General features: G+C 44.3%; 2 protein-coding genes across 2 annotated transcripts; one reads left to right on the forward strand and one right to left on the reverse strand.

Moving 5' to 3' along the window:
* The first annotated feature begins 26,542 nt into the window (after window positions 1-26,542).
* TSPAN18 (tetraspanin 18) lies at window positions 26,543-82,892 on the forward strand. The gene is made up of 9 exons (XM_066321064.1): window positions 26,543-26,665; window positions 59,484-59,573; window positions 65,212-65,303; window positions 66,068-66,262; window positions 71,681-71,755; window positions 77,404-77,502; window positions 78,729-78,908; window positions 81,727-81,810; window positions 82,744-82,892. The coding sequence occupies exons 3-9, from the start codon at window positions 65,241-65,243 to the stop codon at window positions 82,789-82,791; spliced, it is 744 nt and encodes a 247-aa protein (XP_066177161.1). The 5' UTR covers window positions 26,543-26,665; window positions 59,484-59,573; window positions 65,212-65,240; the 3' UTR covers window positions 82,792-82,892.
* A 3,448-nt stretch (window positions 82,893-86,340) lies between these two features.
* Window positions 86,341-110,019, reverse strand: TP53I11 (tumor protein p53 inducible protein 11). Its single transcript, XM_066321065.1, has 7 exons — window positions 109,882-110,019; window positions 93,370-93,739; window positions 92,758-92,816; window positions 92,136-92,184; window positions 91,610-91,706; window positions 90,969-91,070; window positions 86,341-90,060 (listed from the first exon to the last, which is right to left on the reverse strand). The coding sequence occupies exons 2-7, from the start codon at window positions 93,496-93,498 to the stop codon at window positions 89,927-89,929; spliced, it is 570 nt and encodes a 189-aa protein (XP_066177162.1). The 5' UTR covers window positions 93,499-93,739; window positions 109,882-110,019; the 3' UTR covers window positions 86,341-89,926.
* Window positions 110,020-144,179: the final 34,160 nt, after the last annotated feature.

Below are 144,179 nucleotides of genomic sequence, written 5' to 3' on the forward strand. Positions count from 1 at the left end.
TCTTCTGCAGTCTGTCCAGAGGCATTATACATCAGCCTTTATTACAGAGCTATACAGAGCCTTCCCCTGCCTTGGCTTTGGGGTAGTTGATAATTTTGGGATCACTAGTTACCTCTACATGAGAAATCCTCCGCTTCCCAAATGTCACCACTTGTGAGGATGCAGAACTCAGCGTGCTAAGAGATGTAAGGACAAGGAGGGGCAGTGCTTCAGGCCATTGTGAGAAGGCAGGCTCCCCCACACGAGCTGCACTAGCATCTTAGCAATCAGATAATATCTTGGTAGCAGCTAGAACACCAGCTGGGTAGGAAACTGTGCTGGTCTTGTACATGTGCTGTGCGTAGGAGTTTATTATGGAAAATATTTTGACAACCTTTATTATTTTCAAACACTTGTATGTGTCACTAGAAAATTAGAGTTAAAGTAAATGTTAACCCAACAGCAGTCTTGTCTGCATAGTTTCCATGTCCATCCTTTATGGAGTAATCTCTGCTCCTTTGCAGGGAATTAGAGCCCACCATAAATCTTCATGTGGAGTGGAAAGAAAGTTATTCTTGTCCTTTGAGAAAGCAATATACCAAAGGAATTAATTTCTACTTTCCTATAAGCAGCAGTATCCCAGTCTGTTTTTCAGAGGCTGGTGCTTACGAGGAATTCTTGTAAATGTAGTTCTCCGTACTTTCCTGTCAATGTCTTCTTCAATGTCCTTGAGGAGTTCAGCAAAGAAGGTGCAGAATGAAGAGGGCCAAACAGCCTCAGAACCATTGATCTGGATTTAAGTGCCTCCTACCAAAATAATTTTCTCCTATGGGAACAATCCATGTAGCAGGAAGAGTTGTTAGCAAAATTTGAAGTTGAGGGCTAAGCGAATGTGATACCTTGTGTGGGAATTTAGGCCTAGGGCAGAATGATACTTAGACCTTAGTTGAATGAGCCATCAAATGCTCTAATTGACAGTAAGCAGGGTTATGGGCAGCTTAATTTCTTTGGAGACTGCTCTCTTAATTCCTTTTTTCTGGCTGCATAGACAAATCCAACACTTTGGTGTTGATATTGGCTTTATTTGATGTTTAGAGCTAAGCTGCCCAGACATTACTTTTTGGTTGTACTCATAAAGAAACTGCTTTTGACACCTTAGATCAGTTGTATTCACTGCCAGCACCAAGTGGGCCTGTGGCAGGCTGGGTTTGTGATCCTGGTGGCTGGGGTAGAGTTGGTCAGCACAGCTTTCTCTGCCCCTCCTCTCAGGACCTGCTGTGTCTGCCTGTGCCCTGCCAGGAGAACCCCTCACACATTTGCTGCCTAATGGGAGCTTCTCAATTCATGCCACTCTGTAGTCTTCACAATTTGCCTTGGACTGGGTGCTGTTAAACCCTTGAACATTGCTTGGGTTTGTTGTCCCTTGAGGCACTGCCAGATCTGAACCACTGCCAAACAAAATTATTCCACCTGCTCCTTGGCTCTAAGCATCCACTCACCCAAGGCCAACAGAGTTTTGTTTAGAGAGCAGAAATAACTGCAGTGCTGTGCTGGTTCCCAGCAGAGCTAGTGGTGTCCATGTCACCCAGAGAACTGGGGAATGAAGGAAATGCTGCACGCCTTGTTTGGCTTGTTTCTCATGGCCTTGCCTCTAGGACTTCCATAGGGCTCTCCTGGGTCTACCCCAGCCTTTTTGGCCAAAAATAGTGTCCCTCAGTTTATGGTGGAAGGGAACAGCTGGAGAGTATTAGGCTCTGCTCCAAGTATGATTTTGAGCAGGCTAAAGCCTCACAGCTAAAGCTAGATGTTTTAACCGATTATTTGCTGACTCATCATTTCTCCTGGTTTCTTTCCCACACAATTTTTAATGCCACACCCCTCTTCCTGGAGATAATGCATTACTTGTGCCTCTCAGTAGTTCATTCTTGGATAATTCTTCTAGCTAGTGCTATTTCACACTCATTTCTTCTCTCAACTTTGCCTTGCACCCCAGAGGTACCCAGAAATTGGACTTTTGATGATCCAGATGTTTCCCTTCCAACTCTGTATATTCTGATTCTATGGTAAATAAATTTCTGACCATGATTGAAATACAAAATATTTTAAATCAACTAATGTTATCCATCCAAAGTTTTCTTCTCTCATCTGCTGGTTAGCCAAAATTCCTTAAACTCTTTAGGAAAAATGCAGGTCCTTTGGTTCTTAAGCTGTTCTTCTGCTGGTGGTCCTGAATTAAGTCTGTGTACCTGCACACATAAGGAGCATAGTGCTGCTTCAGGGTCTATCACAGCTGACTTGGAGGAATTCTGGTTACTATTATTTGCATGCTATCTTAGCCTGGAAGTCATTTAGGCTTAGAAACACAAAGTTCTGCTTTTACTAATAAAGAACTGTCTCCAAGAGGCTCGTTAGTGGGGCTGCTGGCAGGCTCTACCCTGGGCACACAGAGAACAAGCATGTGGGTGCAGAGATTTCTGGGCAGCCAGAGACCTCTGAGCTCTGTTTAGATGCTCCCTGTACTGTCTTCAGTTTCCCTGGCTCATAAAAGCATTGCAAAGAGAGAATACACATAAGATACTGTAATCCTGGTGCAGTAAGGGAGTGCACAGTCTTGAAGCGAACTTTTCTTTCATATGTTTTGTATTTAATTTCAACACATGCCATACTGGTGCATCCTATTTACATTCAGGTCTGTTTTAGACATCCGGCATAATTCAAGAACACTGTAGCTCTGAATGAATGCAATAAAAATATTTTCATACTCTTTTCTACAAAATAATCCTTGGGTCTGTAGTTTGCCAGTTTGTGGTAGCTTCAAGGCTTTTCCTAGACTACAGAATTTTTTGAAAAAGGAAAAATGTCTGGGAGCTGTATTTATGTTCTACGAGTCCTAATAATAAAAGAGCATTAATTTCTTTTAAACCTCTCCAAGCAATTTCCCCAAGAACTTCCCCGTCCACAATAGCTTATTGAAGCTCCTGTGAATGTATCTATACTCTTTAACAACACACTGAAGAAATATTTTGGTGCTAGGACAAGCCAGGACCACAAATTAAATTAGATGAAAAAAACCTAGGTTGATGGGTTTCATGACATAAATGAAAGATGCTTTGGGAAAAACAGAGAGACAGTATTCCTTCTGGATAAGGCCTCAGCACGAAAACATGAACAGCAAATGAGTTTATTATTGAAGACATGTACATCAAAGCCAACTTGACTGAGAAACTTTTTGGCCTAACCTACAGTTGTTGTCTTTGCTATTATTAAATGTCATGCATTGGTGAGCAGCTAGGAGACCAGGATAATTTTCCTAGCTAGAGTTTTTTAAATCTGATATAAATGGTCTTGGTTTCAAAACCCCCTTGATCTTTGCATTAAGTCTCTATGATTTAAGTGAACCCCAGGCCTCAGGCTGGTCTCTGTCTGGGGGGACTTTCACTCTTACAGGAGGATGGTGCAGAGGCACAAAACGTGGGGAGGCACTAACTGGAGGAGAAAATGATCTCAGGGTCTTTGGATTGTAGGGTAGAGAAAAAGATATAGAGCATTTCTCTGAGACAAATATTTTCTTTTGACTGTTCCAGTTGATGACATTTGTAGGGGGAAAAGGCTTTCTTTAGACAGAGTGGAGATCAAGCATTTGTCTCTATTGGCTTCTTACTAACATCAGACCATGGAAGTCTTTTAGACACATTTATTTTCTGCTATTAAAAATAAAACTAGGAACTGATCTTGATTTCACTGCTGCTAAAGCCTTCTATGATCAGGACAGAGATTTTAGATTTAGAAAAATTCTGAGAACTTCTTTCCTCAAAAACTGTTCAACTTGAATTTCTATGTCTTTGGGAGGTGGAGTGAGGAAGGGAGCCTGCCCAGTTTCATGCACATTCATTGATTACAATGCTGTAGTGCTCAGCTCTTCCCAGATGTCTCAAATCATTGTAAGTAATTGGGTTAAAGTCAGAATTTATCATACTTAGTTAGCTCAGATCTAATCGTTCTTTCCAGAACTGTTTGCTGAATCACTTGGCATGTCTAACCTTATCGGCCCTGTTAACTTCTTATCCCCAATTGACAAATGTAATCTCTGTCTTTACTTCTGCAGGGAGAGAGACAGGAATCCTTAGAGACTTCTGTGGCTTGCTGTGCAGCCTGCCAACAAGCATCCCAGAAACTATTGGGAAGATGCTTGCAGCTGCTGGAGAAGATTTGGAAGGGTTTAAGGTTTAATGGGCATGGAAAGTAGGTTTTCTTGTCCAGATGGTTTACTCATTTACTCATTTCTATCTGTTTTAAAAACAGAAAGTCTACTAAAGTTAACAGTTGTCAGCAGTCAGAGACTGCTACATTGAGCCTAGGGCAAAGGGTATAGATGGTGTTTTGTGCCTTTCACAACCCAAGCCATTGTATCTTGCTTGAGACTACTCTAAGCTTATAAAATCACTCTTGGCTCTAGTTATTTTCTGAGCATATGACTGAACCACTTTACAGGAAAACACTTACAGTGTTGTGCCTGAGTTGCACACTGGGGACCTGAGATTTCCCTCCCTCATAAAGCAGAAGTGACACCACGAAAGCAAACGGAGCCACCGGGTTATGAAACTGAAGCCAGCAAGCAGAAATCCAGCCTATATTCTGTAGCATATTCTCATTGCTGGCTATTTGTGCTATTTTTGCTATGAGAAATTTTCTTGAAGAGGAGGGCAGGGAGGAAATAGGAACATGCAAGGCCAGAAAGATGCTCTTTAAATATTTTAAGGAGTTTGCAAGCACATGCTGAAGAGCTAATATATGCTACAACTGGGAGAAGAAGTTGGGTGTCCTCCTCCCCTGTGTGTTTGTGTGCATAATTTTACATAATTTGTGTTCTGATGCATAATGCTGTCATTTGCCACCCTGGCTTCTGGAGTGCTTGGCTCAGCTCAGTGGGTTGGAGGATGTTGTTACCCTCAGATGGAAAGGAGGCTCATCTTCTGCACACCCTTCCTTCAAGTCACCTTTAGAGGCTAACTGTCCTTGCATTGGGCCTGATGATCAATAAGTGCTTGATTTGCTACACTGCCAGTTGGGACTCTAACTTTCTGTGTACTTCAGCCTGCTCAGAAAAGCGAGGGCTTAATAACTGGTTTGGATTTTCAAAAGGGATGTTTGCCCGGATGCGAGCATTTCCCCCGAGATCTCTCACTCACAATGGAGCTCTGCGTCAGAGCTGGGGCTGAGGCCCCAGGGATGGAGCCTGGCCAGCGCCGCCTCCCTGCAGGACTTGGCATCCAGAGACTCATGTGTTTGCTGCCCAGAGTGTGTGGACCCAAATGTAAACCTGAAATCACAGTCTGAATATAGACTTAAATCCGGCTCTGTCCTGGGCCGGTGACTCCGCTGATGGCTGTGGTTGGGCTCAGGCAGCACCCAGTGGTATTTCCTCTGCAGACATATGTATGGGGCAGAGGCCCAGAAATCTCTTCTTTTGGTGCCTAGAGGAAGGTAGAAATAGGCAACACACTGCTGCTCACCTACTGCCTATCTTCCCTTTGACTGTGTCTGTGGAGTGTGCCAGGGCTGGGGTCTGTCTCTTTTCAACTTTTAAATTGACAATTTCACACCAGTTCAATGTCACATTGGTGTGGCTGCCCACAGGCTCCAAAGGGCATACTCCTCTTCCAGAAGATGTTGATGGGCATAAAAGCCACTCTCCCCAGCCTCTTTAAAGTGCCTGGCAGCACCCATGGTGCTTGTGCTAGGAAAGGAGGCATCAAACTCAACTCAGTTCTGCCTAAGATGGCTAGGGTGAAGTGGCACAGAGCTACAGGAGGGACCAGGGAGCCTTTCAAATTCAGAGGCAACATATGGGATGAAAGAGAGGAGAGAAAGAAGGAATTGCCCACAGAGTAAATCCAGTGTCTTGTGAGAGAGTAAAAACTTCAGGCTTTCCAGTGAACTTCATCCAGACCTACGTCTCTCTCTTTTCTTTGATCTGGGCTCTTCTCTATACTACATATTTAAACAAAGACCAAAGAGGGATAGAAATCTCCTTGCATTGCAAGGTATTTTCTTTTTAGTTACTCTGCTATCCTTTTCTGCTCTCCTTGAAATAAAGTCATTAGATGTTTTGCCTCAGAAACTGAGGAGTTTAAATATATGGGGTTTACAGTCATGTTAATTTAGGGTAGCTGTTAGCTACGCTTGAATGCTCCCACAGGATGGGAAAAATTGTTGGCAAAAAGAGACTTTGTGTTCAGGAGCAACAGGAGGTTGTTTGCATTCTGACAGCACCATACTGATGGATGTTTGCAGTTGTGGTCTGGCCATCCAAAAATTATACCCATAATGGATAAATCTGATTCTTAGAACCAAAGAAACCTTGGAGAAAATTGTAGCAATGTAGTCACTGCTGTGGCTGCATACTTGGGTGGATCTCTGCTTCCTCCAGCTCCCTTAAGTGGGAATTGAGGTAGGTTTCCTCCCAGTAAAGTTTAAAGCACTTCCCTGGAGGTAGATTTCCCCTTGCTTTCATTCTGTTGTGCACATTATCACAGATTTAACATCTTGGAGAAAAAAACCAGGTCTGTTTATTCCTATCTACCCTGTGAGATGAAGGCTTTAGCTCATCCTCATCTGTGGATGCTGAGGAGTGTGCAGTTTGCTTTTGCAGCATGGCTTGGCACTGGCGTGGCACACCAAGTGGAGCAATTGCTGGCTGCCATGGGGACTGCTCTGGCACATGGTCTCCATCAGGTACGAGGCTGCAGTTCAGCATGGCACAGGCTTGGCACATTGAGGTCACTACCTTGGCTAAGTCAGCACAAAGTTTCCTTCTATTTACCCAATCCTTAATTAAGACACATTGGGAACCAGATCTACCAAGTTTGAAGTGCCCCATGGCAGCCCTGCAGAGGGTTTCCTGTCTCTGCTTTTGTAGCAATCACATTAAAACTAGCTCTCCTTACCAAGTGAGAATCAGAATGCTTCGAGCTCTGCTGGCTCCTCATAAGCTGTTCTCTGTTAGCTCCAAATATTCTTTGAACATGATCTTCTTCAAAGCTGCCTTTCAGGTAGAGTGAGTTGAAAAACCATGAGAGATTACCACGGGGTGTTTTTTTCCTCTCTCATTTTGAGAGGAAGTTTGAATTCAAAATGTTTTGACCAGCTTTGTTTTCATAAAAGTCACCAAATGTAGCTGTGTTCTCTTTAGTATAAGAAAGGTAAAAAGGATGCAGTGCTTTGACAGTTATCTATCTGCTGATTGCCACGTGTACCAAGTGTCAGGATAAGATTGATGGCCTTAGAAAATAAATCCACTGAGGCAGGAAGAGTACATTCCTTTGCTTTTTTACAATGCTAAGTGTGTGTATTGTCTGTGCTGAGCCAGTGCTGAATAATAATGAGTGACTGTAGTTAGTGTCTAAGATAGGGGAAGCCAGGCCTCCAGCCAGCCTGGGGTTAGGAGTTCTGCTGATTATTCAGTTTAGTTTGAGCCAGTGATACACATTTTGCCTAAATGCCTGAGTCTTTTCTTCCCAATTATATCGAGGTCTAGGAGGATACACTCTTTTCTGTGTAATTTCTATGAAGTCAAAATGTTAAAATCTAAAACCTGAAAGATTAGACTTTTAATGCTTTGAGTCTGTTTGTTTGGTTTAATCTGAAAAGAACTTTTGGCTAGAAAATATCAAGCTCGTGATTGGAAAAAAAAAGGCAATCACTAAAACAAACAAATAACCTCTCCTCCTTCCAACTTGCTTTGTTGAAGGGGGTGGAGTGTGGCAGGATTTTGAGTCTGTTCGACATCTGAAAATCAGAAGGGGAAGGTTTCTTGCAAAGCCTTCTTTCCTGTCTACCTAGGCCTCTGTTTTTCTAGCCCACTCAAATCCTGCTGTTGTGCCTATGTCAGATGACAGTGCTCATCTGGTCCTTCTCCGGGGTGCCAGTGAATTTACATCCTGTCATCTCAGGAGGTGACTAGGGTAAGGAAGTTCTAATTCCACCTCTCAGATCTCATTTTAGACATCCTTGAAAATGGATCTCTGGCAGTGCAGGATCTGACGGGAGTGGATGGAGGAAAAGGATTAGGGATTCTGCCTAATCCAGCTCAAGACTCCTGACAGCACCCCGTAAAAATGATACCCTGGCTGATTTAGTCTATTCTCTACTCAAAGCAAGTATTTTGTCCTTGGTGGCTGCTGTCAAGTAGAGAGCTGGAAGTCTGACTCTGTATCCCTGAGTAGCTCTGTGTTTCATGGCTATTTGGGGTTTCATTTACTATCAGCTGTTTATTATCAGTGTTTCATTTTGGAAACAGGATTGACTCCCTGAAATCCAAGGCTCCCATTTCCTTTGGGGAGGAGCGATTAGTTGCTCTACATATGGTGGCAGGTGGGATTTGGCAGCATGTTTTCCATTCAGATGTTTATGATTTTGAGCAGGTCCATAGCTGCTATTTGTAAAATCCTCATTAGGTTAAAGGACTTCAGCGTTTCAGGACCTGCTGCCTTCTTCTCTTATCCCCCATTTCTTTTCCTCCCCAACCACCTTCTGGTGTCTCTGCACTGTGCTGAATGAGCCCTGTTGCTCTTGCCTGCAGCTGGATGTCACCCACGTTATCAGCACAAAAGCCTCTCAACACTACAGCCCCGAGGAGAACAAGCTGGAGCAAAGATGTGATGGAAATGTTTTGCTGGACAACCATTTTGCTGGACAGCAAAGCTTTGCTGGGTCCCTTGCTTGGGGGAGGGAGGTGGCTGCTTCTATTCCTTACCTTGTTGATACCTAATGAGAATTTTTGCTGCTTTGATTCAAAGGGGAGGCCACTACTCTGAGGGTTTCCTGACTTGGGCAGAACAAGCTGTGCTTGCACGTCTGCTGGGTAATGTTTCAGGATGGAGAAACAGGAGAGAAAAAACACTTACCTTTTGTTAGGAATGCAAGGTAGAGTCTCTTCTTCCATCTTATATCAAGGATTTTATTAGCTTATAGGAGTTCTGGTGCCTGTTGAAGTTTGGAAATAGGGTATTATGTTCTGAAAATATGGTATTTTGCTCTGAAGTCAGTGTGGATAAAACACAGAACCTAGAAATAAATTTTTGACAGCTGACTTTCTAGTGGGAAAGAAAAATTTTCATTTCCTTGCTAGCTGTTTCTGCTGGACTAGGAAGACAAATTAAAGTGAGACTAGACCAGCAGAGCTGCAGTGAGAGGAAATGAGAAGACACTCTTTGATCCCAAATGCTCAGTCAAGAAGCATTTGCCAACAATATTAAATGAAATTTGTCAAGTCCTAGGCAGAGGCCAGCAGGGCCTAGAACTAAACAAAAGGAGGAGGTATCATACTATAAATTCGGTTTCAACATATTCAGAGTTAATCTTCCTTTACCTACATAATATGAAGGTTATTAACCTGACTACAAATGGACCTACTGGGGAGCTAAGTGTCACGTGGACAGGATTACTATGTTCTGAAAAGAATTTGTGCTGGTGACTGTAACATAATAAATGTAATAAGTGCCTCTTTAGATCTTCTGTAAGTGGCAAAGAATCATTGATCACCCTGTGGGATGGGGGATGGGGAGCTTGTTTTTGATGTTTTAATACCGAGTCAGAAATGAGAGCTCAGAGTTGTTGATGAAAAGAGCACATAAATTTGTTATTATTATCATTATTATTATTCATTTTTCTGTCTTAAAGAGACCGAGAGGGAGTTGGTGCTGAGGGGTGAGAAATAAATCATTAGCATCTCCACATTTGCACTGCAGATTAATCTGGGGAAATGAGGCTGGTAGTTTTTAAGCCTCTTGCATATTTGCCAGGTGAACTATTTAACTTGATCTCTCCTTTTACTATTTTTCTAACCAGAGAGTTTTCCACGTACAGATTTAAAAGGTCACAAGGTTAAGCAGAAATCAGAAGCTGATTTATTGCATAAGTACCTTTAGCAGGAATTTTGGCCAATGCTGTATTAAAGTTTGTTTTAAATTTCACTAATTTTTTTCCTTCCATTCAAGAATGTGATTTTTTTTTTTTTTTTTTTTTTTTTTTTTTTTTTTACATTCCTGCTCCACTTGCCTTGTGCTTGCTTTGCTGAACCTTACAAGGTTCTCAGTGCAAGAATGATTTTCTGATTGTTTCGGAGGGCTGGCAGTGGCAATTCTGACATAATTTTATGCTGCCCTCAGTATTCACACTTGATTTCTCCTGCTGGTCAGTACCTATCAGGTAAATCTTAGAGCTGCTAGGAACAGATGGCAGCTCTGAGCAAGGCTGTGCTGTTCGAGGCAAAAGAAAGTGATGACTGTAGCAATGCAACACAGAGTGAAAGCTCTGGCTGAGGGAGCTGTGTTAGGTATTTAGAAAAGCATCTTTAGTGGAGACGTGAAACAGAGATCCCGACTGCTTGTGAGCACCAGAGATCCCCTAACACGTGTTCCAGCAGCAAGCGTCTTGGCCAGAGTATTGGAGGTAATTAGTCAGTCTGCCTGCATTCCTTCTGCAGCCTCAATTAATTATGAGGCTCTCGCTAACTTCTGGGTGAAACTGTTCTGTAGTGGTGTTAGAGGATGTTAACCAGCTGCCACCTTCAGTTTCCATCAATACTTTATAAATACTGTACAAAGGACTTGAAAGCACGGCCTCTTGCTTGTGAGTGCAAGCTTGGCTCCTGCTGATCTCTTCCTCCCTGAGCACTTGACTTGAGAGGAGGAAGACACAATCCTACCTGTGCTGGTAGCAAATACAAATGCTACAGCAAGAAAAAGCTTTGGTATGTTTCAAGGGGGAAGCTGTTACTTTTGGTGTTTCATCCTTTGTTGACTGAAATATGAACACAGGCCGGCAGAGACGTGTAAGCAGATTCAGTGGGAAGAGCAGTACTGCAACACAACTATCAGTGTCAGTTCCTTGGGTAAAATTGATGAGAAAAGTAGGTTGGATCTTTTATTAGGTCTATTGATACTGTTGGGGGAGGCAGCCTTTTAAACATGTAAATGTGGTTTCTCATATCTGAAATAGAAGCATCAGCCTTTGAAACTAAATAAATACATGTTAAGAACACTTCCCCCAAGTTTAGCAAAGTTATGTTAATCACTTAGACCATCTGTTGGAGAAAATGTAGTTGTGAAGCTGGGATAGGTTAGGGGCACATTAGTGAGAGAAGAGATAATAAAATTGTTTGTTTCTCTAGGACTGAGTAAAGTTTTTGAGAATTACTTGCTTTTTCTGGTAGTGTTACAGTTCCTTTTTAGAAGTAAGAAAGATGTTTTATTCATCTTTAAAAGATGCATTTTCTGTGAGGCTCCATAATTATGGTGTATTGGCTTGGTGTTCTCATGACAGCAAAGTTGCTCAGTTTAGCAGGAGGGTGAGGTTAGGATGTTCCTTGCCTCTAGCCCTGCCTGGGCTGGGAGAGCTCCAGGGGTTCCTGGCTAAACGCTGCCCAGCCTCTGCAGCTGGGGGCTGTGAAACAGCTACCCTGCTACTTTATCCTGAGAGATGGAGGGCAAGAACTGTACAGAAAAGAGTTACGGTCAGTCACCTCAAGAAGCGTGGCTGGCTCCTAATGGCCTGCTGCCTGAGCTTTTCAGCCTGACAGCACCTCTCCTCCTTAAACACATTGTGAAATGTTGAGAAATGATTTGGATGTCTTTATGACAGTGGCATTTGTTCAGGAGGAGCTGTCTGTTTGCTTAAATACAGCCCCAAAGGAGGCGCTTGTTTTCCTAGGATTTCCTCTAACTGCTGACCCAAAGAGGAGAAGAGAGTTTCCAGGGAAGAGACATCACAAAAGCCTAGCCGAGTGCTGGCAGAAGTGTGATTAATCTTGACTAGACAACCATGCCAGAGCCATTTCCAAAATGTTGGACTCCAAATCAAACACGTAGTGTACTTGTGACAGCTCTCCTGTCCTTTTCAATTACTTTGTCTCTCTCTCAATTCCAAATACATCAATCTTGTCTGAAGGCTCGTTATACCCCACTGGTGTGCTAATGGAGGTTGTTATCTGTCCTTGTTATAACATTTACTGCCAGTAAAGCTCATGTGGCCAAGGAGAGGTGTAATTGCAGAGAAAAGCAGTATTTAGCAAAAGGTAACCATTTACTTAGGTTACCTTCCTGCTTTTAGGGAGCTATCGAGACGCACCTGAGAGCCAGTTCTTCTCCTGGTCTAGTACCTGACTTGAAGGAAACAGTATGAGTGTTTGAGACCACTTGTAAAACACACAGGCAATGCATCAAGTCTCATGGTTGCTAACATTTCCCCAGATGTGTAATTCATGGAAGGCTTTGGAGATATGTTGTGCTGCTGAGGTGTAACAAGTATCAATCTAAACTTTTTAGGAGAGGCAGGTGGTAAAACCCCAAAGGAATCCGTGACCCAATGTAGAATCACAAACCACTCAAATTCTGTGGGAGGGAGGTTGCTTCCGCCCTTCTGCTGCTCTGGTTTGTGATTTAGCAAACAGGGTTATTTAGTTGATGTGATTCATTCCCCTTGGACCATCCACTGCAGTGCTCCTAATTTCAGGTCAAGAGGAAGGAAGCAAAGGCTTCTGTGTGAAACAAAGGATGTCACGTACTGATCTCCATTGTTACAGCAGTAGAGGAACTGGTGTAATAACCAAATGAAGATCAAATGAAGTGCAAAATCGAAGGGAGAAGCAGAATGATAAAATAATTTTTAAGTGTTGCAGTATCTCTGCAGCAACATTGGCTCCTTGCATTTTATTACTGAGGTTAAGGAAACCTAGTGTTTTTACAAGATCTGTGGCTCCAGGAATTTTCTTTCAGAATAAGACACTTCTTAAAAATGTATTTCCTTTTGCTCCTGGAGTAAATCTTATTAAGTTGAACAGGGCCAGCTTTCCTTGTATTCCATAACCTGCTGTTTTTCTCGTGAACTGGGAGGCTCACGAATTTTCCATCCGGAACTGCTGCCATGAACCTGGGAGACCGAGGCTTGTTGGTGACTGCTTGCTGCCTGTCCATGCAGTATTGTGGCAAATTCAACAAATAATTGATTTAGCAGTTCAGGCAGGTCACCAATCTTCTTCTTATAGTTGTCATGTACAGCTTGAGACCCCTGTCCTGCAGCTCTTAGCTCTTGGAAAATACATCACTAGGAGGGCTTGTGATCTATTTTTTTCCCAACCGCACAACAGTGGCAAATCAGGTGCTTTAAATTTTTAAAGGATTAAAGAGGACTGTGCTGTGTATTGAATCACAGGGTACTGCTCTTCTCCAAATCAAGAGAATGAAATTGTTATCTGGTATGGTCACCTGCAGGAATGAAATTGAATAATGACATTAGTACATTCAAGTACAGATTCATTGACGTCAGGTCTTGCTCAGATTTGGTGAGAGCGAATCAGATTACTCAGCCATCAAGTTTCATCATCATGCCTCCATCACACACTAATGGCTTATGCCTTGGGGATCAGCAGAATTGTAACTAAAAGTATTATTCTAATGCACCTGATTGGTTGCACAATATAATACAAGAAAGAAAATGCCTTTTCAGCCCCTGGTATAATTACTTATGTCTTTTCATGATGAATCATAAATGCTCTTTTGATATCTACATGATAATTTGTAGAAATTTTAAAATACATTTTTACGTGAGTTCTATTGACAAATCGTCTACAAATAACTTATAACAAATGACTTTTCAACTGCAAGAGTTACTTGAAATTATTCATAGATTGCTTCTTGGTTTGCTGATTGTTTACAAGCAATTCCTTTTTAGTATTCAGTGGCTGGTATTCAAGTGTTCAGCTTCCAGCTGCACGATTCAGTTCATATTTTGACATATAGGTCACACAATAGTATTTCTGCTCCCTGACTAAATGCATATAATTCATAGGATCTAGCTTCTTGCACGAATATTTGCATTGAATTACAAAATTCTTATTCTGCAGCCATTCTTTAGCACTTGATTATCAGCTGAAATGGAAACAATCCTTTTTAATCTTATTTACGGAGTATTTATGGAAATGCTAATTCACAGTGGACATTACCATAAATGAACAAATTTGCTGTAAAGCTTCTGCTACGCACTCTGCTGCATTTTTATTAGTTTCACTGTGTTTGCCCATCTTCTTTCTGTGATCTCAAAATATTAATCATTTAAATATTTATTTTTGGCATATGTGACATTAAGTAATTTTATGAAGAATTTGTACATATATATTGTAGAGTTATAAGAGTTTGCTGTGGAAACTACATATAGTGACTTCCACCCTCAATAGTGGGTGTAAAGTGCCTTATATATGTCCTTCCATTTGATTTTGCAAGACTTTTCCTGTTGTATGTTGCTAGACCTCCACAGTTCTGTTTAAAACAACAGTGCCATGAATATAAAATCAATAGACCAATAAAATCCAACACTAACTGGACAAGCCAGAGCCATTAAATGGGCAATAACCAGCTGCTCTTTGTCCCATTGTTTGGTTTGTGGTTTCACAGATCCCTTTTTCCCCTGCTGTCCCCAACTGCCCCTTGCTCTGTAGAGAAAAAACGATTGCAAGTGTGGAGACATTTCACTCCAAGGAAAGCAGAGAGCATGTTTAAAATTCTTGTACACATTTCTAAAATAACAGTGAGAACCATGCTCTCTTGCTTTTCAGAGATAAGGGGAAACTGCCCTTGAAGAACTAAAATGTCCAGAATAAAAAATATCATTGCCGCTTGGACTATTTTCAAAACACTTCTATTATTTTTCTTCACGTATTCAAATAACCACAGTGCAAGGCATCTGGCCTCTCTGGATTCTGTTTGCTGTGTTTTCCCTACACCTCTCACTGGTCCCTGGGGCTCAGGAGGGTGTTTATTACAAATGAATGTTTAATGTCTGCCTGGAAAAGCTTCTTGTCTGGCTTGGGATTTCTGGTTGCAGTGCTCTGGAAAAACCTGCAGGTGGAAAAGGGCCCTTTGGAGCTCTTAACTGGGCACTGAGAGTAGTTCTTGCATCTTCTGATTGCTTTTAGTGAGGGCTTTCTTGTCTCACTGGCTGCCAGCTCATTTGGCAGAGCTGACACTGATTATTTTGTTTGACCTCCTTCATCTCCAGTTAACTCCTGGTTACAGGAGTCCACTGCAGTGAGAGTGAGCTGTGGAGACAGGACAGTCAAAGGAGATCCTTGACTCAACTAGCCCTGGGTTTCAGCAGGACACTGTGGCAGCTGTTCAGAGGAGACATTGAGAAAGCAAAGCCCAAAGTGATGCAAATTCTTCCTCCATTTATCTTGCTCCTACGGTGAGGCCCAAGAGGGAAAGAAGCCTTTAGTTGTAGACTCTGGTGCTGTAGCATTGCTCTCACTGCATTTACCTGGGATGGCAGCTGGTGCCTGCACCTTAGTTTTCCTTCCCACCTGGCTTTAATTTAAATGCAGCTGGTTTCTCCTGTGGCTAGGAGATGGAGTGTTGTGAATGCTTTAGGAGCACGTAAAAACTCTGGCAAGCTCACTCTGAGGTGTACTTAGGTGAGGGATATGCACACTACACCTCTCGTTACTGTCTTGAGACTGATGCTCTTGTGCCTTGGAAGAGTTAATCTGATAATTGGATTTAATCTTATAATTTGCCTGGATGGGCTGGAGCTGTGCAAGTGTTGAGAAACCTTTCAAAGGCTGTAAATCTCAATTACACCATCGGTGTGAAAGAGCAAGGTTTCACAGCCTCCCAAGGCTTTGTCCTTTCTCCCAGTTGCTGGGCTCACTTTCCATGTCCCGAAACACATTTCTCTGATAGAAAGCTCCTCCATGGTCCTAGCTTGAGCTCTGTGCAGACTGCTGTATCTTGCCAGCTGATAGCCAGACATTAGAGCCGACTTCAGTAATCATTGATTATAAGCAGCAGGTGAGTCAAAGGGAACAAAATTTTCTCCTTGCAGCAGCTCTTTGTCATCTTGCAGCTGAGAGCTGCTTTCTGATGGCCTTTAAACATCTAACTCTACCCAAAATGAAATACAGCTGTCCATCCAGAGCAGCTGTCTTAGGAGCTACCCCACAGCTCATCTGGAAGCCTTTTGTGTGCTTGTGTGGCCCAAGAGACCAAGACAAATAATGCAGCAGAGAGTTTCTGTGCAGTTGTTTCCTTGTCGTGTTTTCCTGATGGCAATGCCTACCTAATTAGTTGGGACAGGACCTCCTCCTCTAGATTCTTGTGGAATGCTGCAGTTAAAAGCTAAGTACTAGTAAAAGTTCTTGTTGCCAACTGTAAGGCAAATAGGCTTGTATTAGTTCACACTGCCTTTGCCAAACTGTTTTACAAGTAGTGTTGGTCTTTTCTTTCTCCCTGTCAGTTTCACTGTTTTCTAGGCTGGTGCAAAACACTGAATTGCAGATGTGCCCTTTATTGAAATGCTGAAAAAAATTGAAGCTGAAATTATAGAAAAAAGCACGGGGGAGGGTCAGGCAAAAGACAAGGCCATGGTTACTTTCAAGGCATCTTTGCAAGCAGCTCTTTAATAGAAAAACAGAATGCAGAATCTTGGTTGGAAGGAATAACCTTGGGTCCCGCTTGTCAGGAGGAAACCTGAGAGTCAGAACCCCTCTTTATTGTTCAAGCTGGTAAAAAGTTGTATTTTGGCTTCTACAGACTATTAGATGACCAGGCTTGGAAAGACAGGAGTATCAGCATGTACAGCATTTTGGGAACACTTCTAAAATTGTGGGCTAATGAACAAGGCAGAAGTCCCACCATTTATGTCAGTGGCATCTAAGATTTTGAAAGTGGGACAGATTGTTTTGCCTTCATTTGAAACACTTCCAGAGGGCCAGGTTTTTCAGAAACAGCTAAGTATTTCTTGCCTCAGGAGGCTTGAATACCCAGACTGAGACATTTATACTCATGCATTCTCAAACCACTGACCACTTCTAAAACTTTGTGAAGCTGGCCTCTATGCATCTGTTTGGGATACAGTTATGGTCTTATTGCAACACAGAGTTTTGCCCTCAATTTCAATGGAATTGTAGTTTTCCTTGGCAGACCTCCTTCTCTTGTGTTCAAGGCTCAGAATTGCTCCTTCTCTAATTGCCTGAGTCCTCCAAAAGGGTATTCTCTGACAATACAGTGTTTTTACAACAGAAAACATTGTCTCACATTTTAATGACTGTATTAATAACTGGGAAAGCTGGGGAGAGATGTTTCTTTACTGACACATTGGGACAGTGAGCCAAAGAGCTTGATTACTGCAGCTTTCAGAGGGGTGACATTCCGTTTCTCCAGTTCTGTGAGATCCTTTGGGATTCATCCAGAGTTGTTGCAGAATCTCCAGAGTATTGTGCCGTATAATAACAATTGTCCTTGATCTAAGCTGCATGAGCAGCTCCATAGTTGCAACTTCCATTATGCTACACTGTTTTTGATTACTGACTCTTAAAACAGCTGAATGAGAGGACAGAAGAGAAAAACAGTGGGATGGGTTGGGGGGAAAGATGCATTTGCCATGGTCAAAAGCATTTGCCAAAAGGGAAGATGTCCTAGTAATGAAAGCTGGTGTGAGTCTTTAAAAGCACCATAACCAGAAAGTACCATCAAGAAATTGATACCTGCCTTCTCCCTAGTTAGTCCATTCTGATGTGCTGTAATTCTGCTGAATGCCACACAATACAAAATGCTATAAAAAAACCCAGCTATATTGACCCTTAGCTAAAAAAACAATTACCTCATTCCTATGTTTCTAACATGTGCTGGAGTTGCTAATACTTTTACTGATAGCCATGTTTCTTTTGGACCATTGAAAAGTTTTGAAGTTTTGACCATTTTTAACACAGAATTCCAGGAAAAAATTCTGTCAAAAGAACAAAAAAAATTGTTCTTTCCTGAAAGACTGGTGATCAGAAAGTTTTTTGTGTTTGTTTGGGGTTTTGGTTTGGGTTTTTTTTTAACATACAGAGAGTAGAAGGGGAAAAGAAAAACACAGCTCTTACGACAATTTTTTGTTTTTATTTTCTGGGAGAAGAATAGGATGGGTGGATGTCTTTGCCTGGTGTTAACTTAGAGTTCTTTATCTTGTGCTGCTCTTTGTTTGGCAGATTCTGTATGTTCTTAGTTCCTTCCAGTTACGGGCTTTCTGTCATTAATAGCTGCCTTTCTCTTGTGCAGAGAGAGCAAACCCTTTTGAGGCTTTTAAGATTTAAATTGTTAATAGTATTTACTTTTTGGCATCTGATTCTTGATACTTTAAAATTTAGTACCTATTTCTGTAGGGCTCAGCTCTGACTTTACTCAGTTTTCTGCCATGGACAGCTCTATTGCACAATGACAGCGTGATTTTCATCCAAGCCAGTTAAACTGTACTACCATTTGTGGTGTGTGACTTTGCTGCCTTGCATGTTCCAAGGAAGTTTACTTAATCATAATTTTTAAAGTTGCTCTAATTTGACTTAGGTGGTGTATTTGCACTGTACTTTTCCATGGTAGCCTTTAGTTAGAGGTTAAGTTCAGTAATTTGCAAAAATCCAAACTTCCTTGTGGCTTATTTGTACCCGTGCACAGCCAGAGCTACCTCCAACTCTAGGAAGAAGCAGTTAAGAACAGCACGGAGTTGGACACTGAGGTGATGCAGAAATGATGTAACTTGTGGGCAAGGTGACCTGACCCACTCAGGGGAGGTTATAGAGAAGGATTTGAGGCGAGAGGGTGGTTTCCTCCATGTAACTTGGAAAATCAACTTTCTTTTCTCTTCACATCTAGAAATTTGATTTCATGTGCTCATCACAAGTTTTATTACTTCGAAGGACCAAAACCTTTGAACCATGTGCTACATGTTCAGAGCATGATGAGAATGCCAAGACGTGTGCTATATAATGGCTTTGTTGCTGTGGTCAGGAGGATTTAGGTGGAGTAGCACGGACTGGATTGGAATTTTGCAAGATTTAACTCTTCATTTCAAGAGGATAATGGAACAACATTGCATGTCCTTTTCCATAACTCACGGTGGCTTTCTCTTTGGCCTTTATCACTTGATTATTGGGTTTTGTGTGCTTTTTCCTCTTGAAATACTCCTGCTAAGCCGTTTAAAATTATTGTGTGTTTCAAGAAAAACAATCAGGACTTAGGAGACTTTTTGAGGGGGTGGGGGAATCTGGAGTTTGTTTAAAGAAAGGGGATCTGGAGAAGATAAAACAGAGATATCAGTTATGCAGAACTAATGACACATTCCAAAGGAAAGTTGAAGAGCTATACAACTCTGCGAAGTGCTCCATTCTGTATTAGCTTTTTCACTGGGAAATCATCTTTTGAAGGACCTGAATCACACACACATGCATTATACATAAAACCCTGTAATATATGAAAGTATATTTGGATCTAACACTGCATGAGGAAGCCCGTGGCATTCTCATAGAGCAAGCAAATGACACTAAATTCCCTAGGCAGGAATCAAAGCCTTTCCAAACTAACCTCATTACCAGCAGATGTTTGAATTGCTGTAATAGACATACACCCCTGCTGCACATACAGAGTGTGCTGCCTTGAATGTCTGGCTTTTTTGTCCCCTTAGATGCTCCTGTAATTCTAGGAACATCCTGTCCAAAATTGTCAATGTGCCTTCTCAGGTGAATCTGAGGAAAAAGCTACAAGAGATAGATAAGAGCCTTTAAAAAGTAGAATAGAAAACTGCCAGATTGTCAGAGCTAATAGAGTGACAGCTTGAGTGTGAAAACCCAAGTGCTGTGCTGCATTATCCCAGGGATCAGCCAGCCCTTTATTCAAGGAAAGAGGAGAGAGCAGCAATAGCAAACTTAAATTAACAATTCAGGCTGACAGAAAGCATCATTTCTGAGTCAAACAAGAAAAAAATAACTTGAAAAACAGTCTCATTGACTGTTGTTTATGCACTACAGATATTTCAAACTCAAGAAAAACTGAGGAAGTAATGATGGTTGTTAAATGATGATTTAAAATTATTTGAAGTAGCTATTAATATTGCAAATGCTTCTGTTAGGCAACCTGCTTCCTTGGGGCAGGTAATTTAATCCTGTTGCTCAGAAGTGCAATTGGTTTCTTCTTGCAATAGGTTTAGGGCACAGAGGGCATTTGAATTAATGAAAGGCAGACATAGAGGCAGATAATGGAGGAAACACTCCATTATCCTTAGCCTTTGGTAAGTCTGGCTAATTAGTGAAACATTTGAAAGAGATATCTTTCATTTCCATGCAATTTCCAAATAATTTTTTCATCTGGTAGGGTTGTCATGTATTGACTGATAACACATGTGTAATATATGAAACATCTACCTTGTACGTACCTGCACGAGAGTGGTTCTAAGTTAGAGTTGAAGGCCCCATGAACAGGTATATTAAAAAACTTCACAAAACAGCCCCTGCCAGCACTTGTTCATTTAAACGGTGGACATTTGGCCTCTTTGGGGCAATATTTGGGTGCCAGCTAAGTATTCCTTGTGCCTATTTGCATCAGAATTCCTAAATATCCTTCCCATCAGTAGCCTGTCAACTTTGCTTTTAAGGATGAACTTTACAAGCTGTAAAAGGAACAAATGTCAGGGAAAAACAGGAGAACAAGAAAGGAAGAAACAGTAATCTTCACACTGGAGGAATAAACTTGAGACTGAAGATGTTCTCTTCCCAGTTCATTCACTGGCTTCTTGCCTGATCTTTACTGACAATATTTCTCTGGATTCTGCCTCCCATCTGTAACAAGGGAAATACTATTTTTTTCCCCTGCTTTTTATTTGTTGAATCAGCTAGCTTTTTGGGCAGGGAGCTTTTTTATGTTGCACATAGTAAGAAGCTTGGTTCTGCAGGACCTCTAGGGACCCTTGTGATATGAACAGTTACAAAGGGGCACGAATATGTGCAAAGGCATGTTGGGGAAAGATGACTAGTAGTTCACTATTTTTTTTTTTCCTTTCTCTTTTTGGGGGAAGGGGACAAATTCCATTGCCTTAGTTGCCAGGGAAGTTGAAATATTTCTGAAATGTAACTTTGTCACAGTTTAGCATGGTGCTCAGTAGGCCACATGGCTTCTTTGTGGTAGGATCCTCTATCGCAGTGGTTACCATGAACGTGATTGCCATTCTTGTCATTGGTCCCAGATCAGGTAGTTTTTCCATTTCAGGGTATGGGAAAAAAAAAATCTGTATTATTTTGTTAGCATTAAATAGTAATTGTGAGTGTTAACAGTTAAGCAGCCAGCAGTGTTGGTGTGGAAACTCCTGGAGGACAACACAGTCACTGGTCACAGCTAACATGGCTTCATGAAGGGAAAGTGGTGTTTGTCAAACCTCGTTTCCTTCTAAGACACAGTAACCAACCCAGCTGATCTAGTAAAGACAGTAGATGTAATCTTTTTGGACTTCAGCAAAGCTTTTGGTACCTGTCTCTCACAGAGAGACAAAACATCTCTCTGGACAAAACATCCAGCACTCAGCTGGATAAACACATCCTATAATGGGTGAGAAACTGGCTCTCACAGACTTAAAGGGAGTAGGGTGACATCAGGCTGGCATTTGGTCTCTGGTGGGGCTCCTCAGGGCTCCATCCCTGGCCCAGTTTTCCTCAACATCTTCATTAACAACTTGAACGCAGCACTTGAAGGAATACTAAGTAAGTCTATCAACAACATTAAATTGGGAGGAGCTGTCAAATCCCTCGAAGGCAGAAAGGCCCTGCAGAGAGACCTTGACAAATCAAAGGGCTGGGCATTCACCAACCATATGAAGTTTTACAAGGGCAGGTGCCAGATTCTGTGCCTGGGATGGGGCAACCCTGGATGTGTGGACAGACTGGGGAACAAAAGGCTGGAGAGCAGTGCCATAGGAATGAGCCCTGGAGGTTGTGGTTGACAGAAAGTGGATTATGAGTCAGCAGTGCCCTGGCAGCCAGGAAGGCCCAGCATCACCAGCTGGGCAAGGGAGGGGATTGTCCTGCTCTGCTCGGCATGGGGAGCGCCTCACCTGCAGTGCTGTGTGCAGTTTTGGGTGCCGCAATATAAGAAAGGCAAGAATTGTAATTGCAAAGATTGTCCGAAGGAGGCCAGTGAAGGGAAGCCATATGAGGAGTGAGGTGACTTGGTCTGTTCAGCCTGGAGAAAAGACTGAGGGGAAACCTCATTCATCACAAGGAGAAGTGGAGGGGCAGGCACTGATCTCTTTTCTCTTGTGGCCAGGGGCAGGACCCAAGGATACAGCATGAAACTGAGTTAGGGGAAGTTTAGGCTGGATATTAGGAAAGAGTGGTTGGGCACTGGAACAGGCTCCTCAGGGAAATGGTCACAGCACAAACCTGACAGAGTTCAAGAAACATTTGGACAACACTCTCAGGCACATAATTTGACTCGTGAGATGTCCTGCATGGGGCCAGGAGTTGAACTCCATGATCCTGATTGGTCCCTGCCAAACTCAGCATATTCTATGATTCTATGAATCCTATAGGGTAGAGGTGGTGGATTTGGCCAGTGTCTGATCATGTAATTTGATGTTCACCCAGATGTGTGCTGGCTATTCCCCAAAGCATGTTGAAGAACTCTCACACACACTTATATATCTAAATTCAGGTTTCAGAGGTGAGTCAGATCAACCTGAGGCGTTAGATGTTGTGACCTACATTCTCACTGGGCATAATTTCTGTGGGAAAAATGTATTGCGTACATAGATATGTACTTTTAATTTTCAGACATTGTGACAGGACTGTTTTCAGCAGGGCAAAATGCATTTTGCCCATAGTCTGGTCTGTAACTGGAGTTGCCTCTGGTGCTCCTGGGAATCCCAAATCTCACATCTGATCTGAAATGCCAATGAGCCTATATGAAGCTGTTAATGTTTGTGTGAGGTTTTTTAGTCCTCATTACCAACCTGATAGAAAGATAATTCCTCAGCTGCTGTTCCAACCTGTGGGATTTTATCCACTTAATTAATTTTCTTTCTTGTTAAAAAAGATCTCTTTTTATGCTCAAGGAGCTGTGCTTGACTGGCTTTTCAGAGACTCTTCTCATGTCTGTATCAAAGGCCCCAGAAATTGGAGGGTGAGCCCTAGAGGCAACATGCTTGTGAAGGCTGAGCTTGGAAATGCTGCCTTGTGTGCTAAGGGCAAGCTCCTGGAGGGGAGTCAAGTCTGCACAGTGGAGGGGATCCTGGTTCCTTCCCTGCTCCCCTCTTTTGCTACACCACTCAGCAATAAAATAGAAGCTTGTGACATGACCAAAGGATAACAAACCACTTGTTGAATGCCTGCTGAGAGTTTAAAATGCCAGCCTACACCACCCTCCCCAACCTTTCAGCATGTCAGCAAGCTGTCTATGTAAATAAATACACATATCAAACAATAAGCAGAAGCCTTTTTAACATGCACTGTTTCAGCCTGAGATACTGGGTTCTGGTGCAGCTCATCTCAACATCTGTCAAGCTAATGCCAACTCCACAGCTCCCTTTCACTTGTATTTAATGCACAAAGATTTGTGTTGTTTTAAGTAATGAGGAATTGGCTTGCTTTACATCTGTTTTGGTGTTGTTTCTGGTGCATAAAATGTTAAACAGGAATGCTTTGTGTTCCTCCTCATGTCTGTGTTAGTATGTAGTGCAAACTCTTGTTGCTTATGCTTGATTAAGTGGCTTTGTACAACCCATGTGTGTGGTTGCACAAATATATAAGGAGGGAAAAAAAGTCATTTGCAAAATATACCACCACTGGGGCCCCAAAGCACAGAAACACTGAGGTGGGCAGAAAGCTGTGATGAGGGTTGGATTTAAAAGAAACATTGTTTTTTAGAAACTAAGTTCCAGTAGAGTCAATTGTGCCCCTTAAATCAAACTCAGGAGCCGCAGAGTCTAAAGCCCCAAGGGTGTGGGGCTCAGTGCAGTGCTGTGGGAGCAGCACCCGTGAGCTGCTAGTCCAGGTCAGGTCATGTCTAATCCAGGGTCTTGTCTCTGACAGCAGCCAGCACTGATTAGAGAGAATGTAAGACTGAGGCAACAATGGGGAGAAATTCCACATTAAGCTTTTGTTTATTTTTGTTTTCATATTAAAAATGTATTGAGCCCAGATGACACATAGTCCATTGGGCCTACTCCTCTATTGAAAATTCACCTGCAGGCTAGAGGAGTGTTGGATCCTCTAGTGCTGCTGTCCATCTCTGTCTCTCTGCATCAGTCTTGGAGAAGAAGTATGCTTTTTGTTTACTCTATTCACATTTCTCACATGCTACTGCTTTTGCTCTGCTGAGATACTAAGGAATCACATTTTCTAAAAAAACAAACCAGACAGACTTTATGCATGCAACAAGACAGGTCTCTATCAGACTCTTCTGGAGTCTGCTGAGAGTAAGGAAAATATTCTTGCTGCCTGAGACACTTTCAATTGGATTACAAATAAACAAAACAGGGGAGAGAGGAGAGGCATGATCCTCCACTGGAGAGGAGGATTTATATAACCTGATATATCTTGTGTTTCTTAATGCTCCTTGAATAGGGATGATTGAAATCCCTCATCTGAGCAAGCACACACAGAAGACAAAATACATTATTAGTGACCCAAAGTATGTTAGAACCCTCTGCTTCTGATCACAGAGATGCATCAGCTGGAATAGTAATAGGGGATGAATGGGGTTTGCCTATATGGACAGGACTGTTCTTCCATAATGGAAAGGGAAAATTGCTACTAAAGATGCCATTGAATCAAATTTTTGATGATTGTCTCTATGTCTGCCTGTGACACTTTCCGTGTTGTGGTTTCAGTTTACTTTACAAACTTGAATAAACTGTTTTTCCCCTCACTGTCTTCAAAGGCTGGGAATTAATATCCAATACCTTATGTCTGAAGGGACTAGGACTGTGTTCAATAGGATATATTTTTGTTAGGCAGCAGGCACTTTGTCCTGTGCAGAAGTGTATGGATGTTCATTTTCTACATGCAAGCACTTGCACCTCTCAAATATTTGCCCTACCCCTTCAAAAAAGCCAGGATGTGGCTGGTATGTGTGTATTTGAAATGCCAGGTTGTACAGAGCAGAGTCTGGTAAGCAAACAGCCCTGGGAGGATGAACCACAGCTGAAAGTGCTGAAAGAGTTCAACGGAGACACGGCCAGGGAGAACACCAGCCTAAGTACAATTTGGTGGGCCCTTGCTCTGCTCACTAGACTGTGCTGCCCCTGTATTGCATGTCAGATGACTGTCCAGGGTGCAGAGCACTCCTCACCAATGCTCCTGTGTTCCACTAATCCCTCTCTCTCATCATGGGGAAGTGTGAAATAACACCTCTGCACTGGGGAGCAGGGAGCTGCTGACAGAGGGCTGATACCCTGTGCGTGGGAGGAATTTCCTTTCATGTGGTCTGGTGTGACATTAGCACTTTCCAGCTGGCTTGTAGGTGGCTTTGTAATCCCTGGATTGACAAATGGCAGTTCAGCTCAGTATGGCTGTCATCTTCAGACAGCATGACAGAGAAGGGGAGCTTGACATGTCCTGCTGCAGCCCTGTCTCAGTGTCTTACGGTGCTGCAGGGTGGAGTTGCTGCGACAAGACCTTCTCTTCCAGCTTTTCATCTTTATCCTGAAGGAAGTGCTAAGCATTGTGTGATGCAGAGGGGTCAGAGGTGCTATCTGATGTTTCATTTGGGCAGTTGGTATTGGCCCTGAGATCTGAAGTGGCTGGGCAGGGCAGAGGATTTGAGCTTCAAAAGAAAGCAAAACAACAAGGTAGACCAGAGAGGACAGAATTAGTATCACGAAATGGATTTACATGGCGCCACCTTCATATCTGAACTGGAGCTGTCAGGGAGAATGAGATCCAGACTCGCTGCTGCTCTCCAGAGAGGAGCTGTTATGGAACGATTGCTCAGTTAAAGTGATGGCTCCACCTCTGTGCCCCGTGTCTGGCTGATTTCTGCAAGGAGAAAACAGACATAACCTGGCATGATCCCTTCTCCTCTCCCACTGGCTTTTCATGCCTTTCTGCAGGCTCTGATTTAGGCAAGATTCTTTCATTTGCGTTATTGTTTTCACCCCTTGAACACCAGTTAGTGTCCTCCTCTCGCCCTTACCTGCCTCTCAGCTCCATCACCTTGTCTTTTACATCCTCAATCGTTTCTGGCTCCCTCCATTCAGAGTAAGTGGTACTTTAACATCTGTCCAGTAGGTGAACAGATGTGTGCATGCTTGCTGCCTACAATACAGAAAGGGTGTGTGTGTTAAACACTTAACTACCTATGTTTTATCACACACTACTCCATCCTGTGTTCTGGAACTTGCCTTCTGGGGACTAACAGCATCTCTTCCTGGGCATGACTCTCCTCTGCTGTGCAAAGGAGTAAGAGGGAAAGATGCAGAGCAATTCTGTTCCTTCTTTCTTATTCTTCTGGAAATAGTCCTGTCCTCCTACCTTTTGGTCAAAGCCCTTTTCTGGTCCACCTAATGAACTGGAAGCTAAAGAAGAAGATTTTGCCTTTAGTCTTGACCTTGACAGGGTCTTCAGGGTCACTGAGAGATGCTTCCCCTCATTTCCTTCAGGTGTACAAGAAAGAGTTGGTCTTTACCCAAGCAGGAGGAAGTAAAACAAGGTGGCAGTCTTTTGCTCAGGTCCAGTATGTGTCTTATGTATTTTTCTTGCTGTTTCTGACAGGTTTCAATCACAGTGCTAGAGACCTGAAGCAAGGATCCTGACCAATGCATACTCAGTACAGCCTGACTTCTTGAGGAGAACAAGTATTTTCCTGAAAGTCTGTCCCCTCAAAGCAGCACACAGGTAAAGCAGACAGTACTTCTGATGCTCCAGCTCACCTGCACTGGATTGAGCATATTACTTTTTCCATTAATTTGGCTCGAGAGGGACCTTGACACCACTGCCTGCCATGTCTGTAGGGATGTAACCTTACAATGTATTTACAGCATGGGGAGCATTTCTCAGCAAAAATGTACTTTCAGAGGATCAAGACTGCCCATACGGTTGAGATAAATATAGGTTAAAAGCATGGGCAGAGTATGCTTGAAAAAAAAATGTTGTATACAAGGTATTAATGAGACAATCCTGAGATCTTGTGTTGTAAAATAATTTTGTGTTGGAAATACCTTAATTTAAATGAAAACTATTTAAAAAAGAGGAATAAAGGCATGCATGTTATGGAGAAGGGGTTTAGTATGAAATTAATTTAATAATGTTGTTTTCAACTCGGAAAGATGTTTCAGGTCATCCGTAAGTGAAAAAAAAACAAACACAAAGGCTTTGCAGTTCCAATTGCTATGACTCATGGAAACCAGATCTAGAAAAAAATGAGGCCCTTTAGTCCAAACTCTTAATCCCCTACTAGTATGTAACATCGTTCCCAGCAGCGTCTACCAGTCCTGATTTAAATGATGGGATTTTCCCTTGTCCCCTTGGGATACTATTGCACAGACTAATAGAATTAATCTGCTTACTTCTCTTTCAACCCCTGACCGCTGCAGATGCAATTAGTAGTAGGTGATGGGAGGATTCTGTTTCCTATGCTGTATTATGAAGGCTTAGGGCTGTATTGTGTTAAACCAGACATCAGTTGCAAGTGTGTTTGCCTGAGTGTGGCTTATCTGTCAGTACTCATTACAGCCCCATAAACGTCTCTGAACTACATTTCTCAGACTTAGGAGCTTTTCTACAATGCTAATTCAGGATCTGATAAGGCACAGACTAATGTATTTGAATGCCTGTGAGAAAGATAGTATGATTGGGAACTAAAGTGAAATGCAAAGTTGTATGCTGCCTGTGCTAGAGACTCGAAGAGGCAATTTACTTCTGTGCTTCTGGAGCATTCCCTGGTCTCTTTGGCTTTTCTCCCAGACAATTTGTTAGGATGAAATACCTTTTTGCTGTGTGTGGTGCTGCTTGAAGGTACCACTGCACCTTTCTATTTGTGAATTTCAGGCTTGTCTTAGATGAATGGTCTGATGCTTACTGAAAGACTCCAGTTAAATAATCAGATAAAATCAAATAAATTTGAGCTGGAAAATCATAGCAGGTTTATTTAGTAAATACGAAGTAGAACATCTTTCTGTGACATTTCATCTGGGTTTTTTTCTCAAATTTGGAAAAGTTTTATTAGGGAGAATTAGTTTCTAAAGCAGATGAATGCTGGAATGCAGATGGCCAGGTTACACCTGGAGAGTACAGCAACAGCTGAGCTGTACAAATTCCTTGCATGGACATATGGATTCATCCACTTCCAAAGTGAATTAAAAAAAACAACATAATACAGAAAGCAACTGCAATATAATTGCCATTGGATGTTTGAATGACACTTCAATGTGAAATGGAGCCTGGAGGTCCTGAAAAACAGGGCATGTGCCAGTCTTCCACATAGGCTCTGTCCTCTGGCACCAAAGGAGGAGGTTACAATCCTGTTCCTCCTCCCTCTCATTAAATCCTGGCTCTAAAATGCCATAGCTTTTCTGGAGTATTTCTTCAAACAGAAAGCCTAAACATAATCTTAGCCACTGGTCCAGTCTTTCATTATCAAGATAAGTTAATTAAGCTTGTTAAAATTTGGCTAGTTGCCTGTGTTTGTCAGATACAAAATTCTTAAACACTGAAGATTTGATATGCTCAGTGAGTCCTGTGCTAATTTTCCCATTGTTTTTAATAATTTGAAACTCTTTTCCAGTTTGGTGCTTGGCTGCTTCATGTGGTTTCATAATGTATTTTAAATGTGGAGACTAAAGCCAGGGGTAATGATCCATAGCACTCTGGATCATCTGCAGCTTATGTTCCCTGTCCTGGCTTTGCCAGTCAAGCTTTATTCCAGTGAAAGTGTCAGTAAGCCCAAGGCAGATAGGCACTGTTTCTCCTCTCCCCTTCACTTTTTCTTTACCCTGAAAGTTTATCTTGCTGCTCATTTTTTTAAAAGCTTTGCATTAGCTGGGGGGCCGTGAAGTAAAAGGCACGCTTTAAATACAGATACAGCTGGTGATAGTCCTTTCAAAAGCTGCATTTCTCAAGCTGGGAGCTATTGACCCCTTTCAGTGCAGTCACAAAGAAATCCAAGAGGAAATGGAGGGTGAGGGCCAGCAGGGATTATATATATATATAATTTTTTTCCTCCAAGTCTTCTTCTTACTCCACCCCCTGCCAAGCTGGCTATTGTTTGTGCCTCCACATGGGATACCAGCAGCCATATAAGGAAAATGGCATAATGTTACATTCTTCCTTAAAACTGATTTCTTGCAGTTGCTTTTTCTTTCCCCCTTGCTGAAAGTTGTTCTGTTTTGGTGCACGCTTTAGGCAAAAGGAAAGTGGTAGCCCATGGTACACAGGGTATAGCATCTTGGGCTATGCAAAAGACTTTTTTTGTCTCTGTTATCTCAGTACAGGTGATGAGGCAAAGCAGCAAAATGGCAAATGATGAGGTGCAGCTACTATGACAGGAGGAGAGGATGTCGCATTTTCCTGCATCTTGAACTCAGTAATAAGGAGTAATAATGATTTTTATTTTCTCACCTTTTTTTTCTTGCTTAAAAGGATGCTCAGATGGGACAGAGGCAGAGACCACCCCTCTATGTCCCTTTTCATTCACAATCTACCTTTTATGCATATATTTTGCAGCTGAAGTGCTGAGGGCGTGGCATGAACCAGTTTGGCTAGCAGCTTCCTCTGCTCTGTGGAATGACCAAACCCACTGGTGGGGATGACCACTGCCCAATTATCTCAGCAGGCAGATGAAATGTTTAAACCTGCAGGAAGAGAGACTGCGAGCAGCAGTATTTCAGGGGCTGAAGTCCTGTGAGTAGCAGGCATCAGTCTAAACATGCAACAGCTCAGGAAAAGAACTCTTGAAGTTTGAGATCTTTTCCTGGTGCAACTGTCACTTGTTGACGAACAGAAACTGCTGCTCTTTTGAAATAAATCTGAACTTCAAACACATCCACTTAGCGACTTCTCCAAGGGAACAGCTGGAGCAAAATGAGCCCAAAAAAGGCTGAATCCTCTGACTCCAGAAAGCAGAGGGAGAGCCTGGAGAGGGAAAAACATAGGTTTGGAAGCTGGGAAAAAGATAATTCTTGGAGAGGAATGAGTGTGTGTTGTGCATGTGAGCATATGATTTGGGCACTCTTTTGTATCCTCTTGTAGCCTCTTCAATTGGGATGCAATTTTTAGTTGTGCTTTTTATGGTTGCCATCACTTTTGTTTCCTTGTGATGCTCCTCTGTTCAACGACCGATAATTTTTCAAACTTGTTAAAAATTAGAGTACCCAATTCCTTCTTAGAAAAAAGAAGCAACAAATTTTGAGGTCCATTTACCACAATCATGTCACAATATTCAATCTGTGTTATGCTGAGGTGTGATTACAGGAGTGGAAAAAGGGAAAGTACTTTCTATAAAGACATTTTTGGGCAGAATATTAATAGTTCAATATTATTATTATGATTATCTGCGTGTGCATTGACAATATACACATTTTTTCCTTATTAAAATGTTGAACAGTTTGACAAATTTTAAAGAAGTTGCAATTTTCTGAGAATGGAGTAAGGACTTTTTAAAGGTTTGGTGTTTTTTAAATAGATCTGTAAATGGAGCCTGCATTGACCAAAAGAATCTGATATTGTACTAAGAAAGTTCTAATTTTCTTTAATTTTTCTTTTGACTGTGAATTAAATTGTTTGGAGAAGCTTTGCTACTCTCAAGTGTCTACAAAATTAGTCTCCAAGAGAATCTTTACTGTATGATAAATTGTAATTATACTAGAGATAAAACTGGGGAAGCCTTCTGGGCTTTACTTTACTCTGGGCTTGAGCTGGCACCAGTATAGCAGGGGAATGCTCTCACATAGCTTTTTCTCCATGAAAGGTAATTTGGTGCCTCCTAAATGCTGCCCACTGTGGCATCAAGAGGAGATATCACAGTGAGTGGTATGGGACGATGCGATGCCCCATGTTCTCTGTTCTCAAATTACCAGCGAAGCAGCAAATGACATTTGACATGTACATGGCTGGCATGGGACATCTGAGCTAGCACTGCACAGACAAATGGCATGCTCCTGGCCTGGCAGCCACTGTTCCAAGCTCCCTGCAAACTCCCAGGCCACATGTTTTGGTTGCAGCCTGCTCACATTATAACTGTCCCAGGAGCTGCGTTGTGCAAGCGCTAACTAGGGAGAGAGGAGCACCAAGGGTGAGTGCCAGGTCAGCCATGCATCCCGAGCGCCTTCTCTGAGGAGCAGAGCTTGGCATCTCAGCCGGGCCAGCGGGAGGTTTCTGCTCTTCTGCTGCAGGAGGTGCTCATCAGGCTGTAAGTGGCTGCTGACAATGTGGCACGTGTTTGCCGATTCTGTCTCTGATGGCTCTAGAGGACCCAAATGTTGTTAGAGCTGATTCTGCCAGCAGTGGATTGACTTGCTCAGAGGTATTGCCCCAGAGACTTGAAGCTAATCCTTCTGATGCTAACCGTGGTGCATGTGCAGAGTGCTTTAGGCTGTGCCTGTTTCCCTATGAAGCTGGGAGCTTGTGTAACATGGAAACAATCATGATGGAGGAGGAAAGAAACTGTCATTAGAAATATATTTCTAACAGTTCCTGTCACTTAGATCTAATGCTACTGAGTAATTTAAAGCTTTTTTGACTAACTCTATCATGGCTAAAGTGCTTTGTCAAGCGACAATGAGGTTTACCCAATGTGACAGGACAGGAAAGCAGAGCTGCCTTTCATCGCTGTGCCACGTCCTGAGTGGAGTGGCTGAGATAGGGTGTCGCTGAGAATGGCAGTGAAGGCTTTGCATTGCTTATTTTGAGACCTGCAAAAGTACCTTCGTTTTTGATTTGTGTATTTTGAAAACTATTGAGTGAAGCTGGGGACTTAGTTTAAAAGCTGCTAGAACTATTCTCTCGCTGTAGAGATTTCTGAGGAAACAGATACATAAGTGGGGTATATGTGCATGTATTTGAAGCTTTTATTCTTGGGCTTATGAGTAAGAGCTGGAATCAGTGAAAGGTGATAACTATTAAAATCAGTAATAAGGATAGTATTACCCTCTAAGAAGTGAAGTGGGTTTGGGGAATTTTGCATTCATTAGCTCTGTGCCTAGACTGCATACTGACACAGGGAAATAGCTTGGTTCCTCTCTGCCTTCTTTCCTCATCTATATAAAGATGCTAAAACCACTGATAAGCTTTATCTTATAGGAAACGTATTTTATTTTGTGTAGAAACTAGCTTTGTGGCACTTTGCATTGCTTTTCAGAGAAGTTTCATGATGAAAAAGTTTTAATTCAAGAGGGTTTATCTTCATATTTTTACCTGTTGTTCCTCCTTTCTGTGACAAAACAGGAACGGGGAAGGGAAGTAAAACCAAAGGAAGTAATCTACAAATTCTCATTCCTTGCTTGTGAAACTGCATATCAAAAAATTTCTATGCATCTTACATTATAAAGAAAATAAATTGAAAAGTAGTTGGATTTTAAACTTGCAGAGCGTGAAAAAGGTTATTATTAATATTGAGTGCCCTGACACGTTTTGCATCTGAGGTTTCTTTCTTGCTTGCGTTGATGCGTCTAATTAGTGCAAAATTTTGAGAGTCTTTTTGAGAGAGGAGCCTACACCCAGGTCAGCTGATGGCCAGGCTTGTGCACAGTAAAGATAATGGTGATGATAATTTAATGTCTGGCTTGTCCTCTGTAAGATGACTCATGCTCCGATTACCTTCTAATGGATGGGAGTCGCATCCTTGGCAGACATTACATTTGTTGACAGTTGTTGGCAGATAAGAAAGTAGGAGCAGCCTTGGACATGCTTGTGCTGGACATTCAGGGCTGTTCCCCTCAGAAGCAAGTGTCAGAAGAGTCGAGGTAGGGACGACATGCAGGCATTTTGTGGCTGGATGAGATGGAAGCGGTTATAATGGCAGTGCTCTACTTGTATTTTGGCTTTCAGTGTGTCCAGCACATGGAGGTCTTGAGCTGAAAATGTCTGCAGCTGTTCCTTTCTCGAAAACTTGGAGTACATCACATGTATGAGTGGACCAACACCCCCAGCAGCATGTGCAAATATAAATATATTTCAAAGAAATATGTTTAATCAACCTAAAATTCCTTTTTTTAATTATCTGTGAAGGGTTTATTTTTAAGTGCCCCAATCACTAATGAGGTGCTAGTTTTCAGATGGACTTGTAGCACTGCCTTGGTATTTTCAAGTATTTCAAGAATGGCAGGAGCCAGGCCCTGATCCCAGGAGGGTAGGAGGAAGCTTTACCTGTGAACTGACTTTGTGTAATTGCCACCTTGAAATGCTTCTGGCACTTTTCCCTGTGACTTAATGACAGGATATTAGAGTTTGTGGCTATCCAACCCACTGGTTTCCCCATGTTCTGCAGGAGGGTTATCAGGCTTGGACATTCTTACTGCTGTCTGAGCAGCCCTTGCTGGTCCTAGAAAGAGAAAGATGGACCCAGTGCAGTACAGAGGACATGTTTGGCAAGGCAGAATTTGTCACTGACTCCTCAAACTGACCTGGACCATTTATAACATTTCTGGCTGCAAAGTACATCCAAGAGTACATTCCAAGAAAGCTAAAAATAATATCCTCAACTTTAACTTACTTCTCCCAAAAGGATTCAGTTAACAAGAAGGAAAGAGTTTGTTCTTTTCCCCCCCATGCTAAAGTGCTCAGCTCTCAGAATGGAGCTATAAGTTTATCACAAGTTATTGGCCTGTGAGTTGGATTCATGTGTGGATCACGTTACTGGAAAGTGTAATTATTTGCCAGGACTACCTTTGCTTTTCCATTTCCCTTTCCATCTCCCGGTTCTGTATGTTATCTGGAAGCAGCACTGAAGGCCAAAGTCTCTCTGAGCTGATTGGAACCAGGAGTTGGCATTCTGCTATTCTGGGTCCTTCTGCCAAAAGCCAGTGTTCAAAGCAGAGACTGTAAGTACAGCTTACTCACATGAACACAATTTATGATTGTTTAAAATACCTGAAGATCAGTACAGCAAAGCTCAGATTCTCCTGGAAACTTAGTGTGACCACACGGTGGATAAAGTTGTGTGTATTCCACAAGTCACCTCTGGAAACGGGGATAAGTGATGGCGACTTCTAAAAAGCAGTGATGAAATGGTTTATGTTTTGGTGAGTTTGTTTGGTTGGTTTTTCCCCCCTAAGATGTAGTTAGAAAGAATTCATTTGGAAAATTCTAAACCAGCTAAATGTAAATCCAGATATTTAGGACTAGCAATATGAATCCCCAGGGATGCTCAATAGTCTTGAGTGTACAAGTGTTAAGTGTACAAAGCTGATCTCAAGCTACTGCCTGAGCTGCTTGGGATCTTGGTCTTTTGTTATGTGTTTCTTCTATTGATCAGTAATAATGACAATTGATGAAAAGTCTAGTGTCCTGATGGTTCTTTTCCTGTGAATAGAAAATCAGCTGTGCATATCAAGTCTGTGGATCACATCTCTGTCATAGACAATTTTTATGAAAGACAAGAATTACACCAACTTTTATATCAAAGAATCTTTACAGAGACCGTACATCTTCATAAAACCAAGTTAAGCAAATAGTTTCTATCTACAGTAGGGGTATGTATGTATATATATATTTTTGTAAACATTAAAATGTTTACTTCCAGATTTTTTAATGCAATATATTTTTGTGCAGAAACGCCAAAGCTAATCTTTTTAACATCTGAAAATGAAACATATGTTTTCCTATTAAAATTAGATCCAAACATTTTATAAAAAGAGGTTTTGTTTGGATTTTGTTCGGGGCAGTTGGTGTTTTTTAAGTTAGAAAATGTAAAAAAATAAAACTTCATCTTAGATTAAACAAAACTTTGGGGAATTATTAATGTGAAGAAATACCTCTGTATTTTTTTGTTTTAGAAGAAATCTCTACCAGTTCAAACTGAAGCAATTATTCCCATCTGGTTTGTTTTTTTTATTTTTTTCTTTTTGTCATCCAAACAACAGAATCGTTTGATCATCTTTCTATGTTCTTTCTGGATATACTAATGCAGAGTGATTTTTGTTTGTTTGTTTGTTTTTTGTTAATATAAAATTTCTTTTTGTGCCCCATTTCTGAAAGAGTTTGGGGTTTGTCTGGCAGGAAAATGACGATTAGGACGCTACTCTTCCTTCTGCTGATGAGTTCCTTTTGTCACTATTAATGGCAGAGAGACTACTCTAGGATTTCCTGTTCCTGTTTTCTCATCCACCTCAGAATTACTGAATACTCTCAGCTGCAAGTCAAGGAATAAGGCATGAATGCTCATTGTTATCATTAAATGTTTTCTTTCCTAATTCTCTTTTATTGTGTCCCAGTGACTTGCAGCTGAGGATTAAAATAACTGCCTTCAGCACCAGCACTAGGCTCTGTTTGAAACCTCCAAAGGGTATGGTTTTTCTTCCCTGTATCCCTTGTAATATGCCTGCCTAGGATGAGCAGCAGTCTCCTCCCCATGCCAAGTGATTCTGTTACTGAGGAATGCTGGACAGATACCATTGCACACATAATAGAGGTGCTCCCAGATTTGGGGTTTGAGCTTGATTTAAAAGGGAGGAGAATGGAAAGGAAAGGAATATTTGTATTTTCAGGAGAGACCCTGGCTACAGTGCTTTGCAGAACTGTTTTAAATACGCTCCTCAGGCAGGGAGGTCTGTGGGTGCAGGCGAGCTGTTCAAATATTTCCATGCAGTGCTCAGGGCTGCCGTCCCAGGCACGTACTTCATTATTGCTTTGGGGAAAAGCATTCTGGGACTAATCAATCAGCATAGCTCTGGGTTTCTTCTCAATCAGAGCTCCTCTGATGTGTCTTTCAGTGCTGCTAATTTTGTTTTTAATCTCTGAATGAGAGATCGATTTGCACAAAATAGCACCAGGCAGAAGAGTTGGTTTTGCAATGGGTGAAAGCATCTGGCCTACTTTCTCCAGAGCACTTAAATGGATATTTTAAGTTGTAGGTCCTGAAGAAGACAGTGGTGGTAGTGCTTTGCTGAAGTGTGCTCTGAAGATCTCAGTGGTTTCCTAATGCAAGATTAAGATGTCCTCTTGGCTCTTTGCTGTCACCTCTGGTCTGGAGCACACCTTATCTCAGAAAGGACCCTTGTGCTTCACCTTTACAGTGGTGCCATATCACTGTCCTGCCCCTTTATCTATCCTTCTGTCCTTCCACTTACCATACCTCCAGATTCTTTGCTGCAACTCTTCTTGGTTTTGTTGAGGCAGTGTTGCAACCTGGACATGTTGGGAAGGGAAAAGCTGTAAAACAGATTTATGTTATTCAAGACAGTCCTTATGTGCATAAGAATTTGGGGGGAAAAGCTGGTCAGAATTAAAAGATAGAAAGTTTTGCCCTTTCTCTATCACTGGGTTAGCTCAGATTGAAATCCAGGACAGCTGGTACCAAGGTCCTGCCTCATCCTTCTGACTAGAGCAAATTGTTGTAAAATTGGTGTAGCTGGCTGGGAAGATATACCCTGCACTGCAAAGGATGGGAATTGCATGCCATGAATTAATCTCCTTGAAGACATCTGTACAACATGCACTTAGGCCACTATTTTCTGATGTTCCGTGTCATTGCTCACAAAGGAGAAAAGATGGACTGTACTTATTTTTCCCCTGAGTTCAATGGGAGTTGAAGGGAGGCAGTTCTTTACCTCTCTTAATGAGTAACTTTATACTGTGCTGTCTCCTACAATAACAGCTGTCAGTGCTAGAAGGAAAATAAGCTATTTGCCAAGACAGTGAGGCTGTGAAAGTTGGTAAGAGAGAAGGAAAGGTATGTGCAGTGAGCTGAGATTGCAGCAGGAGTCATGAGAATTCCCAAGCTCTGAAGAGTGCTCCTGATTTTATCTTTTCATACAGCTCTGGAAGTAGTGTTTGTTTAATGTTTCTGGTCACGGTGAATGAAAGTAAAAGTTCTGACTGGAGAGTGTATTAGTGCTGTGATGATGAGGGAGGTTAGGCTACCTGTTGTGTTTGCTGTGCAGTGATGCTGTGTTACAAATTATGTTTATGGCTAAGAACCTCCAATGCTGGCACAGCCTCAAGTAAGGTAGGAAAGGATCATTGTGACCCCTTTTTCATCCTAGACACAAGGTTTCTTTGAGTTAAGCCTGGTTTAGATCTGAGCAGCTTCATGCAGAAATTTGTCATTTTTTTTTTCTATTCAAGACCGTTCTTCCCTATATATCTTGCAATTACATAATGCCCATATGGCACCTTGACGAATTGTTTGGAAGGCGGCTGAACACTACAGAAGCTCTATGACCATTTTCCCAGTTCCTTGTCAAATAACTTCATCCTTTGCAGTTCATGTGTTGAATATCAGAAGCCTGTAGGTTATCTGAGAATGGAAGATGCTTGGGGACCAGGTGTGTGTCTATAACTTTCTTAGCTCAGGTGTTCTTTGGTCTTTCCTCAAATATGAAATCTCCATCAGACTGTCCCAATCTCTGCCAACATCAGTTGAAGCTGGAAACTGAGTGAAACAGTCCACCATGAGTAAACCTGCACAAGGCACAGTGTATGAAATCTACATGCCACTGGAACCAGCGTACATACTCCCACATATCTCCCTGGCCCTTGAAGTTTATCCCTTTACTGGTGAAGAACTTCTTGTGAATATAAGGATTGATGATTCAGCTGTTCTCAACTGATCTTTTCCCACAAACCATCTCTGAAGCCTGGTGATGTGGGTACATGCCCATTAATCATAACATTGGTAGGTTTTGTCTGGCCAAAATCTAGCTCCAGGAATTAAGACTGCTGCCTATAGGCAGCCGATAAATCTGGAAAATTCCTGCAGTAGGAAGAGGTGTACCTAGGTGAGAACATGCACAGCACTGAGAAAGGAAAGAGAAGGTCACAGTAAGTTTTGCACCTTCCCAGTGAGCAGTGCTGGGAAAGCAGGCAGACCCATGGAGGCCTTGGAACATGCTTTCACTGACAGAAAGTAGTTTGGCAGCTTGTTTTACTCCCTGTTTTTTATTCTTTAAAATTGGAAAAGCTCCTTCTATCCCACACCCCATGGAGTCCAGAGAGGTACCTGTCCCAGCTTCTCCTCTTGTGCACTGCAGAGGTTAGCAGAGCCTCAGGGATGCCTGTTGCCTGGATACAGGGTAGTCCTGCATCTCAGCCCCCCAGCCAGCCCTGCCAAAGCGGAGGCTGTGGGGGGAGAGGTGGGCGAAGTAATCCCTGTGCACTTGGAAGCAGGAGCACAAAGTCCACCTGATGCAGCCTGCAAGCTCAGAGCTTCCTTTTACTTTGCTACTGTTATTATTATTTATCATTATTATTGATAGGAGAAAAGTGCAGCCCAGCTGCTAGGCACAGAGATCTGAGGGCTCCTGCAGGGTGAAGCGCTTCGTGCCATTTAGCAAACCAGCCATTGTGCTGTCTCTGGCGTATGCACTTTATTTCACATGCTTGTTCCGAGCCTCCTGCTGCTGCTCACACTACAACTGCTGACAAGTAGCCTTCCTGGCAACACGGAATCACAGCCTGTGACTTGGGACCTTGTGAGTACAATGCGAAGAAGGCACTGACTGCTGAATATTTAAAAATAAATTATTTCATCTTAAACATGAAAATGCTCTTTGCAGTTCATACACATCACTGCTTGGTGACAGTGACTGGCCATGTCATGCATTATTCTTGTGTTCAGACAGGACTGATGACTGTAGGGCAAAAACTTTCTTCTCTCTCTTTTGCTGAGCACACAAAAGCTCATTGTTAGGAGGATGCTCTGTTGTACAGCACATGTGTAAATGTCTATAAACTTCACTAACTGAGAGTAGTCAAAAATAATTTTTAAGCTCAGCTAGTTTAAATTTGGGCTATTTCATGTTGCAATGCTATGGGTTTTCCTGTATACATCTGTAGAGTATTGTGCTATTTCAAACAGCACTTACGAACTGTGTCAGTGGTGGTAATTAACCTTTAGACTGAGAGAACATGAAAGATCTCAAATAACGGATCAGGGTCCTCTTGCTCAAAGCACAGTCAATTTTCATGACAGAAATGCTACCTGATCTAAGAATATGTACATTCAACTTCAATATGTGAAAACAAATTAGTATAATGAAGTGTGTGTGGCAGGGAGATGCAAAGTCACATTGAAGATTGGCTCTTCCTCGTTGTTGGAGGAGGACAGCACCAAACTTTGAACTAACATTAAAAACAAAACTCTTAGAAGTCTGAAAACCCAAAGGGTTTCAAGACAAACAGTAGAAGGTCATGAAATGTGGAACAATTTTTCCTAGGTCTTTAGAAAATCATATTTATGAAGGTATTTGCATCTCTGCAAAACAAGTGCAAATGATTGACGACACAAGCGTATTGTTCTGATGTTGCAGTCCACGCTTTGTGTTTCTATTTACACATGTATGAAGAGTGTCAGAGGATGAGAGATGGGGCTCCTTGTGAGGTGACTGTTGAAAGGCTGGGCTGAAGGTTAATCTGCTTTGTCTTGGCTCTGTGTGTGCGTGTGTGTGTATAAATATATATATATACACATACATATGTATGTATGAAAATATGCACACAAAGCCACTGATTGTCAGTAAATAACTATCCACAGAAGTCTAGTATTTATTGTAAGTAGAAACGAGAAACTCTTTTCTCTCTACTGAAGGTGAAGTTAGGCATTAAATTGCTATAGTTTGGTACAGGGGTTTTGTCATATAAATAGTTTATTACTCTCTTCCTCCTGTCTTCATAAATAAATTGGTTAGGTGTTTTACCAGATTATTTACTTTGTTAAACCAAGTATCTGCTAATCAGAGGTATCAATAAAATTCCATCTCCTAATCAAAAGTTAGTATTACTATCCCAACAACCGGTTGGATTAAGCACTTTACATTATATAAATTTTCCCATTTAAAATGGAAACCACACCCCTTCTCTTCCCTGGTTTCTCTTTTTACTAGTAGAGAAAATACGTAGACTAGAAAGGCCTGTGTAATTTCTGGAAAATTGAGATTGGAGGAGTGAATATTTACTCTGGTTTCTGCTGAAATGGAGAGTGGAGTAGCATTTTTGGGAACTGTATTAGTATCAATGAACTTGAAAAGACAGTGACCAGGCTGGAAATTGAAATTCTTACCTCTGCGCACACATCTGTGTGAATTACAAGGTTGGGCCAAACACTAGTTTTGTTGAGAGTGTAAGGAATTATCACTACTCTACTACCTCTACTGAGGTAAAAAAACCCTAGCTGACAACACAGAGGAGGAAAAATAGTTACGGGATTGCAAGAAATTCTGATTGAAAAAATTGTTTGAAAGTTCTAAACCAAACTTAACTATGCCACATTGCCTCTTCTTCCAGCCAATTGACAGTATTAACTGGAATAGAAATTAAATTGAACATGTGCAGTATTGAAACACTGAATTTAAAAAGCCAGAACAAAACACAACAAAAATAAAAATCCCAAACCTGATTTCAAGTTTTGTTTTGAATAAATGTTTGGAGGTTTTTCCCCACAGCAGAGGCAGGCAGGTCCAAAATCTATAAAAACTTAGTCTAATCTCAGAGTTTTGTTTAATGAATCCACAGGTACAGACTCTGCGAAAGAGTCAATCATTGCATTGATCTTTAAATCCTTTGGGCAACTAAAAATATGATTTTATTTATGGCAGCCCCAAAAGAAGCATAATTATTTTTCTAAGGTTAAACAATTAACCTCTCCTTCTAAATTTAGCACCATGCAAAATTGAAAACTTAAACTAATGAAAGGGAAATGGTACAGGATTAGTGAACTGTTGTCTTTCCCTCCAGCTGTGGGACATCAAAGATGTATAAACCTTTATGTTCTGTTGCTTTATTGAAAATTCTCTTGTATCCTGAGTGATGTGGAAGGGGTGGGATGCTATAGCTGTGTTTCGGCAGAGCCTCAGTTCATTTTGCAGGTCTTTCATGACATTGCAGAAATTCCTTTTGTCCCTTATTGATTTTTACTGTTGCACTTTTGAGACAATTTGGCTGAAAACAAAAGGTCTTGGCTGCCTTCAGTGTGACTTATGTGATGATGATGAATTTGCAGCAGAGATATCATGCGCATACATTTGAAGTTGGCTTAACTGAATTAATTTTTTTAAATGAATATGACAATGTATCAGCCCATCAGAACCAAAGTCACTCTCAAACCACTGATTAGAGGAAAATAATTAGGATTGAATGATAAATTTAGATTCAACTGCAATTTACAGGAGTGTTTGTTTAAAGAGCCAGCAAAAAGAATCTTGGCTCTGAGGATCACCAGGAAAAAGCCTCTTTATATATTACAGTCATGTAGCAACCAACTCCAGAGATGAATTGCTGGAAGTGACATGTCTGATTTATTGTGCACAGCAGCTTTGAGAGCATTTGCAAACTGAAGTGTTATGGTTAGGATGATTTTGATTTGGGTTTATTTTATTTTGGAGAGAGGAAGAAAATAAATATATTTTTATGGCTCCTGGATATAGGTGACTTCAGTGGTTACCTTTGGTTCTTAAGCCAGCCTGGGCTGCAGGCTGTCACATGCCCTTTCCCTGCAGAGGGAGCTGAGGCTGTCAGTGGGAGGAGAGCCCCAGCACTCACCCCACTGCAGGGGGGCACCAAAGGGGCTGCACAGACATGGGGCTTTGCCAGAGACATGTAAATCTGGTAGGGCAAAAAATTCCACTGTTACCCCAGCGTAAAGTTATGAGGGGATAGTTGGGCTTCATGCCCCTGGAGAAATTTTCTGCTTTTTCTCGTATGTCAGTAGGTCTGCAGCTGGTTGGTGTTTTTGTTTTTTGTTTTTTGTTTTTTGTTTTTTGTTTTTTGTTTTTGTTTTGTTTTGTTTTTTTTGTTTTTTTGGTTTTTTGTTTTTTTGTTTTTTTTCCTCTTATAGCATGGATTTCTTATAGCATGGAGTGCAACTCCAGTGCACTGGAGTTGGAGAATAACTCTCAGTGTTTGGTCAGAGTGGTCTATAGAAGATGCTAAGATCTAACTAGTCAGTTCTTTTGTATACTGTATGACTGTTACTAATCCTAAATTCCCCAAATGCTTCCTAATTTGTACATGATGGAATACCAAGTGGCCTTTTGAGCAAGGACAATGCCAGACTGGAAGGACAAGGAACTTTAATCTGTGTAGTACATTGCAACATATTTGAGTTAGGGTTGTGCAGAAAAGGTGTGTTCTGTTTTGTCTAATTTTAGGCCAATAGCCTGGCCAGTAGGTTGCTTGTGTTCCCTGGTGAGAACTGAGAAGACTAAAAATGTTAGCCTGAATCTTCTGTCCCATATTAATTCCCCATTGACCACACCTCTGGCTAGTTCAAACAGTCTATCTTGTTTTGATTAAAAGTTCCATCCTAGATTCACAAAAATATCACTAAATACCTGGCTTTGAGTTTTAAAATAAATTCATGCAGTAAATGTCTCTTCCCAAACTGAAAGAAGTTCTCAGCTCAGACTTGGATGCAACATGCTCTCAAGAAGTTCATGATATTCCATCATGCAGAGTGATAGGTGGATGAGTTGGCATCAGAATGCAAAAGGAGAAAGATTTCAAGTTAGAAAATACATCTCAGAGCTCATGTTCTCAGCTTATGGCTAAGCTGTCTTAGAGAAAATATTCAGTTCAAACCTTTTTCTGTTGTTTCTGTTTCTGCTGAGAAAAAAGAGAAAAAATCCAGTGAGAGCAAATTCCTTCAGACATGATTCATCTCTCTGTGGTACCTGTATTGCCAAAGTGGGTTTGTTCTTTGTGGAGACCTGGATAAAATTAACTGGATATCCAACACAATCAGAGAACATTCTCACTAAGTTAAGCAATAATGAAGAGGAGATGAACTATCCTATCACTGTTCTTTGCTGATCTCCTCCTGCTCCCTATTTTAATATCCTCATCCTGCTGGCATGATACTGAAGCAGCACCAGCCATCCAGTTAAAATAGAGAGTAGTCAGATGTTTCAATCAACTCAGATTTTCTTGAACACTTACTCAACATTCATTGCAACTCTTATAAAAATGTCTAGACAAGTCATTGCTTAGGATTTCAGCTCATTTTGTAGCCGCTGCTTTACAACACCCTGATTTTAAAATACAATTTTACAAGTGTTACTTTTACTGACTACATTTTCTTTTTCAATGTGCATTTCTACATGCCAAGAGTATAAGCAGCCTGGAAAAAAGACCACTGTTGTAACAGGTAATAAAAAAGCCCTGGCCATTCTTGGTTCTTCTACTGTTAAATATATATTTCCTCTGTTTTGGGTAATTACTAGAAAGAGCATATAATGAATATTTAAATTATATTGAAAGCAACTGGAAGAAACATTGTGTTTGGTCACATTGCCTATAGCTAAAATATTTGCTGGTCCTATAGCTCTGGAAAAAAATACCCTATTCTCCTTTTTTGAGAAAAGTTTTGTGGATACAGCAAAGTACCTCTCGTAAATCAGACCCGAGCAGGAAAATGGGATTTTTTTACCCTACAGACACTTTCCTTTTTCACGAAGGATAGTCTGAGGATCTGGCAGTGAAGTGGGTGCTTCAATGCAAGTCATGGATGTATTGTCAGAGGAGACTGGGTGAAATGTGGAACCAAAAGAGGAGGGATGTGGTACAAGGACTGAGTGCCACAAAGACAGCAGTGCAAGGATGCCCAGAGTGAGATCTGCCCTGTGTGAGATCCTCTCCCTTGTTAGAAGGGCTGAGAAAGGAATGGCAAAGAGGGATGCATCAGAAGGCAGCTGGCCCTGACCCCATTGCAGAGAGGCAGCATGCCTCAGATAGTGCCTTTTGTGCTTCCTGTCCCTTGTTTTCCTGAACAGTAACTTCCCCATGCCCCCCCCCGAACAAACTTATGAACAAAAATGGGGCACAAAATTATTTATTTAAAGTCTATTACTGAGTGGAGCTGCATTAATAAGTCTGCATGCCTAGTAGAAAAAAACCCTCCTTAAACATGATGAAAAATAAATCCCACTGAGTCCTCAGCATCCTGCTTGAGTCACTAATTCCCTGGGGCAGAAAACAAAGCAGGCAAAAAAAAAAAAAAAAAGGTTTGTTTTCACATAGCAAAGCCAAAACATCTCCAGTTCTGATTTAAGACGAGTCATGGGAGCCATCTCCTCTTTAATGTAACATGGGGCCAGTAAAGGTGAGTTGATAAATGTGCAAATTGGTGCTTTTCGTCACCCTGTAGAGAGCACCTATTCCTTTCTGTGGGACTCCTGTCTGCATGTGCTTTGTTCCTGGAGTTGTCCCAAAGTGCACAAGGACCAGTGACTGCCAGCACTGGGGTGCAGGGAGGGCTCAGATGCCTGAGTCACATTTTCCACAAGCACAGCTCCTTGTCTGGCTCCAACAGCCAGTTCCAGGGGGATATTGTCCTGGTCCTTCCTCCCTTCCTGGCTGCCTGCACAGGCTGTCCCATCACTCCTCTTCTGATGCTTTTTGCCTCTTTGAGACATCCCTGGCAAAGGTGTCAATGTTCCAGGGTTTCTACAAATAGTATCTACAATTCCTGGGGAAACAGCAGAGCACTACTCTGGTTCCCTGAGGCTTTATAAATACATCCCCAACTAAAGGCACTTTATAAATCTACTCAGCCACAGAATTGCACATGTTTGATGAATATTCTCCACTTAGAATACGACAGGATAGGAGAGCAGGGAGTGAGACCCTGTGCTAGCAAATTGGCTGGAAGCAGTCTGCTAACACTTCTTCCATGAGCTACTGCTCAGGGCTTGACCCAGAAGCACAATAGAGGGTACATTATTATAACTGTTCTGATTATGGCTGATAATTGTTCTGTTCTCATTTACAATTTTAATGGTTTGTTAATAACCTCTGATTTGGGAATATAGTATAGTCTATCAACTAAAGGTGGCATAATGGCATTAATAAGGGTAATTGAGGTGTTTTTATGATCTGTTTGCTCTTTGGTAGGTTAATTAAAAATTACTTATCTTAATATATAGGAGAAATAATATTGCTTCTTGTGAAGCCTGGGCATCTTGAAGGAAAAAGGGATGTGTCAGTGCTGTTAGTACATTGTTGGAATATCTGTACAGGGGTGAGCATACGGACATGAACCAGCCTAATATGTGTCAGGTATTGTGTGTCTGTGTTTATATTCTGTATAAATAACAGCATGTGCTGTTACTTATGGCTGCACGTGTCTCCTGTTGCAAGACTGGGTGTGTGAGGCTGTCTGGGTTCCGTGCCATTGATTAAAGAGCCCTTACAGGAGGAAATGGAAATGAGAGACAGACAGGCTGCTGAGTATTTAACCCTGGAGAAGGACCTTGGCATTTCATCTTCTATCAACATTTGCCTGTAACTACTATTAACATTAATTATGGAGTTACTTAGTGAACACCCTGTTAGACCTAATTAGAGCTAATGGAAGATATGTGTGGATGTTAACAGGACAAGAGACAACCAAGCTTCCATTTCTAAGGTTAAATATTCAGTAGCTCCCTCTTAGACACAACCAACATCCTATAATCATACAGTCAGATTCATCCAAAAGCAGAACAGTTTCTCCTGTCTTTTTTTTTTTTTTTTTTTTTTCCTCTCAATTATGGCCACCTTACACTATTTTTGCTTAAATTAAAGAGTGAACAACAATGTGGCAGTGACCTCAGTTACCTTTACTAATGTAATTATGCTACCTCTCCTTTATCCATAGTGCACTTCAGAATCAGTCTTTATTAGCAAACCGTTTGCTGTCCTTTTTACTGTCGTTTTAATGAATGCTAGTAGAGTCACTTAAGTAGAGCTGAAAGGACTTGGCTTTGTTCTGAACAGAGACCTTGTGACAAAGAGCTCAGGGCCTGAGTGTTTGAGTAGGTCATGTAATATCCAACATCTGTAAAGCTCCTACCGCTGTGCTATTGTTTGAGGCTGTAAACACAAAAAGGACCTTTCTCTTTCACCTGGTATCTTTGGCATTTTGAAAACCAGTGGCGCTGAAGAATTGAGGCTGCAAAATGTAGAGGTTGTCTTATTATCGTGCTGTGTTGAATGATGGGACTTTCCCTGCTGCTAACCTCTGCCTAGCAGGTCAGTGTCCTCATGGAAACTGTCTTTTCAGGACCAATTTGGAGACCTGGAACCCTCCCTGGGAGACCTGAGTCTGCCTTGGGTGGTGTCACACTTGTTAGGGTAGGGTGTGCTCCTCTGTGGTCCATTTACTTTGACATGGACAAATGTAGCGATCTTAGGTACTGTACTGGGCAAGAAGTGCATTTTTTGCCAGACAATCTCTTACCTAGTTCTGGGTTTACCAGTGCAGTGCCCCTTTGAATACTTCTTAGTTGCAGTCTTACTACCTGCTACGACCTGTAGCTCCCAGGTGCTTGTTGGCTGGAGCCATCTAGGAAGAAATTCCTATCACTAGATTGAATATGCTCTCAGCTGATTTGGAAAGTAACATTAGAGGTTTGAGAAGAGAAAGGATAAGTTGTGGTGTGTCCTTGACCAAAAAAATCCCATCCTTCCCTGGCATATTACATAATACTAAAAATAAACACAAAAGTATGTACATATCTCGCTCCTTCTGAACTCCAGGCACTACATTTCTCAGTAAAAACCATTTCTCATTTAACCAGTAAAAATGCCAGTGGCTGCCTTCCTGCAGGATGGTGCCCTGTAAAAGATACACGGATAGATGCCAGTGTAAGGGATCCTGACCATGCTTTTGTTTCTTTGTTTGCTCTTTACAGCATCACTTGGGTTTTCTAAGGAAACATGTCACAGGTGTTAATGGGTGCAGTGTGTTCTTTAGAGAAAAGCCACAAAGCAGCGTTACCCCAACTCTCCAGCTTGGTGGTTTTCTCATTTTTCCCGAAGCAGTTCTAAGCATAAGCACATCTGTGTTTGGCCCAGGTGTCACATTGGCCCTTTTGCAGGAGGTGCCCACTTGGAGTGCTGGCTGAGGATCCTACACTCGCACCTGGGACTCGTCTGGGGGTGGGACAAGGTACCTGACTCTTGGGGCTGAGTAGGAAGTCAGTCTCCACTCATGTCTACCTGGAGGTTGGGCTGGGGAAAGGTTGGTAGACTGATTTTAGCTATTGTTTGGTGTATTTTCTTAATGTTTCTATCTATTTTTCCAATTGTGTAGTTACTATAGCGTGTTTCATTTTGTGGTGGTCACAGAATCTGTTCTGCTTTGTAATTAATACTACTTTCTTTCTTTAACGTGTAAAGTAATGTGTTCACAGGTCAGACCTACGTGGACCTTTTTTAATGGTCATGTAAAGCCTAAAGTGCCTGTATTTAAAACTGTGGAGCAAAAACGGTTTGGTAAAAGGCTGATGGTATTTTTCTTCAGGGTTTGGAGTAAGCTTATTGATTTAGGAGTTCTTGTACATTGTATGAGGTGGAGAGATGCTAAGAAACTTCATCCTATATTATGAAGTTTCTTAGCTGCACAGTTAAAGTAGCAATATCCCCTACTACAATACGGCTTGCTCCAGTTTTTGGGAAAGAATTTTTTTTCCTGTATACCTCCATTTATATCTTTTAACAAAAAGGAGAGATACATCATCTTTTAAAAGGAGAAAAGCACTCACATTATAAAGTTTCTATTAAATTGCTCACTAAGCCTTCAGGTACAGTAGGAAAGAAACTGATGCTGTAAAAGGAACAGAGTCATGACATATCATTTTATTTCAGCTAGAAAAATGTCCTTGCTTGGAGCAGAAGCTGCTTCCCTGATGAGGCTATGGTCTGCTTGTGTGGTTGGGAAAATAAAACATGGTCTGACTGGAGATATTGTCAAACCCATCGAGGTTAAGCACCCTTTGCCCCAGGTGAATTCCCTTGTTTATATGAGTCACTTCAGCTAGGCTGTAAAATGCAGGTCTCCAAGCAAAGCTGGGTTAATAACCACAGGTGGTAACTTAAAGCTGCCTTCATGAACTAAATCCTGCATTTTCAGTCCTTTAAAAAATGAATGTGTAAAGTAAATTCCTCCCTATCTTGCCTATGACTCATATAAATGTATCATACTTCTTGAAGCAGATACTTAAAGTCTTCAGCCAAAACCTTGCACATCTATGCCTTAATTAAAATCAGTTTATTTTTGTAGTGTGATCAATTTTTTTTTATTAAATGCCTGAATGAGGTTTGACATTACAAGAATATCCCATCTTAGAATGATTTTTTTTTAAAATCTCAGGACCAAATAATGGTCCAGTTTAAAAGGACTAAATTCAGATTCACTGAGCCAATAACAAAGTTTAAGTAGTGAGAAGATCATTATTCTGGGTGTTTGGTGTATAGATTTAGCAGTATTTCATTGATTTACAGAAATTAATTCCCTGGGTTGGTACTGATAGATTGTAATTATCTGGTCACCTCTGACTACAATTTTTTATCAGAAGGATATCCTGACTTTTACTCCAAAATGCTTTGGAGTCACCTAATTCATTTATAATCTTTCCAGGATAGCAGGGAAAGCAGCAGATAAGTGTTAGCTGAGAAACCTGAGCAGTGTGACCCTGGGATAATGGAAAGATAGCATATTATATGAGATGTCATCTCACAAAGAAATGAATTTTAGGAATTGGTATTTCATAGAGGATATGTAAAGTGCTGAAACAGGAGCTTATTTGTTCTCTCATTCTTTTTGACTCACAGATTTGTTTGGATTCTTCTGAGCAAAATCAGGTTTTCTAAATGACAACTCCTATGCAAAAATCAGATGACAAAAAAGATTAATATGGTGTGAGATATATGGCACAGCTAACAGTGTCAACATCGTGCATTGCAGAAGAGAGGGAAACTTAGGAAATAAAAGGTAAAATAGAGCCTCTCAAAATCTGAAGCAGTGGGATGGATGAGGAAGAGAAATACAGACAAAGCCCACACTTGGAGGAGAGATGGAGGGATGGTTCAGTCAATCAGGACAAGGCGCTTGTTTCAGCAGCTGCAAAAACTTCGGGGAAAGGTTGCACATTTCTGTGTGCTCACCCTGGGCTGAAAGGGGAGTACTTGGCTCTGCTGATGAGGTGTGCTCAGCTCCAATGAGTTGCAGCATTTAAACAGCAAAACTTGTGAAGGACAACCTGAGTCAAAGCTATTCTGCTGGGCTTTCCACAGTGGGCCAGCATCATCACCTGCTTTCCCTTGCCCATAGGGAGTGTGCAGGCTCAGAAAAGGAGCACAGCCTATCAAAATGATAGATCCCTAAGCACATCTCCTGCCTCTCATATTTCTCTGTGCATCTCTGGTACTTCATCTTCCATCTCATCAGAGTCACGCTGCACTCACCTCTAGAGCACCTGGGTACACAGCTTGAAAGGGTGGAGGTTAAGTGTGGGCTCTGAGCTGGAGGAGGCTGATGCAGATAAACAGAAACAGAAATACTGGAAGGCAAATTCACATGAATGCATCCTGTGTTCAGATTAATGTGCTTCATCCAAAAGATATATGAACAAACCTGTTTTTCCAGGCTATGCAAGTAGGTGATCCCTTACTGAAGGAAGGTTTGCTCTGTAGCTTTTCTGCTATGAGGTTATTGGAAGTGTCTGCTTTGAATGCCTGATTGACACTGTGCTGACTGGAAAGCTTTAGTTCCTGAGGTACTTCTGAAGGAACCACATCTTCCGAAAGTGTCCCCAATCCAGTCCTCATCCCTTATTAGCAACTGGGGCCTCCAGAATACTGATCCTTGGTCCCAAATGCTCTGAAGACTCTCACATCCCTGGAAGAGCTGGTTCACACCATTGTCAATGGGGAACAGCAGGGAGGGTGGTGTGTGGGCTGTGGTGCTGAACATGGAGTTTCAAAATGCACTGAGTTGGCAGTGGCCCTTTAGATTGTATCCAGGATGCTCTTCCTCTCCAAGGCACAACCCCTGTGATCCAACCTCTCACTCCCTGGGGGCCCTGGTGGTGCTGGTTGATGTGGGACCTTAGCTGTGTTATGGACAGTGTCCACATTTAAGCTTACAAAGCTTGCTGTGTCCTCATCTGAACACCACTGACTTTGGATTCTCCCAGTGAGAAGTTTCCTGGTGTGAACCTATAGTGGAAACTTAAAGGGGTTGTCTGTTTGAGGGCTACAGGAAAGCACTGTTGGAGACATCAGCTCTAAATGGATATTTCTACAGTTTGGAGCACATTGTTGAGAGGAGTGTGGAGTACAAACCATCTGACATTTTTTGATCCCTAAGAAGGACCCCATCTGGGGTTTTTATACTTGAACAGTTTTTAAAAATACTGGCACTCACTCAAAATACTTGTTTTCATCTAAAAATTACAATATTTTGAATACTGTCTTCTGGGTACATTTTTTCCTGTTTTCAGTACAGGCAGCCTGGCACTCTCATAGGATACCAAACTAAATCTCTGAAACTCCATGGGTGACAGATAAGTGTTGCTGTTAATTATATTAAAAACAGGCAGTGAGGGAGGATGATGAACACCAGCTTGAAATGACTTGCTAATGTCTGTGAGTTTCTGTGAGAGATGTTAGCAGAACTGGAATTATAAAAGTGATTTGAACACTAGACAGGAGACCACAGAAGCTGCCCAGGACACTTGCTGGCTATCCTGGAGCAAAGCCACATCAGCTTTATAAAGGACACAGAATCATAAAGGGCTTTTAGACTAATGTGGAAAGCAAATTAAAGCTCAAATGGTATTAATATTCTGATGCAAGGTGGTTTGTGCATCAGACATGAGGAATGGTAACCACAAATCTTGTAATGAAATTTGTCATAAAATTTATTGTCAAATGTATTTTCATGGCAAGACTCCACAGTGTTTTCATAAAGATTCTTCTCCCCATGCTCTCAGCAGGGATGGTAGAAGAAGCTGTTAAATGCTGTGTTTCTTGAGACAACTTTTCTTATCCTTTATAAGGATACCCCTGCAGCCTAACTGGGAGATTGCCCCCAAAGGGTTTTCTCTCCATGCTCAGGATAGCTTGAACATCCTGCTGTTTACTATGCCTTAATCTGGACTGCTTTGGTTCTTTGCTCTGCAAACCTCATTTTGGTACTTTTAAAATATGGGGGAGTTAGCTGAAATGCAGCGTATCTTTCCAGTTGCATGCTGATCAAGAAAAGAGACATAGAAAAGAGACACAGTAAAGTGTGGGTATAGTGAGCTCCAGCCACTGAAAACTAGTGTGATTGTGAATTCAGAGTTCAGCCCAGTCCTGACTGATGTGAAAGTTAGCCCGTGGAGTCCTATTCCTCATAAGAGATCTGGTTTTGTTGTCCTCCCTAAGAAGGTTGCTTAGACTTTCAAAATCGGAATTGCCAGGTTGGGTCAGACTATGTTTGTGCTTCTTTTGGGTGGGAAGAGGAAGGCACTCATCAGTCCATCTACACATTGTTTTCTGTACTGATTTAAGGCCATGGGATCAGCTTGTGCCTTCATCATTCACTAACACATTTGTAATTATTCCAGCCCTTCTGATTTGAATTAGAAGAGGTTTCATGTCTTTAGTTTTTAAGTCCTGACTTCCAGTGGGTAAAACAGAAGTGAAGGCTGAGTAAAGCAACAAGAGTATTTCCACAGTTCAATTTGCTGCTTCCGTTTTGTGAGTCCTCGTGATGCCCTGTGAGTGCGTGCCAGTTTTGGTGTGTCTGGATGATTGATGGTGCTCCGGGTTTTGCCCTGGGCTATACCCAGCCCTCTTGCAAGCGATGCTGGCAGTGAAGTTTCCAGTGCTGCTCTAATGTGTATTTAGGCTTCAATAGAGCTAAAAACCTACTTCACAATCAGAGACACAATTCTTTCCCCTCAAAGCTCACAAACCTTAAAACAAAGACTGCCTGGGGAGACTCTCTGGCACTGTATTAAATATCCTTGACGAGAAAAGGTTCCTCACAATTGTGGCCTTCCTAATAGGCACTGTGGGTAGTATCAACACAAAGATATCTGTATTACATGGTTTGACCTGCTTTAACCTCAGCCAGTCTCCTGGAGATTTAGAAAATATCTGTTCCATACAAAGGTCTTGGCTTTCAGGCAAAGTAGAAGTGGTTTGTTTAGAGTCCCAGCTTTGTGAGAGGAGATGTTATATTTTTGTGGGTGAAAGTCACCCCACTGAGGCTGTCTGAAAGCCTCTGGATCCATGTCATTGGCACGTAAGCTGCTGATTTTGTTTGCAAAAATAAATTACTCCCCAAGTCTCTCCACTTAAGACTTCTACTTCTGTGCTCAGGGAATAGGGATGTTTTGGGAAAGAGGGTATATTGTGCATAGTGTTTCCTTTAAGGGGGAAAGGTATGGTCTTTTAACTTCTAGCTGTTGTGGAACACTTGATCAAATCTTAATGAAAACTGGAACCCAAATTTTGCAGGTTTTTTGCATCCTTTAATTCCCCCTCCCCTTCCCCTTCCCCCATTGGAGATTTTTAAGTCTGTCAGCAATATAAGTGGGATTTAGATCAACCTCTGAGCAGTTAAGTGGTAAGGAGATTTCCATAAGGTTATCTGGTCCGCCTCCCACATGTGGAAAGATGAGGTTATGGAGGGAGAAGTGGTGATGGAAGCGAGTTTCCTCATATTGGCACCTCAGCAATGTGAAGCTCCTGCCTCCTCAGGTCTCCCCAGCATATGTTACCCTTGCTGCCCAATTTTCCTGCAGTGAGAAACCTCCAGACCCCAGAGTGGGGGGTGCAGCCACGTCTCAGGGGCTGTGTGACCCACGCCGTGCTCGTGGCAGGGCTGTGGTGGGTGCAGCAGGGTGGTGCACGGGGCTGTCCACGCTGCTTCGGGAACACAGGTGAGGCGCCAGCCGAGGAAGTTTAATTAGGCACCTTTTATTTCCTAATTTCTGCAAGAGCTGGAGTGGCTTGCCTGGGCTGAAGGGCTGCCAGGCTCCCTGTGTCTGACGCTGGGAGAGGTGGCTGTGTTGCTATGGCACTGGAGGTGTCTCCAAACCCCAGTGCTCTGGCAGCTGAGCCGGCTCCCAGCAGCATGTCCTAATTGCGGCTGTGCAGCAACAAAACAAATATTCCGAGATTTCCATAAAGGCTGTAATCAAAGGAGCATCCCTTGCTTTTTAATATGTGCTGAATGGGTTCATTTGTAAGCTTATTACGACTTCAGAGAGAGAAGCTATTAGGATGATCATTAGCTGCCTGTGCAAATAACAAGGAAAACTGTGGCATGTTCCAGAATAACCCCCTTTTAAAGGTCTGCACTTTCAAATACATTAACAATAACCAGCCATGTTGTCTTTCATGTTTCCCATGCCATGAGTAAGGACAAAAGAGAAAGGAGAAGGGGACAGTGAACTGCATGGTTTCAAAATAAGTTAGATGGAGAGAAAAATGAGGTGTTAAGAGAGCAGCAAACTCACTAGCATGACATTGTGTGTATTGATGCAGTATCTGTTATCCACTGGGGAAGCTAAAGCAGCTGGGAGTGAGCCTTCGAGTCTTGACTCATATCTCACTTAGTCCCTCTACTCCTGTCATCTACATATGAATTGTGCTTGGGGTCTTTTGTCTGCCTGGAACCTGATGGTTGCTGGAGCACTTAGATTGTATGTCTTATGGAGGAAGAGAGAACATTTAGAAGCATGTATGCCAAGATTATGGGATTTATTAACTCTCATTTGCTTTCCTGCAGAACATCTGAAGCCCTCTTGTGGGCTGTGGCCATGGTTCTCTCTCTTAATTGGAAATTAGAAATACATGTAGCAAAAAATCTTGAATGGTTGGGTGTTCATACCTTAATTGGGACAGGTGTGGTTTAGATCAGCCACATTTACCTTACAAACCAAATTAGGTGCAATTTTATGTGTTAGAGTAAGTTAAAGGTGCTGATTGCATTGAAACTCCATTTAGATTTACACATGAAATATTTATGAGATGTGTATCAGTTTGACTATATGCAGGATAACTTAGATTTCAGGTCTACCTTTCTTCCCTAGACCATTTCTCATGTCTTTTGCTGCATTTAAGTTTTCTTTCAGATATCATACCTATAGCTTGTGAAATGCATGTATTTCCTGTAATATCCTATGTGTGTTTAGAATCTGTAACAATTTGGGATGCATTATTATTCTTCTTGTTAAAAATGTTTAACAGATGACCAGAAGCAGATAAATAATGTCACTTCTCAGATTTCCAGAAATACTATTTTCTGGGTTATTTAGTATTACTGAAATCCCTCATTTAAGATCTGCTTTTCTTACATGCTCTTTTTCCTAACCTTTGTATTTCTAGACTGACTAAACCTGACTAAATAGACTGGTTTTGTTTTTTATATCTGTTTAGGTTGTTACCTTGAACAGAGAATTTGCTAGCTTTCTGGAGTTTGGGGGGATTCTCTCTGGTTTTGGTTTGGTAGGGGGATTTGTTTGTGTCTTTTTTTTTTTTTTTTTTTTTTTTTGTTTTTTCTTTTTTGTTTTTGTTTGTTTTTTTTTGTGTTTGTTTTTTTTGTGTTTTTTTTTTCTTTGTACAACAGTGAACACATTAAAAGCTCTATTTGGCGATTCTTTTTAAAAAGGAATTAAAGTTATTACTTCCCCAATTAAATGATCCTAAATAGTGGGTTAGTTTTTCCACACTTCTGCCTTATGAGAAAACACTGAGAATAAACACAATAAAAAGAAGTTAAGCTATTGATCTGCAACTCCATTCTGTGGTAGAACAGATGATACAAACAGGGATTTCAAATTCCCTTGCCCATGGCCCCTTGCCTCTGCTCAGATAGTCATGGCTTCTTTTTTTAGCTAAGTACATCAACATCATCATCTTTTTGATAGGACAAAGCCCTGAGGATTATAGTAATCCCTTTTGGTAACATCCTTACTTGAAAATATTTTTTTTCCTTTGCCTTGCTTCCCTGAAGCCCACAAAGTATCAGGAAAATTCTTAAAATATTGGAAATCATGGTCTGAGGAGGACAAGGTTGCCACAGCAACTGCCCAGTGTTCCTGAGATTTTTTTTCCTGCATCTCTCAAAACCATCACGAATGCCACAAACTGCTGAGGCACTTGCTGCAAACAAAGCAGTGCTATAGCAAAAGAGCACAGAAAAGATCACCAAGGAGCCAGTTGCTGTAAAGGTGAGATGTGTCAGGCTCAGGGAAAAAGTGGCAGGCATTTAGACTTTGTGTTAAATCCCCTCAGTGTCGAGAATGCCATGCAAGTGTATGGAGTGTTTCAACACGTGGCAGTATCTGACATGACAGTGGATAATGTCACTTGGCTTGTGGTGCAACTCCATGCTCCACTCAGGAGGGTGACAGTTATTCCACCCAGAAGGGAAATACTTTCAGAAATAGGAGGCCAAAGTTAGCTGCATCCCTTTTGGTTTGCTAAATAACAGCTTTCTGGGACAGGAGTTGCCTGGCAAAGAGTGCAACTTGTCAGCCAGAAGTGTTCAGCTTTTTCGCAGGTTTGGGACTGGACTCAGTAAGGACTAGTGAGCAGAGAGCTATATTGGGGGTCAGGAAGTTTTGCACATCCATTCCCCTTTTAGCCCTGGTTTTCTCATCTAATAAACAAAGTTAATGTTAAATTATCAGTGCACATTATCTCTGGGTCATCTATTTAGGAAGACAGACAATTGGTACCATATGGTTCCATTGTACTTCAGTTAATACAAGGGAAAATACACCTGTGAGCTATCTGAGGGCTTTTTTATAAAGAAACAGAACTTAAGAGTTGCAGGCTATCAGATATTTTGGTTCTGTATGCAGGATCTTCTTTTCTGAGATGGCTGATGCCTGTGTGTGAGAAGCTGTACGAAAGAGCCAGATGTGATTACCTATGGAACTTTCCTTGGGAAGGAGCCAAAGTGAGCAAGCAGTTCAGGTTTTCAGAACAGAGCAGTGTGCACATTTGCACCAGCTGAAACGGAGTGGTCTGTGGCCTGAAGCCATGCTGGCACTTCAGACACATAATCTAGCACTTTTCAAAATGTTACAGCATTTAGAATTGGTTTTGCTCTGGGACTTCTGAGTTTCCATTCTGAATGGCCGTGCACGTGTGGGAGATTTTACCTCCATATGATCTCATGTATTCTATGAACACATTGTGCAAAGGCAAATATAAAACAGAGGGTAAGGGTTCTATTAGTAGTTTTGTTGCAAAGCTGGTGGGTTTTATTTGAAAATTTAGGGGGTTCAGTCCAGCTCTCTTTTTCCTCCTGTGTGAGACTGATGCTCTCTTACACACACAGACTTTTGGTGGCAGAAATGCGTTCTTGTTAAAAGCAATTAGAATAAGATGGGATCCAGTTGTTCTGCTTGTGTAGGAAACTTAGGGTAGTTTTGGAGGCAGCTCCGATTCATTTAAACACTGTCACGAGCCTCATATGCTTTTAGTGTTATAAAAGCCAATCAGGTTACTGTTTGAAGGTATAAGATGCCCCTAAGGGCTTTGCTCACTCAACTGTGCTGAGGAATTAAATGCTCTGAGGCAGTGCAACAGCCTCATTCCCTCCAGTGTTGCAAGGCAAGGCAGTCATTGCTGGTAAACGGGCCCATGTTACAGTGACATTAACATTTTAATGCAACTAAAGAGGAGGTAGATTGACTGTAATTTAGTATCCAGTTGCATGGCCTCGTGGAGGTCCCCTCATAGCTGCTCCACAGGGGCCGATTACAGCTACACAGTGCACTTTGGGATCTAATTGGATTTACATGCAGTAATGTAGTTGTGTCATAGCAACGATTCTGCTGCACAAGTGCTATGAAATTCCAGAACAATTAGTTATTTAGGTAGGAGCAATAGTTACAGGATAGCACATGGGGCTGACAGCTTGTGCCAAGGTCCAGTTCTAAATCAAAAAGTCTTTCACCTTTTTCTGAAGCTGTGTCAAGAGAAAGAAATTATTCTGATCTGGCTTCCACAGAGATGTTTCTCCTCATCCTTCACTGTGAAAGCACTTACCTGATGTAGAGATCCAGCAGGATCCATGATATGATTTCTGTCTTCAGCTTCTACTTTGTTTGAACATACGGGCTGGCATTGTCTAAGTGTCTCTCGACCTTGCAGATGTGTTGAGTGCAGGCGACTGGCAGTGAGCAGAAGCCCTTGTGAAACACGACGGTTTTAAGGGGTTCATCTGGTGGCCCTTCCTGTTCTAATCAACAGGCTGGATTTCTCACAAAGACAGGCCTTGCTTCTCCATCCTGCACACTCCATTAATTTCTTGTTTCACTTGCTGCCTGCTGTGCATTTCAACCCGTCTCTGTCCCATCCCTCTTTGCTCTGGAGCTCCAGGTGTCTTTCTTGCAGCATAATACCGGCAGGAGGCACATGTTTAGCTGCTTTTCCTTCATCAAAGCTGGGTCCTCAACGGGCTGCAACGTCAGTGTGAAGAGAAGCCAATGCTCAGCAAGGGGAGTTGATGTGGTGGCTGTGGACAATGTACCAGCCACAGCTGGCTGGCCCAAGGATGAGATTTAGCCTCAGCTGGCGCTCCAGCTCCCACTGTGTTTCTCCAGAGACTGTAATTAAAGGCATCAGCTTGCTGGAGTCACAATTAGGCATGTTGGGTTTGCAGTTTGTGCAATTCTCCTTAATGACAAAATCGTAGCTATTAACCAAAGAGAATCTGTTTGGCAGGGGCTTCCTCCCCTTTAAGGCAACAGAGTCAGGTGGAACATTGCCGCTCTTTGGCACTAAATGCAGTCTTTCATCCCTTCTGACACAGTACCTGCTGGTACCTACCGAAGCATTTAAACTCTTCTTCTCTGGGGTGCTGTAATTTCTTTAAAATATTGTGACTTATGATGGATAAAAAAATAAAATTCCTCTCCCACGCAGTCGTCTGAGGGCTTGTAGGAATGTAATTATATGCACACACAGTAGGAGCAGGAATCCTATCATTCTGGTTATTTTCTTAATGATAGGTTTATATAGCACAGTGTCATCTCTGCTTTAAAGTTAGAAACATCTTTCTTGGCAGCATCTATCCCAAGACAGTGGCATCACAAAACTGGACAACTGAAGAAATTGTCTCTCAATCACACTTGCAAAACACAGGATGAAGCATGTGAAGTCAGAGTGCTGGGCTCTGACTACCAAACAGGGGCTCTCTGCTGCGAGGCACTCTCCCTTGTCCTAGATGTACACTCTCCTCAGACCTGCTGAATCTGCTGCAGCCATCTCCCAGGCAGTCACACAGCACCCTCTGAACTTTGGCACTGCTGGAAAAGCTGTACTGACCTGGAGCAGCCCTTGTACCCAGCATGGTAAAGGAGGGCAGTTCAGCCACTGCGCATGCCTTCAGCACTTCACAGCACAGACAGGTGGATAGGCAAGAGATGTAAATGTTTGTACCCTCCAGATTTCAAAGAGAAGCCATCCCCCTTCTTCATCTAGAGTTATAGGTTTACAGTGACATAGGAAGGACATTAAATGTGAGGGATTAATGCAAAACAAAGGGTCTATGAATATTTGTTGTATGTTTTATATTGTAATAGTTTCATCCACCTTGAAAAACAAGGTGGATTTTATTTAAAATATAAAATAAAACAACAAAACAATAGACTTTAACTCACAGAAGTCTTAATGGAAGGCAATTTTCAAAGGCACGTTTACAAATGTTTGTGGGAAACATGTTAAATGTACCCACTCCAGAAATCATGATGAATTGCTGGCGAAGAGAAAGCAGGGAGAGGCTCAGATTACTTATCTGGTGCCTCACAGGGAAGCAGTGGCTCCAACAAAGCTGCGAGTATGCCAAAACCATTTTTGAAGGATGTGTGAGTGAGTTGTAATGCTGAGCCCCATGTGAATATTGGACTCTTATGGCATGGGGTGCTCTTTGAAGGGTTAAAGGCTGCCCCTTCCCCGCAGGCCCTGCAATAGGGGGTTGGGACTGTGTCAGATAGGTGGGAAAAGCAATCGCGATGTGGGTGCCCTGAGAAAGCAGGAGTCAAATACGTGTGCCTTGTATATTAGTCTGTAGTCTCACCCCACCTTTGCCTAATAAAAGGCTATCATTAGCATTGTGTGGGCAGAAATTAAAACTTACTGAGAAAATTGAGATTGTTACCTTGAGGACAGTGGCAGTCTGTACCTGAATCCCTCAGGTCTGACCCATGTATCTAATGCTTTTGGGTGGACAGGGCTGTGGCTTTGCTGTCCCTCTCTGTTATTGCTTCCCAGGCAGTCACAATGAAGCAGAGGGAGAGGAAAGAGTTTGCTCAGCTTGGCATGACAGCTGGCTGGAAGAACGAGGGATAGCACCCAACATTTCACGCTGCTGCTCCTAATGGCTGGGCTTCCCAAAGATGCATTCCATCTTCCTTCCTGCCTTTTCCATTTTCCCAGTAAATGGGCTGTAAAGTCACAGCAGATTAAAGTTTGTCTAAACCTCCTATAAAATATTGAAGGTGCAGCTGGTATTAATCTAGTCCTCTTGTGGTATGAAGTGCATGTGTAATGGGACTATAGATTTACGTGTGGTCTGTGGGCATTTAAAACACCCCAAAGATTTTTAAGGAGATTCTGAAGAATTGAATCCCTCACTGGGTATTAAAAGCTCTTCATTAGTGCTAATGTACACTAAATTAAGGTGGCAATTAAACTGAGCACGTTCATCAGGATGAGGTGTTTAATAAATTGTATATTTAACATGATTGCATTTTATTGACTTCTTCAGTAATTGCGTATTTTTCTCTTATAGGACTAGCTTGGATAGAAGGAGATACATGGGACACACAGACAATTAAACACTGGAAGAGACACTGTACTTCAAGTCCCAAGATTAATAAAGGTGAATGCTGTTAATTTCTTGCTCTTTCTGTGTGCCAGGTGTTTTCTCTGTATCTCTGTTGGGGCAGCTTAAGGGTAGATATGGTGTGCTGGAGGCAGTAAGAATACCCAGCTCATCTGCCACTCTATCACCAGTAAGGTAATGCAGAAAGTCATCCTTCCTTATGAAACTGCCCCTAGTCTCTGTTGTATCTAGAGGAGCAGACTGTGCAAAAATAATGCCCTGAGAGGATTTTCTGGAAGGCTCTTCCTGTTAGATATGTTTGATTAGGGGATCCCACCAGTCACGTGTAAAGTTGGCTACTGCTTGCAGATAGTGAACACATTAATCCTCTTTTGAGAGGTACACTTGGGAAGGAAGGCAGGCATGTTGAGGAAAGTTTCCATGCCTGCAAGCCAAACGGTGGCCTGCCACACTGCTGGGGAGAGGACACAAAGGAGCAATCCCAAGTGATGGTGATCCTTTGCCACTGGTTCAGCTTAGAGCTTCAGGGATGTTTTCAGTGACATGTTATCTGGGACAGCCTCTAGAAATCAGTACATTTACTTGAAAGAGGATCTAGTTCATATTTTCTAATGCCTTTAAAGGCTACCTGGCACTGGCTCTGGAGAACTTCAAACACATCTTCTGCTTTTACTTGGTACATTGTGTATGGCTATGAATGTAGGTGTGAGTTGGCATCATTTCCTGCTCAAGACACAAGCTAATATTTTGTAGGAAGTACTGCAGAACAGGTTCTTACATTTTACAGGAAACAACAGTTCAGCATCTGTTCAGGGGACAAGCAGCAAACAGATATTTATGTTGAAAGAACAGATATTTATGTTCTTTCACAGGGATCATGTGATAGAAAAGCAGTGACTGAAAAGTGATTTGCATGAGGGAAAGAGGATCTATAGACATCTTTCTCAATCTCAGTTATTCTGTGTTTTCTATCAAGTATTTGAGATTGGGGGAGTGCGATGAACAATCATTCAATCCGTCTGAATTTCTGTACTGAAACACGAATTGTCTGCAGTGGCCTATTAGGGATGGGCAAGGAAAATGATGCACACACTTGTTCTCAGTAGAGGGTAGGAGTGGTAAAATACAGATGTGAGGATTGAGACTGGTGAAGATGAGATGTTCCTGACAGTTCTGAAAGACTGGCACATCCATGAGATGCTCTTGTTCCACTTGCCACCAGGTAACTCAGACACCCCTTGGGCAGCTGCTTGGAAAAGTCTTTGTACCAAAGAGAGTCATCAAACACTGGAAGAGGTGTCCAGGGAGACTGGGGAATCTCCGTCCTTGGAGATATTCAAAACTTTACTAATGTGACCCTAAGCAGCATGCTCTAACTGAAGCTGGATCAGATTTGGAATTGGCCCAAGCTGGAGGCAGTGGGTGCTTGTACTCAGTGACATCCAGAGGTCCTGTCCAACCTAAGTTTTTCAGTAACTCCTTCTTCAAAGCAAAGGTAAAAAAGAAATTTGAGTGAATCCATGAGTTTCAATGCAGTGTTAAAGGGATATGGGGGTTGAGGGAAATGTCAGTGGCAGCAAAGAGAAAATTGGAGGCCTTTTGGAGGGGTGTGGTTGGGCAGCTGCCTTTAGAAATGAGAAGTTCAAGGCAGCTGCAAGGCATGCAAAGAAAATGACCGAAGGAAGGAAGTGGCTGGAAAACAAAAAAATGCATTGCCTTAAAAAACTAGACTTTATTCCTAACTGATTACAGCAGCTGGGCTGTGTTTCCTGGCTACACTGCTGAGGACTTTTAGCCTCCCCTTCCCTTTGCAAGATAAAATTCACGGGGGATACAGGGGAGAGAGAAACGTAGAATAATGTCCCTACAAAGAAAAAGCTGAACATTTATAGCTAGATTTCAGACAAAAACAAATGCATCTCATATGTCTCACAGGTCTAAGATAGGACAAGCCAGGGAGAGCATCTGTCAGCCGCTGTCTTCTGCAGTTCTGACTGCTGATGTTTGCTTAGCATTAAATGTCTCCTGCAGAGAAGACTTAATCTCTCACAGATTTGGGGCCTGGAGTAGGGGAGTGAAGGTATTTTTAAAAGGTAGATTAAGACATATGCATTCAGTTTTTATCACACTTGTATCAGTATGTAGTAGGAGTAACTCAGATAATTTGCTCTTATTGTGTATGGCTTAAAAACAAAAGTAGAAGGAAAGCCCATCTCTGTGGGTCAGGACTGTACTTTAATGTCAGTTATTTTAGCCATGAAACCTGTCATCAGGGACTCCAGGTACACTCAGCTAATTAGCAAGGCAATAGTTGGCACAAATGCATTAATAATTATGTTATTTGCAAGTCATATTATTTGCATTTTGCTTGCACTGTTTGCAGACAGCATTACTTGCATACTCTTCAAAGTTTGGAGCACCAGTGCAAATATGAACTAGATGGTGTTATATGTTAAGTTCTCAAGATCTGACACCAAACAGTTTTAAGTGCCTCATAAGAGATCAGACCATGCTTTTGGTTGATTTACCCTGTTTGAATCAGTGCAATCACAGGACCCAAATGACGACCTTACATGAGCTGTTTGGAAATCTGGGTACCCAGCAGAAACTGGAAAGTGTGTGTTGTGCTGATATATGTGGGTATCTCCAAGTTCTGAGTTCCACCAGTGCAACAGCTGCTCAGAGCTCCTGTTTCTTAGGTCAGGTCAGTGGGTTGGCAATTTTTTTGGAAGCTTGCATTCAGTTCTTCTGGTGTGGAAACTCTGATACGGTTTGTTCTTGGCTTTACCAGCCCAAACCTCACATTATTGCCCGAGTGCCATTTGCACATCCTGAGTGGAAGAAGTTGGAATTTGAATGCCCCAGAGGGTGTGGTCTTGATCTGAAGCACAGCACAATGAGTAAGGCTGCATTTAGTTATTGCTTTGCTGTGTTTAGGAATTACAAATCTGAGCCCAGTACCAAGAAGCTGATGACTTCTTGCCCAAGCAAAGAAGAAGGGAGCCCTTGTTTGCCAAAGATGTGTGCATGTGTTTGTGCTACTCTCATGTTATTGTGATTGACTGGTTCTTCTGGACAGTGAAGTCTTCAGGATCTGATTGCTCAGTGGATTTATAATCTCCCTTCCCTACTTATGCCTGGAAAACAATATATATTGAGTGGATGCCAGCAGGCGAGATGCAGAGAATCATAGCCTATGTTGGTCTTTGAAAATAAAACTAGACCTGTATTCAGCTCCTGTAAATCAGAGCAGTTCCAAGGCAACTTGCTCACCTTACAGGGGAAGCAGTCCCGGACATGGAAAGGAAAGTAAGGCAGGAATGTGATTTATCAACATTACAAAGCAGCAAGACAGTGTTAGGCTTAGAAGCTGCTGCTTCTGGACCACAGGCATTGTTTTTCATGTGGGTGACTGTAGTGGGATGTGTGAATTAGGTATAGTGTCACAATAAGGCTAAACTGTTCTGGGCGTTTTGTTTTGTTTTGTTTTTTAATATGGATCACACAGGTGCTCAAGGCAGCAAGACTGAAATTTTTGAGATAGCTTTAAGACTTTGGCTAATATACTAAGATTTAGCCATCTTTTTGTTTCATTGGAGCATGAATTTTTAGTGTGGTAATGGGAACATCTAGGTGACACTAATTGTGGAAGTCTTGAAATCGCAGTACCCTATTGATTTGTCTGCATTTTCATATCCCTCTCTAATGTCCAACTCATGTGTTAGTGGAGCTGAAGGCTCACCTTTCCCATGGAACTGAAGAATTCCCTTGCCCAGCTCCTTAGCCTTCTGGACTTCAAGATCCCTTTTCTCTGTCAGATTTGCAGACATGGCTTTAAACAGTGCCAGGAAACTGTGAGCATTTCCTGCAGCCCATAGTAGAGCTCTGTGCCCTTCCCCATCTCCTGCAGTCACCGTCTTGTCTTTGAATATCTCTGGGCAGAACAATTATGTATCAGGAGTAAAAGAAAATAAACTTTGTAAAGAAAAGATATTGACCTTGTTCTCAGGTTTAAATCCAGGTTTGTGTTTCTCCAGAGGCAAGGTGGATCTTCTCAGGATTCCTCTAGCGAAGGGGGTTCCCTGGGCAGTACCCAGCCTGCAGAGGCACACTGCTCTCCTGCCCCAGGTACAGGCAGCTGCAGGGGAAAACAATTGATTGTCCACAGGAGCTTCTGTGTCACACCATTTGCATCTCAGCCTGTTTTGTCACAAAGAAGGAATGATTTGATTTTTAAATCAAGCGAAAGCAGTATACCAAACACACACTGTAAGAAAAATCTGGCTCTTACCTCAGGCAGCCCCATACTGGGAGCTCTGCTGCCATGGGTTTTCTCAGCTCTTAGGCTAAAGCAGAGTAGTTCCTTGTGGTCACAGAGGAAAGCACCTTGTGAGGCTCTAGAGCACTCACAGATTTTGTGGTTTAACAAAAACAATGGAGTGAAAGCCAGTTTTATTTCTGGCCTGGTGAAAATCCTGGATAATTTCAGTTTTTTCTTTTAACTGAATTGAATAGACTTTCTAACATAACATATCATTAGATACACGTCTGTGAGGGAATGGCATTTGCAGTGGAGAAAGGGAATGAGATGCATTAAGAAGCATGTGGGCTTTGGGAAGGGTCCTCTGGGGAGCCAAGAAAACCTGTGCCTCTGTGTTTGCAAATGTACAGCTCCATTTGTGCACAGTGCCATGACTGCATTGTTTCAGTGGAAGTTTTACTATTTATGTGTTTATTTGTCTGTCCCTCTAGGGTACTTGGTGATATACTGGCATATTTGGATACATAGTCACTTCATTAAACACCAAGCAGGAACTCTCCTCCAGTGTAGCCTCACCTGGTCAGGATTTATTGCTGCTTTTCCAATAGAAGCACTGGCCAAGCAGTTTGTTGTCTAAATCAGACACTGAGTTTCAGAACTGGTTAAGATTCGTTTGCATTTTTTCCTGGCCTCAAAATCTTTCCAGTATTGATCCACGGGCTCCTCCTGCAAAAGATCTGTGCAGGGTGGGGGGGTAGAGCATCAGGATTTCACTGGCACAGGAACGTCCCACACTGCATGGCAAAGCAGGTGTTGTGCCCCAGGCTGAGTAACCATGTGAGGATGTCTTCCCTGGGCCCTGCCATGTCCACACACTGCTGTCATTCCAAGCCCAAATGTCTACAAGCTTCCCTGAATCTGCTGTCCATGTTTGTGTGGTGTTCATTCCGAAGAGGAAGCTTGTAGGAGGATAACTGTCCCAAATGCTTTTTGTGTGTCTTCTAAGGGGGCACAGCTTGTTCTGGCTCCTGTTTCAGTATGACCTTTTCTCAGTCTGAAATAGACAGGTACATTCAGCGATCCTTAGACTTGCCAAGCTTTAAGGAGTGGGGAAAAAATTTCTTCATGTGCAGAGGGATGTTTTTTTCCCAGTGTCTCAGTCTGCAAGTAAAGCTAGACCTTTCTTCTCCTGCAACCTTCCCCTTCACTTCTGTGTTTGCCTTCAGACCTAAAAAACACAATGGGACCAAACAGCAATCATTATCCCTTACTATGTTCACTGTTCAGGTAAGAAAAAAGCTCTTCTGTATAATGAACTCCACAGGGTCTTGGAGAAAATACAAATAGATTGGAGATAACATTGAGTCGTTCCAATAAAAATAAGCACACTAAGAAAGTGCTGTTGTTTTGCAGGAGAAATTGGACAAAGGACCCTGAAGACCATGGAGGGAGACTGTCTGAGCTGCATGAAATACTTGATGTTTCTTTTCAATTTCTTTATATTTGTAAGTATTTGGAATTCACTTTCTTTTCTGGATCCCCCTGTTTCCAGCAGCCTGCTGCTGCCCAGCAGGATAGGTTATAGTGTGGTAAAGTTGTCACAATACAGAATATCTCCTCTGCTTTGCACAAGCAATCACTGAGCATTTTGCAGCATCCAAAGACGCTCAGACATTCAGCAAGGCAGCACGGTGATCACTGTTGTCTGAGTTGTTGCTGTCCTTGACAGAGGAAACCACAGGGAAAGCCGTAACTAATAGTACACATGGTTCATCCTTGAATGGCAGAAGAAATTGTTTTCTAGTCCTGGGTGCCCTGCTGAGGTTTTCACTCAGAACCAGTCATTTTCCTACCACGTATGGAGTTATTCTTAGCTGGTTTTTTTTTGAAAGGAAGAGTGGGAGTGCCCAGCAACCCTGGCCTCTGTGGCAGGTATGGTTCATGTGAGCCCCTTCACTGGGCTGTCCTCTACAGATGTGGCAGCAGATCAAAACTGGCTTTCAGCAGTAAAGAGGGAGTAAACAGTTGATAGAGTGATGTGTCAAGAGAGAAAGGTGCTTTTGCTGCAAATGATTCATTTATTGAGCAAGAGATACTAAGAGCAGCATATCAGAAGTCACCTGCACAGCAGAGAACACATGCCCTGGAGAAACACAGATCCTCCAAATTAAGGTCTTTGATCAAAAGATAACAACAAATCCGGTTTTTCTGCAGCAGTTGTTTTATGTTGACCTGTGTCCCTCTCTCTCCCGCTCTTGTGCTGTGACAGCTGGGAGGAGCCTGCCTGCTGGGACTCGGGATCTGGGTCATTGTGGATCCCACGGGTTTTCGAGAGATTGTGGCTGCCAACCCCCTGCTCTTCACGGGAGCATACATCATGCTGGCCATGGGGGCAATGCTCTTCCTGCTGGGCTTCCTGGGCTGCTGCGGTGCCATCCGGGAGAACAAATGCCTCCTGCTGTTTGTAAGTGCCCTTGCAATCTCTGTCGGCCTCTGTTGCTTCCCGTTGGGTCACTGGTGAGATGATGCTGGGATAAGCACAGGAATGGGTGTCTGTTGTTGTAGCTGTTATTCCTTCAGATGATAAATAGGTTTTGGATACTTTTGCACACTAGAAATACAGAGAATTTGCTTTTTCACCTATATAGAATTTGCTTTTTCTATTTGCTAGAAATACAGATAATTCACTTTTTCACCTATATAGATTTGAGCCCAGTCTGGGAGTGTATTTTGACCTTTTTAAGCTTTCATTCTAATTGACCCTGTTTGGTTGTTTTGTATTTTTCTACGTTCATAAAGTGACCAAAAATGGTCCTTTCTAACCTATTTTCCACTTGTAGCTTCGTTCCTCGGGGGCTCACAACAAAGGAGGGAATGCTGGAGCACAACCCCTGTGCAAGGGAGCCCCCCATAGCAGCAGAAAGGTCCAGCCCAGGATTGCATCATAGCTGTCATTGCTATTCTATAGCTGGTCACTCCCTGATACAGCCTACTCTGCTCCTACAATGAGCCACATTTGTTATCTTTGGACAAATTTTCCCCTGAATGACAGGATTAAATTTCAGTCCATGGTGGTCATCCATAATTACAAAGAGCTAAAATAAGTCACTTTTGCCCTTGCCCTCACTCCTCCCAAGTTCTGACACTGAAGGATTTCCACCATTATGTCCTACCAGAAGGCATTGCCAGTTATGTGCTGAAAGACAAAGACCATTCGTTGTTGGTTTGTTTTGGGTTTTTTTGCAAAATGTGGTCTTTTGTTTCTCCCAATGTGTCTGATGACACTTTAGGTTTATTGTGGGGTTTGGTTTTTTTTTTTTTTTTTCTTTTTTTAACTGTATTTTGTTAAGATTGTGTCTTGCACAGTTGCTTCATTGTTCAAAAGAGGCTTGTCTCTAAACAGGACAGGAAAGTCCTCTTTTTTGACTGCAAACCCATCTTTTCCTAGAAACGAGTGTGGCTCCACTGAGATAAATTCTCTCTGGTCCTTTGCTCCCATATGCCTTGAATTCATGAGAGGGCTTTGGGGAAAGCTGCTCTGGGTTTGATTTCTGTGATTCATCTCAGAAGTAAATCAGAAAAACAAATGTATCACCTATGAAGTCTGTGGAGATCTGCCCAGAGGAACCTAATAAAATGAAAAGGATGAGGCCCAATGAGCCTGATGTTACTTCAAAGCCTATTCTTGTAAGATTAAGAAACTAAAAGTGAAGTCTGATGAAAAATGATGTTGTAATTGAATGGGAGAGCAATATTTTCAGTCTGCTGCATACAGACTGGTGACCTGGCTGGAGAAAGGGAGCTCTGGGCCATATTCTTTCCTGATTTAACATCATTTACAGGTTTGAATGTTTCTCCATGTGTTTTAGTTACACTCCAGTACACTCAATGTTGTGGTTATTACGTTCCTAGAGATAGTTCTGAACCCTGCTGCTGTATTTATTTATCTTTATTATTATTTTATTTTGAACGAAATGTGAGAAAAATATGAGCTGGAAGTAATGCACTAGACTAGAAGAAGCTCTAAAAGTAATTACTAGATAAGACATTATTGTTCCATTTGATCAGTCAGATCTTTGAGGGCTTTTTGTATCAACACTAACTGAGCTAAACAACTGAGCTAAGCTATGCTGATACCAAAGGAGAAGAAATATGTTTCTAACTTCTTCTTTGGGGCCGTACCAGCTGATGTTAAAATCAGCTGAGTTTAAAACATCTGTGAAACCCAAAGTCTGATAGGAAGGAATAAGTTTTAGACATTGAATAGGCAAAAGATTCATGACTGTATGCCAGAGAGACTGGGAACACTTGCAAAACAGAGAGTGTAAGTCTTTGTGGGGGTGGTACCTGGGGAGAAGTTGCTAGATCAAATCAAGTCCACTTACAAAGTTGTTAAAGAATTGATGAGCCAGAGAGCTGCTTGAGTGAGATTTCACAGTGATGCATAATGTATGCCTGAAGCTTTTAGCCCAAATGTAAACAGAAGATAGAAGGGACAAGACAGATGCATGTTCTCCAGTTTCTGGTTTCAGTGTTTGCAAGGACTTTTATTTTTCATTAAGCTGCTTGTCTTTTGGTAAAAAATAACCCCATCACTATGGAACCTAACATGTTGCATTAAGCACAGAGCTGTGAAGTGTTTCTAGATTTTCAAGCATTTGGACCTGGCTCACAAAAAAGAAGGAACAAACAGTGGCCTGCAAATCAGGCATTGAATAACTTGTCCTGAAGGTCCTCTGACTGCAAAACAACACTGCAAAAATCAAAATCCAAAATACTATTGAACATACAATATTGCACCAAGGGGCTGAATCCAGCTGTGATAAAAGAAGAGCCCACGTTAGCTTCATTTGGCTTAGTTTCAAATGCAGACATCCTGTTTTGTACTCCTGTAAAATGGATGTAGTAGCCCCTCAAACTTCTCAGCATGAAAATGTAGATCCTTTGAGTTAAAGACAGTTGATGCTCTTTTTGGAACAGAAGTTCTGAAACTGGAACATTAAATGAGTTATGAAAAATAAACACAAAACATTAATTTGTGAAAACTTCTGATAGACCACTTCCGTGAAAACTCTTGTAACCATCACCTCGAGCTGAGGCAAGATTTTTGACCAGTATGAGAGATCCCATTTCTCAGGATGTTCACCTTGGACATGGGGAATATCCAGGTTCAAATGTCAAGCATCAACCTTGAATTTGAATGTGAAGTTACTGTGTCCCATGCATTAACCAGCTGGATCCTTTGTGCTCTCACATTTCAGTAATCAATTTAATTTTTGGAAGGAAAACACGTTAAGCGATTTTTACTCTCCTTCAAATGCAGAATGGGAGCAAGTTCTGAAACACTGATGATCCATCTTTTTCTCATCAACCCTAATAGCTGCTTGTGGGTTTTTTTCTACTGTAACTTACAAATCTGTAATGCAGAGTGCACAATGTCAGCATAAATCAGTTTGGGAATGATAATGAAGCTTATCACAGATAATCTGGGAATGACTGCTTCCACTTCTGCACAGACCTGTGCTGGAGTTTGGGTGAACGTGTGCCCCCCAGTAATCAGTAAATGAAATGCAATTAGCAGGGTGATGGGATTAATCACTTGATCACTACCTTAGACCTTAGTGACTATGCTGAGATCCCTTGATGGATGATGATGTGAATTTGCAAAGCGTCGTTCATTCTCATCACTTGTTCTTTGCCCTCCTGTGGTGAAATTAAAACAGTCTCTGAGCAGGAAAAAAAGAATCCACACAGAAAACTCCAGCAGAAAGGATAAATTAGAGAGTTAACTAGTTCAGCAAAATCAAGCAACAGCATGCTGTTAAAAAACAAAATCCCTGCTCATCTGACTTTTTTGTTTTTGTCATTTGAGCCCAGGATCCTTTTCTTTTGTTTCCACTGCAGAAGCAGGAAGACAAATGTGATAGGGTGATGCATGTGCTTTTCCAGTGGGGAAAAATCACTTACAGCTCTGATAATTGACAACAAAACAACATTTTGCCCATTCCAAGCAGATAGTTTGAATGGTCTCTCCATTATTGAAGTGCACAATGCACAGCCTTTCAGAAATTGTTTATAAATCATTGCTTGGAGATCACAATAGTACTTCTGGCCCTGTCTGCCTGTTTTCTGTTTCAGAAAGATCTTCTATAAACTTCTCACACACACATACACATACACACAAACTATCCAGACTTCTCTTGTGTTTATTTTTACTTGTTGCTTCATCTACCTTCATTGGTAACATGTACCAAATTTATTACCCTTCATATGATGTGGTCTTACAAGGTACTTTGTTCACTTTTGCCTTTCTCATACAATGCCAAAATCTGAGTTAAGTCTTAACATTTTCTCAGTTCTGTAAAATAAGCTCAAAGTCTGCTGGCAAATTCTTGGGCTGTTGGAATTTTAGACAGGCTGATTCAAATGGTAGTTTCTCTTTATGGCAATAAGAACGTAAAAAATGTTAGTTCAGACTTACGGTTATTCAAGCCCATGATTTTGTCTACAAGAATGGAAATAAATGCCATTTTGGGAGAGAGTGTGAATCTAGCCACTTTCTGCTCCGTTCCTATAGCTATTCCTCAGCCCCAACATTCATTGCTTTAAGGATGTTAAAGGGCACATCCCTGTCTGTTCTTTTTACTGTTTCATAGTGACTGAAGCAGCACCAAATTAGCATGAGGCATCAGTGTCACTGAGAAGTGGTCACAAAAACAGGCAGAATTTGAGCAGTCCCATCACTCATCCTGCGCTGGAAACACTGCCGAGTACCTGAGAGCTCTGGGTAGACAAAGTCCCAGGAACAGCACCCTCACAGCAGGATGTCAGTCTCTGGGCAAGAGACCCCTTAAATGCATCTGATTTACTTCTGTGGGGCAGGGGGTGAAGGCTCAGTGGATTGCTCAGTCTTGATAACCTTACCAAAACAAGGTGCCTTTGGTAAGACTGAAAACCAAACTTTTGGACTGCAGCAGCAGAAGGTTGCAAAGGCAACAGGATGACATACAGGTCCAGTTTAGATTGAACAGCCGTGTGCCTCTCTGTTTTGCTTTCCTTCCCTTTTCCTAAAATTATGATGACATAAGTGTAAGAGTTTTACTTCAACCTGGAGGCCTGCTTCCCTTTTACTTAATGTGCAGGCTGTGCTTTTTGTCAAGTCTGCAACATGCACTTATCTTAAGGATGTGAATATGCACACTTTAGATACCATACAATACAGGGATGGTACTTGCATAATCAAATTAAATTACTATGGTGTGTTATCAACTTTCTGGAGAGGTCCTGTGTGGTCAGTACTTAACTCAGTGCCTCCCCATTGTGTGGAGGGAATATTAACCAAAGCTAATTTTGTCCTGAAATGAAAACAGTCTATTTTAAGTCATAGGTATAAATATTTGAGGGTATATCCCACTTTCTCCTTCCATACAAAATAAGCTGTGATCATATTACAGTTAACATTGTGTTGTTTGTATTGCAATCAGGGGTGCGTGTGCGTTCATGTGTGATACCTATACTGGTGTCTGAAAAGTTTAACCTGTGTGAGCATGTCTACAATTATATGGCTTTTCCATCAAAGTAGACTTTACTGTTTTGACCTGGTGTGGGTTTATCAGGGGATACTATGGGGTTTGTAACCTTATACACTTATACTCATTAGAACCAGGCAAAAGTGTCACAAGCTGCCATGTTCTGTGATGAGGTCAGAGAGGGAATGCGTGTGCTTTAAGTGGCTGTCTCACATGGTCTTAATTGTCAGGGGGAAAAAAAGGTTCCCTTTGTTATTTTTTCCATCTCTTTGCTGATCAGCAAACCCCTGTGGTACTACTACCTATTGCACACATCTAACACCATTTTGTGGTTTTTATCTTCTCTCTTCCAGTTCTTCATGTTTATTTTGTTAATCTTCCTGGCGGAGCTTTCAGCTGCAATCCTGGCTTTTATATTCAGGGAAAACGTAAGTATCTGATGGTGGGCAATCTCTGGGCCTCAGTGGGGTTATACACAGCTGAAGCAGGGCATTAGATGGTGGCTGAGTTGTCTGTACAGTGACTGTTTCAAATATCAGCCAAACCTCATTCCTTACTACCCTGTCTGCAGAACTGCCAGCATGTCAGGGAATGCTAACTAATCTGGCTAGTGCAGGATGGAGAGTTTAGAGGGACACACTTATTCCTGAAGATTTTAGAGCCTTTTAAAGTCCTCCTGGCTCTCTTGGAGCCAAACCAGCTGCACATTTCATCAGAGAAAAGTTTTATTATAAAGTCACACTCTGATTAAAAGCAACTATTTTCCTTTTTCAATATAACATGTGTTTAATATTATTAGTTGAAAACTCCTGTTTTCCAGACAGAGCCAATACTTGCTCTGAAGTGCAAAAAAATCTCTATTGAATCTTCTAATAATATTCACTCTTGATCTTGCATGTTATGCTGCTCACTAGACTCCTACCAATGCTGCTTGTAAGATATCTCCCTGACCTGCCCTGCTTGAACAAATCTCTCCCTACTTATTGCCCTGCTTAGTTTTGTCCTGTCCAAAGCTTCATATTATGTAGTCTTTCTTTATTCTTCTGCAATGAATATTATTATATGGCCGTCATCCTGCCCCTGTGCTAGTGGTAAACTTTTGCTACAGTAGTAACCACAGTCTCATTTCTTTGTCTAAACAGCAAAGGTCTGTGCTTTTTTTTCATGTTCACACACATGCAAAGGAGAGCCTGAGTGAAGTAGGCCCATCCTCTCTGAGTGATGGCTGTGAAAAAACATTGGCTGGTAGAGGTTGTCACTAGTGACTGTTAGTATTTATTTTGCTTATTTTGCCTCTGCCAGTAGCAAGAGAACATAGAGCAGATTTGCTCTACTGAACATGAGAGAAATGTGGCATGAGCAAATATGGGTCACATATAATGATGATTTTCTTAAACCAGAATATACTTTTAATTTTATTTGTTTTAAAAAGCTTTTTATAGAAAAGAATCAAAACTTAGGAAGCTCACAGCAAGAGAGTGTGGTGTTTGTATAGTAGGATGGGCTTGGGAGCAGTAGTAGCAGAAAGATTTTTCTGTTCATGAGTTGGTGGTCTTTTGTCTTTGGCTCAGATCTGAAGGCAGTGGGGAAGGGATGGCACTCTGCACATAGAATGGTGACCCATTCCAGTTTAGGCTTTGAGACCATGCCCTTATGGAAACACCTATAAACATATTGCAGTATGTGGAGTCTGGTGTCTTCTGGTCATTACAGCTCTGCTGTTAGGAATTTTTAGAGAATTCCTTTGGTTCAGCACAAGGGGCAGACCGCACACATAGAGACTGCCCTGCAGACCCAGGTTTGTGCTTTGTGACAGAACATGGTCCCTGGGGAGTAGGGCCAGGGCAAGAAGCTCTCAGCTGATGGCTCCCACCTCCCCCCTTCTCCGTGGGAAATCAGTAAAAGGTACAAGAAACTGCCCAGGCTTGCTGCAAATCCTGGGTGTGGGATGACTGCATTTCTGATGTGTCCTCCTTGATTACAGCTTGCTTCTGGGCAAAGCATTGGTACCTTCCACTCCCATGAGAGCCACAGGACACATAAGGTCATGTTATCTTGCAAGATAAGGTCACAGTGGTTATTCTAGACTTCTGTGGCATCTGGCAGTGTTTTGTGAGATAAAACTTGAAAGGGAACAAACTTCTATCTTTCTTGAGCTTGTCTCCTTGTTTGTATCACCATCTTCCCACTCTGTCAGAATGATTGACAGGAAGGGCTTAAATGGGAAGGAATGAAGGATGTCAGATCCCAGCATAGCTGGAGATGGCTCTATGCAGAAGTCAAACTTGATCTGTGAGTTCTTGCGGTTTGTTCGCTCCTCAGGTTTCTTCTGAAAAAATAGCCCTTGTTTTGGTGTTGCTGTATATTGTGGTGGTAGCTTGTCTGGCTCGGAAGCTACTTATGGCCAATTTTGCTGTCACCTAGATGGATGGACAGAGGTGGTCTTTCACTGATCCCACAGTGGGAAGAATTCTTAAGAGTAGCAAGTTAAGGTCAAGATCAGATGTGCTTTTCTCTCTTCCTTGTGAAATAAATTACTTTCAGGGCATATGGTGGCAAAGGCACATTTAGCCAATCTAAATTTCTTCAAAGCTTACCAAGTGGGATTCTGTGATCATTGTTGCTCCTGTCCATATGGCTGTGGCCCCTCTGGGTGTGTAAAAGAAGACAAAAGATACACTTTATCTGTTTGCTTTACAGATAATGTTTCGTGTGGCTTTCTCTTGTATAGTTTTACATCCAAACCAGCTCCCAAACACTCAGTGGGTTTAAATTATTAACAACTAGGGGAGTGAGAGAAATCAAGAGACAAAAATAAGGGAGAAAAGAGATGTTTTCTATTGAGATTTGACATGAGAAGAACAATCAGTGAAGCAGAGCAAGATGGTGGGATAAGTCAAGGTGGCGTTCATGAAGGTGAGCTGCTGTGACCTGCAAGTCCAGCTGCACTTTCAGAGCTATCTAAAAGCAGTCTCTGAAGAGGAAGGGCACTGTTAATCAGCCATGTTTTTCTCAAAAAGAGAAGTTTCTCTTCCTTTGAAAAGGAAGTTTGGGGGTGGAGAACCCTTTTTCATCTAGAAATTCTCCCATAAAATAATGACTTCCAGGAATATTAGAGAGAGACTGTGAAAGAGCAATAGGAGTGGCTGTTTATACACTCTTCAGATATCTGGGTGGGAAAAACCCTGGAGGGATAATTGATTCTTAGTTAACTGTCTTAGCAAGCAAGAAAGCAGGATGGTAGGGAACAGAAGAGTCCAGTAGCAGGGCTTTTGGATGGAGTCCGGATGCTTGGATTTTTAGCCCCAGTTCTAACACTTAATAAGCAAGTCACCTTGGTTTCTGATGCCTCTACTCCCTCAGACGTGAGGCAAAAGCTGAAGAACAGGAACCTTCCTCAGCTGAGCAGACAGAGGTCTCTCAGATGGAAGGCACTGCAGGAGAGAGAAGTGCAGCACTGGTGACTGTACCATGCCCTCTACTCTGCCAGACACATCAGAATGCTCCAGGACAATGTAGATGGGTAGGAGTGTGTCCTGTTTCCCAAGCAGGCACCATGAAGGCAGCTTCTTGCACAGCACTCAGTATCCTTGAGCACAGCGCAGCACGAGAAGGCTGTGACCTTCCTGGGCAGTGCCAGCATGCCTCTGCTGTGCAGAAATGCCCTCCTTTTTCTAAACGCCTTTTATCTGGCTGTACTAATCCCAGCAAAGCCATTTTTTGAACTGGTGTGACAAAACAGTCTCACTTCATTCAGTGACATGTAAATATATGCATGCATGTGCTGCATTGGAGGCACCCCGCCCAAAACACAGCTGAGCAGCTCCTCATTGTTCATGGCTATGTGGTCAAAGTATGTGTGAAGCTCTAGTTTTATCAGTAGGTCCTTTGCTCCCTTCCAAATGGTTCTTGCCATAAAAATCCAACGTGCACCAACTTCATCATGGCCAGTACTTGTTTCAGCTACAGGAGGGCCATGGGCATGGCAGTAGGACTGCCTTATTTTATCCTCTCTTGCCACCAAGTTTTCAAAAGAAGAATTTTTTTCTTTTTTTGGCCCCAGTCTTCTGAACTTGAGATGGTCATGATAAGCAGTTTAAGACCAACAAAATGGAATCAGTTATTTTCCTGGCAAATGTAGTCTTCTAGGCTTTGTTTTAGGCCAAGTGTTGTAAAAATCACACACAAACTCTGAACAATTTCCTCTGGGATTGCTGCTGTCAAAATAAAGGTTTCACTAGATATTTAAATTACTCTTTTGTTTTAGACCCCAACAAAGGCAGCCGGCTGGGATTATTACCAGCAGTAATATCACTTTCAAAGTCTGTGCAGGAACAGACGAGCATCAGAAAATGTGCTGCTGTCTGCAGGGTTGGATGCTGCGTGGATAAAATGGGCAGAAAAAGGGAAGGAAGGGAGAACACTGAGGAGATATTTCACCATCTTGTAACCTCACAAATTCCCAAAGGAAAAATGCCATGTCCTCTGCTATTTTAATATTCAAAAGAAAAAAAAAGTTAATATCTGTCCCAAAAAAGTAATTTAGGAATTTAACAGCATAACTAATTAAAGGTAGTGAGATTAAGCTAATTGCATGATTCAAGTATTTGTGACAAAGTTTTACCCAGTACTGATGTAGTAATTGTATTTTGGTGTTTGTTTATATTTGTAAAAGAGAAACCAATATTAGGTGGTATCCAGGGTCTTTTTTATACTCACTACAGCCTTTTTTTTTTTTGTCCTTAATTTTGTGATACAAACGAAACAAACAGTATTGTGCTTGTGCTTTTGTGCCCGCCCATAGAGCTCATACATATGTATGTGTATGTGAGATATTTCACGTTGCATATCAAGAACCTGAAACCAGCCTATAACCGTCTCTGTTACTGCGTCAGCAGTGCTGCATGAACAACAGGGGGAAATAAAAAGGGTATGTTTCAGGCAGCTTAATTCCTGATCCTACAAATATGCAACATCACAGCAGTGCTGTAGCCAGCCAAGTCCATCCCCCTTCACTGTGGCTTTTGCAGTGGCAGAAGATTTTGCCTGTGTGGATCACAAATCACAAGACAATTTATGGAAGGGACCACACAAGCCCAGACCTACTGGGAACATGAAAAAAGATTTCATGAAGTTTTTGTCCTAAAGTGACAGAAAGGCAGCAAGATTGAAATGGGATGTTTAGTTTAAGGAGATTATTAGGATTGTATGTTTACTATTCCTCCAGAGAGTCATCCCAGTTAAATGTAATTTCAAGGTGTCTGACTTCTCAAGAGGACTCTGAAACAAATTGTTTGTTCATTTATTCTCTTTTACTGTAAATATAAACAGGGGTAAATGAAATTCTAATAATTTATGTTGTTGACCTGTGGAAAAATGTTTACATTAGCTAAACACAAATATAAAAAGGATTCTTTTTCATGTATTTTTTTCTTCATGCATGTTTAGATAATCAAAAGCATGGTCAAGCAAATGGTGGTTTTTTCTGATTAATAAGCTGACTGGGCTAGTTCCTATTCATTAATTTTTTTACTTCTTTTTAATTTCCAGGAAGTTTCAGGTTAAGGCTTCATTCTGTTTTCTCACACGTTGAAGTAAATTCAGAGCAGTTTTCCCGTTGTTAGTAGGAAGTTAACTGGTTTGACTAAAAAGTGGAGGGGAAAATCACGCTTTGCTTGCAGACCTCATGAAGCACAGCAAGTGAAAATACAGTTTGGGTGTGGATTTGACAATCTTTCAAAATATTTACAAATTGTGCCGAAAATGAAAAGATAAAAACAACAAAAACTAAAACAAATCAATATGTAAGTGTAAACATTATTTAAGAAGTATAGATATAGTTTAGTCCCTGATTTTAATGAGTGACAGTTTTATTCCACAGGCACCCTTCACCTTCTACATAGATATGGCTCAGATGCCAATGGCTTTTCACGTATTTCTCCTCTGAGGTTTGCAAAAAAAAGAACAAAACCAAAACCCCAAAGAACCCCCAGCATTCACTGAAGGGAGCTTTGGGAAATGTTTGGGAAAGGTGCTGGCAACAGCCTTTACGTTTCCACCTGTCTGTGCATTTCAGCTGACCAGAGAGTTTTTCACCAAGGAGCTGAAGAAGCATTACCAGAGGAACAACGACACAGATGTCTTCTCTTCCACCTGGAACTCTGTTATGATCACAGTAAGTCAGATTGCACCAGTCCCATTCTGCCCGTGGTTAGTGGCTACCAAGACATTGCTCACACTCTCAGTTCTCCCACGGTCAGCCTGCTTCAACCACCCTGTCGTGTCCAGCCTAGCACCAGGGCTTGTCATTGAAGGGAGGTGAGACTTTGGCTGGCAGTCAGTCTTCCTCAAATGGAGTTGCCACCAGTCCTGAGATAGAGACACTCCTAGTGACTGCATCAGGGTCATCTGTTTTGCCCAGAGCCTTAGGCATTGGAGTACCCTCAGTTTTTAAATACTGGGCACAGAGAGCAGTGGAGGTGTTTGCAACTGGGTATCACTGCATTTCTTCTGGGCCTTTCACCTTGCAGACTGCTTCAGAATTATTCCCAGCCAACAGCAGCCAAAATCTGGCATTAACTAATGTTTTGTTGTTAACAGCAGCTTAGGCAGGAGTGTGCCTAATGATATATTTCCACTATTAGAAATATTAGCCATCAAAATTGACTTTGTTGTTACACTCCTAATTGGACAGGTTACAGGGTGACTGTCATTGGAGCTGCAATTGTTATTACCTACCACAAGAAGTTCGATCTCTGTGTGTGTGTGTGTACATGTGTTAGTGCTCTGTACACCCCACGGTGTATCCCTTCAGGAGTGAAAAGCAGGACGTCAGCTTCTGCAGATGAAAAGTCAATTTTAATCTTAAAAGGAAAGGATGATTGCTGCCCTTCATGCTGATTCAGGACTTTAATAAAGACATTTCCCTTTGCTGACTGAAAGGAGACGGAGTCAGAGTGTGACTTGAATCCTTAAAAAGCATCTGACTGGAATCCTAAAGAGAGACCTTACTCAAATCACCTAGCAGTGCCTTTGAACAGCAACAATCCTGGCCATTAGCTGTGGGGAGAAAGGATGGTTGGGAGCCTGGATTGTACTGCTGGGGGATCTCAAGCAAGTCATTCTGGATATGCCCCAAAGCTCTGTGTAGTTTGCAGCAATATTCCTGGTAGTACCTTAGAATCTACAGTATGACATAGGAACAGTGGGACTTCATAAAGACTTCAATGAAACAGAAGCTCCAAGGTACAAGCACAACTCGCTCCTTGGAAACAATGGTTGTTTCATCTCTGCTTTGACTAAAGCTTCGATCCGTGCAAGAACAGGTCTTAGATTTCTCATGTCTGCTTTCAGAGAAAGGTGTCAATTCTGTCTTCCTTTCTTCTCTGTGCCTCTCCCCAGTTTGCCTGCTGTGGAGTGAATGGACCAGAAGATTTTGAAGGTATTCCTCATCTTCCACACTCCTCTTTGGAAAAGGCGGTACCAGAGGCTTGTTGTCAGCGAGAGCTCCAGAGCAGGGAAGGGATGTTTGTCAACAAAGAAGAGTGTCTAAAAGGCAATGAGAGGTTTCAGAACCGGCAGGTAAGGGAAGCCAAACACGAGGAAAAGGAGCTTCACCGTGGGCAGAGAGGTGACTGCAGTGGTCATGAGTAGTGAATCTGGCAGGTCCTGACTGTACCTCACATCCTAACTACATTCCTGCTGACAGCTTTTGAAGTGATGGCATATGGCTGATTTTGACCATCTCTTTTCATTGAACACACTGCTAAGTCATGTTGTGCTGTATCATCAGAAGTACAAATATTTTCCTAAGGGATTGAGAGGTAAGGTGGAAATTTAGATCAAGTTCTGTTGTGTTTATGAAGGTTAGAACTACTTCTGAGAAGTTAATTAGCAAGCCAGCACAGGTCAGGTAGGATGGGATGGAGCTGACCCTAACTGGCTGCAGGAATGGTTCCAATTTAGTTCACAAAGACTCCTAATCAATATATACAATCAAAATATCAAGGGTTAAAAAGCCGCAGAAAACCATGTCTGTTTTCTAAGGAAGAGAAGTATTGGAAAGCTGCATTTCTCTGCTTCTTTACTCTTCACTGTAGAAAAAGGGCATTTCTTATAGCTGACTTCCAGTATCTACAGGGAGCCTAAATGAAAGCTGGAAAGGGACTTCTACAAGGGCATGTAATGATAGGGCAAGGAGGAATGGCCTTAAACTAAAAGAGTGTAGTTTTAGTCTAGATATTACAGAAGAAATTATTGACTGTGAGGGGGGTGAGATGCTGAAAAAGGTTGTCCAGAGAAGTTGTGGATGCCTCATCACTAGAAATGTTCACGGCCAGGTTGGATGGGGCTTTGAGCGTCCTGGTCTAGTGGCAAGTGTTTGACTGTAACAGAGGGGTTGGAACAAGGTGATCTGCTCAACCCAAATCATTCTATAGTTCTAATCTATGATGCTTTTGCCAGGCCTCTCAACTTGGCAATTTTTTGCAGTACTGGACAAGATGTTCATCCCATTGATCCTTGATCAAGTTTCCTTCCAATGTCACCAAGACATGATGTTTAAGAAACTTTCCAGCAAAGTTCCTCATTTTGTTCACCTCAACATTAGTTAAACAAACTAAAGTTAAACAAAAGAGCTCTGTACTGACCATATGTACAAGCCTCCTTCTCCCTCCAGACTAGGCAGTGGTCCTCTTTTCAGCACTTAAGAGCAGATTAAGAAAGAGAGGAAAGGTTTTTGGAAGCAGCCCGTGAACCCTTCCCTGACTGGCAGCTGGAAATGGTTGGCAAAGGCAATCTGGGTGAGAGATCACAGCAGGCAGCACTATACTGCTTCTGCCAGGTCTGATTGCTGGGAATAGATGGGGACGAGAGAGATGACAGACAGCAGGGAGGGAAAGATAAGTGCATTGTGAGAAAGAAGGTTAAAGTTTTCCTGGGTGGTAATGCTGAAGCTTACCACTCCCATGGAAAGGGAATGTTTCCTGCAAGCCTATGTCACCTGAGTGTTGGTGGAAGAAGCTGTGTGCACAGTGAATGTCATCAAGCACAGAGTGGTGCACTTCTGTAAAATAGCTCTCCTGAGAAAGCAACCGAGAGCTGAATTGAGGCATTGCTGGATTAAAGTCAAGGTCTTGGGCCACCATGCTGGTAGGACATTGCTGACCTCAGTTGTGCTCACTCCTGTCTGTAGCCAGCTGAGCAGAGCATGCTGGAGGCTGGGTTAAGGTTGAAAGTCTGGCAAGCACACAAGTATTTGTTGCTGGGCTGGATGCTTTTCTTTGAAAATTTGGCTGAAACATGGCTGGCAGAGAGCTGATGCTAAGCGGTCTCATGTTGACAAGAGCATGGTTTTAGGAGGTCAGTGACTGCCCCAGCAGTCTGGGTCCCCTGGGGTGACCTCATGAGTGGATCTTCTCCATGCCATCCCTCACTCTCCACCAGCTGTGCCTCACTCACAGGGAGCAGGGTCTGGCATGGACACATTGGGCTGTCTTTGCAGTTCCAACACTTTCATTATGAATAGAAGGAAAAACCAGGCGATCGAAACATCCTAGCAGTATGGATAGGATTAAAATGTAGTGTGAAGTATATTCTCAGTGGAGAGGATGCTACTTTTCATATTGGACAAACTCCAATCTAATTTTCTCTTTATGTTTACCTGTTTGCAGAAACTTCCCAGTGAGCTGAAATATTAGGCTGGTTAAACTGAGGCCAGGATAAGCTAGTGATTCCCAGAAATATCCTGAAACCTTTGCAGGAAGATCGACCTGCTGTTAATTGTATTAGAAATAATAAATCTAATTAAGAGTGATGCTGGCTATGCTTCATAAGTGGAATAATTGCCATAGTGCATGGCTCTGATTTCTTAATGAATTTCTTCTTCTATAGTGAGATCAGCAGGTGTTCAGCCAGCCTCTTTTGGAGGAAAGCACTGGGAGAGAAAAAAGAAAAGGTCCTGGGCTGCTAAAGAGCTGCTGGCTGTGAGAGATGAATCAAGAATCTCCTGCCTTGGCTCTAAATAAATCATCCTTTTCTCTAGCCAGTCTTGGATGTCTGTCACCTGCAGTGAGTGTCCTTCCCTTTGTGCTTAGTCCCTGCCCTTTGCAGATGGAGTTCCTCGCTGTGCTGCTCCTCTCTGCCCTGCAGGAACTCACAGTTCCTCACGGTCAGTGAGGGGTGTGAACCACTCCCACCACACTACAGCAACCCCTTCCCCTCCCCAGCACTGTCCCGTGGACCTCTGCCTCCTGTGCCGTGGGGCTGGGTGAGGTGATGAGAGGGAGCCGTGCTCGTGGTGCCAGGGTCTGACAGCACCTCGTGTCCCAGGAAGAGCTCTGCTGTGAGAACAATACAATGTGCTGCTCAGGTGTGTCTCACCATGTTTTGTCTTTCCTAGGGCTGCTACACCGTGATCCTGAACTCCTTTGAGACGTATGTGTACCTGGCAGGAGCTCTTGCCATCGGAGTGTTGGCTATTGAGGTACTTACTGTTGTCTGACTGGAACAAAAGCAGTGTCAGTAAGGTGCCAGCAGCGAGGGAAACAGGCGGGAGCTCCCCCTTGCCAGGGAAAGGTGCTCTGGCAAAGTGCAAGCAGGCTATCAACCTGTGCTTATAATTGCCTGGAAGGAGGCTCCTTGATCCTTAGAGACAAAGGGCAGGGAAATAAGCGATGCCACACGCCTGCAGTGCCACCTCGTGCTGGACCTGCACAGAGCTCCTGTCCTGCCACGCTGGCCACAGGGGCTTTGGGGACTCACTGCTCTCCACACAGTCCTGCCCCATGCCACAGTGCCCCGGCAAGCTGACTAACCTGACACTTGGTTAATGTGTTCAAGCCCTGCCAGTGCTTTAAAGCCTTCTGTTTAGAGACTGAAACTCATTTCCAGAGCACTTTCACTGTCCTGCATTAGTAGCCACTTCTTTTGTGATGTCTCTGAGGAACAGGCATTCACCAGACATGGTTTTAGCCCAGAAATTATGTCCCTGTGGCATTTCGGGGAAAGGCTGTGCACTTTAAAAGCCCCCCATCTTGTGCAAAGGAGAAAGATCTGGACAGAGAGGCCCCCCACAAAGGCTGTGCTATGCCCATGCCAGGCAGTAGCAGTGCAGAGCAGCGACTGTGGATCCTGCACCCCTGTGACACCAAAGACAGTTTGGGAATGAAGTCAGGCTGCTGCTGTAGCTCCTAACACTTTGGAGGGAAGGGAGGGGCAGAAGAAAGAGTGTTGCCACAGCCTCCCGTGAGTGGTAAGGGTCCCCCTCTCTGTATCACCGACTGTTGGGTGGGAGGAAGCTGTAGGGGTGGTCCCAGGACCAGGGAGGGCTCTGCCAATCTTCTGGAAGATGCAGCTGACATTTATGGTTCTCTGTTTTGTTTTTTCCCCCCCTCTTCTTCCCCCCTCCTCTTCCCAGCTGTTTGCCATGATCTTTGCTATGTGTCTCTTTCGAGGGATCCAGTAAGAAGTGGCCCATGAACCACCATGTTCCCCACATGCTCAGAAGAAAGAAGGAAAATCCGAAGAAACAAAACCTGAAAACACCCAAAAAACTTTATTTTTTTTTAACAAAATGGGACAGGGAGAAAAAAATAAAAAGAAAAAAAGAGGGTTGTAATATATGAATGACCAAAAGGATTGTACTTCAGGGGCTGGAACTTTGAGGTGATGTGCACTACACTGTACACCGGACCCTTGCCCAGAGCCACCCGCAGCAACCGTGGAGCAGGAGCCCAGCGCAGCCGATTGCACTAGAGATGGATGGAGCTGCTGGGGTGCAGGAGGATGAGCACAGCTGCCTCCCACACCAGGCTGAGCCTAGCATTCACCACTTTATCGTGTTTAGACAACGAAGGACTCAAGAAAAGACATTCAGGGGCTGCATAAGGCAACAGGCCTTACGGCCTTGAGTACCCAGGTGGGTTTGAAACAAGCAGTGGTGGCTTGTCTAAGCAGGTATGGTCAACGTTTGCCTGATTCCAGCTTTAATTTCCAGCCACAGGATGAAAACACTCATTCTTCAGTGGAAGCTTTGCCCCTGTCATGTGAAACTTATCAGAGATGTCAAGCACTTCAGTGAGGCTGGCTTTTCTCTGGAACTCCAAGCAGGGGCAGCATGATCTAACTTAGCAATGGGACTCAGCTAAGGCTGGCTGAGGGTCAAGAGTTTGGTGCCTACCTTTCTGTTTTTACTAAGATTTATTGTTCATTCTTGTGAAAGAGACCAAATGGTTCCCTGCTGTATTCCCATCTCCTGGGAAAAATAATGGCTCTGGTCAAGCATCATTGATACTGCTGCCTTCCTGAGAAGGGGAGGATACAATGTTTAAATCTTGTCAGCATTTGCCTTTCCTCTGATACTTGCAAAAAAATGGTTTGTGGTGCTCTTTTAGCATAAGTATTTGCAGTGGTTCCTGCATGCTTTTCCAGCCCTAAGGGGAGGTCCAGACATGGTGCTGGATTGAAGAGGCTGAAGCTTGTCAACCACTCCCATGCTGTTTTCCTGGACCAGTCTGCTGGAATCATTTCTGGTCAGAGAATTTCCCCTGAGATCCTCCCATGGGCTCATGATGAAAGTAATCATCAAGTCAGAATTGTTTTAGTTGATAGCGTTTCCTTCCTTGGGATAGTTTGGTATTTAACTAACATGGTCATCTGCTCAATCATTTGGAAGTGAACTTGAGAAAGATGCCTGGGGACTGGACCTTGGTCAGATTAAGCTGGAGCTACTGAGACCCCAGGCAGGATCCAAGAACACCCCGTGTGCAGCCAAACTGCTCCAGCTGCTGCTTCTATGGTCATGCATATTGACTTGGACAGGTGACTGTTTTCTCTCATCCGGAATCATCAACTCCTGTTGCCTTAATTGTTCATCTGGTCACTTATTCTCTGACCCCAAACTCATTTTACTTGGGGAATGGCAGAAGGGGCTGTAGTTTCTTGTTTAGATCAGGTATTTTTGTAGATTTTATAGGCTCAGATTATGGGAGCACTTTTATATAGGCTCAAACCAGCTCCTCTGAAAGCTGTAATCTCTGGCAAGGAAGGAGCAGAGCATTAAACTTTGTGCCCAGGTTTTGCAGTAGCAGCACATTCATCCTCTGGCTGTTCCCTTAGACCTCTGGGGCTGTGTTCCTTGAGCTCTCCCAGTGGCACTGCACAGGCCACAGGCAAGGAAGGAAAGCAGCAGAAATCCTGGGCAATAGACAAAGATCATGGCTAAGTATCTAATTTGGGGAATCAGGATACTAGGGAACAGAAAGGAGGCATTAGAAGCATTTCCAAGCTTCATTTGAGAAAAACAATTTAATTCATTGGCAGAAGAGGGCTGGGCAGGTAAAGCTGCAGCCCCCCATGCTGCAGTCAGCATATTTCAGCAACAAAATACGTAACAAAATATGTGGCCAGGGCTGCTGAGCAGCATCAGATGTTACATTAAACCTTGTGGGAAGCTGTTCTGAACTATTTCCCTCCAGCCCTCTTTGTAATGAGGCATTTTAGCATTAAACTCTGGTCTGTTGTTTAATAAAGAAAAACAGTTTTGTTAGCCAAAACCCAGCAGTAATTGTACTGGACAGCAGGTGCTGCACTTAAGAAAAATCTGTTCCATCTATCAGTCTTGTAGGGAATGGGCTGAGCAGAAAGCAAGTTTATCTGTTCTCCTTTTGCCTCAGGAACTGGTGTCTGACTGTTCTGGGAGAGCAATTCCCAGGGAAGGAACAAAACTGTCAGCAGAGTTGGTAATTTGGCTGGAGGTGATCAAAAGAAGCAGAACTGCCTCACCCAGTCTCCAGTTTTTTCCTTTCCCTTCAGTTTATTATGCAGAATTCTCAGGTCAGAGTCTGGCTGGCAAATATCCTCATTTGTGCATGGTGGGTGGCTGAAGGGGGAAAAAAGCCTTAAAGCCTTTTTCTGCCACCGTTGGCATGGGGGAAAAAAACCTGTTAGAGCTGGGGGAACTGGACCAAAGCAGCCAGAGCACAAAATACTAAATATACGTGCCTGAAGTATGATCTCTGCTGGCTTGCTGCTCTTTGGCTTTCCTAATTCTCTACTCACTGCTTTGTCTGTTTTAAGCTTTCTTGCTTTCCTTCTCTCTCTAATGGTAGTCCCTGTATCTTCAAAAGGATCTCTTCTTCATCTGTTATTCTGGGCTGTGCACAGCTGTTTCTCTTCTTCTACCTTTTCTGATCCCCCACTGCTCTTTGCTGTGTGAAGATTTCAAATCCTCTCTGCAGGCTGGCTCACGTGCCACTGGGAACACAGCTCAGAAGGCCAGGCAGCAGTTCCAAACAAGAACTGGAGATAGCTGTAAAGATATGTGCAAGTCTGAGAGGATCTGTACCAGCTGGTAACATGCAGAAGGAATTTTACTTGGGGGAATTTAATGAACAAGCAAGCCCAAAAAGCAGACTCCCACTGTATGGCAAAGCATGTAAATTTGTTGTTTTTGTCCCTTGGTTTCGTGGCTGCCCCCTCTGTGGTACAGTAGTTTTCAGAACTGTAGGCAGGAGAAGCAATTGTATTTTTGTATTTGTTTATAACAGCTCTGGTAAGTATTTTGGGGTCAGGGTCTCAAGCTGAAGTCACTGCTGGCTGAAGAACTCTGGGCAGCCTGGAGAGCAGAAGGGGCTACCATCTCCTTTGCTGTAGCACTGTGACCACAGCCCAAGCACCTTGCAGGGAGTAGTAGAGACCAGCCTGGGCAAGCCCCCAGCCCCTCTCAGCATCCCTGCCTCCTGGTTGCTATTTAATGCTCCAATGACTGTCACAAATGCCTGGGAAAAGGGCTGCGTGTGAAATAATGTTTGAAATCTATTTTAAAAAAATGTAGATGTTCTTTTTATTAGATAGTGGAGCTAATTTATCCTGTATTCTCTAATGTAATGCTTTTTTATATTGAAAGGAATTTTTTTTTTTGGTAATATAAACCAGAATACAAGCCTGAAGCACTCTCTGCATGGTTTTTCTGTGCATTTCTTAAAAAAAAAACCCCAAAAATAAAAGAAAGATATTGTGACAGTGAAGTGAAACAGCTTTAATTTTCACTATTTGCTTGGTGTTAAGTACAGTCACTTTCTTACCAGAGGAAAAATAAACTCAGGTACAGCAGCTAAAATGAGGTATAAATTGAAGTGTCCCATTCTCCCCTGCACCACCACCCCCCACCCACACCCTCCCAAGTAAAAACCCTTGACCAGAAAAGAGGCCAGCTTAGGACAGACAGAGCCTCTCCTGTGTCACCAGCTCCAGTTTGCCAGATATTGGTTAGATGCAAATAAGATGATGTAGGGAGTTATGGGAATGATGAGTTTTCTTCACCCTCCAAAGTGAGGGCTCTGTGAATGCAACAGCTTGGGTTCATCCCTGGCAGAGAAAGGGGGTCAGCTTTAAGTCCTGGCCTGTGCCCGCTTGGAGCACAATCCTCTGGGGAACAGACCCCCCCCAGTCCTGCACAGCACTGTACAAATGCAGAAAGTTCACTGGTCTCCCTTGGGAGATGACATCGTTCCAAGGCCTCTCTCATAACGTAACAGATAAGGAAGCTGAGGCCTGTGGAGATGGAGTTTTTTTGTCAGCAGATCAGTAGCCAAGCCTGACGTGACACCTCAGGCTTTTGATCCAAAATTATGTTCTCAACTGCCACCTGCAGCTGTGATGTCAGCACTTCCATCTTTGGGGACACAAAGGTTTGGCATCCTCCTCCCTTTCTCCCCATTGACAACACAGTGAAGACGCCAGGTGCAGTTGGTTTCTGGCAGTGCTGCAGCTGTTCTGCCTGGCCTCCATCCTCAAACCACCCTGAGCAACTCCCTCCTAGGCCTCACCTGCTATGCACTCACCACCTCCAGTGGGCCTGATAATGTTTCTCCTGCAGCACCTTGCTGCTGAGAAGGGACATGCCAGGAACTACAGCTTAGTTGTAGAGGAGGAGTAGAGCTCTGTATTTTCTACATGATCCACTTAGAGCAAGATGGAGCAAGAAGCATCAAAATAAAACATCTTCATCTCTCCACTTTCAGGACTAGGTACCAAGTAGCACAAAATCTTTTAAGCGGCCACTCCCCCAGGCTTTGCTCTATGGTGAAGCAGAAAAAGCCATTGACCAGCAAACTTAGAAGTGGCTGACTGTTTCAGGTTTTGCACAGTCAGTTGCTAATCAGGGGACCAGAGAAATCTGATCTCACCTTATTTAAAGCTACCCTGGAGAGCCATAACTGCTTCCCCCACCCTCGCACCTGAGCTAACCATCAAGAAGTCTTTGGAGTACTGCACATAGTGCAGTAACTCATATCTTTCACCTCTGGGATGACATTTTAAAGGTACTCTAATCAGACCCGAGTCATAACTAAGTTCATAGCACCTGTGGCCAACACAGATGGGAGGCAGCCTGAAGAAGACACTCCATTTCCTCCTTCTCTAAGATTGCTTTTGCTGTGGTAGGTTTTACTTGTCTGTCCTAGAAACATAATTTCCCACCCCCCCCAAAAACCAACCATCAATCTGTGTATACATTCACGTGACGCCCCAAAACACAAAGACTCAACGTACCTATACCCACAACTACAGCCAAAGTGCCACACTGAGGCCATTGCAGCTGCCCACACAGCTGATGCACAGGGGGAGAGCAACAGCCACAGCATGCCATGCTCCAGCTCCTGCACACTGCACCACTTGGTCTAATTTCTGATCCTCTCAGCCTGCACTTGATCACCTGACTCACAGGGAAAGGTTTCCCTCTTTGACCCCAATTCTTCCATCTGAACAGGAACATTCCTCTTAATTAAAGTTACAGTAGCTCAGTATCATTTTTGGACATGCTGAAAGCAGCTTGACAAGCGTGTATTGCCATGAGGCTCCAGAATTTAGCCTGCTGTTGGATGTTGCCTCTCCATTTGATTTACTTATTAAGCAAAAAACTAAGTTACAGTTGTGATGTTTCCTGATTCAACAATTTCCAATATTCTTAAGTGACATACGTTTTGCATGGCCAGTAAGTACAATGCACACAGTGTCCCAAGCTTATGCAGCTGCTTCTAAATGCCAAAAGCACTAACACAACATACAATAACTACCACTACCTTCTTCTAATTCTAAGATATTAAATAGCAATAGCTATAGATCCCAGTCTTACCAGTGGCTTGAGGACTGTTGTTCACACAAGCAGTTCTGTTTGTGTAGGAATCTTTCTACTGGGAGTTTGGAACGTCAGCTATATTCCAGGGCATGCTTTGATCCAGTCAACAGTAGTGCATGAGTAACAAGTCCATGTCCTGTACACAAACCTTCTGGCTTTAGTCCCACGGAGAATAAAAAAAGCTGCCTCAAGCTGTGGACAGGGATAATCCACAAGGAAAGCACTAGGAAGCAGGGCAGTCAACACTGTTAAGCCCAGGAGGTGTTGGAGAAACTGGCTAGTGAGTACTAAAGCACATTTAGTCTGTCCTTGCCATCATACGCTCCCACTCCTTGCTGTTCTTCATCTCAGTTAAATATTAAATACCTTAATGCTACAAACTTTGGTCCTCTCTTCTCAAGGTCAGAAGAGATGTGATGCAGATATTAGCAGAGTTGGAACACCACCTCCCACAGCCAGAGCCCATGTCTAGGGGCTGCTCACTGACCCAAGCACCTGTGCAGATGCTCTTACTGTTACAGTCCTCTGCTCTTACCAGTGCTAACCACAACAGCACTCCAGCCCCTGCTCAACTAAAGCATCAGATAAAGCACACCCACCACTGCTACTACCATCAGTAAAGCTTCAACTGCAGGAAGTGTTCTGGGGTGAAGGGGATAGGACCCCAGCCTAGAAACTTCATGAAACACCCCAAACAAGGGAATGTCTTTGTGCTCAATGGACTATTTCCAATAGCTTCTTTCACTTCTCAAATCTTGTAATTCAAGTTGCTCCACTGTTCCCAGTGCTGCCCCTGCAGAGGGAACAAGCAAGGATTCTCCCCTTTCTTTTGCTGTATCTCCTGCCAAGCTCTGCACAGCATCTGGTGCAAAACTATGAACTACACAAAAACGTGCCTCTGGCAGTGAGGAAAGAAGAGCTGTTTACAAAGCACTGAACTTGAACCCATCCAGCTCCTGGCTACCTAGACAGTCAGTACTTGCTAAAAGGGGAATGGGCTGTAAACCAGGGGAGGTGCAAGGCTTACCAAGTAGATTAGCCAAGTCCCTTGTTGGTTATCTTACTGCCCTGTCTCCTCAGGGATTTGGTTTCAATATGCTGGCCTTATTTTGTGCTTTGTTCCAGTGGGTTCAGAGCCTGTGATACCATCAGCCAGTTCCCCATAGAAAATTGGCTTTTTTCCCTGAGCCTGCCAGGCCCACATACTTCCCTGAGCCTTCCTCCCGCTGCTCCTCACCTCCTGCAGAGGGGCTGGGGGGTCCCGCCGATGTTGCTCCCCCCATTTCACCTGGCAATGCCACCAGCACTGGGTTACACACTGATTCATGCCGGTAAAGAAGGAAACTACTTTAGAACCAAAAGGGACTACCAAAAAAAAACATTAAAAAATTGTAATTATAATGCAAAATTACCGACACAAACTCCCCCCTCCCACCTTTCCCGTAACAAAAAAGCCCAGGAATTAGACTTTCTTGGGACGACGTCCAACTTGGTAATAATAATAAACGCTGACGAGGATGAAGAGGGCTCGGCTGACCAGGAGGAGCACGGCACCTGTGGCTATCCGGCTACTCTCAACCAAGGAGACAGTGGTAACTGCAGGAGAAGGAAGGAGACAAGGCAGAGGTTGGTGATGCTAAACCAAAAGGAGACAAATAGCACAACGCTGTTTTCTGCTGCCCTCTAACGCAGAGCTTCGGCAGGAGCTGCTAAGCCTTGTGAACGCAGGAGCTTTCAGCCCTGCCTCGTTCACACACATAGTGAACCCACGGCAGAGGCCCTTCACTAGCTTCTTTTCACTGCCTTGAAGCTTGTCATGGACTCCAGGGCTCTCTCTTCCAGAAACTCAGCTTTCAAGGCAGCTCCACATTCAGGCTAAAACAGTCACTCAAGCAGATCTGAGCTTCCATTATGCTCAGGTGTTAATCTGGGAGTCACATCCTCCTGAGTTTGCTTTGTGGTTTGAACACTTCAGTGCTGATAAACATTTCTCAACTTTAGGAGCATCTACAAAATATGCCCAGTCCGCACACATCACCTCTATCGGACACTTCTCTTTTCTGGCCACCAACAAACAGTTCACGTCTAAACCAGCTACACACTGAGCTACCAAGACACATATACAAGAACCCCCTTCATTGTTAAATATAGATAAGCTCCCTAGAAACAAGCTAAACTGTCATGCTCTGTTTTGGTAACATTGAACAGTCCCCTTTTTAGTGTAGGTTGCTAAAATCTTTTCTTGTTAGACCCTGCATCCAGGCAGCCTGTTACAACAAAGACCTGTGCTAGCTATGAAGCTCAGGACATTTTCAGAGGGGAGAAAATAATGAATTGTAAGATGGCAATGTTCACGGAGCAGCTCAGGGCAGAGGCTATTCCATGGGGGAGGAAAAAAAGGCAAGCAGCCTGCAGGAAAGCTGCTCCACCACCATCCCCGCTCCCACCACGCACGGTCTTTGCGCCCTCCTCCTCCTCCTCGCGGCCGGCCCGCGGGCCCTCACCCAGGAACTGCACGGCGAAGTAGCAGGCCTCGGCCAGCAGGCTCCAGCGGATGATGGCCTTCTCGGCGGTGTACAGGGCGTTCCACATGATGAGCGCGATGCCTGCGGGGGACAGCGGGGCGCGCTGCCCGAGGGCGGACGGCGGCAGGGCCGCGCTTCCCGCCCGGCCCGCGCGGTGCCGCTGCAGGACGCGGGTCGGGCCCCTTCCCTTCCTTTCCTTTCCCTTCCCACACCATTTCTCCAGCTCCCCGCGCCTCCTTGTCCTTCGCCGCCCTCCTCCCGGGCCCCTCCCGATGCCGCCGCCTGCCCCATCTCCCCTGCCGCTCCCTCGGAGGCCGGGCGGCGGCCCAGCGCTCCTGCCTGGCCCTTGGCTGGGCACATGGGGTGATCCCCAGGGATTCAGAGCATGCACAGCCCTTCTTACCCTACCTGCAGCACGCCTGAATCCCTGCGAGGAAAAAGCAGCAGTAGCCAAGCTTTTCAAAATACCCCTCAGCAATTTCTTTGCTAACAGCAGATGTTCTGCTCTCCAGCTGCAGGTGTCCGGCTGGGCATGGACTTTGTCCCCTGCTGCCCTTTTGGCCACCTGTCCCCTACTCTGCAGGGCAGCAGCGTCCCCAGCACAGCCGTACGGCACTCACTGAGCAGGGCTCCTCCATAGAGCCGGATGGGAGTCTTGCTGCTCACCGATTCCTCCTCAAAGATGGCATCAAAGAGCTGGTCAGGGAAAGCGAGGGCCTGGCAGAGGCGAGAGAGAAACTCAGCGACCTGAACTGGCCGGGGCCACCCAAACATGTCCTCTTGGGCAGCAGCATCATGCCTTTGTGGGATTGGAGCTGCTGGCCAGGAAACTGGAAATTAAGAGGCGCGGGAATATCACCATGTCAACTATTAGCTGCATGGCTGGTTTCTGTGACCAAGGCTGGCATTCCTTGGTTTATGGTCCCTGCTAACGAAAACAGACTGGTCATGGGAACAAACTGCCAAGGATACTGTTGGCAAAGAACATTACTGAGACACACTGAGGGCAAAGGCCTCACAGGAGAAAGTGGTAGGAGCTGCTGGAAGCAGGGGAAGAAGCTAAATGCCAGGGACTGAAGGGCCATGCTGGGGCACCCCTTTGGCAGTCAGGAGCTGGTTTTTCCCGAGACCACATCCCTCACTCACCATGATGGCGACCCCGGAAAACATGATGGCGGAAACCAGCTGCCAGACCCTGCATGAGAGGGAAGACAGAGGACCCAGCATGAGCTTGGAGGTGACCCCATCGCTCATATTTCACAAAGCATTTCTGGCTGCCTGCTCCTTCATCAGCCTTCATCCTTCTCCCATGCACAAGTGAGACAGCCAGAAACCTCCCATGGAAAGATTCAGATTCTTCCCACATCCCACTAGCTCCAGCCTCAACATGCAGAAACATGCTGGTGAAACAGAGCCAGACTCCCTCTTACCCAAGGAAAGGAGGGAAGTGACCTTGCCAAGAGGATGGTGCAGAGCAGGGTCCCCACAGGACACACCACCCTGTCACACAGTAGAACAGGAGCTCCTCCAGCCCCATGTATCCCCTGTAGTTCTCTGCACATGCAATGAGACAAGACCTTGAGGACCACAGGCTCATTTATGGGGGAAGAATGCAGAGGCGGTCTGGTTCCACAGCCTGCAAGAAGTCCCTGCAGGGAGCAGTGATGCAGGCACAGCAGAAGAATTGGTGTCAGAAACCAGAGCTGGCAGGGATGCTGTGGGCAAGGGGCCTCAGATGACCTAGCTCCAAGGTGATCCAGTACCTTACCTGAGTCCCAGTGGTTCCCGGACTGCAAACTTGATTTCATTTCCCAGTACTTGGCTAATCTGAAATTCAAATGAAAGGTACAAGATAAGCAGATCCTTCCCCAGTCTTTAGGCAGTACTCACCAGCCCAAAACCACATATCTACTCCCATGGAGTTTATCTCTGAGAGGGCTGGAAGGTGGAGGAGGACAAAGGATTCAGCTGTGACTCTTTGGTCCCAACACCTGCCTTGATTTCCACCAGGAGCTGTAGCCTCTACTGCTCCCTTACTGGGATCAGCCACCTGCAGCATGCAGCTGGGGAAGGGCCAACAATAATTCCTGTTTCCTCTGACCTATGGAAGAAGAGAACTGACTCCTCACACAAATCACCTGCATGACACATCCTGACGGATCACAGGCTCCTGCAGAGCCCCCAGGGTGTCACAGTATCTATCCTGCTGTCATGTGCCCACTGCCCAAAGCTGCTCATGTTCATATGAACACGCTCCTGTTCACAATGCCTGGCTGTAACTACCCCAAACCACGTGGATAGGCAAAACCCTTGGTTTGCCCAGCAGAAGGTCCTTTTTCCATCATTACTGCACAGAGGCTTCCCTCTCTGCCACCCTCACCTTTGAGCGATGGACCTCGCCGTCGTCATCCTCACCGCCGACGCCCAGGATCTTGCGTGTCTTCAGCCTGCTCACCAGGTCGGTCTGGCTGTGCTTCTTCATCAGCGGCGGGGGCTGCTTCGCTGCCATGGCCCTGCCCCACCCAGCCCTTGGCTGCCACGTGCCACAAGGAGGGTGCAGGAAGCGGCTCCGCTGTCACATGAAACCTCAACGACGTCGCGGGAAAATAAAACAACCGCCGCCGCAAAGATCTTTCTGTTAGGCCAGCAGACGGCTCCTCATCCTCGCGGGGCAGGGAACCCTGGCAACGAGGCCGGCCTCAGTTACAGGTGGTTCATCTCAGAATGAGCCTGTTGTCTCTGGGATCTGCCTTGGGGGGGGAAGAAAACATTCAGAGCAGAGTGGCTTTAGCATGGACATTTAGTTATAAATGCTTTTGACCTACAAACCATAATCTTGTCTATCCCAGCATGAGACAATGCCCAATAGCACCTCTTTGCTGTTTTTCAGATTAGGGGAATTAAGTGCGTCTCAGACTAGGGGAATTAAAATCATTAAGTAATGCTTGGCTGTTTTTCTTTTCCCATGCAATACATCACATTCTTCAGCTGCCATTTCAGGTCAAATCCCAAACAAGTATCAATTATTTATTTGTGTGCCCCCCTCAGATACTACAGGTTGAATATATCAGCCCCTGAACAACAAGAAGCCAGAGGCATGATTTTCCCTGAAGACACTCACTTTGTTTTCTGGGAAATGATGGCAATTAGAAACTACAAATACTATCTGGGATAAGTAAATACAGGCAATGAGAATTGAAAAAGATAACTTCTGTCCTGACATGCATATAAAAGTACAGGTATTTGGTCCCATGAAATCACTCTGTCTCATCCCACAATCATAAAACCCTGAAAAGGCTCAGTTCGGAAAGCATTTTCTTCCAATTTGTTTTCATTTAATCTTGTCTCAGCTGAACACAAACACTTTTTTCCATTTGCCACTTCACCCTTCCAGAGACCCACAGAAATTCCCCCCAGGCACCAAACACACCTAATCCAGTCCAAGCAAGTGTTGGGCTCAAGCACCAGTAGCCATGTGCCCCAGCCAAACTTTCCCAGAGCTGCCTGAGGAGGAAACAATTTATGCTGATGTCTAAATATTTCACGAGTCTTTGGAGAGTAATAAAATGAAGTGCAATTATTTTGGAATTGTGCACACAAATGCTGTCCCAGTGCCTTGCGAGGGATTCCCTCTGAGAGGAAAACTTTTCCCTGTGGTGGTTCAGACAAGAACAGCCAGTCCTGTCTGCAAGTGCCCAATGTAACTCTTTCTTTAAGACAAAGTTAAGAGGTCTTGCTGGGATAGTGCAAAAGGTGAACCCCATGATCAGGGGTTTAATAAGGTCCTTTTAGCAGACGAGGCAAAATGCTTTTCAGTGAGCCAGTTGAGCTTTGGAGGTACTTCTTTTGGATTGTAGCAGGACTTGTTTGGTCATGGGTTTTTTGCTTTTATTCCACTGAATGACTAAGGCCAGGTTCCTGGAAAGGCAGTATGAAGCCACGTGCAGCAGTTAGGGTCTAGAAATATTTTAGAATTGGGATAGTGGAAAACAACTGCACAGAAGAAAAGTAGAAGATGTATACTCAGGCCTACCTTTGAGCACAGGGCAGGAAGCTCAAATGGTAGCTGACAGTAGAAAAGTTTGTAAGACTTATCATGCCTGGGGTTTGCCAACAACTGTCACAATAAATTGTGTGTATTCAAGTTTAGGTAATCTACACACAAAATCCACCCCAAAACCAGAGTGATGTGTCTAAAAGAAAAGCACAACCTCTTTAACTAGCTACTGTTTTTGCATTTTTTTCTGCTTCTGGCTGACCCAGACTCACAAGGTTGGATGCTGTGTGGTTTCCCACCAGAACTGAAACCAGAGAAGACATGTTGCTGCGGAATTTCTAGCCCAGCATTCTCTGATCAAAGCCATCCATTCCAATCGTGAAGCAGCAGTCCTGTGGTGAATGCTCCTCTCTCACTCTGAGGCCATCCCACATCTCTAAAGTTAGGGTCAAAGTATGGCAAAGGGCCTGAGCAGAAGTATCCTACTGGCTCTCCTCAGGATAAGAGACCTGAGGCTTGCTGATCTTCACAGGGTGCTGAGTGTGCTGGCCATGCCATCCTGGCACTTCTGGATCTTTCCTGGTTTTTTGCTAGGAAAAGCCTGATGCCCACACCTCCTGCCCTGGCCTCATGGTCAGAAATACAAAAAAAAAAAAAAAAAAAAAAAAAAAAAAAAGAGAAGAAAAATAAAGAATGAAAAAAAGAAAAAAGAAGGAAGAAAAAAAGTAATGGAGAATTTCTCCTGAGAGCAAAGAAGCAAAGAAAGGTGGGACTCCATGACTCACCAATGAAGACTGCACTGAATAGCTTTCTGATTACAGAGGCAGTTTAACAACTGGCTCAAGGCCAAAAGATCAAAATTTGGCTTCATCATTTGTCTCGCCAGTTGCTTTCAGGGCAGGAGTTGGTGGAAATTTATCCACATCATCATTAACACTGCTCTCCCATTAAGAGTTTCCACTAATTTGTGGTAAGCCACTGGCCAAGAGCCGGGACAACACAGGCCAGACACAAATGCCAATAAAACAATCTGGTGCATAAACACATGCTCCTACAGCACAGCTATGGCATGGCCTCGCAGCCAGTCCCACATCTCATTACCCCCATCGTCCAGAGACAGAGCCAGTCTAACAAATGCCGAATATTAATGGCTAACGAGCTAATGAATGCAATTAGCGCTAATTCAGTGACATTCAGATAGAAGATGCTGAGGATTTGAAAGCATTATACTTACATTAATGAATCCTGACACACTGACAATTTAGAAGATGGTTTCTATTAGCCTGTGAGTTTGCAAAAGGGAAACTTCCTCCTCCTCTTTCTCCTGCGATTCTCTCCTCTTTAATCCTTTTTCCAAGCATCCCAGGGACTGTGCAGATCAACCACCATAAACAGGCAATTCCTGCTCCCTGCCACAGCTCTCTGTGATGGGCAGTGCCTATGTGCAGCTGAAAGAGGGTTTTTCCTCATAGATCCCTTTTCTTTGCAGTCTCTTTTCAGTGTCTGTTCGCTTGCTCAGCTGTTCAGCATACTGCATTCAATTTTGATAGCTACTGCTTAGTGGTGCAAAGAAACCTCACTGGTGCCACGCCAATGATAGCTCAATCTCTCCCACCTCCACAGCTCTTCCCCCAACGTCTCTGCTTCCCTCCCAGCGTCTGGAAAGGAGAGCTCCGCAGCGTGGGAGAGAGGAGACTCAACTGTACACGCCACGGTGCTGCAGCAGCCAGAGCTGTGCACCCACCACGGAGGTGCAGAACCAGACCTCGCTCCAGCAGCACCTGGAGCTGACTGCCTACAGCTCCTGCAAGCCAGAGCCTAACTGCTCGTGGGTGGCAAGCTGCCTGCCTGGGAGGACATGGCTCCCCAGGGCCCTGGGGACAGGAATGCTGTCCACTGCTAAGATGGATGGCACTGTCATCCACAGTGTGGCCTTTTACCTGACAAAGCAGTGGTGCTTGAATTAAAGAGGTGGCATTACAGAACCTCTAGCTCCAAGGGTTTGATGGCACTTCCAATCTGCAAGCAGCTGAAGAGAGTATGAAAAGAGTCAAGCTGGGACAATGAAATATTTCCACATTTAAACTAAATACAAATATGTTCAACTCTAGCAGGCAAGTGAGAGGATTATTGCTCTCCTGTTTTAGATTTCCCAAGTCAGTACGCCCAAGACAATTCAACATCTTGAGCCCACTTTGATTTGTTATGCCTAAGAATTATCCAAGAAGGTACAGTGGATGTATGTCCTTTGTAACAGCCTAACAGGGCACTTGCCATTCCTAAGAATCTTTTACAGAGCACAGGTTGAGAACCAATACTAAGTATGAAGCAGATGAAGCAGAGGAAGTGTCCCTTTGCAATACTGGAGTTGTCTGGGGGCAATCTGGCAGAGCTCAGGGGAATTCTCCAGCACTGCAGCAGCACAAGGAAGTGTGAGAGGCATCCACCATGGCAGCTGTGTTGTGCTTGGCCCTCATAGATGGGCTGATGCCTACAGCATTTCTCTTGCAAAGGCCCGGCAGCTGTAATGGATTTGTCCAGCTCTTTTGATGTTCCTCCAGGCTGTGGCAGTTCTGTCTCTTTGCTGCTGAGGACAGTAGTGGGTCCATAGCAGCTGCTCTGGACCCTATACCTCATCAGCCACAGAGCTGTCCAGAGAGCCTGGGCTCAAACACGTGCATGGTAAAGAGGAGAGGCAGTGGAAACACAGGTGGATTAAGGACAGGATCCACAGACCTACAAGTACCTTGGTCCTTACAATCATTACACTGTTGCCTAATCACATGGGTCCTAAGACACCTTTTTCCCCACCACACATGAAGGTTCAGTCTGCTCACTTTTATATGATTAAAAGCTGCTCATAAACAACCTCAGACACTTCAGGACTCCGAAATCCTAAGAGATGAGGTAAATTCTCTGTGTCTAACCCGAAAACACACCTGAGAGTCACAAAACATCTTTGTGCATCCTGTCTAAACAGCCTATCAAGAGCTTCCTCTGGAGGCCTATGGTGCAGCAGACCCTGAGCCAGAACTCCCCATGTCCCATGTAACTACCAAAATATAGTTATTTTCATCTTGTATTTCTGCAACTGCACATCCCAAACCCACGGTGACCAAACCAGCTCCCTGCCTAGATTTCTATCAAGCATGGAGATTTAGACTATTAGGACCTCTCTACCACCAGCCAGCTGGGAATGAAACTTGATCAAGCCAAAAATAACCTGATGCTCAGGCAGTAAAAACAATTAGCACTCAGCCGCCACAGCACAGAATGCGGTGGCTGCTCCCGCTCCGTCTGGCACAGTCTGTACCTCTATGCAACCGGGAGACTTCAGATTTCTCACCTGTAACAAGCCAGGTACACAGGACTCCGTTCTCACATAAACACCAACCCTCTCAGCACAGAAGGCTCTTTGCAATACCAGCAGGAAGCATGCCTTGACAGAGGCTCATCCCCAGCCCTGCCACAGCCCCCTAAGCAACTCTAAAAGGCACAGGGAGCTGCTTCCATAAGCCACTGTAAAAGGCACAGGGAGACTGTCCTCCTTAGGGAATACCTACAAACCTAGGCAGTAGAGTTCCTGCCTCTACACACGATGAAAATGCAAAGCAAGATCCTTAGGTGAAAGGACATCTTCCCTGGGTTCCTCCAGATCATCTCCCAAATCATCTGCAATGCACCAAGAGCCCCAGGCACATCTGAAGCTCGCCCTTAGGCCGAGTACATCTCATGGCCAGACACCGTAGAATGCCCCTCCAATGCTGTTTGTAAGAGGTGCAAAGCTGCCCATGACTACAGAGCTTCCACTGAGGCAGTGGCACTCAGTGCCTACAGCAGCTCTGGCAACCTCAGCCGTAATGGATACAACCAGCATCACCCCTCAACAGAGGACAAGGAGTCCTCTGCTGGGGAGGAAAGAGTTAACTTGTGTTGCTTGCTCAGTCACCACTTCAGGAAAAAAAGGACATCCAAAGTCTGCTCAGCCTTTTCCATGCATCCTCTCCTCCATCTGCTTCAGGGTTGCTTTAGCCCAAGCAGGCTCAGCCCGTGCACCCTCCTCCCCGCTGCTCCTCTGCAGTCCCTGGGTGCAGCAGCTCCTGCCCCCAAGTTCCCGTGGCTGTCCAAACATCCTGCCCCAAGAAGAACCACTACTGGCTATATCCCATCGCAGCTGGGAGGTACAGCCCATCTCCAGAACTTTATTGCCTACAGGTTTCAAATTTCCTTTTGCAGAGACCACAGGAAAGTTTCTGTCTGTGTCACAGGATGTGTTGTACAACAATCAAAACCTGTAAAGTGCTCAGTTTCCCCAGAACACGATAAAAAAGCTCTGTTGCTCTACTAGTTTCTCAAATGGGAGCTATAATTAAACACAGCAACCTCGCTCCTGCCAAGCACCACCTGCAGCAACTCCCCGAGCCCGCCATGCGAGCCTGGGCAGCACCTCCGGGGAGGAATGCTTGTTTGCCTCTGCAGCAGGTGGCAGGGCAGCCTGTGACACGCTGCATGAGCTCGGGCAGGCGCCCTGCGCAGCTGTGGTGACCGGCACGGGACACAGGGCTGGACACCTGGCCCCACCGTGGCCCCGGTATGGGCTCCGGGGGCTGCGACCCCAGGGGACAAAGACTTCACCCTTCATTTACCACACACGGGCACTCACACCCCAGATGCAAGGTACAAGCACAACAGTGTTCAACAGCTGCTTCAGCAGCTCTCGTCTGTGTTACTTACACAAAAGTCCACCCACTGCATCATCCTCCTCTCTGCCACCGAGGCTCTCAGCCCAGCCAGCCACAGCAATCCATCACCCCAAAGCTGCCCTTGTTCTCCCCAAAGGCTCTGGCTGCCACCTCCCCACCCAGCCCCTCGCTGTCTCAACAGATGGCCACAACCACGCAGTCAAGTTTCCCAGGAAGCTGGGAGGATGGAGAGAGAGGGAAGTAGGACATATTGGGATAGGGTGCTGTTTTTCTTTAAGGGCATTAAAAGAGGAGAATTCCTCTTTGATTCCCAGCTGCCTTAGACAGGTGTTTGTTAGAGACAGACCCAGAAGCTTAACGGGCCATCTGTCCTGCAGATGATTTCTACAGAGAAACATTAGAAGGAAAAATAAAATCCATATGCACACACAGAGAAACACACACACAAAAAAACCCCCAACCAAGTAAATCAATCCTTTCTACTGAAAAAGAGCAGCTTAAAAAGCTAGGAAAGCCCTTCAACCAAACAGGGTAATACAGGTCAGTTTTACAGAAAATATGACACAACTGCATTTCATCTCCTCTGCCTCACACTTGAGGTGCAGCAGAGGCTCAAAGAAACTCTATGGGAAGACCCTGGGAGGAGTAGGGAGGAGTCCATACACGTGCTTTTTATCCACAACACCACTGGACACTGAACCTTCACAGTAACATGGGGCTTCTGGGCACCTCTTTTCCTGACAACCTCAAACCTCCCCAAATTTTCTTTCTACTGTACTCCCAAGCACCTAACAAAAGACTTTCATAAATGCTCCAGGAAGCCAATGCTCTTTATTCTCAACAATTCCCTGCACTCCTGTCCTTTTCCAGAACTCAAAAGAAAATCGTTAAGAAATTACAATTTGGGACATTAAGTCCCCTGAGCCTCATACAGGCACATCATCCATCTGTAGACTGTCACTGAAACAGTGATTTCAAAGCCATTCTCGATGGATTCCCTCCCAAAAGACAATAATCTACACCTCCTGCAACATTACTTCTCTATCTGCAATCCTGGAACTTACTCAGCACAATGCAACCACTGTGATTTATACACCCTCAACATGTCTGCAGCCATGAAATGGAAGATGAAATGGGTTTGTTCCACTCCAGAAACGCAAAAGCAGATTCCCAACCAGTTTCATGGGCCAATTTGCAACCCCAGCCTGAGACCAACTCCTGCAGGACACTCCAGCAGCAGCAGATTTTTTTCTTCCATTTGTGTAGAAAACAAAGAGTTTCTCATCTCCACAGTCTGTCACGATATGACCAGATGTGCAGTCTAGGCAAACACAATAGGGAGGAAAAAGGGCAGACGAATAAATTTGCATTAAGCAGGGAGATTGCCTTTTGGTCTAGCCAGGATATTTCCTGAGTCCCAGTCTCATAGGCACTCACAGGACTAACACCTCTCATTGTACAAGCAACAAAGTTTCCTTCTATGACACAGAAGTTCTGTAAATCAGGCCTGATATGAAATGGCCCAAGCAACTATCAGTCGACAGCTGAGTAGTTAACAACCCTGTCATAGAGCATTTCCCATATACATGGTTACATCCACATCCTGTGGATACAAAAAATAAAAGTTAACTATTTTTACAGATATATTTAATTTATAAATAAGTTATATATTAATAAATTAAGCCAATATAAATGTACATATATATGCCTAAAGTATATGTATTTGTATATTTTTATATATATGCATACACACACACACAAATAAGAGACATGGGTTGATTTCTGTGGACTCAAAGTCTCGCTGCATGAACTCTTGACTGGTTAGTAAAGAGAATTCAGACTACCAGACCAACCAATGCTGGCATTCACCTATATTTCAGTCTCAAGGGTGAGAGGAGCAGTTTGTCCCAGACTACTTCCTGGGAGATGTCATTTAGTCTCAACTCCAGCTTCTGTGTCAACAATTTACTGCCCTAAAGGCTGATACCGCCTGTGATCTCACAGCCCTGGACTACCACCACCTACACACCACCTGGAGCCATCACTGCAGCTTGGGAACACCTTCTCACATCTTCCCTAAACAATTTACCAATATTTCCTGTTTATTCACACACAATCAGAACTCTGGGTTATCACTCCCTCATGGCTCCATGAAATAAGCCCAGACATGCAGACAGGCTCAGGAAATTGCTTAGCAAAAAAATGATGGAGAAGGCCTCCCAACAAAACGCATACTTCAACTACTTGGTAGCCTATCCCAACGTGGCAAAAATCTCCCTCTGACACCTTAGCAGTTTCTATAGCAACAGGTTACTGCTAAAAATGTCAGATGCAAAATTCCCCATGTTGGGCAAACAGGAGCTAGGAGGACAGATTTAGAAGAGGAAAACTTCTGAATAGCTGCTGCCAGAGCTAGCATAGGCTCTGCTAATTCACAAGTCGGTGGTGAAACAACTTGAAAGAAACTTCTAGCAACCCACTAGAAGGTGAACACATGGTGCACAGACATGTCTGTGGAGCACTGTTGCACAGCATCTCTCAGAACGAGGAGGAGCCACAAGTATCCCCCTCTCCTGTAATGAAGCACTCAAAAGTGAAACCAGCTGGTTTTAGGAACAGAACTACAGCACAGCATGCAGAGTAGGAAGCCTGAAAGCTAAACTATTAGATTTTAGGTTTGGCAGTACTGCTGCTCCTTTCATGAAATCAAGGCTGGGTCATTAAACCTCTGAGACCTTAGTTTTCCCAGATGTATATGCAAAGTAAATCTACCAGAGAAGTTCATATAACTCATGTGCAGCAAGTGAGATAACTTACAAGTAATGGCCCAGCCACGGTATCCCACCAGTGGCGGGAAGTGACACCTCAGCCTGCTCTGTGAGCTGCTGTGCAGCACTTGGTTCATTACACACAACGTGTCAGAGGCAAAAATGCCCTTCCTGGCCCGACTAACAACCAGCTTAGCATGACATCGACTTTTTCTGTCTGTCTTCCTACACTGCTGGTGGGAGAAAGCACTGTGGAAACCTTGGGGTGAACCTCACATGGATACTGCCCTCGCAAACACCAGACACCCTCAGAAGATTCTCGTGGTCAGATTAAACCCAGATGCGGAAAATCAAAGCAGCCACAGCTCAGCAGAGAGCTGCACAGGGGAGGAAGGCGGAAGGAAGCCCACCACACCAACGACAAATGACTGTATTTGCCAGTGTTGTTCTCAAGTCAGAGTCTTGAAGAACCCACAGGCTTTCCCCATGAACACAGCACCCACCCCTCTGGAACTCACCCACCTGACTTTGCTTTTATGTGCTGCTGAGTCAGGGGAAAACTCTGCACGCAGCCATGTATGTGGATGTGCACATGTTTGTTTATGCATGAGCTGTCAAGCCCCGAATTACGCACAGATCAACAAGGCTCTTTGAATTCCCCGACTGTGAAGTGCATGACATTTAATCTGAGCCTTCTTTTTGGATTTCATATCGCGCATTATCAACAATGGCTATTCAGCACACAAGTACCCTTTAGAAAGCTTTCATCAGAAAAAGGAACTCCTATAAAGGAGATTGAAAGAGACAATGTCTCTGATGCACGACAGGTTCTCCAGCTTCCACAAAAGACCAGTAGTGTATGTGTACTGTGAGGAACATGCACAGAGTCAGTCTGCCCACAGCCCACAGTAAAAGCACTTCATGGGTGGAACGAATGGAATTTGGAAGCATCAACTATAACTTGAATCTGTACATGTCCTCACCTCCCTCTTTTAGGTTCCCTTGGAAATAGGCAGGGTGAGCCAACCCCCAGAGGTGCCCATTTTAGGACAAGATGCATGCACACACTAGCCTGGAATGGCTTACTTCTTCCCATATACTACAAGAGGAGCCTAGATGATGAGCAAGACAAGGCTTTTGATTGCTTTTATTTGGATGGAAAAGATCAAGATCCTTGCAGTGAACTTCTCACTACCTGATCCTAGGCAAACCCTGTATCACTTTTGCTCATCTCACAGCATGGAATAATACTTTGGGATTATGAAAAAGACTAGACAACAACATGCATGGAGATGGTATGTCCTATAGCCAGAGCCACAGAGGACACACATCAGCCTAAGGAACTGAAGCAAGATTTCTCTTTTCGGAGCAGAGAGGAGGCAAAGGAATAAACACCAGTACATGGTATAAACAGCCTTGGTGACAAGGGATATCTGAGAACTGAGAGGTCCCACAGGAGCTCTCTCTCCATCTTGCCTGGCACAAGCAAGAGCAGTCTTAGGAAAAAAAATTATAAAGGTAGTACTGACTAGTCCTCCTCCCTACTTTTGTTTGATTCCTCTACCCAGGGACAAGGAGGCAACGGGGGGATTCAGGCAGCCAAATGATAGCAGCATCATTGCTATATTGTTAGTGCTACTGACAAATCAAGTAACCATGGAAAACCCAGCATTGCCAGATGTCCCATCTCTACTATCAAGGGTTGTTTAAGGACCTTCCCTTCTTTTTCAGTTTTAAGTCTCAAACACTTGGGTACACAAGTTCCAGTAATATCAGGACCATCCATCAGGACTCTGTGTGTGTGTATACATGGTGCTTTGCTACTGTGCCTGTGTATATATACATCTGTCCACAAACATACAGCACAGCCTCCTGCTTAGAAGAGCTCATGACATAGAAGTGTCAGGTTTTAGTCAACACCTTCCCCATTACCTCTCACTGTAATGTAATTTCCATGCAGCCAGGGCTCTGGGGATTTCAGGTTGGCCTCTTCTCTCCTGTGTTCTCTGACTAATGACAAGCACTCAGTTTGCATGGTGATGTGATGCAGGGAATAAATTGGCTGGAGGGGATAAGCTGAACTGCTTTATTATTCCTCCATCCATCAACCCTCAGTGCATCCTGCTTGTCCAGAGATTTAAACAGTGGACACTGTCACAGCTCATGGAAGGGATTGGAAGAATTCCTCATGGGTTTTTGCCAGCAGACAAGACAAGAACAATTCATACACCCCAAGGAGAAAACAGTTGCACTGGCCAGAGCAGTAGGGCAGGAGGGTAGAAGGATGCACCATAGGTGCCTGCTGTTCAGAAGCACACCACATCTCTGGTCAGCACTTACACAGACTCCACCAGCAATATTGATATCAAAAGTCAGCTAAATTTTACTCTCACTTTACCATGAAAATAACCTGGGAAAACACAGACAGATGGTCTAAATTCTTTGGTCCTGTTCAGTGCAGTCTTTGAATCCTGGTAGATTTCTGCTTTCTGTGGAATAATGTTTGGATGCTCTTTATTTCTATTAAGCAGCTTCTACAGAAACTTCCTAGGCCACAAAGAAGATGTTGGGGGAAAGCAAATACCACCCAGCTCCTCTGGATTCAGTATTGTGGCTTTTGAATTTCCTTCTCCCCTCTGCAAGGAGGCAGCTCATGTTTCTACCTACTTGGAATATGCCAAACATCAACCATGAATGACATGCCAGGCAGCTAAAGGCAGCTAAAATTAAATAATTTTAACAGAAAGACTAAGAGAGACTTAAAACCATGGACTTCTAAGATGTCTTGTTTCTTCAGAAAACAGCCTGCTTCCTAGAGCTCTGGCTAAGACAGCCCTCCATTTCCACAACACAGTTCTTCCTGAGAACTCCATACAACATGGCAGAGTGTCTGCACCCAGGCAGTGCTCCAGCACTACCCACACATTTCTCAGTTTTGCAGCAAAATGATATGGGGCATTAGTGAGGCTGCTGCCTGGCTGGGTGCATGCCATGCACAGCAAGGCAGGGCCAGCCAGCCAGGAAAGCTGAACTAAAGGCATCTTCTTGGCTGTCAGGAAGGATAGGAAGCACAGCTGTCCTTGGGAAACTGCCTGCTCTTTGTCACAGTCTATCTCCATCTACAGCAGTCCTAGCTGGAAGCCCAGAAAGAAATTGCAGCATCCAACAAGGGTTGGGATTATCTTAAGGCTCAGCGGTGGAATTCCTGGAACAACATCTATGGACTGAAAGAGCTGCTCGAGTCTTTATATGACCATAAGCATCCGACACCAGAGGTTTGTGTTTCACTCATAAGGTGCACCACTACAAGCAGTGCTTCTACTGCCATCATGGGCTACTGAATGAATGGGTACTCAGACAAAAACACCGAGTCACCCACGGAGTTTCCTGAAGACTTGTGGGTTGTCTCTGTAGGTCTCTTTTTTGGCTGTGACACAGACTCAAACTGCTTGCTTTCTCAGCCCAGGCAGGATACAGCTAAAACCAAGAGGGCTGCAAGCCTTTTTGTGCTGCTCTGACTGCACCTGCCCCTCTGGGCCACGCAGTCAAAGTGCTGCTGCACTAATTTTAGTACAAAAAGGAGGGATTCCACTCTGGTTTGCAGCAGCAGGCAGCTGCAAAGGGGACTGCACACTAATCTCCCCCTAAAATACAGAATCCCTTCAAACAAATAATTAGGTGGCCAGCGTTATCTGACACTCCTCTGTGCGCATCTCCCTCTACACCAACTTATCCTGTAATACCACTCCTCGGGAGACCAGACTACTGAACCGTGGATTTATTCCTAACTGCTTTTCTCCCCATGCTCTCCTCTGTGCCTTTGACTTAAATTATGCTAATCCAAATCTCTAGCAAAAACATCTAGGAAACTCTGCATCAATGGAGCCAGCTACCAGTCCCTATGCTTAGGCCTCTCATTTTGGTCCCTTAGGTTGGGAAAGCGAGTACATGGTTCCTGACCACCAACATCAGCAGAAGCTTTAGCACTAAACCCAGCAACAATGGTTTTGATAATTTCCCTGTTTTGGTGATGGATCTCTCCTCCCCATACTGACAACAGCAGTCAGTATAAATCTGGAGTAGAGCTTTTTTACAGAAACTGGTCCTTGATTTTGCCCTGCAAGATGAGCTGGGTACGGGTCCAACCAAAGTCTGGTATAAACAAGTCAGGTACAGCCTAGGCAAGGGCTTCCCTATCAAAACCAATGTGCAAGTATGCTCAATAAGTTCTTACTTTGCATAGAGAGGGATAGAAGGACATTTACAGACTTAGGTGATTGGAACGTACACCCACTGCACAGAATGAGGATGAAAGACTTATGCACATTGTGAAACCCAGAAGGAAAGTTTGCTACTGGGGTTTCACCAGAGCTGTGGGAGACAGAGCTGTGGGGCCAGCACTGTGTTGGGGACCTTCCAATAAAATCCTGTGCATCTGCAAATGTCATCCGGGGTCAGCCACATTAACCAGCACCACAGATGGACACTGAAACACACATAGATGCATTAGGCCTTGCAGGTGACAGAGAGCTTCACAAACAGAAGAAGCCCAAGAAGGCCAGAGAGTAATTTATCATTTGTAAACTATAGAGAGTGTCACTGGTTATAGGTGGATTTCTTTTTTAACCTCTTTTGGCATCTTTAATAAGAACTTTTCAAACTCATGCTAGCCTGTAATCTCCAGGACAGCATCAAACCCATATTTTCCAAGGGAAAGCAGAAAGCAATGCAAACATGGAACACCTGGTCACCTCTTAAGTGTTGTTTTTCCTGCCCTGGAAAAAATCCAAATGTATTTTGTGGCCAGTATTGGGTCTTTTCCTCCGGAGACTTATTTTCACATTCCTACATCAAAAATACAAACCCCAGAAGACCTACATTCTATAAATACTGTCCAAATAGTGCCAAGGTCACCAAGCCGTTCCCTCTGGCACCAGGCCAGAAGTCAAACATAAACAATCTCAACATCTTTCTGCTGGTTCACGTGTGCTTTTATCCACTGCCAAGGGAAAGCTTGTAGCCAAAAGCGTAGCACTAAGAGGATGGACACCCCCACCTCACGCACAGCTCCACCCAGGTCAACATGCAGCCTCCTGGGCAGCCCAGTGGGAAGGCAGCCAATCCTGCCTGCGTCAGAGGGAGATACTCTTTGTGCCCTCATGGCATTTAGAAGTTTTCATTAGAAATTTGGGGGCTTACTGGGTGAGGACCAAGCACACACATCGCACAGAACATTACATGATCCAAAAAGCTCAAAGTGATATTTGTAACCAGCATGTGGTACCGTCCCTCGCAGCCCCTACTATTCAACATGTTGACCTTCAGAGAGCTGCAGGACAAGTGAACACCAGCTGCAGATGTACTCCTGGCATTTTGCACGCTTCAGCACTAGATGCTCAATGAGAACAATAGGAAAACATTTCCCTTTGGATCACACCCCAGCCTCCAAGAAGCTCCAAATGGACTGAAAACCTCAGGGGAGGGCATGTCAGTGGTTTATTCTCCAAGAGATCAATGGCCACCCCAAGCCTCACCTTGCTGTGCATCTCTGGACATGCTCTTGTGCTCATTTCTCCACAGTAAAACCTCACTACAGGCCCACAAGCAGAAAGGAACAACTTCTCTTGAGACTGTAGAGCAGAGCTCACCTTCTCAGCCTCCTGGCTGGGCCCACCACCTACCCAAGGAAAAGCTCCTTTCACCTTGCTCCACACTGCAGTCGAAGAACAAGAACACACATGCACTGAAGCAACCAAGTTCCCCTTTTCCCAGCTGCCATCACTATCCAGCCCCTCACTGCTGAGGGCACCAGGACACCACAAGTTCATGATGTCCCTCATACTTTGCTGTGCATGCATCAGGTGTGTATTTATGCAACCTAGCTGAGACAGGACCGGGGCTAGTTGAGGTGTTTTCATGCTGAGTCTTAAGACGTTGTTTATTTTGGGGTTTTTACCAAAACTTGTCTAAGAGAACTTCCTCCCTGGGTAGACACCCCTGCTTGAAATGTAACCACTATTTATTTGTTTAAAAATCACTTTCCTCATCCACAGGCCCTGAATGCCATTGTTTAGAAGAACTGCTCTACTGCAGATAGTTACCGAACAAGTTATTTATGCCAAGTCCAGAATAGCTAGTACTCTTGCATACTCTGTAGTTTCTCATGGCTCAGCTGTGCTAATGGTACCTTAATGTCAACAAGGCTTTGGTTGCTGCTGGCATTTGTAACCCCCAGCCTTTGCAGACAGAGGAGATTAAATGGTACCCATTTAATCAATTGCAGCCCTGATTCTCAGGCAGCTGCAAGAGGGTCAGGCTCCTTGCTCAAGTAAGGAAAAGGCTCACTGAACTCCAACTCCAAGCAGCGCTAAGGCAGGGCTGAATAGAGTGCTGCTTCTTGCTCAGCCTGGTTTGCTCAGTCAGAGCTGAGCCCGACAGAGGAGCCTAATAGCTGCTGCTGCCCTAGACAGAGCAGTGCACCTGCTCAGCTGGGACAGCCAGACCCTCCCAGCAAGAGGCACAGCAGACCGCTCAGCACGCAGGAATGTGCAAGCTCTGGCGAGGATGCAGAGCCCACTGAGAGCTGGCTTTCCTCACCTTCCCCTCTGTGGTGGCAGGGGGTCTGTCCCAGCTCCCTCCGGCATCGCGACTCCTGCGCCCTGCCCTGCCCCTCTCCCTCCGTCCCCCCCAAGCACCACCCCGTCCGCCATGGCCGAGCCCTCCTCGCAGCCAGGGTTCCCCAGCACACCTACAGGACTGCATCCCACGGGGAACACAGCCGTGCTAGCTTCCCTCAAACCAACCCGACACAGCGCTCAGCCACCGAGGCTGACCCCCCAGCCTGTGCAGTGGTCAGGACTCAGCCTCCCCTTTCAGGCACCTGAAGTACTCATCTGGGGACCGTGGTCCTTCGGTGACGCTTCCCGAGCACGCGGAAAAGGACGGAGCACTTCCAGGAAAGAAGTGACATCGGACCCCTGCCTTAGAGTCGGGTAACAGCCAGGAGAAAGCTCTCGCCACAAAGCCAAGGAAGGGACTGCCTGCGCATCACCTCTCCAGGCGGCACGGCCGCTGTCCCTCCAGCGACCGGAGTAACCTGCCACCCTCACCCCAGGACACAACGCTCCACCACCTCCTCCACTCATCCCACTCGGACTGGGCACGGCCAGGACAGAGAGGGTCCCATCGCAGCCATGCGCAGCCAGCACAAGGGTTGAACCCTCTCCTTAAGCCCCGGTCCGTCCGTCCGTCGGTCCATCCATCCCTCCCCCGTCCGCGCTGACTGCGAGGGGACAGCGGGGGCGGCTGCCAGCCCCGGGTCCCGCGGGGCGCACGGCCGCGGCGGGGTCCGCGCCCCCGATCCCCGGGACCCCGAGGGGCGGCGGGGAAAGTCCGCGGCGCGGGGGGACGCGCACGGCACTCACCGCCCTAGCGCAGGTCCCGGCGGCGGGGGACGGTCCCGAGGGCTCGGCTTTGCTGCCCCATGGGCAGAGCGGTCCGGGGGCGGCCGCGGAGCCGCGGATCCCGCAGGCGGCCAGACTGAGCCCGGCCCCCGCGCGGCGCCGCCTTTACCGCGCCCGCCCGCCCCGCCCGCGCCGGCCCACGGCGGGCGGGACCCGCCACCGCCACCGCCACCGCCCGACGGAGCGGGCCCGCCGCCCGGCCCCGTGCACCCCCGCCCGCCGGCCAGGAGCGCTGCCTTACCTGCGGGGTCCCGGGTGCCTCCTGTGCAGGTGACGCGTGGGCCGGCCCACCTGTGACCGCGTCTTGCTTGGGCGTGGGAACAAAGAGCGGCGTCCCGGGGCCGTGTTCCTGCGGGGGAAGGAGGGGCGGGAGCATCCATGGAAATAAACCCATGGGAGGAACAAAAGGCTCCTGCCCCAGCCGGCCCGTCGGGGGGCTGCCGGACGGTCTGTCTCATCGCTTCATGTCCCCCGGGCTAGAGCTACCGAGGGTCGGCAGCGGGACTGTCCCAGTCCTTCTCTGCGAGACAAATGAGGCCTCGATCGTGCTGGTCACGGCCGCGTGGTTTCGAGGGCTGCTTTACGATTCCCTGAGAGAGGCAAAAGGGAATAAACGTGGGCGTAGTGGAACGGAACATGCATCGTTTTCCCAGGTGAAGTGGTGCAGAGGACGAGCCTGGCTGCACAGAGAACTGCAGGACCACTTCCCACCGCCAGCCTGGCCAGAACCTGCCCTGGAGCGGGGCTCACATCACCGGGTCCCTCTGGAAGGATGCTCGGAGACCAAGTCGGGCGTGCCGGCATTTCGATGCTGCGGTTGTTTAGGGCAGATAAGATTGTAACGAAAGAGAATGACAGCATGGTAAAGGGCAAGCATCAGGGGCTAATAGACACAGAAGGGTGGCGGAGGAGCTGGTGGCAGTTCTGTCCCTATCCTGATGCAACTCCTTTTTCCAAGGGAGGTTTCTGGTGTGTTCATTTGATCCAGCTCGTTTGACGGGTCCAGTTTGAAGGTGTAGAAGAGCCGTGCCTGTGTGAGGGAAAGGGAGAGGGAAGTACAGAGAGCGTACCGGGTGGGAACCTTTGAACTCACTTTAACCCCATGGCTAAACCCTAACAGAGAACCACATCCTCAAACATACAATGTGATGAGGTCATTGCAAACACAAGGGTATCCTTTGAGAAACTGAAGGCTTATCCACTGGCAACTGGGCTGAAATGTATCATTTCACAGAGGCCAAGTAATTAATCTTTGGGAAATAGAACATTTCTTCCGAGGGAATATCTGACATTTTAGTAGCTGGTTTTGCTGCGTAACAGTGGGGGAAAATGCTGAGGTTTTTTTGTTTTGGTTTGGTTGTTCTTTTAAATCCAACTTTTAAAACAAATTCAATCCTGCCTTGGAGCTAGTCAAAGATTTTACTGTAATAAAGTTCAAAATTTTTAGTATGATTGTGCCAGAACATGTACAAGAAATTAAATATTATACATACTCCATCTGGGCTTTGTGGCATTGAAATATGATAATGAAATACAAAAGCACACAGAGCAAAATGAGAAGGCACAGCCGAAACAATCACGTTTTACATTATTGAGATGAAATAACTATGATATTGCCAAACAAGGAAAGTCAAAATATGTCATGCTGGCTTTTTTAAAGAGAAATTTGCATTCAAGGAGATCTCTCCGAATTGTTTCAAAGAAGTAATGAGCAGTTTTCTGAGGATAGCTCACGCTGCTGCATCAGGGTGAGAGTTTCAGAAGTAGTAAACGTTTCTTTGCAATGTTCGTCATTCAAACAGTTGTGTCATCTGATGTCACAAGGGACTCGGGGGTTATTTCTGGCCCGCGTAAATGTGCTTGTGAAAATATTAACCTCAGCCAAGATTTGAATTCATAAACAAGAGCCAGAGGCCTTCTGCAGCAACTACATTGTTTGAACTGTCTAGATCACCCACCCACCCACCTTTTATTAATTCAGAAGCCCGGGTCAAGCCTTTGTCCTCCCTGCTGAGTGTTTCAATGGCAAGAAAACTGCCACAGGATGTGCTTTAAGCTCTGTCTCTCTCTCCTCTGTCTTTGATGCTGTTTGGTCAGAGCAGATCGTCACAGCATTAATACTGGTCTGTGTGACCACGTTTGATAACTAACCTCAGGCTTTCAGGCACATTTTTTTCCCAGCTCCCCCAGCAACAGGCAGACGGATGGGTGCAGGCAGATCTCTCCTGACTCCTTTCAGGCAGGCGTGGGGTGTGACACAGCTCACAAGGGGCATCAGCAGCTCCCTGCAGCAGGAGGCACTTGTGAGAAGAGGTACAAAAGGCAGCAGCTGGTCTGCGGGAGGCTTTCACCTGTCCCAGGCTGCTGCGTTACACGGGCCCAAACAGGCTTTCGTTTCCTTCACAGCAGCTTTAGGAAGTGCGCAGTCAAACCCTCGCTGGAGCATCTCAAGCAGGCAGCAGTGGCCTGAGGCTGACATTGACGTGCAGCGTCGCTCCCCAGGACCGAAGAAATCAAATGGCTCAGAGTCACCAGTTCACTCTGCCCCAGGAGCTTCGGCTGAGGTACTTAATCAGGCAGGGGAGAGGGAAGGATGGAAAACAAACTCCAACCTGGACCTGGGGGAAGAAGCGAGAGGGGAGTAGGAAGGGGGGTGCACCTGCCCCTGGAACCTGCACAATCCAGCGTTTGAATGAAAGGGGAAAAGGAAAGGAAAAATTTGTGAACTATGAGTTCATGGACACAGTGACTCACAGAGAGTGGGACACAGAGAGATGGGGGCTCAGAGGCCCCAGACAGCAGTGGGGAAGGAGGAGGTTGGTCTGGAGTCCCTCCCAAGCAGCGCTCATGAATATTTGGTGGAGGAGCATCTGTAAAGGAGAAGGGTCTAGCAGCCTCCCCCGCTGCGGGGGAGAAAGCCTTTTGTGTAGATCAAAGGCACGGCAGAGCCCTGTTTTTCATAGTCCTGGGCTGGAGAAACACCAGCCTGCTTTCTGCATCTCCAAATAGGACAGTTTGTTAAACACGATGCCTCTGAAATGTGCTAAGGCAGCTACATCAGTAGGATTTGTTATGTGCAGTGCTGAGCACATTAAAATACATTCTGAGAGGATGCACGGCAGGCTAGAGCACAGAGACTCAGTTCTGTTAGACTGTGTGTGGAGCAAGCCCCCGCAATGCTGATGGGGAGGATTTGGTTTTTCCTCAGGCAATGCTGAGTCTTAATTTTTCTCCCAGGTCAGCTGGAACCTTGGAGAGGGCAGATAAAGCCAGTGGGTGACACTGCCCCCTGCTCTTCCCTGGGGGCCTGGCCCCTTCAGTCGTCATCTCTGGGAGAGCCAAGTCTGGGAATACCCATGAGGGGTATGAGTGGATGTGTCCTGTCGGTGAGGCAATGCATGGAGAGGCAAGAGAGAGAGCAGGCTGTTGTGAGGGGCCAGAGCTGGCATGAGCTGTGCTGCTTCCTTACATACTGCCTCCTGGGCCCCAGCAAGTGATGGTGGTCCCTGTCCAAGGGGCTGGAGGCATCTTCAAGCAAGCCCTTTGCCTACACAGCGCCTGCTGAGTGCAGAACTACTTTATTTAGTTATATTGCAAGGTGTTGGGGGGAAAGGACTTGGAGAGGACAGTGTGTCCCTCTGAGCCCAAGGGAGGGACACAGCAGGCTGACATAGAGAAGGCAGCTGCCTGCAACTTTCAGCTGAAATAATCAATACCCTGAAGATGTCTCTGGTTTTTTATTGGCACCTCTCGCAGCTCTGGCCACCTGTCCCCTGGTGTCCACCCCACACCCCTGGTGTGACCCCAGTCCCACAGACAAGAGGCTGCAACACACCATGTCCCATTTGGGCTAGGATCACTATCATGACAGGAACTAATTCTGCCCCGAGGTTGGGCTGGGGCATGAAGATGATAACAGGACGCTTTCTTTATCAGGAACAAGACACAAGCTGCTCTAAGAGCAAGGCAGCCTTCTTGTCTTAGAAGAGTAGCAGAGAGATCTGGTGCAGGGCCTGTGTCCCCAGGCTGCTCTTTGAAGGTGTTGCATAGTTAGATGGACAGGCTTTTGAGGAAAAAAAAGCTCCTGTGAAAATTGTGTTTTCTGATCTGTGAAAAGTGGCAAGGCCTAGAAAGAGGAAAAAGTAGGTTCTATATTGGCACAAACCTTTTGTTCTTCTTTCAAGAAAATATCAAGAATTTGTTTCTGGTCTAGGCATTTTGATTCAGGGCCTTCAAAGGGTTCCATTTGAATATGTCTTTTGAATAATTTTTTGTATACACAATTAAGCAGGAAAATTGTCATTGGAATACAGACTTTAAAAACAATATCTGCAGATTTTATCTGAAGCAGAATAAGACATACTCAATGTCTTTGATGAAACAGCACTTTTAGGAGGAAAAACCCCACCAAAACCCCCAAGCAAACTAAAACACAAACAATTAAAGTGAAAAAGCTTCTCCCAGAGTGTCATCTGAAGGAGCCAGAGGGAGTCTTGTGTGTACCCAGTGTCACTGAAAGGGGCTCCGGAGTTAGAACAAGACTCCTGCAGAAGCTTTGCTATCTCAGAAGGTTAGGCACAGATTCCATTGCCTGTAAAAGAAGGTCACATTGGAACAGAGCAATATTTTCTCCCTCTTCTTCATGCCCCTCAAGTGGCCTCCCACACCCTTTGATTTGCCATCTTTATTTTTCAGAATTCTGCAGTGCTTTTTTGTTGTAACCCTCTAGCTGCTTTTACCCCCAGCTGCTCAGCTCAGCAACTGGGCTCCTCTGAGCATCCACGAGAGTCCTCTTTTCAGTGCTTTTATGCTGTGCATCTGAGATTGTCTTGTTGTCTCTACAGTATGTTGAGATAGTTGCTGACTTCAATTTTCACCCGTTAGCTTGTCATTTTCTCACACTCAAAAATGCTTCCTACAGTTTCCTTTGAAAGATGCTACAGAAAAAGTGCTGAGTGATAGATTTATAAGCTGTAAGATCAGGGAGGATGGTTAGACTGTGCAGTCCAAGTTCTTCTATCCATCACAGGTTCTTGAGTTTCATAGCCATACTTTCCAGAAGGGCAATCAGGACCAGCTTTCACCCTAATGCTGCTTTTCAGAAGCGGTTTTTTTTTACCTTCCTGAATGCTGAAGGACTACAGTCAACACAGTTTGACCCTGTGTCTCAACCCACAGGTTACCTTGCTTTCCCCCACACAGCCTATCAGAAGACATGTGGCTGGCAGGGGCAAAAGTCATCCTGTTGTGCACGTTCTACAGGCAACATCTTGAAACTAGAGCAAGTCTACAGGGTGGGCACAGCCTCCCTCTGGGCACAAAAACCTGCTGTGACAGGCAGTCGAGTTCATTTCCCCTTTCAGAAACATGTTGTGATGTTTGATCAGCCTTGTGGGAAGAACATACCTAATTTTGCACTGAGTTTGCTTGGCATCCGTTTCTGGTGACCACAGGTTTCTGTACCCTGCACTGATGGCTTGAAGGACGTGGCACATCTAGAAGCAAAGGGTGACATGATCTCCTCAGTAGTGCTGGGCTTGTGGTAGTGAAGCAAATATGTGGAACAGTTGTGTAGGACAATGTATAATTTGAAGCCGATGCACCTCAAAGTTTCTCCATGTGTTTTCTTCTTCATGGACATCTTTTTTTCTAAAGGTCTTACATTCAGTTTTCATAGGGAGCTGTTTTGGAAGCATATGTATTTTACATCTCCTATTAATAGATGAGACACCACAGGGTCATCTCCTGGATTAACATCCTGTGTTTGTCTCAAGCCTTCCACCCTGGGTAATTTATCTCCCAAGCCCTCCTTGGTGCTCAGCAAATGCAAAGCAGTCTGATTTGCTGTAAGAAAAATGCACGAGCCGTGTGTGGATATGAGAGAAGTGTGAATCTTGAATGGAGAGAGTTGGTTTTTGGGAGTTGACTGTTGAAGTGTGGCAATGAAGAGTCAGCAAATATCATTCTAGCAGTCTTTGTTGCCTGCTGGCAATCCCAGGTGCTGTGCCAGTGACAGCAGTGCAGTGATTATACTTGGGATTAGATTTCCACACGACTGCCACTTGCAAATGGTCCATGATTGTACCTTGTGCTGTGGTTCTGCTCCCTTGTGCTGGTGAGCAGTGTGGCAGGTGGGCAGAGGGCTGGGCTCTGGGGGCTGCAGCTCCTGTCTCTGCCATTGCCCTCATGTCCAGAGGGCTGCAGCCACCACTGCTACTGGTCTGGCTCCTCACCCACTGTCTCCTCACCCACAGCTGGAAACCACAATGGCTTTATCACCGGGATTGTGGCTGCTGCAAGGCAGGAAAAAGCATCTGCCATCCTCTCTCCCCAGCAGGGAATGGCAGCAGGGGAGGATGTGAGCTGCACTCAGGGGAGGCCACTGCAGCCCCTCTGACATCTTTGGCACCTGCTGTGTCATTTCCTCGGTTAAAGCAAAGCTGATGGAGAGGTGTCCACAGGAGAAGATCTGCATATGCTTTGTTTTGCAGGTAAAGGCAAAGGTGAGTCAGGTGACAAAGGGAAGGCTTCCTGTCCTCTGATTCCTGAGAGAAGCCTGTCTTACCCCCTAATGAGTGGCTCTCCCAGCCTAAAACAGGAGGTATGGAGCAGTGGGAAATGGGAAGAGGGCTATGAAGACCAGTGTTGCAAAAGTGTCAGAATTGATGGGGCAAAGTGGAATTTCCCCTAAAACAAGGCACCACGCTGGGGTCTGGTAATGTTCTTGCCCCCATCTGGAAGGTTGTGAATGTTTCTGATGGGCTGCAACAATAGAAGCTATGGAAGGAACATGTAGAAACAAGGACAGAGCTCCCTTCCAGCCCTGTCCTCTTCGATTTGAGCTGGAAAATTAGTGACTCAGCCTTGTTTGGAGCCTTTTATTCCAATGTCTGTTGTGCTGACAGTCGCAGCCCTTGCATTCTCTCACTGCAGAGAGAATGCTGCCACGCCAATGGAACCAGGAGTAAGGAGTTTCTCTCCATGCCTGGACACCCCCAGCCATTTGTTGCTGAGTGTTCTAGCAGGGAGGGAAAGCTCAGGTGCCAGCTCAGTGGTGGTGTTTTCAAACCACTGCAGAGGAAGCGAAGAGGCAGCCAGGCTGCCAGCAGTCACATACCCAAGCTGTGCCCCAGGCCAGCCCCAGTGCTCCCCACAGCAGTGCCCTGCACACCCAGCAGCCTGTGCCCTTCATCCTGGATACTCCCAGTCTCTTTTTCTACATTAAAGTAAGCTGATTTAGCTAATGATAACAAAATGCTGAGAGAAGGATGGGTAGGTAATCAACACCAGATGCTGGGGTAGGCACTACAGCAGTTTTCCACCAACAAATATGGGGCTGCATGAGCTTTTCCCTTCTGAGTTTTGCTTCTGGTTGTTTGTTGCCTTTCTTTTCTCACCTTGAGTGCTGACATTTGTTTAATGTGCCTTAATCTTTGACAGAATGTGAGATGCTTCTCCTTTGTGTTAATTGATTTTCACTGCCAAAGTTTCAGGTCAGAAGGGTGGGAGAAAAAAAGGAGATGTCTTCTCCCTCCTGAAAAAGGCATTGCCTGGCCGTTTTTGTAAAGCAGAAAAGCGAGGTGCTGCTGGGGCCCCTCATGAGCCAGGTCTGGGGGCTGGCATGTCCCTGGTATGTACACATAGTACAGATGGAATGTGTGTTCCCCACATCCTAGCAACTGCTAAGCAGCAATTTACTTTTTAAGATGCAAGGTAAAAACTTCAGAGCTTGTTGGTACAAGGCTAAGAACAAAAATTTGCAAGAAGACTGAACCAAGTGGCACTGACAGGCAGAGGCATCTTAAGAGACGTCACCCATTTCCCAGGGTACTTTCCCAAAACACACGCAGGACACCATCCTGATGACCAGATCTCCAACAAGTGACCCCATTACAGCCTCTCTGTGATTCTGCATGGCCCCTTTCTGGAACAGCTCCCAGATCTACTAGTTTTCTTTTCATCATTTTGTTAAAGAGTACGTGTCTTCCCAGGAGCCAAACCAAGTGCGTGTCTCATCTTTGAATCCCAGGGTGCTGGTGACTGAGGAGAGCTCTGTGCCTCCCACTGGGGTTGACAAGGATGGAGAGAGACACCCATGTGCTCTAACCAGAGCTCACCAGTCAGAGAAGCTGTGATGCCCAGGGTGTCCTCCCTAAGAGGGAGGAGGCAAAGCCCCTTGGCAGGGCCTCACAACGGGATTTCCCCCTGCGACCTTAAATGACTGCGCGCCGTGTTTGTAGTGCTGCCCGCTGCTCTCTGCCTGCACGACGAGCTCTTTGTAATTAATTTATACGAGATGCACAGCCAGCCGTACTTGCACAGCATACTACAGATTAAATTTAACATCAAAGAGCAGCTGTGAATGTTTCTTGGCATATATAGGCCACCTAGTTTAATATTTCAGCTGTTTCTATAGTTAACTGCTTCAGTCCCTGGACAAAGCCAGGCAGCTGCCAACAGCTGGAATGCTCCAGCAGAATGGGCAGAGCATCTACCAGAGACCTCTTTGCCTACATGGCACTATCAGAGCCACAGCCATGTAGGACAACACCCTGCATGACCACAAAAGTGAATATTTAAAGCAGGACCCTCACTAGAGCTGAGGCTGGTGGTTTGCTGCAGGTGTGTCTTCCCTGGTCAACAGCTGTGCTCTTCTCAGAGGCACTCCCGTCACTGGTAGTGATCTCTGCCACAGCAGTGCTGCTGCCAAGCAAGCTGCGCTCCTCTCTCTGCTGAGTTTTTTGTTGGTCACACGCAGCAGACCATTGCTGTCTGCCTCTAGTTGCTCCCAGCCTGGATACCAGTGCAGCCAAAGCAGGGTTTTCAGGCCCTCGCCCACAGCATGCCCGCCTTGTCTCCTCATCTTGCAAACTCAAATTCAGGGCTTCCTGCTGGTGACACTAAAGTTTTCAGTGGGGTCACCTTTCAGGGCGGTCAGTACTCTACCACTGCCACTGCAGCAGCACCTCAGAGGAACCGTCTCTGCCAGAGGTGGGTGTCCCCTCCTCAGCCACTGCTGCTGCTGCTGTGCACTTCCCTGGCCTGTAGCCATCTGCTCTGGGTAGATTTAGCTCCTCTTTCCCAGGTTCTTGCTGACACCAAACTCACAAGGAACCAGTTGCTCTCCCAGAAGAAACCAGGATGTGTTCATACACCAGTGACAGATTTCTTCCTGAGGTAGTGGTTTATTTGACAAAAGCATAGAAAAAAAATTCATAAACAGTCAACTAAACCCAAGGCTTCTTCAGTAACTTCACTGTGGGAAAGGGAGCTCCTTTGCCCATTGGAAGCCAAGATTTACATTAAAAAGTAAATTACTCTTCAGGGTCCCTTGGTGTCTGCAATGCACTGAAGCACCTTCCTGCAAGCAAAATGGTGCTTGTTAGGGGTAGGCTGCAACATGCTGTCCCGCACCTGACTGTAGTAATGGCAGGAAAGATTCTTTTAGGGAAAACACCACAAGTTTCTAAGAAATAACCTGTCCCTGCACCCTGCTGTACCCCACTGAGTCAGTGTGAGCTGGGCAGTGAGGAGCCACAGGCACACAATGCTGCCTACAAGGAGTCTGGGGCAGGAAGAACCAAAAGAAGGGAAAAGCACTTTAAAGGAAAATGGGAGTTAGCAGGAGCTGCTCAGGGTCAGCAGGATCCAGGGCCAGTCTCGTGTGGCACCACCCTGAGAGTCTGCTGTGTGTGGGGTGTGTGATGGGGACGCAGCACCATGGCATTCAACCTGTCCCTCATGAAGAAGAGCTGTGACCTGCTGCCCACAGCCAGGTGTCAGGATTTGCAGGGTCTCACACCCCTCCTTTGCATCAGGCAAGGGTCAAGCAGTGCTGGCAGAGGTTTGCCAGCTCCCTCTTTCCCTGCTGACTGGGAATGTTCAACATCATGGCAGAGAATATTGTACCTTAGCGCATGGTGGTCACCAAAATAAGGGGGAGTAGGTGGTATGAGCTCAGTCAGGGTAAACAAGGGAAAGCTTGAAAGAGACGAAACATTTATGTAGGTTTGCCCTGGTGACAGAACAGGGACAAAATTAAATATGTCAAGACTTATTTGATGGGGTTGGCATTGGATAAGAGGCAGGATCTGGATTCACACCAAAGGAACAGAGCACTTGGTTCTTCTTCAGTCACTTCTGCCTATTTCACTGGTAGTATGGAAGGTCACTTGGGTTTTTCTGTCACCCAAGGCTTCTGTCACCCAAGGCTTCTGGCCTGCCTTCTGCCCTGGCCATAGGGCATTCTGCCTGACCTGCTGGGCACTGATGTGTGTAGGTGAGTGCACTTGGTAGCTCATGGTGGGAACCTGAGGACACCTTTCCCTTGGAGGACAGGGCCTTGGTGACCATCTAGTATGACGGGAATGTTCCACTGCCTGCTAGTTATATAAATATAATGCTTGGCATCTTTACATATATACTTTTAATGCCATGAATGCCTTTGCCAATTCCCTCATTTTCCAGTGTGCTGAGTTCTGTTCTCAGTATATTTTGCCAATTTACTATACATGTTTTCAGTCCCATTAGGGTAAATAGAAAGCTTCCTACATCTGGCCTCTTCATGTCTCTGGGCGCTCTGACAGCTCCCCTCATGCCAAAAAGTGAGGCCAGTTCCCAATGCAGATGTTCCTGGAGCCTGTTCTCCTCTCAGGGAGCAAGAATAAACAGCAAAATTTCCCAGAAGCATGGCTGAAGGGAAATGCACCCCTTAAAACAGGGATTCAAAGTCATGGGTAGGCTTGGGGAGAAGAAACTTCAAAGGAAAGAACAAAAATCAAGCCAGATTCTTCATCTGTAAGTGACACAGACTTTGTCCTATCTGTGCTCATCCCTGCATCGGGGGTGTGCAGATACCTCTGAAGCAGCAGGTGTTAACAGTAAGTGAAACTGTCCATCATAGCCCTGGACCAAAACTGCAGTTTCCCTCTTTGCCAAGAGCCAGTCCCAAGCCTATGAACCACTTCCATGCTAACTAGGGACGCTTTAGGATGCTGTCTCTAGTGAGTACTTCTGCCTAATAAGTTTTAACCTGAAGTGATTTAGGAAGTAAGCAAGCAGCACAAATGGCAGCAAGTCAACTTGCTTTCTAACAATCAAAAATAATCTTTAAATACAAATCAATAGTAACAACAATGGACTGGCTTGAAATAAGGCTTAGATGTGACCATGTTTCCATCACCCTCTTCCTGAAATTTCTATCCATAGCCAGAAAGGGTCAGTTTTATCACTGGAGGTACTTCACCACAGGTTTCTGATGATGTCTGTTGTACAGGATGAGGTCCAGCTCTCACTCCTAGCCTTGACCTAGGGCAGACTTGGCCTGGGTTTTAATCATCATATTTTTATTCCCTACACAAAGAGCCAAAGAAGTTAAATCCTGCATCAGCTGGCAGCAAGCCCTCAGCAAACAGCTTTGCTTTTCAGATCTGGGTCAGCCCCTAGGCCAGGCAGAGCCTGGTCATAGTCATGGAGTGGCCAGATCTGCACGGGTCCAGGCAGGACAAGGCCCCAGCTTCACACACTGCTCCAGTGTCTCCTTGTCATCAGAGGTGCCTCCAATTCTTCTCCAATGTTCACCTTGAGAACAAGATGCAAACCAGCCTCAGCCTACACTTCCTAATAAAATTACAATTCTATTTTCCAAAGAAGTATAAAATATTGTTTCCCTGGGCATTGAGAGGTGAATAGGGCCAGGTAGCCAAGGAGACAAATGACATGAAATTTAAAAAAACCCCAGCACTATCAGAGAGGTGAGAACCTACTTTATAGGAAAAACATTGAGTGCAGTTAGCAGTTTAGACCTTTACCTTTGTGGGAAGGACGTTTGGGGGAAAAAGATGTTCATATTTTCAGTTCAGCTTTGCTTATTACAAGTGTGAATTCCAGCTTGTGTTTGGGCATGGATCTACCACAGCTGTGACCTTCCAAACAACATTTTAAGTAAGTGGAAGCCAATTAATTCTTAGTAGATTTTTCTAGGGTCACATCTGATAAATATCAGTTATTTAATTAAGAAAAGTCTTTCTGGGGAAATAAGAAAGTCCACAATATTCACACTCAGTTCCTGAAACCCAAAGTTATTTGCTCTGATAACTTCAGCACAGACTAGTGGAAGCGCATTAGCTTGGTGTTGAGGAACGTAAACCCCATGCAAGGTTCCTCCTTATCTTTTTAACTCTTGTACTGTCTAAGGTAATTTTCTGAGAGCTTCTTTACCTACTTTGTGCATTCATGCAGAGTTCTTTTTGATTATACATATCATCATTTCCTCAGCATGCTATATTACAGTGAAGAAGCCTTGCACTTCCTTATTCAGCAGAAGCAGCTCTTGCAAACAGCCCAAACACCTTCACTTGGCAAAACTCCACATCTGCGTAGCTCTCACTTATCAACAGAGATTTCCTTTGCCCTTTTAGGGTAACAGCATGTCAACAGACATCCAGCCAGGTCTGCACTGTGGGCGGCAGCAGCTCTGCATTGAGCAGTGCCCAGGGCTGTGGGCATGTTCCCTCTCCCAGCGTTATTGATGCTGTGTGCTCTGACCCACTCCACTGCCGCCTGCAGAGCGTCCCCCTCCCCACAGAAAGGCTTTTGCAGGGTATACAAGGCAGTAAGGTAGCCTTAAAAGCAATACCCACAGCAAAAGCCCCTATCTGGAGATCTCAGCCTGAGACAACCCCAGATCTAAACAGGACAGGCTTTGGGACAATTGTACCAACTCTTCATCCACTTGAGTGAGCAAAGTTTTGGAGACAGGAGCCTGGCAACAGCACTAACATTGAGGCTGCTGCTCAGGGCAAATCCTGGGAGACATTCCTGCTCTCATTGAAGGATGATTTAAGAAGGAGTGTACAAGTGTATACAGAGGGCACAGAAGGACATGTGCCTCTCCCAAAGCCCTACATTCAATTTTAAATTTTTGTTTTCCCCTTGTCTTTTAGTGGGTTTAAATAATACCTGTACATATGACTTTAGGTGGACTTGTACCAGTGAAATGACCCCTCTGATTACAAAAGATCTTTGCTTAATTGGCCAAAAAGCCTCTATGCTCTCAAGAGAGCCTTTGTCTGTGTTTTAACAAACAGCACTCACCATGGCATTTTAAGCTATCTGAGGAAATGTGTATCTTAAGGTAAAAAAAAAAAGAGCGTTTGAACTGGCTTTGTGAGCATTTGTGAGCATTTTCTAAGTCTCACATTCTTCTGCACAAAGTGCCCAGCATAAACGGTGAGCTCCTGTTTTGCAGACGTGAGCTCATTAGGGCTGATCTAAGCTTCCTGGTGCAAGTGACTGCCAGGTTCCCCAAGGGGACAGCCAGGAGAGTGACAGTGAATTTGCTAAAGCCTACCTACTTTAATCCAATAAAAGGAATCTGGGAGGAGTTTAATGAGATCTAAGCTCACACGTGTTGTTTTTCCGTGGTGTTGATTTTGGTGGTGTGGTATCCCAGCATGACAGACGCACACTGCTGCCACCCTGATACAACAGGCTGTGGAGCTGTCCCCCTGGACAAACCACCACAAAGAGCCTTTTGCTCAAACTAACCTGAGGACAAAGTGCCATTTTATGGACTGGGTGGCTCCAGCACACCAGGAGCTGGGCTCATCTTGGAGCTAAACCAAGCAAGGAGATGGCCAGAGCACATCTCTGGAGCTAGAGAAGGAAGGAGGGGAACAGAGACATGGCAGGGGAGCGAGGAGAGACTTTCTTCACAGGGTAGGGAGCAGCTGCATTTTCTCTGCTGCACCTGAAACTGTCTCCTGGAGAAAGCAGGGCTTGTGGCAAAACCTAGATGGTGTAGCTGGGGTTGGGTGTGCTCCAGGGTGTTTGCTTTGGGGTAAAAGAAGACTTTTTTTTTCCTGAAGAAACAGAGAGTGGGAGACAGGAAGAACAATATAAAACAGCTTGAATTCAATGGGTCCTTGACTTTTAGAAATAACGTAGGTTGTGTTAGGTTTTTTCACATAATACAAGAGAGAAAACCAATTTCATTCCACTTGTAGCGAGGCATAAGATTATATGGGACTAAATATGTGTGTGGGCAGTTTATTAGCAAATGGAACTGAGCAGAGAAGGTAAACAAACAAGGCTTGTTTTAGGGAGACTTTATGATTATATCACCGGTCACAGGCTCCCCAAGGAAAGTAGGCAAGCCTCTAATTGGACTTATGCTGCAATCAGCTGCTGGCGAAGATCCCTGCTCAAGCGTAGGAGAATTGTGAAATTTGGCTTGGTTGAGAAAAACGTGCCATTTCGCCTAGTGGAATGCCAACATCTACGTGGTGTGCAAGTTCTTGTTGAGAGTTGGTTACCTTGTGGCCAGTGGGACTGCTGCCACAGTGAGTCATTGGGTACAGAGGGTTAAGAGAACAGAGCTGGGCAGAATCCTACCCCCGTGAAGTTAAAAAAATGATGGCTTCATTTCCAGGAAATTCAGTTGCTGGCAAAAGAGTGCAAAGGAGACATTTATTTCTGCAGGGCTGGTGCTTCAGCCACTTGGCCTACCCCATCACCCAAGTGATTCCACCCCAGGGGCTGTACCACTGCGTGGAAGGGAGAAGGATGGAGGAGACAGCCTTAATTTTGCACAGTTTAGGCGGCCAGGGAGGTTTACTTTTGAATGTTTTCAGTCGTTTAGCCATTGGTTAAAGTGCTCTGACTGGGAGAATGACTTTCCTGGACATTTCCCCCTCCAGTCCTCTGCAGACCAGCCCTGTGGTGACAGGGACACCCATGTGGCTCATGAGGCACTTCTGGGTATCAATGCCTTGCTCCAGCAAAGTAGAAATGCTCACTTTCCTTGTCTTAAAAACCGTATTCATGCATCCCAATATGATTTTGATTTTTTTCCACCAAAATATAACTATGGTCAAAATTCTGCACGTCACACTTTATGAGCTCTTTTCTCCAGCAGATCCAGTACCCATCCCACCATCTCTGTCTTATATTTAGGAATCTGATTATTCCTTCCTAAGGATACTACTTTGTGGTAGTATTGAAGAGTCTCTTATTATGTTCAGACTATTCCTGAAACTTATCAAGAGCATTTTGACTTCTAATCTTATCAAACATTCCTGCAGTCCCCCTCAGATTAATGGCACCTGCAAATTTAATAAGCTTGTTCTCATTCCATCATCTGAGCCATTAATGAAAACATTGAATAACATCTGCTGCAGGAATGATCACTGCAAAATCTCAGCTGATGAATCATTCCAACTTGACAATTAAATGTAAGCAGCTTTAAGCTACCCTTATACTCAGTCTATAGAAGCTGCCTTTGGGCCATGCTACCCTAAATTGTCTCTGAGTGTGTCATATAAGCCCGATGTCATAAACCTTAGTGAAGACACATGACATTGACTGCTCTTGCCTCATCCACAAACCCTATTAACCTGTCAGGAAAGAAATTGGATTGTGTTGACACAACCTATTCTTGACATATTCGTATTAACTTAAAAGTTTCTCAGCCTTATTATCTAGGTGCTTCAAAAAATTTCTTCAGTTATTTGTTTTAGGATTTTTTCCAGAAATAGTTCAGCTCATGGCTTTATAATTTTCTGACTTCAGTCACTCCCTCCCTTTATTCAAATGAAACTCCTTTTCTCTGCCTGGGAGCAGGATTTGCAAAAGCTCTCCACGGTGGCCATTATCTTCAGAGAGTAGCCTTAGGTCAACGTTTGCTTTGAAACATTGATTTTTGAAAAATCTCTTCTTCATCTGCACAAAAGACTATGAAAACCAGGGATATGTAGCTCCTGCACTGCCTTTCTTTAATGTTACTCAGTTTTGGGATACAGGAGGACTTTACCCCTTCTCTCTGAGCACCAGTGAAAGCCTATTGCTCTAGCAAGGAAAGAGATGCTCTGCTGCAAGCCTAGCAAGCCCACTCATTCACCCACCGCTGCGTTCGGAATGTGTGAGCACATCGGCAGGCTCACCAGCTGCGCTCAGGTTCCGAAAAAGCCCATTAGGCTGATTTTAGAATTACTTTCTTATCACCTAGCTTCTTCTAAAGAGAACTCCGATGCTGAGAATTAGTAATGGGTGATGCCATTTGCGTCTTTCAGGAGGACAATGAGAGAAGAATTAACCGTACAGCGATATTGCCAGGTATTATGATGCTAATTTTTCGAATGGAGGGTCAGGGGGCTTCAGGCAGTTCTGAAAGGAAGTCTCTCTGTTCTCCCTCGACCTCCCACTCCCCACGGCATTTTAATTGCAGTGGCAGCAGAGTACATGTCGGTGCTGGGAACACTGGGAACAAGCAACAGGCAGACGTGCACAGTGGAGAGGTGGAGCCTGCTCCGTGTATGTGTCCATCCAAAGCCTTTTCATGGCAGGTGTACCTTGAGGAAAACCAGTTTGCGTGAGGAGCTTCAGTCTGCGCACTGTGGCATATGTGAACAATTGTCCAGACAATTGCCCGGCTGGAATGAAAGCGTTATCAGTCAGCACTGCTAAGGCACAGCAGCTGAGCAGCTCCGGGGTCAGACACTGAAAAGCCCCTGGCATATGGGGAGGCCAGCCTCTCCCTTTAACCCCTCCCCAGCCTGACAGATTGGGACATAAAAGGGAGTCGCTGCTGCAGACTGAATTGCCGGAGCCGACAGTAGCTGCAGGCAGCTGTGGGAAGGGATAATCCCTTAGGAGACTTTGCTCCTTGCTGCTGGTGACCCTTCAGGTGGGATGGAGGTACCGCCTCACTGCCGAGCATTCCTGCTGCCGTGCCAGCAGGGACGGGCCCTTCTCCCTCTCTTCTCCAGGTGTGCTTCTTCAGCTTGGCATAAGAGAGGGAAATACAGTGTCCAAAACTACTCTGTAGCAGACTTCTACCTCCTTCTCCAAATTCCTGGGGGCAGCAAGGAGAGCAGCAGGCATGGCATGGTAGTGAATGGTGGGCGTCTCTTTTTCATGGCAGAGCTTGATGCCCTCTCTTCACTGGGTAGTGAGGGTGTGTCTCCCTCAACGCTGGTGTAAGTGAAACTGGTTACTTGGGAGGGCTGGGTACAGAATGAGAAAAGGCTATGCAGGCAGTGAAGTGGGAAAGAAAGACTGAGTTTGGAGAGGCAGGATGGGTTCAGGGGAAGATCTGACAAGGTGCAAGACTGGACAATGCTGGGAGGTCAATACAGAGCTGAGAAGCAGGAGCTGGAGGAGAAACCCACTAAGAAATGGACAACAGAGGTCAGCAGGATGTGGGGAGGGGGAAGGATGGGGGGGGAAACATTGTGTTGTTTGGAATTAAGCCTTTGGGGTACCTTTGTGTTACCCCATCTAGCTTCCAGTGATGCCCATGAAAGCCTTACCCTGTGGCATTGCAGCCCCTAAGTGTCTGCTGGAGGGGTCACCTTCTAACATCACTAGCAATTACTGCTGGTGAAAAATTGATTTTCTGCACTCAACTAAAGCCTTAATAAGTTGATATGAATCCAATCCAATAAATTATTCCAAATTAAGTTGGGTAACAGCCTCTGAATGAAAAGTCCAGTTAATGAGGGAGCATTGTATCCAGAGGGTGAGGGGTGGGTGGAGGAGGGGGCTGTGCCATGCACAACGGTCTCTCAGTGTCATATTCTGCACAGAGGGGATTTTTATTTATTTGTCTCCTTTTCATTCTGGGATGACACAAGGGAGGAGAAAATAACTCCTTTTCTACTCCAAACTGGAAATCAATGTTGCAGCTGTGCAAGCAGCACCCACCCTGATTTGCCTGAGAGAAAAACCCCAGTTAAATGAGGGGAGGCTCCTGGCAGCCAACAAATTATATTACAGGGGAAGAAAGATTCAAGCCTCTCTTGTTTGATGCCGGTTCATTTATTGTGCAGCATTAACCCTTCTGCCTGCTGTTTTGTTGTTTGGCTTGAAGATATGCCCAAGCAGGCTCCCTGCATGAGCCTGTAGTGAGCTCTCCTCTCCCAGGAGAGCTTCCCCTCGTGGGCTGGAGGGTCACCCATAACCTCTGAATAACCCCAGCATCTGCCGCTCTGCCTCATTAGGGTCTGAGAGTTAACGCTGGATGGCCAGCTCCCGTGTGCCCTGCACTGGTAATTAGCTTTCCAACGGGAGGACTGGGACCAGCTGAGAGGCAAAGAAGATTCATTACTAGCAGTGGGGAGGGAAGGGCTTTCTTTGCGTTGCTAACCGTGCTGGCTTCCCATAGGATCGGCTTTTAAAAATCTTCTTTTTGATTTTCTTTTTCTAGGCAGTAAGCTGAGCTATGGAGATAATTTTTGTCCTGATGCTTTCAGCTCTGCCTTTGTCATACAACGGGGTATGAGATGCTTAAGGATTTTTTTGGACGAATCAGTGGACCCTGGTTTTTCTGCAGGGGAAAGTGGAAGCAAGATGAATGTTTCTGACAGGTAGATAGCAGCTCCAAGCTGAGGATACAGAGAGATGTGGGTTCCTGGACTAGAAAACCTCACACATCTCAGAAAAAAAGCTCCAAGAGCTGGACAAGGAAAAAAGAAAAAAAAAAAGACTTAAAAAGTGAGCTAAAAATAGAAACAACAGTTTTCAATTTGTAAGAAGTGCTTACAAATGAAAATAAGTGAGGGTATTCTGTGGTTTAAAAAAATGAATGAGGATATTGAGAAGTAAAGCACAGAGCACACATTATGGAAATAAACAAAATGAGTCAGGGTTAAAAATAGGTAAATACTGAGAGCAAGCAATGTTTAACATTTACTGACTGTAAGAGCACAGGAAGGAATTCAGACCCAAGCAGCAATAAAATAAGAGCATTTCAGGCAGAGCAATCTCCAGCCACCCCCCCCACCTCCCAAGTCAGCAGCTTTAGCTGCAGAATGAGACAATCAGTGACTTGAAAACATGCAACAAAGAGGAAACAAAAGCGGCCAAATGAGATGAAGGATGAAACGCATTTGGACTTGAACTTAAATATTACTTGAATTAATAAGATACATCCAGCTTCTATGTCAGACCCCAACACTTTTGTTCTGCATTTTATTCTCCTTGGAGAGTAGTTACACAGATCAGTGTAAGGGTAATGGATTACAAATCCAAAGGAGGCATCCACAGTCCTCCAGTGGCTGAGATGCTGTGCTGCTCTCTCCTTCCCCCCAACCTGCCTCTAAGCTGGTTGTGTCCCAAGAGGTTCTCCTGGACTGGGCGTCATTCAGAGTTCCTCCTATTTGTCTGTGCAGTCTCCAAGCTGCAAGTGGAATGGCAAATCATAAGAATTACTGAAACAAGCAAACTTGTCCTCTTGGATTGGAGAATGCAATTACATAGCAGCATAAAATGAGCATAAAAATGAGCATATTTGAAACAGGGAAAACCACAATAACAGGACTGAATTCAAGAAAATTGCTCTGATTTTTGATTTATGAAAGGAAGAATGGCATTTTTCATCTGCCACTCACTCCAGGGCCTTCTGTTCTGTACTGTCTGTGAGGGATTAAAAAGCCTTTCCATGATATTGAATATTATTTTCCTTCTTTAAATAGAATTGAAAAAGAAATAAAATCCAGGTGCATCTTTTCTTACAAGAATGGAGAGGGACACATTGAGATAATCTCTGCTATGATTTATATACACCAGTCATGTCTGAGGGGGTGTGTGAATAATACTTGCCTTGAAAAGGCTGTGGCATATCCACCTCTCTTGTTATTATTGATCCCAAGGGTAAAAGGTTTTGACATTCATTTCTTTAGTATCATAATCTCTGGCTCAAGGACTGGCTTCAGGCACGGACAGTGCAAGTCAAGGTTATGATCCCTGAAGGAGGGACCTCTATGATCACCCCAGGCCACTCACCCAGCTGGGTCCAGAAGAAACCTCTCAGTGCATCACAAGCCTCAAAACACCGTGTGACAGATTAGGAGCTTCATTGCACAGGACCAACTTCCTTGTGTATGACAGATTATTTTATTGGTAGGAAGCATATAGAGAACCCCAAAAGAGGAGCCCCTTATCACCAGTATACCACGATAACACGCCAGAGGAGATTGCTTGCTCCTTCTGATTGCCACCAGTGTAAGCACTTTGTGAAACAGTGAATCAATGTTAATTTAATGTCTGTCTGTGGCCTAAACCTTCTAAGGACATGGAAGCAAAGATCACATGAAAATCAGTTTGTTCCTGGCTGTCATGGTTACAGATCCAACAGCCCAGCAAGGACTGGGGAAACTGCTGCAGCAGCTCCCTAAGAAGCCCATGGTATGCAGCACCTTACAGCAATTGCCCACCGTGCTGCCAAACAGGGCCCATGTCTCCGAAATAACATTAACATCACTGGCAGGTGCATGAGTGTTCTAGAAACACCAAAGGAAGTGCATCTAGAGCATTAATACCTTTTTTCTGTCCATCCAACCCTTTATACCAATGCTTTCCCCACAAAACTAGAGTGGGGGGAAAAAGGTGTTCAGGCAAGGCTTCTCTTAATTTCCCCCTGACCTGCACTGAAGGACACATTTTTGTTTTAAGAGGTCCAGATAATTCTGACAAGGACAGGTGGCCTTGGAGCAGCACAGCATATGCTCCATGTCATGAGAATTATCAGAGAGGGGCACAGTAGTTCTCCAGCACAAGGAGATGAGATTGATTATCTGCCAGGAATATTTTGTGAGTTTTCCTGAAGTAACAGAAGGATCCAAATTCTCAACTCATTTACTCATACGCTATTGAACACTTTCACCTGAGTCCAGGCCATGGTGCCAGGCCAGGTGACGACTGTCCTTACTGTATCCACCAAGGTGATTACTGAGTAATGCCCTGAGTGTTGCTCATGGTAATAACCTCCTGTGGTACAGAACACCTTGATAGGTACAGCCCCTCAAGGCCAATTAGTGTTTCTAAGCTATCTGTTATAAAAACCCTGCAAATGTGTTGGCATGGCTGGCTTCCCAAGAAACATTTGATGGCACAAAGTCATTGTTCTCACTGCACATAAACCAGAATTAGACAAAAGGCACTACAATTTGTGTCATCACATTGCTCTTTTTTAACCCTAGGGGAATTTACACAGCAGAGTGGCCATGGGCCTAATCCTGTGTTTGTAACATCCCAGCTGGAAGCCATAGGGATGGTTACTTTGTCACAAGACAGAGAAGTGCAGTACTGAGGTAGAGAGAAAATGAAGGAGGAGCTGAGTGCAGTAGAAACGTGGGTCCAGTTTGTTTGGAGATCCGCGCTGCCCTGCAAAAGAGCGACACATTGTGAGCAGTACTGGGGTGACGTGTTTTCCACAAATTGCTGCACTGCTCTGGCTTACGCTTTTGGGGTCATCCAGAAACCCTGCTAGAGACAGCAAAACAGAGGGCCCATAGAAAAATAAAAGGTTAGACAAGACTCTGTGACCCCATTAAGATGTGTTGTTCCCTTTTTCCCGGACTCTAGATCATCCTGACTCCACTCACACAGTGTGAGAAAGCAGCTTGTTCCCAGGCCTCTGGAGAAAATGGGCTTGGAAAGAAAACAAAGTGTAAGTAAGGGTATCTTTGCACAGGCTGGTTAGGATTCAAAAGCTGATGTCAATGTTTGTCTTGAATTTGGCTACATCTCACAGACTGCTGGTGAGTAGTCCAGCATGGTCTCTGCCTTGGCAGAGTGTTTAGAGGGAAGGAGATGATCTGTTTTTGTTTCCACAGAGATACGATCCAGGCCACCTGGCTCAGCCATTCTGAGGCTCTTTTGCACCCTGTACTAAACATGCAGAGACTTTCTCAGGCCAAGAATGTGGCTCCAGCCCCAACACGGCTGCTGCAGTCCCTGCAGGGTGTTGTTCAGTCCTGGAGATGCAGCCCTGCTGTATCTCAGGAGAAGGAACATCAGGACCCTTCTTCTGGCTGCTTCCACTCTGTTAACCAGGCAGTGCCAGTCTGAAACCAATGCTTCTGTCAGGGAAAGGAATAGAGAGAATGTGGCCAAATACTTGAATAAGGTAGAGGATACACACCCAGTAGATTTGGGTTTCAGTATCACCTTAGCCAAAACTTTGCCATGCAACATGTCAATTGCATAATTGGTAGGCAGGAGGTTCAAACAGTGCCCTTGCTATTTGCCATCTTAACAAAAGGCCTTCACCAGAGCTATGCCCTAAGCTGATCATTGCTTCCTGTGCTGACAATTTGCTGCCCTCACAGAATATCATGATTCCAGGGCCAGGAAAGAGGTATTTTGCCCATCTTCCCTCCCAAACTGAGGGTTGCCCTGTGCAGCTGGGTTGTGCTTGATTGCTTGAGACTGATAGTCCTCTCCCATCCTTGCCATAGAATAACGTTGTTGCTGCGCGTCTTATATTTGTGTTTGTTTTCCTGGAGCCGCTGCCTTCATTGCCAGTTTCTGTTGGCTACACAAATCTGCTCTGTTGGCTGCCAGATCCCACTTTGGTCCCCACACAAATGCTAGGGAAGAGCTCTGTGCAGCTGCTGTCCCTGTGGACTCACCTGCTGGAGACACAGCCACACGTGGCAATGAGCAGAGCCAGCCAGCCTCTGCCCAGGCACGGCACCTGCCACACACAGTGGGAAACCCTGCTCCTGGTGGCTTCATCCATCAACACCTGCACAAAGAGCTTAAAACAACCAGCCACAGTCAGAGCCAGAGATAAAGATGATTCAGCCTTTTGCAGACATCTGAAGTGTGAAATTGGGATGATCTTTTCCCATATGTGAAGCAATGAGCAAGAGCATTTGTGGAGGGAGAGGTAGTACCTGTCACGAGCATCACTCCTACAGATGGGAGAAAACAGCAATCTTTTGCAAGGAGTCTTAAATTTTGAACTCAGATCTAAAAGGCATGTTCATAAAGTATCTATTTCTATTATTAATGAAAATGTCAGGGGATGGCAATTCATTTCGATAGGTCGGGCTTTTTTCGGGAGGGGGGGAGGTACAGACTGGAAAATTATTATAACCTGTCCTTTCTGTCATCATCAATGTTCCAAACCACATTATGTCTGGGTAGCTCCACATAAACACTGCTGAGTCAAACCAGAGATCATATTTGGTCTCTAACAAGTCTGCCTAATTTTCTAATTTTGTGGCATAAGCTGGAGCGATGTGTAAGTGGGAAGCAAATATGATGAGTATATAAACAAAATAGGGAATATGAGTCAGTTCCAGCATTCAAGTCACTGAAAACAAGCCACTTACTCTCAAGACTGTGACTTAGGGTTGAGCAAGCTTTGGTGGGCCCTGTGCTGGGGATATGGCTGGTAGAGAGGAACACCTGGGAAGCTGCATGTTAGTCCAAAGTGCAGTGGGCTCAGGCTGATGTGACATCTTGAAGGTTTTGCTCTGCAGCTGTTTGTGCCTACTGCATGGAAAGAAGGACAAGAAATTCATCACCTTTTCAAAATCTAATACTGGTGGTTTTTTAGGGTTTTTTGTTTTTTTTTTTTTTGTCCTTACACAAAATACTCTCTGTGGAGCATGTAGTCATGAGCCTCACTAATTGGCTTCATCTCGAGGATAAAGATTTCCTTTCTGGAACCAGTCAGCAAATATACTCTTGGATTTGCTTCCTTAATTTGGAGAAATGACTCTTCCCTTTTCTCAAATTTTTGAGGATGAAAGTTCTCCTACCTAGCCTTGAGGTTTAACAACTTTCAAAGGCTCTTTCTTCTAAAGGAGAAATAATGTTATAGGGCATTTTAATTAAGAGGAGATAATAATCCAGTAAGAACTAAAGCCGGATCCCACTCTCATCTTCAGACCAGCTAATGACCAGCCACCACCTTTTGTTCATGCCTGCAGGAAGGAAGTCCCAGTGTCTGGAAACTGGCAGACCACAGGCTCTGAGTTCACAGTAGTGAGAGCATCCTTGGCAAATTAATCTCATTTTCTTGGCTTCCTACTGAAAATTGCAATCAAAGCTTCTAAATATTGTTGCTACTTGGCTGGTTCTTATCCGTTACACTTCATTGTCCTTTTCTTCTTACAGCAATCTTTGGTTATGTCTTGTCTTTTCTTTTCTTTTCTTTTCTTTTCTTTTCTTTTCTTTTCTTTTCTTTTCTTTTCTTTTCTTTTCTTTTCTTTTCTTTTTCTTTTCTTTTCTTTTTTTTTTTTTTTTTTTTTCAGGTAAAAATTCTCTCTTGGCAATTGTTATCATTGCAAGAACTCCTCAATAACATTTTTTTCTCTAAAAAACTGATCAGAGCAGGTTAATTTGTGTTATTTATGTAGGCCTGCATATAAAATTCTTGCCATGCCTTTGCCCTTTTGAATGATTACAGCTAGAGGTGCATATTCCTTAACCAACTACACACAAATTCAAATTAGATTACATAAAAATGATTCCAGGTATTCTTCTCTCATTCAGACACTGGTGATAGTCCTCTGATTTGTTAAAGAAATGGGGTAATTTCCTATTAATTTGCTGGTTCTTAATGATATAGAGCCAAAGTCTGCTATCAGATATAAATGACAAGGCTGAGTGGGTCAGAAGCGTAAATTGCTGATTGTGCAGGGAAACAACATACTTAATGGCTTGTGGACAAATAACTAGCATGTCCAAATCCCAGCATGGCTATCAAAAATGAATCCTTCAATACAGGAACATTCTGTCCCCTTACTTGAAGAATGTAAAAAGGCATTTAAATGAGTCTTCATCCCATCTCAAAGCCAAGAGCTGCCCTCTGGTTTTCGGGGTTCAGGACAGCAAATCCTATTCAGTGCCAGGAGCAGAGAAAGCAAAGCTGAGTATTTTCTATCATTTCATTGCCTCTACGCTTTGTGGCCTCAGTGTCAGAAAGCCCATTAAAAGAAGCACATGGGGATCTCTTGCCCATCACTGCCACCCTTGAGACATTGTTGAGCTTTATTGCTGAGAAGTCTAAGCAGATATTGAGCCTATCAGCTGCTTCCCCTGGCTCAGTGTACAATTCGTTCATACTGTTCTTTTATTAGTTTGTGGCTGATCCTATCTCTCCACTGAACAGTGCTTCTTTGGTATAAAATTGCTGCCAGCACTGACAGTTATGATTACCATCCTCCCTTATTTTGATTATTTGTATTACTCCACAATTTATTCACCTGTCATGGTTTCCCAATAGCGTATTCATCTCTGGTTTTTGTAAGTCTGGCTATCATCCGTCCTTTTCCACAACCATCACGACTTTTCTTAAACCAGACTTGAAATCTGTAATGGAACATGAAATACTTATTTGAAGTCACTTTAATTGTGTTGGTCTGATTCCAAAAGGGAAAAAAAAATTAGAAATAAAAAACCCCACACCAAACCCCAGAGCTCAAGCAGTTACTCTGGTGATTAGAATTTGAAAGCTAAGCAATCAGAATAACTAACACAGGTGCCTCTGACAAAAGCCAGATTGACTTTGTCTGCTGTAGCTCTACAATGCAAAGGGTTAAAAATACACATTCTTGAATCCAGTGCAAGGGGTTCTAGGCAGAGACACTGGCCTTTCCTCTGTATACCCACAGAGCCCATGCTGTGGTGTTACACAGGGATATGGAGACTATTAGAGCTATCCAAGGATGAGGGTGATGAACAGGTGGGGCTCTTGAAGACAAGGATGCTCCATGATCCTGCTCTTCCATTTCTGTCTTTACAAAACTGTGTGAAAAATTAGTTGAAAAGTGCTAAGAGAGGCAAAGAGAAAATTACCCAGGCAGCAAGGAATTAAGAGAAACATGAGAAGGAAAAGCTAGACATGCCAAACCCAAATTGTGCACTGTAGAGTGATTGCTCAGGGTGAGGAGAGAGACTTGATGGGAGAGATGGGAGAGTATAAACACTTCACAGCAGCAGCAGTGAAGGAGGGAATTAGTCACACCTACAGAAGACAGTAAAACAAAATGAAAGAACTGATGCTAAAGAGATTGATTTTGCATCTCTCCACCACCAGACTCCCTAGGAGTGGGAGAGCAGCACAGCAGGACATGTTTCACCAGCCTGTCACAGTGTGAGGTGCAAAGGGCCAGCATAGCCCTGAGAAGCTCCTGGCAACTCTCCTCGCTGGCAGCGCCTGTGGCTCAGTTGCTGACTGGGAGCCATTGGAGGCACAGGGACAATCTCACAATAATTGCATTCTGAGTCGCAGGGAAAGCTGCTTTCCTCCCAATAAACCTGTGTGCAGCTGAGTGTAAACAACGTTAAAGGAGATTATCCCTGCGGTTTAGGGAATGCAGAGTAAATGGGCTCCTCGTATACACTCAACAGGTCAGTTTATCCACGTTTTATTTACTACTACACCCTTTAAAACAGAGTAGTGAGGCTCCCTAGGACATGCCCTGGCACTCTGCCCAGAGAAGACCAGTCTGTCCATCATTTATCTGCAACATCACAGGGGGATTTTGCCTTGGCCTGACTTGGTGTATCAGCCTCAAACAAACCCAGCAGTAGCCCAAGTAATTTTTTTTCCCTTCATCAAAGAAATATGCTCCAATATCCATGCTGCAAGTAAACTCCAAGCCACAAAGATTGTATCAGCACCATCATCTGCACCAGAGAGCAGCCTTATTTGTAAATCAGCTTGACAATTCTATTAAACCCGTGCTTGCAGTCAGAGATGTTTCCTAGAAAATCATGGGAGCATTGGTGACTGACCACTGTCTGCACACTGCTAAGGTGCTGAGATGGCCCCTTAGTGTGGATGGAGCTTGGGTGCAATAAAAGCAGAGCACAGAGTAGCAGCTGACACTTGCCATGGGGGACAGAGGGAAGGTGAGGGGTGAAGCCCTCTGAGCCACACTCACTGCTCCACTGGAGAGCTCCCAGCTGAGCTTTGAAACAAGGAGATACCTGTAAGTCACAGCATGACTGAAACCACGCTGTGCCAGGCCAAAACAATGATAAAGTGCTTCAATAATCTCTCAGCATCTTCTGCAAATAAGGAAGTGTCAATACATGGCACAAGCCACTCTCAGTCCCCCCCGGCATGGTTTTTATTAACATTCATTGGATACATAGAAAAATTCAATTGAATTAATCAAAGAAAAAAGGGTGATGTTGATAGGATGTGCTTATGATTAGAATTAGTTAGATAGTTACTTGTAGGCAACAAATGTTTAATGTTTATGCATGAATATTATTGCTTTCTGTTTGATTTTGTTTTGAAGTGATAAAAAAGTCACTCTTTGTTTTCCACTCTGGTGAGATCCCCACCTGGAGTGCTGCATCCAGCTCTAGAGTCCTCAGCATAGGAACAATTTGGACCTGGATTGAGTCCAGAGCAAGGCTGTGAAGTTGATCAGAGGGATGGAACAATTTTGCTGTGAGGACAGGTTGAGAGAGCTGGGATTGTTCAGCCTGGAGAGGAGAGTGCTCCAGTTAGACCTTATCCAAGCTTTCCAATACCTGATAAGGACTACAAGAAAAAAAAAAGGACAAGCATTATTTGCAGGGCCTGCTGTGGTAAGATTAAGGGCAATGGTTTAAATTTGAAAGAGGATCAATTTAGATTAGATATAAGAATGAAATTTTTTACAATCAGGGTCATGAAACACAAGAACAAGTTGGTCATAGAGGTGGTGAGTGACCTCTCCCTGGAAACATTCAAGGCCAGGTTGGATGGGGCTCTGAGCTACCTGATTTTAGTTGATATCCCTGCTCAATGCACAGAAGTTGGAGTAGATGACTTTTAAAGGCCCCTACCAATCCAAATCATCCCCATGATTCTCTGATATCCATGAACACCAAAATCACTAATTTACTCTGAAAGTGGATCCCCTCTATCTACACCTTTGACATTTAAAAAATGTATACCAAATTCTGTATGCCAAATATTGCCCACATCTGCGTCCACTGAATGGGGAATTTGTCCCTGGAAAATGCAGAAGTCTTTCCATTCAGCTGGCAGGGGAGCAGCTCAGCCCCAGAGCTGCTCACAGGAGAGCAATATCAGGTCTGAAGGGAAGACCATGGCCCCTCTTTTTTCAGCACATCTATTAATGGCAGTGCAGAGCTGCTCTTGATAGTAACAAAAATTTCTGAAACTTCAGAGCAAGGTTTAGATCATATAAAAAATCCCAAGTGATCTTTCATGGCAGTTTTGAGATGTTGCTGCATCAGACACAGCCTATTACCAGACAAGAATGTAGGTAGGAGAAAGATGTAGGGGTTTTTGTGCCTTTCCTTGCTTTTTCTTCATCATTTCTAAGTGGTTGATGACAGATGTGTGCTCAAGCTGTATTTAATGAGACTGATCTTTGACTCATCTTGCTTCCCTAGAAGGTTCCTTCCCTGCCCCCAAAGCTCTAGGGCTGAGAGGTAAAAAACTGTAACCAGTCTGCTAAACGGTGGACTGATTTCCACCAGACAGTCCTATTCATACCCCTGATTGTATGGGGTTTTTTATCCTTTGAATTAGAGTCTGGTTTGAACAAGCAATGGAAAATGTTCCAAGAATAGTTCATTTACTGTTTCCCCTTTGTCAAAAACTGCCACATGGGGGACAGAGATGTTGAAAGTAGCAGCAAATTACTCAAAATGTTTGAACAAGAATTACAAGATGTGCCCAGATAATGATGTATTTTTTGGTTTGCAGTCTTATTCATCTCTAGAGCATTAAAATGAGCCTTTTGTGGTGCTTTCCATTTTGGGATGGGCCTCTGTCGGCATGCTGATGAGCCCAGCCCTGCTGTGCTCCACCACAGGGGCCATGATCATCCGTGCCCTTATCTCCCTGTGGCTGGGGCCACAGGCCACAGAGAAAAAGCCTGGGGAATGTTTTGGTTGGACCAAAGGTGATGTGCAATATGTTTGCTCATGATTATTATTATTCTCAGTCATGTGCTAGAGATCTGACAGCCAGATCTGATGTTATCTAGTCTGAACCACTTGCACAAAGAACAGATTTCTTTCTTATTTGATATGAATGAATTTTAATTCCTGAGGAACTTGGAATTGACTAAAAAAAAAAAAAAAAAAAAAAAGAGCATTCTCAGGACAGGTGCCATTACAATCAAAATGAATCTTCAGAGGGACAGAGGAAGATTATCCTCTTGTTCCATTCCCTATCCTACAGCTAGGGAACGGAACAAGGACTTTTATATAAATTTAAGGCAGATAAGAAAAGTGAGCTTACAATCCCATGTTGTTGCTTTAAACAGAGATTCAGCCTTATCTTTCTCCACAGATGTTTGGTATAAAATGAAATTCATGTGAAAATAAATTTGCATGCCTGTGTGCACATTTGTGTGTGTCCACATCGGTGTGTACACATGTCTGTGTATACACAGAAACAGAGTTTCAGCTCTGTTCACCTCCACATCAACCCCTTCCTGCCTAAACCACTTCCTCTCCCTGTGCTTCCAGAGCCTTGAAAGGCCTGTGATAAATGACGGAGAGTCACACAAGGGCTGTAACACCAAAGCATTTATATTCCCTTGAGTCATCTGGCAATTACTGTTCCCTCGCTGCTCTACAAAGTTCCAGGTGTCAACAAATCAGAGGCAAGTGCACTAATGTGCAAAAAGAGACTCTCTCTCACCAGCTTTCATGACCACCAGGAAGGCATCAAGATTGCAGGGCTTTCCAAAACAGAAAAGATTTGGGGCTGCCCCTTATGTCCAGGAGTTGTTTCACCTTAAGGGAGTGGTTGTACCCCCTTCCATCTTGTGCAGCACTTTTTGATGGCTGTTCTGAGCAGAAACTATACTCCTGATCCTTCCAAAGAGTGCTGGTCCTCTTTAGTAATAGTGGCTTCAATGATTTGTTTTCTGTAATGGACTCATGAGGCTGCTAGCCTTTCCCTCACTGTACATGGCGTTTGACAGGACCAGGCTCTGAACTAAGAGCTCTCTCCAGCTGCAGTTTTTGCTTGCCCTGAATCCTGCTTGTCCGTGAGCTGATGTTGGTTTCTGTTTGCATCTTGTTCAGGAAACAGATGAGTTGTTTCCTATGCAGGAGACCCTAGTGGCAGCCCTGTAGTTCTGTGTATCTCCTTTCTTTTTATTATCTCTGAACTTCTGATCTGTATGTTCCGAGCCTGGAACTTCAATGCAAATATGGGTGAAATAATCTGGTATCAGGGTAAACAGAATGAGATGTATTAGATGGACTATACCAGTGCATCTAATACAAGGCATCACCCTCCCTTACAGTTCTTGCCTTGTTCCACTGATGACCTCCTTTTAGTGGGTGATAGGAGAAAAGGACTGTACAAATGGTACCAGTACAGAGCAACCATTTTGCATTTCATATGTATCACACAGCTTTATTTTGCTTTCACTTTTCAGCTGTTATCACAGCATTTATGGAGGAAAGGAAATGTGTGGATGATTTGTGGAGGAACAAAATGTGCCTTGAATAGTTATATGGGTTTCCAATGACTGGGGATCTGTCAAGAAGTCTATTACATGCTGCATGTGAAGTTCTGTAGGGCAGTCAGGTGTAGCTATTGCCACGTAGGTATGGAGTGGGAGGACTTGGTACACTGCCAAGGTGTGCTGCATTTGTGTGGCAAGGTTTGGGTAGTGGCAGGGCTTCAGGCTGTCTTCTGCTGCTGGAAGCTTCCCCTGTGTCCAAAAGATACAACATCAACTGGCCAAGGCTGAACCTATCAGCATTGTTACCCAGTGCCTCTGGATAACAGAGTTAAGAAGGGAACAAAAACCTGTACAATTGAAACTGCAGCAGGGGAGAGGAGCAAGACTGTGTGAGAGGAACAGCCCTGCAAACACCAAGGTTAGTGCAGAAGGAGGGGCAGGAGGTGCTCCAGGCACTGAGGCAGAGATTCTCCTGGAGCTCATGGTGCAGGTCGTGGTGAAGACTCTGTGTCCCTGCAGCCCATGGAGGTCCAAGGGGGAGCCGAGATCCACCTGCAGCCCATGGAGGAGACCCACACCAGAGCACTGGATGTGACCAAAGCAGGACCTGTGAATCCATAAAGAGAGGAGTCCATGCTGAAGCAGGTGTGTTGTCAGAACTGTTCCTGGAGGATTGCACGCCATGGAAAGAGACCCATGGTGGAGCAGTTAGTGAAGACCTGGCCTGTCTCTCGTGGAAGAGATTCCATACTGGAGCAGGGGAAGAGTGAGGAGGTCCTACCCCTGAGGAGGAAGGAGCTACAGAGATGTGTGATGGACTGAGCACAGCCCCCATGTCGTGTGCTCTCTTCATGTGCTGCTGGTGAGGTGTGCAGGAAAGGAGCGGGCTGTGGGGAAGGGAGAGAGAGAATCAGGAATAAAGTTAATCTCAGGAAGAAGGGAGGGGTGGGGCGAAGGTGTTTTAAGATATATTTTTAATTTCTCAGTACCCTACTCTGATTTCATTGGTAATAAATTAAATTAATTTCCTCAGGCTGAGTCCGTTTTACCTGTGATGGTAACTGGTGAGTGATGTCTCCCTGTCCTTATCTTGACCCACAAGCCTTTTGCTGTATTTTTTCTTCCCTGTCTAGCTGAGGAGTGGAATGATAGAGCCATTGTGGTGAGAACCTGGCATCCAGCTGGGGTCAACCCACCACATAAGGCCCTTTGAGCTTTGTATTTTAAGAAAAGATATATTAGGGCCTTATGATCCTGGTTTATTTGGAATGAATCAGCCTGACACCGTAGACAGAATGGTGTAAGTAAGCAAAAATATCAAGGCTGCATTTAAAACACAGGGTTTCCAATGCCATTCTAGTTACTTTGCATGTCTCAGTTCTGGGGATATATCTCTCCACGTCAGTCAGCACTTCTGACCCACATGGGCCAATTCATGGACTTTCTGCAACGATGTTCAAGAAGACCAGGGAGAAGAGAATACATGAACTAGAAAAGTGTGAGACTGCAGGTTTTGATCACTACACAGCCTCTTGCTTTCCAAAATGTGTGATGGATTATGAGAAAGGTACAATTCAACCCAGTGGGGAAAATATGTGCAAACAATTTGTAATGAGTAAGACCTACTTGGGTTGTTTAGTCTTCTCCCTCTTGACTGTGTAATTTCATGTATTTTTTAATTTTGTTTGATTTTGTAGGCAAACAGGATTCCTGGTTTTCTCTTTTAAAATACCCTTGGGCCAGTAACGACTCCCTGGAAATCAAGTTGTTTTACTGAGGCTGCTCAAAAAAGCCTACGCTGCTCCAGTGTGCTGCTTCTGACACCGACGTTTTGTGAATAAATCTAAAGCTTCTCTTTCACAAACAACTGGGCACACAGCTCTGACAGTCCAATTCACAGCCCTCCCTGCCAGAGCAACCATCCTGTGTGAGTGCTCAGAGAGTGCAAATCCCATCAGGACACAACTAGGCCAACGGAAGTTAATTTAAATGAATATTCAAGAGGCATTTTTTGGCAGTAACAGTCTGTCTTTATTCAAAGGTGAAAGGTTAATTGAAGACGATTAGCTTCAAAAAGCCTTGCCTCACACTGGTACTGCTGCTGCCTTGCTTACCACCCCTGCATCACTTCGTGCACCATTCACTTTCATCACTTTTGTACATAAAAGCAGCTACACTAATCAGGATAAAAGCCCGCTTAGTGCTGCCACCCTTCCAGCAACTTTAGCAGGAATTCAGAGGAAGTGTGTGCAGGAGAAGCCCAGGTTCACAAGACTGAGCTGTCTGAGGTAGCAGCTTTTAGTTTCATGTAATTTAAACTGCAGGGACCAGAGGTGGAACAGAAATTACCTTTAATTGCCATTGATATTTAATTGCTGTTGGTATTCCCACAATTGAGATGTCTTTTATCTTTAAAATAATTTCTGCTTTTGATCAGAATTATATCCATTAGCAATGAATTTTCAAGTTTAGTTAATATATGGCATTCATGCATTTTTCTCATCGAGAGAATATAGAATCAGAGAATTATTTAGGTAAGAAGGGATGTGTGAAGACTATCTATCCAACTGCCCACTGGAAGCAGAGCCAGCTTGGACCAGGGCACATGGGCTACATGGCTCCAGATGAGCTTTGAACAGCTCCAGGAGTGAGGATGGATTTTAGCAGTTCTTAAGGTATGTTTTTCCCCTACATAAACCATGGCTGTTCCTCCTTTTTGTACCATTTATATCTAACTGTATGAACAACAGAAATGCTGGTTTGTGGTTCTCAGACCACCCCTTCAGTTCTGGTTCTGGAAATGGTGTCCTGGTTCCTACGCTCAGTTCTTTTGTCATCAAAGCAGTAATTCTTCAGTAATAGGGCAGGGAAATAAACAGCCTTTTTCTCACATAGTGACAAGAAAGCAAATAGATAATTTATGAAATAAAGTGTTTTGAAAAGCAGATGTAGACCTCTGACACACCATAATCAAGGTGTTTATCACAGTATTAAAGCGTACCTATGTGGCAAACTCATTATCATCAGGTTACACTGGGTAGAGCAACGTATACATCTGCAGCATAACAAATTAACAGAGGCACTGCCAGGTTTCTGAGCAGTGAATTCCATGTGATTGCACCCGTAGACCTCCATCAACATCAGATGTGTTATAGGAATGCACATGAGTACCAGAGAACTGAATCAAAAAGAATCAAAAAATGGGGATAATTGCTGCCTTTTTTGTGAGGCAGATTGCATTTCAGAAAGAGTACAGAGAAAACAGAAGAGCTCTATTTAGATAAGACTAATAATACTCTTCCTGGATTTTTGGGCAGGAATGCAAGCATGCACCCTGTTCCATAGATCATAACTGTTTTTGTCATTAATTATGCGCTCAAAAAAATTTAAAGGACTTCACTGAGCTTGTGTGTACATAAAAGACTAACTAGATACAAGGAATATATTATCCTAGGGATAACATGTACAACTGTGCAAAAATAGTTAGTGTAGGGCATGAAACCTGGTTTCTATCCTCTTGATGGACATTACATGACCAGGGTGTGGGATCTGCTCCATGCTATCCACCAGTGTTGGGTCACATAGCAGGTTTTTATGTTTCAGAGTTTGGATTATTTCCTCTTCAGCAGTGACACTGTAGGGGTACAGAAAGACTCATTTGGGTTGTCCTGTAACTGATCTGAGCACCAGAAGAAATTAAATGTTCTGTACTGGAATGACATCACCAAAATGCTTCTGCTAACTGGATGCAGTACCTTCAAATGATAGTCATCCCTGCATGGCTTTATTTATTATTATAAGGGCCTTATTTATTATTTTAAGGACTTTATTTATTAAAAGGACTCTCTGGGGATGTGTCTTGGACAATTGTCCATAAGTGCTGGACAGAAACCTATCTCACATTTTCATGCACGAAATGCACTGTGGTAGGGCTGACAGAACCGGCAGAAATATCAATTTCCCTGCCTCCAAAGGTGGAGTGGCTGAGCTGGATGGAAAGGTGAGATCGTTGCTCTGTGTAAGAACAGTCAAGGCAACCTGTCACACCTGATGGCCATCTCC

Source organism: Sylvia atricapilla, chromosome 6, assembly GCF_009819655.1.
Source record: "Sylvia atricapilla isolate bSylAtr1 chromosome 6, bSylAtr1.pri, whole genome shotgun sequence".
Classification (NCBI taxonomy): Eukaryota; Metazoa; Chordata; class Aves; order Passeriformes; family Sylviidae; genus Sylvia; species Sylvia atricapilla.

Bases quoted from the DNA above. Each gene is read 5' to 3' on its own strand.
- TP53I11 (XM_066321065.1), bottom strand. From the start codon at position 93,498: ATGGCAGCGAAGCAGCCCCCGCCGCTGATGAAGAAGCACAGCCAGACC. The intron at 91,707-92,135 runs GTGAGTGAGGGA...CGCCTCTGCCAG, and splicing joins TTTCCGGGGTCGCCATCATG to GCCCTCGCTTTCCCTGACCA. The intron at 91,071-91,609 runs GTGAGTGCCGTA...TGTCCCCCGCAG, and splicing joins CTATGGAGGAGCCCTGCTCA to GCATCGCGCTCATCATGTGG.
- TSPAN18 (XM_066321064.1), top strand. From the start codon at position 65,241: ATGGAGGGAGACTGTCTGAGCTGCATGAAATACTTGATGTTTCTTTTC. The intron at 65,304-66,067 runs GTAAGTATTTGG...GTGCTGTGACAG, and splicing joins TTTTCAATTTCTTTATATTT to CTGGGAGGAGCCTGCCTGCT. The intron at 71,756-77,403 runs GTAAGTATCTGA...TGTGCATTTCAG, and splicing joins CTTTTATATTCAGGGAAAAC to CTGACCAGAGAGTTTTTCAC.